The 144,179-nt window shown below is 46.1% G+C and overlaps 2 protein-coding genes across 2 annotated transcripts; both read right to left on the minus strand.

The window, feature by feature from the left end:
- Positions 1 to 961: 961 nt before the first annotated feature.
- MAP1S (microtubule associated protein 1S) lies at positions 962 to 93,553 on the minus strand. Its single transcript, XM_082275335.1, has 7 exons — positions 93,380 to 93,553; positions 51,377 to 51,478; positions 37,615 to 37,697; positions 37,185 to 37,328; positions 33,984 to 37,069; positions 11,977 to 12,202; positions 962 to 1,295 (listed from the first exon to the last, which is right to left on the minus strand). Exons 1-7 carry the CDS (start codon positions 93,492 to 93,494, stop codon positions 1,140 to 1,142), a joined length of 3,912 nt encoding a protein of 1,303 aa, XP_082131461.1. The 5' UTR covers positions 93,495 to 93,553; the 3' UTR covers positions 962 to 1,139.
- Positions 93,554 to 111,943: 18,390 nt separating this feature from the next.
- Positions 111,944 to 132,739, minus strand: LOC309559336 (cocaine- and amphetamine-regulated transcript protein-like). The gene is made up of 3 exons (XM_082262569.1): positions 132,566 to 132,739; positions 126,624 to 126,707; positions 111,944 to 112,338 (listed from the first exon to the last, which is right to left on the minus strand). The coding sequence occupies exons 1-3, from the start codon at positions 132,695 to 132,697 to the stop codon at positions 112,231 to 112,233; spliced, it is 324 nt and encodes a 107-aa protein (XP_082118695.1). The 5' UTR covers positions 132,698 to 132,739; the 3' UTR covers positions 111,944 to 112,230.
- Between the last annotated feature and the right edge of the window lie 11,440 nt (positions 132,740 to 144,179).

Here is a 144,179-nt window from a genome sequence, read left to right on the forward strand (position 1 = left end):
TTATAAATTAAACAATTGTAGAAATGAAAAAGAAAAAAATATATCTCAGTTACTAAACTTTTAAGGTTGGAGAATGATGAAAGTCGGGCTCTAAGTGTGCTTTCCTATACCCTGCACCATTTGCTGGCAAAGGGTTGTAAATATAAAGTGGACTATAAATAATGAGAAGCAGATATTTAAAAACAGTATCTACTTCACACAGCCATCAACTGTACTATCACTGGAGTGCCACAAGTAATAGCTTATTCTAAAGACGACAAAACCAAGTATAAAATGTTTGAGCCTTGTAACCCCAACGGTCACAGTTTAGAAACCAGTACCCTGCTTAACCGAGTAAAATCAGCTGAATAGCTTTTACATGTTGCTGCCTTAACATTTTGGGGGAACTGTCTTGTGGTGAGGATTACAGAAGTTCACAGCAAAAAAGCTACACATGAGCTAACACTACTCTGTGCAGGACAAATTTCAATAGATGAATGAGAATGTAGACCATTTCAAAACATGATACAGAGTTATCACATTCAGGACACCAGTCACATCTAAGAGTAAAGAATTCACTGATTTCATATTGAACAGACGTCATCTTCTAGATATACCAGAGACCGCCAATAAACCTAATGGTGCATTGAAATGGGAAAGTGAATAATCGGATTACTCCGATTACAGGCAAAGCTTATGTGTGCTGCCAGGTAAAAACAACACATGCCTATAGCATCAATTAATGCATTACATATTGATAATCCTTCACACACAAGACAACTGTAAACATCTGAAAGTGACATAAGCATGGTCTTCTGGTCAGGTGGAGGTAAAGTCAATTGGTAAAGAATTTCATGCCAAAAAAGTGTGACGCGAACAATGGAGTGATTGTGCAAATAAGAACAGTCCTCTTCAATTCGTGCACAAGCTTCCTGTTCCCAGTAAAATGCATACAGGGTGTGCAATAAGCTGTCCTTTTCTGATCATTTCATCGGAATGTGCATGCCTCATATCTTTTGGGAGAAGCATCAACACCTTTGCCATCATCAGGCAAGCACAATGAAGAAAAGGAACTGGCCTCCGATAACCCGAAAGCTTTCTGTGTCCAAAAGGTTTTAAAATAGAAGTGCATGTAGATAAAAAAAAAAGTGTGAAAATGATTAGAACTCCACTTTGCAGGCAGGGAAGGTTTCATCCTGCATTGACACACTGCTGGTACTTCCCAGCACAATGACACCCAATGACTGCTGAAGGGCATGAGTTTCTTCATACCATGCACGGACAGCTGCAGACTCGAATGTGGGAATCACCGTTACCTGGATATAAAAAAGGAAAAGAAATTAAATTATTAAAATGAGAAATGGTCTTCCATTTACTAGATTAATGTATTTAAATACCCTACATAAAAAGTTTCCCCAAAAGAAAACTCAAGTTAGAAAGGTTTAATGAAGATCATTAAATCCTTAAACATCCCAAAAAACACACAGGTGAGTGCTTCTAGGTCCAGTCAATGTAAAGCAGACCAGGAAATGATTGTTCCTCAGTCTGCTTCTGCTCCTTATCCTGAAAACATTTAACCTAGTCATAGGAAAGAACCTCAACCAACCATATTTTAAATGGAGGAGAAAATTGGGTTGGGGATTTTTGAAAAGGTGCCAAAAAAGAATTTTTTTTTTATAAAAATACAAAATGTTGTTACAATTAAAATAACACAAAATGAAAAGGGAAAGACATATTGCACATATATTTTTTTTAAAATCAATATCAATAGGTACGCTGCATATACATTAAATTCAGAGGCAGATTATATATACTGGTATCACGGAGTAGCAATCCCGACATGTTTCACCAGAACAGTTTCTTCAGGGGATAATTTCTGAGCTACTTCTACAATATAAGACACATATATAAGCAACAATATTATTTAACATTCTACCTCATAGGTCTTTCATTAGAATATACACATACAAAAATGTAAAAACAATAAGAAATAATCATAAGTGATATAAGATATAATAAAGGGCAAAATATGTCAGCTGGGGTGCTTACCAATGATGAAACCAAAAGAAGATTTGCTTGCAATACAATAACTTAATGTATGGTATTGTATTGCAAGGGAATCTTCTTTTGGTTTCATCACTGGTATTTGGTAAGCACCCCAGCTGACATTTTGCCCTTTATTATATCTTATATCACTTATTAGGATTAGTTCTTATTGTTTTTCAATTTTTGTATAGGTTTATATTCTAATGAAAGACATATGAGGTAGAATGTTAAATAATATTATTACTTCTATATGCGAGTCTTATATTGTAGAAGTAGCTCAGTAATTATCCCCTGAAGAAACCGTTCTGGTGAAACATGTCGGGATTGCTACTCCGTGATATATATATATTGTAACAGGAAGTCAGCTAAATCTGGGAATGTAGTCACAGGAAGGAGATACATTTCCACCTGATTTAGAAAGTCCATTAATTAATTTAGGGTGTTGGCTACAGAGCTAGCCAGCAGGAAGTTGAAAGGCCTTCACCTGTTCAGAATGAGGGAGTTAAGGCTCTATAATTTGTTCAGAGAAATTCCTATTGTTTGCTGTGTCCTGAAGCCATGTGGGCTGGGAGCAGGAGGACAGTCAGCGTGTGCCTCCCGACAGGATGTGTGGGCCTGGGAGAAGACCCCCCGGAGTGATGTGTGCCCGGGACGGTAACCAAGGGTGAATACGTCTCAAAGGTGAGAAGACGAACTGTTGATGTGAAAGAAACAAAGGACTGTGTTGCCCTGTGAAGCTATTATAAAAGGACTATTGAGTGTCCGCTGTAGGACAAGGAAGTCTGCCCGACGGTAGGTTGGAGACAGACACTAAAGCCCCGTACACACGTACCGATGGTCGGCTTACAAATGTTCCTCTTTTCTCCCCGGGATGTCGGTGTCTGCTGAAAAGTGCAAAGACAGCACAAGGACAGCACAAGAATTTTGTCCGCCGACTGCAGAAGTGATGTCATGTAATGGTTAACTTTCCCTGTGTTTTCTATTTTCTGAGCATGCCCAGTCTTGCAAATCTGCGGTCCGTCGGCCGAATTGTGTACTGACAGGCGAACAATCGTCCGTTCTGGTGTCGGCATACAAATATTTTCATGTTTGCACGAAAGACTTTTGTCCGCGGATTGTGCGCAGACATCTGTCGGAGGCACCATACTAACACGCGTACAATCGGCAGATCCTTCGTCCACCGACGTTTGTATGCCGACGATCGGTACGTGTGTACGGGCCTTTAGGCAGGTTCCAGTTGTGAGAAGGTAGCCGCCCACAGAGGCAAGGATTTATTTTCTGTTTTATTTTATTTTGGATGTTTTGCTGCATACAGCCTGGTGAAGAAAACACCATTTAATAAACCACACTGTTTGTTTGCAAGCACTTGTCGGCTACCTCTCTGGGAAAACGCACCCCCCAAGGGGTCATCCACACCCGCCACCGAGCTAATCCCTCACATAGTACCCCCCCCTCTTGTTTCAACCCTAGGGTTGGGACACAGATTTCCAGGCACGCATGTGTCAAGCACTGCTGACTCACTGATAAGCCTCCTATTATCCTCAAGCTTCCGGATGAAACTGTTTTGTCATCTTCATTGACGGATTTCTCATAAATGCCACACAGTTTGTCTCTCATCTCATATACACATTCTTCAACTGCATTTTTGGCATCATTTCGCTCCTTCTCGTTTCTGTCATCTTCATTGACAGCTTTCTCATAAATGTCAGACAGCTTGTCCCTCATAACCGTCTGTCCAATCCACCACGGAGGACCGTGATCCATAGGCAACTCAATTGGGCTAGTCTTAATGTCTTCAACATTCTTAAGACGCCTCTCTCTGCAATCCATAAATGTTTTCCACAAAACTTTGAGAACCTTTGCTTCACTAAGTTTTGTTCCAAGTAGGGACTCTTGACATCCCTCTGTGACTTGAGTTGCCTCTCCATACAGCTGTACACAATCATTGACTTTTTGTTGTAAAAGGGAATGATCTTCCTTCTTGAGCTTTGCTTGCTCTAAGATGCTGTGCAGAGGATTTTCCAATTGAGACAACAGGCTGTCACACATTTCTTCAAAGTGACCCCTGTTCCTTTTCCCAGAGATATCAATATCATTCAAACATTTCATATTCATAGGCAGATCTGAAGCATTTGCACTCATCAACTTCTTAAACTTTTCGCCCTCCTGAGCGAGTCGCAGTAAAGGCCTACTATTTGATTTGATATTCAGTTTATATTTCTTGCCAAACTCTTCACAGAAGTAGCCAACCAGAACATCATCAACTTTCCTTCCACCAACATAGGGGTCAAAGGCAACAACACAGTTGAACCCAGCGATCTGGGTGGTATCCATTATAGACCTCCTCTCTGCATCAGTGAAGAAGCATGGAACTGCAACACATTCTTTTACAGGTTTCTTCAATGCACTTTCTGCTGAACTATTTGACCGCTCAAGGTCACCTAGTTCTTTTTCTCTATCTGAATTCCACATGGAATGCATCTCAAGATCACGATCAAACTTCTGCCACCCGTCTTTCACCAGTTCCATTTTGGAAACACTCCCTGAAAGGCACTTATTCATTTGCTTCACGTTTTCACCAACAGCCTTAGTTTTCTCCACTAGGTTTTCAGCCTGAACTGAGAAATCACCACATTTCTTACTCAGCTCCTTTGTTTGCTGAAGTTCTAATGATACATTTTCCAATGCTTGAAGTTTTTGAAGGAACGGTTTATTCCAAAGGGGTGATTCAAGCCACATGTCGTCACATTTCTGAGGCTCACTCAGGACAGACCCCAAAACACTGATCCTTTTAAAAACTGCATCAGGCACACTATCCCCTCTTTGGGACAGATCCTCTGTTGCCTGGAATTCCTCTTCCAGTTCCTGCAACGGAATCTTCATCTCTTCTAGTTGCTGTTCTAAGGCTCGCTTAGACTTTTCTAGCTCCTGAACGCTTTTCACAACATCATCCTTGGAGCTGACCAATTCTTCCATTTCTGTACGCAGCTGTTTAACACTTTCTAGTTCAGCCTTACACTCTAGAGCTTCCTCCAAAGAGCGAGCCAAGAACAGGGCTTTGCTCTCGTTATCACGCACCTCCGTTTCTGCACGTGCGCGTTCTTCTGCATATTTTGCAGACACATTCTTCTCTTCACCAAGCATCTGATCAAACTTCTTTTTCACATCTTCAACACACTGTAATGAACCAACGCTTTCTTCCATGCGTTTTTTCATAACCGCTATCTGAGCTTGCAATGTTGCGACTTGCTCTGATAGGTTTTTCTTTGCTTCCGCCTCCTCTTTTAATTGTTCCAGGAAGCCATTTTTCTCATCTTCCATTTGTTTGAGCTTTGTGCTAAAACTCAGCCTTTGACACCTCTCTTCCTGTAAGAGTTCCTGCGTGTCTTGCAGCTGCGATTCCAAGATAGAAAAATCTTCCGCAATTTCTCTAGATTTGCTGTCTGCTTGAGAAAGCTGATTTGTAACATTGTCCAACTCAACCTGCAGTCGGTTTGCCTTCTCTGACAGCTTAGCACACAATCGGTCACCTTCTGACACCTTGACTTGCGATTCCAGAAGCTGTGCCTCTACTTTTTCCCTCTTATGTTCACAATCTTCTTTTCCCTGCATAAGAGCCTTCACCTCATTGGCTAGCATCTGGGAATAAGAATGTAATTCTGCCACACAGGCTTCTTTCTCCTTTAACTGCTGCTGGACACGTTGGGCTTCCCCTTTCCAACTTTCACAGTCCGCACGCCATTCATCTACCACATTGCTTAAAGTAGTGAGCTCATACACAGTACTCAGTAATTTAGCCTCTCTTTCACTTTTCTCTTTGTCGCTGAGAGACAATGTCGCTTCCAGAGCAACATTCTGTTCCTGCGACTCCTGCAGGTCTATTTTTGTAGCTCCCAAAGACTGAAGACTTTTTTCCAGCTGATTACGCAACTCCAACATATCAGCCATACTTTGCTTCTGCAAAGTCTGAATTTCACTTTCCTTTTCCATGAGGATGGTATCTTTCTCCATTATAGTCTCTCTGCGTTTTTGCAACTCGACCAAAAGAAGAGCAGTGGATTCTTCCCACTGACACATGAGACTTGAGTAGTTCATTTGTTTCCTGCAAGTTTCTATGCTCCATTTTAAGCAATTCCAAGGCTTGTTCCTTTTCTTCCATTTTCCGTTGCAAGGCATCCAACTCAGCCCTGCACACATACTCGGTTTCCTCCAAACCGATGGCCTCCATTGGCTGCTGGCGTCTCTGTTTCCAGCCTGCCATGCTCTCTTGATGAGCCTTTTGTTGAGCTGCAAAGCTCTGCTGAAAATCCGCATTTGCCTGCTGTTGAGCTGCATTTGCTTGCTGTTGAGCTGCATTTGATATAATCAGATGTTTCAACATCTCCTCCATTTTGAGTTTACTTTTCATCTGAGCACACTGCGTCTCCATAGCAGTTTCATCAGTGTTGCTAGGGACAACAACCTTCCTCTTTAGTAGACTCTCTTTAGGCATGGATGGGGCTGGTTCAGACGGCAACATCCCCTCCATCCATAGAATCCGGTCTCTCATTTCATCTATCTTTGCATTTTTCAGGCGTTTGGACCGCCCCATCTTCAATAACTCCACAAACAAATTTTTCACAGTCCAGCAAACAATTTTCAGACCACTGTCTCTTCAACACATGTAGTTTTTCTCTCTCTTGCAGGATCTCTTTTCCTGCGCACACAGTTTGTGCAGTCACTTGCACCAGACACAACAAAGTTCATCAAAAAATTTTGAGACCCCTGTCTCTTTAAAACACTTTTTTTTTTTTTTTCTGTCAGGATCTTCTCTCCTGCACACATAGATTGTGCAATCTCATGCACCAGATAAAGTTCATCAAACATTTGCACTTCCTTGCAGGGATCTCTGCTTATGCCCACTGCATACCTCCACCATATGTGAGGGATTAGCTCGGTGGCGGGTGTGGATGACCCCTTGGGGGGTGCGTTTTCCCAGAGAGGTAGCCGACAAGTGCTTGCAAACAAACAGTGTGGTTTATTAAATGGTGTTTTCTTCACCAGGCTGTATGCAGCAAAACATCCAAAATAAAATAAAACAGAAAATAAATCCTTGCCTCTGTGGGCGGCTACCTTCTCACAACTGGAACCTGCCTAAGTGTCTGTCTCCAACCTACCGTCGGGCAGACTTCCTTGTCCTACAGCGGACACTCAATAGTCCTTTTATAATAGCTTCACAGGGCAACACAGTCCTTTGTTTCTTTCACATCAACAGTTCGTCTTCTCACCTTTGAGACGTATTCACCCTTGGTTACCGTCCCGGGCACACATCACTCCGGGGGGTCTTCTCCCAGGCCCACACATCCTGTCGGGAGGCACACGCTGACTGTCCTCCTGCTCCCAGCCCACATGGCTTCAGGACACAGCAAACAATAGGAATTTCTCTGAACAAATTATAGAGCCTTAACTCCCTCATTCTGAACAGGTGAAGGCCTTTCAACTTCCTGCTGGCTAGCTCTGTAGCCAACACCCTAAATTAATTAATGGACTTTCTAAATCAGGTGGAAATGTATCTCCTTCCTGTGACTACATTCCCAGATTTAGCTGACTTCCTGTTACAATATATATATATATATATATATATATATATATATATATATATATATATATATATATATATATATATATATATATATATATATATATATATATATATATAATCTGCCTCTGAATTGAGTGTATATGCAGCGTACCTATTGATTTTAACAATATATGTGCAATATATGTCTTTCCTTTTTCATTTTGTGTTATTTTAATTGTAACAATAACATTTGTAATTTTATAAAAAAGGTTTGTTTTTTTGGCACCTTAAAAATCCCCAACCCAATTTTCTCCTCCTCCATAAAATATGGTTGGTTGAGGTTCTTTCCTATTTCTATAATTGGGATGTGGTGCCTTTGGGGTTTTTTTCCAGACAAAATTTCCTACTGCTTAGCAAAACCCGATAAAAAAAGGGAGATGGGGTTGTCGGTGAACAACAACAAGAAGCCGTTAGTCTATTTTAGATAAGACTTTCTAAGCTACACAAGCAGCTAGCCAGAAAACAAATATCAAATATAAGATAACATAATAAGAAAAAAATAATTTTTGACTGGAGTCTCTCTTTAAAGGACCAAGCCTATTTCTGACATGATTGAAATCAGTATTTTTTTTCTAGAAAATTACTTAGAAACCCCAAACATGTATTTTTTTTAGCAAAATCTCTGGACAATAAAATGGCGGTCACACAGTATTTGCGCAGCGGTCTTTTAAATGCATTTTTTTTGAAGGAAAAAAAATGGGATTTTTGACCGTAAAATCAATTTCTCAGATGTTCACAGCTTCAGATCTTCATTACCGTTGGGTTATACTGCCCCCTACAAGAGTAGGACACTAGGCACAAAAAAGTCTGGCTACACCCATGGACAGTCCCAGGGGGTATACTCTCTCTCTCCTATAGTCACTCAGTTTAGTTGCAAGCAGTGTCAGAAGAATTACTATTCCACAGAGGGGTGGGTGCTGTGTCTGTCAATGAACATGGAAATGGATTTTACAGCAAGTCAAAAATCCCATTTTCCTCTTTCGTTCATTGACAGACACAGCTCCTGATATTCTTAACCATTGGGATATCCCAAAGCAGTTTTAAACATGGGAGGCATGGGAACAGCAAAAATTTTCAAGGGTAAACAATAGCAACCAGGCAACAGGAGCTCAACCAAACAACCAGAGCCCAGCTGAAAAAAAAAACAAAAAAAAAAAAAAAAAAAACAATACACCCGCAAAGAGAATCAGGTCCTCTCAGCAGCCTGCAAAACCTTGCGGCCAAAAGAAGCATCCACAGACGACAACACATCCACTTTATAGAACTTTGTTTAGGTGTACACCGATAACCAGGTGGCCGCCTTGCAAACCTGCATCACTGACGCCTGATGACGGGAGGCCCAGGAGGCATTAAGCACCCTAGTAGAGTGAGCCTTAACAGGGAAAGGAGGAACCGGATCCTTGATGGAATAGGCCTGAATCACTGTCTGTCTGATCCATCTGGAAATGGTCACAGAGGAAGCGGACAACCCTTTGAGGACCATCTGTGAGCACGAAAAGAGTCCGACTTCCTTAAAGACTCTGTAGCTGCCAGGTACACACTAATTGCCCAGACTACATACAGACTCCAAGGCATGCAAGGCAATTTTCTCTAGTATTTTTAGGTCTGGGACACACGGAAGGCAACACAATGTCTTCATTTAAATGAAAATCAGAGACAACTTTTGGAAGGAACGATGGACAGGGGCGAAGAACCACCTTATCCTGTCGTTCACCTTACCTGGTGATTCACAGAGATAACGCTGCTAGTCCTGACACCCTGCACCCACCCACCAAAAAGGCTTCCTTCTGGGACAGCATAAGCAGGGGAATCTCCCGAAGATTTTCAAAGGGAGGCTTCTGGAGGACCAAAAGCACCAAATTGAGGTCCCAAAGCAGAAATGGAAACCGCACTGGGAGGAACCAAACGTCGGACACCGTAAAGAAAGGTACGCACCGGGGACTGTGGCCAAAGGTCGTTGGGAGAAGGCAGCCAAAGCAGACACCTGGCCCTTGATGGTACTCGAGGCAATTTCCGTTCAACCCCCCCGTTGAAGGAAGGTCAAGATCTGAGCTACCGAGAAGGAGCGAGGATGAACCCAAAGAGACTCACAGCACGCAATGTACGTCTTCCACGTACACTGATAGAGTCTCCCAGAAGTAGATTTCCTGGCTTTTAACGATGTAGGAATCACAGATTCAGATAAACCTCTATCCTTCAGCACCTAATGTTCAACAGCTAAGCCGTCAAAACCAGCGACAAGCAGGATGGAAGATCAGTCCTTGGGGCAGCAGATCCTCACCGGAGATAACGCTTCCAAGGAACGTTGGGGACCAGCAGCACCAGATCAGCGTACCAAGCCTGGTGAGGCCAGTCCAGAGCCACTAAGATGACTGGAATCCCTTCTGCCTCGATCCTGCATCTTGGCAGATGATTGAGGGAAAAGAAGGCATAAAGCAGATGATGCTGACCCCATGGGGGCCACCAGCGCGTCTGTGGCGTCCTCCAGAGGATCCCTTGGCCGAGCCTTAAACCTCTGCATCTTTCTGTTGAGCCGGGACACCAACAGATCCACCTCAGGAATGCCCCACCGGGGACAACTGATGAAACCCCTCCGGATGAAGGGACCACTCACCTTGGTCCATGCCTGCCGACTGAGGTAATCCGCCTGCTAAATTTTCCACCCCGGGAATGTGTATGGCAGAGAGGGCTAGTACGAAGTGCTCTGCACACCTTAGAATGCCAGCTACCTCCAGAGCCGCCAGGACACTTGTGCCCCCTTGGTGATTGACATAAGCCACGGCATTGTTTGATTGAATGCGCACTTGACAACCTGAAGACGATCCGTCCAATGGTCCAGACAGTGTTCCAAAACATTGATCAGTATTCTGGACTGGACATTTCCAGAGTCTTGAGCCACTGAGCAGAATGTTTGCCGAGGACGCCTCCCCAGCTGGACAGGTTGGCACCCGTGGTGACCACTGTCCAATACAATGGGAAGAAAGATTTGCCCAGTCGAAGCACGAAGCCACCATATCAGGGACTCCTTTGTTCCGACTCAGATTGTCCAGAACAGGGATCCTCAAACTACGGCCCTCCAGCTGTTGCAGAACTACACTAGCCATGAGGCATTGTAAAACTGACATTCACAGACATGACAAGGCATGATGTTCGGAATTGTAGTTCCTTAACAAATGGAGGGCCACAGTTTGAAGAACCCCGGTCTAGAGACTGCAGAGTCTTGTTCAATTTGGTCAGACTCCCTTTGCAGGGACCTCGTATGGAACTGTGCAAACCGAACTGCCTCGAATGTAGACACCATCAGGCCCAGCACCCGCATGCAAGTCCACAGGGATGACCATCTGTTGGGACAGCAGGAGATGAAATTACAGCCTGCAATTTCTGAGACTGGTCGTACACGACCTCGTGTTTAACTCACAGGCCAGCCTCAATCCAGTGGGGCTAAGTCGCGGCCGACCTAGCGCAGAGCTGAGGTCTGCCTGCGTTCGCTGCCCAGACCACTGGATCTAGATTATCCAGCCCATCGCCCAGTCCGGCAGTTGATTGTAGATCTCACAGGAGAAAAAAAAAATGCTCCATCGAAAAAGAAAAAAAAAAAAACTGCCAGGACCAAAGATAAAAGAAATGGGTCCTTACTCCTGACTAGACAGAAAAAAAAACTGAGTGCCTAAAGCACAGAGAGGGAGTATACCCCCTGGGAATTTGATGCAAGGGCTCACGGGGGAGGGGGCGCTTAAAATTTATTTTTTTTCCCTATGTACTTTATATTTAACAATGTTCCAAAAAAATATATAAAAGTTTTTTTTAAAAAAAAATCTGATAACTTTTATTGCTGTCACAAGAAATGTAAACATCCCTTATGAGAGAAATAGGCTGTGACAGGTACTCTAAAAACACCCCAAACTCCTCCAATGCACTTCAAAGTATTCAAAACTCAGAAAAACGGCTGGTTACTCAGGTCTCCCGGTGGGAGAGCGGCGGAAGGCGGGGACGTCCACTCCTGCTCGGTGTGGGATAAAAGCAGAGCGGCTGCTGAGCCGCATCGGTAGTCCTCACCAGAAAGCCGACCGCTGGCTCAAAAAAGGTACTGGTTGATGCCTGCAGCTTTACAGGTACGTCGGTTTGCGGGACGTGGTTAGGCTATGTCGTTATGCCAAATAAAACAGCTTGTAACCTGAAACGAAAATCCTCAATACCTTTTTTTCCATACACACAGACAGAATTTTCATGTTTGTCCGCCAATTCCTAAACTCCTAGCAGCTGAAGCTGTATTTTTCTCAATCTATACAGCATTCTAAAATAATCCCAGTGTTCCATTGTCTCAGAAATACCTGCATATCTTGTGTCCAATGGGCTTTCCCAGCCAGCAGAGAATCCAGAACCTTGCGGGTAAATTTTTCCTTCATAGGATCTTCTCCACTAACAACATAACAGGAAGATCGCACTAGCCTGAAAAACTCTTCATCTACAGTTTGCGCAGCAGGTCCTCCAGGAAGGTAAGCCAGGTCCACATATATTGGCAGAGCAGGAGAGGAGGATGATGCCGAATGCGGGTGTCTACTTTGACTAGCTGAAAGACACACAGAAAAAATGTTAAATGTAATCAGTGGCGTACCTAGAATGGAAACCAGAATAAAATTTTCTTTTTTTAATATTTAAAGCAAAAAGGTTTTTCAAAGAAACAGACAACCATTATTAAAATTTTTTTTAATTTTTAATGTTCTAAACATAACAGATTTTTTTTCCTAATCCTAAAAGCCCAATAGTCCAATAAGGAGAAAACCGGTTACATTGCTGCCAACACAATGTTAGGACACTCGCAAACAGAAGAAAATTGTAAGGTAGTGCCTGTATAACCTCTCTACCCAGCAGGTCTCAAACGTTATGGAAAGCCGTAGCATTGGCAAATCAAAAAACACATAAGGGTAGAATCTATGTCCCTCAATGGAATCTAAGAAATATTCAGTCCCCACCTCATCCAGTGCACATAAGCCAGGAGGGACAGGGGAATTTGCAATGCTTTTTGCAGCAGCACAAGAAATATAGTGGCAACAAGGAGGAGTTAGACTGGGTTTAAAAAAAAAAAAAAAAAAAAAAAAAAAAGAAGATGTCCCCATCAGCCAATTGTCAGAGAGGCAAACTACCAAAGAACCCATGCAGAGAACAAATAGCTACTTCACGCATAGGGCTTTTCCGAGGGTCTGGTTACATCTGGCTATAGGGTGAATGAAGTTAGGCTCTAAAGGCTTACGAGGAGGAGGAGGAGGAGGCTTACGAGGAGGAGGAGGAGGCTTACGAGGAGGAGGAATATAAACGTTATAAGATATTGCAAAAAGTGGTCACCTCCTCCATCTATAACTGGTCTAGATAGTAAGGAGCACTGGAAGGGCAAACGCAGATCAAAAACAAAGGTATTTCCAGTCACTACTTACCAACCAGCCAGCAACCAGCCTTGGCGCGGCCTGCAGCTTAAGCATGTATTTGCAAATGTGTGCAACTAAACCCCTGTTTTTAACGCATACTGTTAGACAGGTTAATTTGGCTGGTTGGTAAGTAGTGACTGGAAATCCCTTAATTTTTGATCTGCGTTTGCCCTTCCAGTGCTCCTTACTATCTAGACCAGTTATAGATGGAGGAGGTGACCACTTTTTGCAATATCGTATAACGTTTATATTGGTCAGGCAACGCACTGACACCTTCGCTGCCATTGTGCTATGTGCTGGGTGTTCAGTGTGACCCTGTGCCTTTAAGGAGGGGTGGGCTCCCTCCAGTCACCTGTCCTCCATATATCTCATCAGAATGCATGTGCTCCCATTGTGGATACTCTTTAAAAGGTAGAGTTAGGGACTGCAGATATCAGGGTGCCTTGGCGCGGCCTGCAGCTTACTGTCTGTTAGACAGGTTAATTTGGCTGGTTGCTGGCTGGTTGGTAAGTAGTGACTGGAAATCCCTTTGTTTTTGATTTACGACGAGGAGGGAGGATGAGGCTTACGACGAGGAGGGAGGATGAGGCTTACGACGAGGAGGGAGGATGAGGCTTACGACGAGGAGGGAGGATGAGGCTTACGACGAGGAGGGAGGATGAGGCTTACGACGAGGAGGGAGGATGAGGCTTACGACGAGGAGGGAGGATGAGGCTTACGACGAGGAGGGAGGATGAGGCTTACGACGAGGAGGGAGGATGGAGGCTTACGACGAGGAGGGAGGATGGAGGCTTACGACGAGGAGGGAGGATGGAGGCTTACGACGAGGAGGGAGGATGGAGGCTTACGACGAGGAGGGAGGATGGAGGCTTACGACGAGGAGGGAGGATGGAGGCTTACGACGAGGAGGAAGGATGGAGGCTTACGACGAGGAGGGAGGATGGAGGCTTACGACGAGGAGGGAGGATGAGGCTTACGACGAGGAGGGAGGAGGAGGCTTACGACGAGGAGGGAGGAGGAGGCTTACGACGAGGAGGGAGGATGGAGGCTTACGACGAGGAGGGAGGATGGAGGCTTACGACGAGGAGGGAGGATGGAGGCTTACGACGAGGAGGGAGGATGGAGGCTTACGACGAGGAGGGAGGATGGAGGCTTACGACGAGGAGGGAGGATGGAGGCTTACGACGAGGAGGGAGGATGGAGGCTTACGACGAGGAGGGAGGATGGAGGCTTACGACGAGGAGGAAGGATGGAGGCTTACGACGAGGAGGGAGGATGGAGGCTTACGACGAGGAGGGAGGATGAGGCTTACGACGAGGAGGGAGGAGGAGGCTTACGACGAGGAGGGAGGAGGAGGCTTACGACGAGGAGGGAGGAGGAGGCTTACGACGAGGAGGGAGGAGGAGGCTTACGACGAGGAGTAGGCGGCTTACGAGGAGGGAGGAGGAGGAAGAGGAAGAAGGAGGAAGAGGAAGAAGGAGGAAGAGGAAGAAGGAGGAAGAGGAAGAAGGAGGAAGAGGATTTCTTAAGACCCCCTTTGATGAGACAGGTGCACACTCTGGCCAGTTGTGGCATCGCTAATCACTATGTCAAGGGCAGGACTAGAAAAACATCCCACGAAGGTCAATTGAGATAGATATTCCTTTAATTTGGCATCAGGATTCTACCCACACAGCCATACAGAGTACTCTGTTCATCTGTATAGACATCAGTTTCCATGCAAGGCATAAGTATAGATTCTTGTAACAAGCCATCACAACTAAAGCGTAAGGCTCAAACCAAAATATGAAACTGGCACCTACCATAGTGGTGAAGGGATTCCGCCTGAGAAAATCCACCCATTATGGTATAGTTTGACAGAATAAAGTCACTTCTAACAGAATTTAGGGCACAATTTGCTCATTTAAACTGGAATTTAGGAGAGATTCTGATTGCCTGTCTGTTTGAGGGAGTGCTCACCTTTTGGGATTCCACAGTCTAGTTAGTGGTATTCCTGTTAAGGTGGGTCACTGGTGTATCTACAGTGTGAACAGACCCCCAATTTACAAATTCCAAACACGCTCAGGTAAGGCCTGGAGCCTAGGACCCCTCAGGGTGTTTCCAGATTACATTAGGTGGTCTCAAATAGTGAATGTAGTGACATTTTTTGCAGCTGCAAGAGCTCTAACCCAGGGTGTGGAATAGCAGGGTGATCCTTCAGATGCAGGGAAATATATACTTCATCAGTGAGGTTTTAAACAACCCCCTTTAATCCTGAAGCAAGTTTCAGAGACCGACTGCTGGGACTAGAAAATTGAGTTGATGGAGAGAGTTGGAACCTATCACAAAGTGGTCCAAGGAAGGAAAACCAGTAACAGAGCAGCCAAGGCTTATTGATACATGTGGGGAGTGAAAGCTGGCCCGTGTAGTCCATTCAAATAGAAACGCTACTGTAGCACAAATGAATGAAAAAGTGAATGCTGGTTCTGATATAAAAAGGCATCAGAACACACACTGCATATGTTTGTTGCACATAGGATTGCATAGCCACAGACCAGTCAAGGATGTGGATGTGGCTATGTGAACCACATCCACAGCCAAAAAGCGCCTACAATGGGCGCCTCTCAGAAGTGGAAAACGGAGCAATGGAGGAATGTGGCCTGGTCTGATAAATCACGTTTTCTTCTATGTTTTGTGGATGGCTGGGTGCTTGTGTGCGGCTTACCTGGGTAAGAGAAAGCACCAGGATGCACTATTGGAAGAAGAGAAGCCAGCAGAGGTTTGAAAAAAAAAAAAAAAAAAAAAGATTTGCTGCTGATCGCTTGGTGCCAGATACCACAGCATACCTTCAGAGTTCTAGTGGAGTCCATGTCTCAATGGGTCAGAAGACACAAAAATTGGACACTAGCAAAAAAAGAAGGCTGCCAGAAAATCCCCCCATATAACCTCAGTTCTGTAGCAAGCAATAGGGAAGATCAAGATAAAAAGAAGGGACCTGTCCTGTATTGTACTTCAAGAAACTGTTTTTTTCTGGTCAATAATCCTATTTTCTAAGTCATACATACAGGCACTAACCTAACTCAGACACCTTGCATAGAGGAGATAGCAAAAAGAAAGGACACCTTGCAAGTAAGAGCAGACTAAAGGAATGTTTCTAATTAGGTTCCCATAGAGACGCAAGGAAGCATACAAGAGGAGATTGTGTGCGACACCCTCACAAGGGAGTGAGACCAAGTGCCTCTGAAAGAAAGAAAAGGTAATAAAAAAAATGGAAAAAAAACATCCAAGGCTGATCATTGCTTTTTTGATGGTATTAAAAGCTAGGTGCTGACCCAGACCCGATTGGAGAAAGCACAAAATGAGTCCCACTGAATATTTCCATGAGGAAAAATCTGACTTGCACCAAGCAAAATAGACCCTCCAGGGTGATGGTAGACTTTGCTAATAGTCCCATTTCCTAGCCATTAGATACATAGGGACTGCCAAATCCAATAAGTCCCCATCTCTTAGGAACATGGCTTCAACAGCCAAACTGTTACAGCCATGAAACAAATAGTATGGGGCAATCACCCTTGGGACAGAAGATTTGCACAGTCTGGGAAAGCCCAAAGAACATCTGCAGGCAAAGGAAAATCTGGAGATGTGAAAAAAAGTGTAGATCAGGTAAAATCAATCCCGTGTCAACACTTGAACATCCACTAAAAATGCCCAGTGTATTATGGGGTCCCAGTAACCATCCTGTTCAGGTTGCGGAATCTGGAGACCAGAAGATTATCACCTATGTCCCCACCTTTTATCAAAAGGTATTTAAACACCTCTGGAAGGAAAAAAAAACAAAAAACAAACATTCTCTAAGATCCAGACGCGGACGACTAAGTTCACCTGTCAAGTGGAAGATGGACAGAGTCGTGTGTGCAGTACTGCCAAAGAGGAATGAGTCCCCTTCCTTTTATGCTGCACAACTTCAGGTACTTCCTTACTTAATGGTTGATGGAAGAGGCAATTTCCAACAGGATTCTTGTCAGGTGCCCTCAACTGAGCAGTCCAGTGTTGAAGGGACAATAAAATCTGAGCTCTAGAAATGTTGATGAGAGGGAAGGTTTTCTGCGATGACCAAGTCTCCTGCACTGGGAAAGACATCCAGGACTACACCCAGCCTGAAGACTGGCATCTATTGTGATAACTTTCCATATCTTAGGAGGAAAGCGCTTCCAACGCAAGTGGCTTAGAAATCTACTACAGGGTGTCTGCCAGAAGTGTGATGCGGTCAGAGTACCACATGCACCTGAGCTAATTTGGTGCAATAAGAAACACTGCAATTCCCCAAATTTAAATCCTGTGGGGCAGCATAGGAAAGGTGTAGCTCAGGTTTAAGTGATCCCACAGAGTGAGCAAACATTCACTGCTAAGGTTAGAGGACCTGGATAAAAATGAAGAAAAAAAATGGTCAAGTAAAATGGCTTTCCTCCAAAATGAGGACACCAACATAAAACGTTTGCCATTGACTGATTCGCCATTGACTGATTCACCTGTAAGCATCAGTATAACCTAGCTGTCCTAGGATTCCTTTTTTGTGCCCCTTCATGGATGATTAAATAGGTAAATGTATATTGGCCTCTTCTGCTGCCAGAGCCTTTTTGCACCATCCATTAATATGCACATTTTAGGCTTCGTTTTCACTGCAATCCCTGCATTTAGAGTGCTGATCCACAGGCTTTTTTGTTTTTTTTTTTTTTTTTTTTTTTACACATAAAAAAAAAAAAAAACGCACATGAAAGCATGGCGTAAACCAGGCTCATTTAATTTTTGTGCTCATTGTAATGTAACCACTTGCCACTAAGGCCAAATTTCTCTAAATTGTAAAAATCATAATTTCTTCGCTAGAAAATTACTTAGAACACCCCTCCTAATCAAAATCTATTTTAAAAGGGCTTAGAGAATAAAATGGTGGAGGTTGCAATTTATGTTACAAGGTATTTCAAACTGAAATTCTTTGGAAAAAAATACACATTAAAATAATTAAAATGCACAATATAATTCCCAATTTTCGATAAAAATATAAAAGATGTTATACCGAGTAAATGCCAAATAGGTTACATTTTAAAATTGCGTACTATTGCGATTATTCGCAAATGGAAGAAACCCAAAATAACAGTCAATCTCCCTCGGTCTGGGGCTCCATGCAAGATCTCACCTCGTGGAGTTTCAATGATCATGAGAATGGTGAGGAATCATCCCAGAACTACATGGGAGAATCTTGTCAATGATCTTAAGGCAGCTGGGACCATAGTCACCAAGAAAACAATTGCCAACACTGCGCCTGCAAATTCCCCCTGCTCAAGAAAGCACATATACAGGCCGCCTGAAGTTTGCTAAATCATCATCTGAATGATTCAGAGGAGAAAACGGGTGAAAGTGTTGTGGTCACATCAGACCACAATCAAGCTCTTTGGCATCAACGCAACGTGCCATGTTTGGAGATGGAATGCTGCCTATGATCCCAAGAACACCATCCCCGTCAAACATGGAGGGGGAAACCTTATGCTTTGGGCAGGTTTTTTCTGCTAAGGGGACAGGACAACTTTACCCCATCTAAAAGGGACAATGGACGGGCCATGTACCATCAAATCTTGGGTGAGATTCCTTACCTCAGCCAAGGCATTGAAAATGGGTCATGGATGGGTTTACCAGCATGACCCAAAACACAAAGCCAAGGCAACAATGGAGTGGCTCAAGAAGCACAATAAAAAAGGTCCTGGAGTGGCTCAAGAAGCACATTAAAAAGGTACTTGAGTGGCCTAGCCAGTCTGCAGACCTTAATCCCATAGAAAATATGTGGGAGGGAACTTAAAGTTTGAGTTACCAAACGACAGCCTCGAAACCTTAATGACTTGGAGAAGATCTGCAAAGAGGAGTGGGACAAAATTCCTCCTTTCCTCCTGAGAATGTGTGCAATCCTGGTGGCCAACTACAAGAAACGTCTGACCTCTGATTGCCAATAAGGGTTTTGCCACCAAATACTAAGTCATGTTTTGTGAAGGGATCAAATACCTTTCGCGCTCATTAAAATGCAGTTCAATTTATAAACTTTTGAAATGCGCTTCTCAATTTTTTGGTTATTCTGTCTCACTGTTAAAAATAAACCTACCATTAAAATTATAGACTGATCATTTCTTTGTCAGTGGGCAAACGTACAAAATCAGGGATCAAAATGTACACGTAACACACACACTTTTTTCCATCTTCACACTGGTGCTGCCTGAATCACAGTAGGTGTATAATACACACACACACACACACACACACACACACACATTCTTTGCTCCAGGGCTTGCTGGAGGAATGTTTTTTATCACTGTGCCTAATATCCAGGGAGAGGTGGTGACTTGATAAATCTGGGAGATCTACATCAAGGAGGTAATTAAGGTTCGATTTTCAATATGAAACCAAAATCAAGATAATGGGGACATTAAACGCAAACTGCAGGAAAGATCAAAACCAATCTTAGAAACCTATTATTTTACTAAAAGGGTAGTTGATGCTTTAATTTTAAAGTTTTTTTTTTTTAAACCATGTCCTACTTACCCGCTCTATGCATTTGGTTTTGCACAGAGCAGCCCAGATCCTCCTTCTCGGGTCCCTCCCTTCCGTTGAGTGCCCCCACAGCAGGCAGCTTGCTATGGGGGAACCCAAGCAGAGTCCTAGCTCACTCGTGTCCAGACATGGAGCCGGGACCCGGCCCTGCTCTCCTGACTGGCTGAATGATTTTGATTGACAGCAGCCAATCATGTCGCACTGCTGTCTCAGCCAATCAGGAGAGGAGTCCCAGGCAGCTCAGACACTCCTGCAACATCGCTGGATAAAGACTGGGTCAGGCAAGTATTAGGGGGCTGCTGCACACAGGTTTTTTTTTTTTACTCTTAATGCATAGAATGCATTAAGATAAAAATTAAAAAAAAAAAAAAAAAAAAAATGGATTTTTGTAAAATCTTACCGTAAAATCCTTTTCTCTTAGCTCATTGACAGACGTAGTCCTCGGTGATACAGCACCTTCGGGTTATGTTGCCTCCACAGGAGTAGGACTAGACAGGAAATAAAATGCTCTGGCCACACCCTAGGGGCAGCCCCAGAGGGTATATCCTCTCTCTCTCTGCCTCAGCAAATCAGTTATGTCATAAAAGCAGTCTTTAGAGAATTTAACCCAACCCAACTCAAAAAAACAGAGGGGCGGGTACTACGTCTGTCAATGAGCTAAGAGAAAAGGATTTTACGGTAAGATTTTACAAAAATCCATTTTTCTCTATCGCTCATTGACAGACGTAGTCCTCGGTGATACAGCACCTTCGGGAAGTCCCAGAGCAGTATCACAAATGAAGGGTGGGAAAATGGAAATCAAATCCAAATCTAGAAGGCCCAACCGGTGCCAACTAGAAGTTTACAATGCTCATCCTTAATGATGAGACTCAACAAAAAAATTTTCAAACAGAAAAAAACCCTCGAGGTAGACCACCGGTCTCCTCAAATTGCGGCCTGCAAAACCTTGGGGCCAAATGAGGCATCCGCCGATGCCATCACATCAATTTTATAAAATTTTGTAAAGGTATGTACCGACGACCAGGTGGCCGCTTTACATACCTGGACCACTGACGCCTGATGGCGAAAGGCCCAGGAAGTACTGAGCGCTCGAGTGAAGTGCGCCCTAACAGGGAACGGAGGATTCCGACCCTTAATAGAATAAGCCTGTACCACCGTCTGACTGATCCATGTAGATATGGTCGCGGCAGACACAGGCAACCCCCTTCAATGGCTATCCGTGATCACAAAAAGTGAGTCCGTCTTACGAAAACCACTTTAGGAAGGAAGGATGGATTCGGAAGAAGAACCACCTTATCCCTATGAACCACCAGATCTGGGGAACGACAGGATAATGCGGCCAGTTCTGACACCCTGCGTAGAGAAGTAATGGCCACCAAGAAGGCCACCTTCTGGGAATGTAAGCAAGGGAATCTCCCTAATATCTTCAAAGAGAAGTTTCTGAAGAACCGACCACACTAAATTAAGATACCAGGCGGTAAGGGTGCGCGCACTGGCGGAGCCAGATGTCGCACCCCCTGGATGAAATTCCGCACCAAGGAATGATTAGCCAAAGGTTTCTTGAAAGAAGATTGCTAACGCCGAAAACCTGACCCTTGATCGTGCTCAAGGATAGTTTCTGCTCAACCCCTTGTTGCAGACAGACCAAAATTCGGGTCACCGAATAGGTATGTGGGGAAAATCCAATAGATTCACACCATGCAATATAAGACTTCCATGTGCTGGAAGTCGCTTTCCTTGCTTTAACTGGAGGTAGGAATAACTGAAGCTGACACTCCCTTGTCCTTCAGTACCTGGGTCTCAATGGCCAGGCCATTAAGCCAGCGACTGTAAAGCAAGATGGAAGATCGGTCCCTGAGACCGCAAATCCTCCCTGAGAGGAAGTCTCCAAGGAGCGTCCGCGACTAGCCTCGCCAAGTCGGCGTACCAGGCTTGACGAGGTCAATCCAGAATTTCCAGAATAACTGGAATTCCCTCCACCTCTATCCTGCGAAGAAGTTCCCGCAGCAACTTGAGAGGATGGAAGGCATGCCGTAGCTGATACTGCCCCCACGGGGCGATCAGCGTTTCTGCTGCGTCCGCTAGAGGATCGTGGCGCGAGCTACAAACCTCCGCACCTTCCTGTTAGGCCAAGGTGCCAACAGATCCACATCCGGGATGTCCCAATGAAGGGACAGCTAGGGAAAAAACCTCTGGATGAAGAGGCCATATGCGATTGGATCCGAATCGGGCTGCTCTAGAGCTGCTCGATCCAGTAAATCAGACAAAATCTGATCGCTCTCAATTCCGATACCCTTATTGGTAATCTGGATACTATCGGAAGAAATGACTTCCCCTGGTTGAGCATCGGAGACTTCCTGGTCCGCTCGCTCAACCGGATCCGATTGTCCAGGGAATCGGAATTCTGATTCCATTAAAAAAGAATCTCCTTCAGGAGAATTCGGGTATGAGACTGGGTATACGGTACTGCCTCTAAGAAGGCCACCATCAGTCCCAGCCAATTGAAGGACAGCAACATCCGAATCGTTGACTGAACCTTCTGGAGTTTCCCAGCAAGGAGAAACTCTCTTGCCCAGGATGTATCCAACCTTAGGCCCAGATAGTTCAGTCTCCTGGTGGAAACCAGGGATGATCTTTGGGAAAGCGAAAAAACGCTGATGTCCTGCGATGATGGGGATATAAAGATAGGCATCCTATATGTCTATGGACGCCAGGAAATCTCTTTTATGCAGGGAGGCCACCACTGTACGGATGGACTCTATTTCTTCCCAAGTCCAGATTTGGACGCACCTTGCCCTCTTTCCTGGGCATTGTGAATAGGTTCGAATAGAACCCCTGAAACCGTTCAATGTTAGAAGGGCAGAATCGCACCGGTGGAAGTGATCGAAACTCGATCCTGTGTCCTCCAGAAACCGGTGAAGACATCCCCCCCCCCACCCCAGAGATGGGTAGGGGCGCATCAGGCTATATTCTTCAGGCTTGGCTGAGCCGGACTCTTTGTTTACCCGACCAGCGCCCTTTGAAACCCCTCTAAAGGGGCTTTGGAGGGTTTCGCCTTATCGCCCGCCCTCGCGGAACGAACAACTCTATATGAGCAGAAAAGGAAGGTCCTCGTTAGTTACGAGGTCTTTTTATCCTAACAGTCTGTGGCAAGACAGCAGGTGGTACCGTCTATCCTATAAAGAGGAATTCCTCAAACGGATAGCACCTAGCCATGCGTTTGGAAATAACAGGGGTTCGTTTCAAAACGACCCCATTTGGGTAAAGGAAAATCCTTCGCCCTTTTGGTAGGCTAACAAGTACCAAAAAGGAATCTCAGTCTCAGCTACCTCTGCCGGTGTAACCTCAAGACTAAAGGTTTCCCGGACGGACACAACTAGTGCATCCACCACTCTTGTGCTATGGCGGAGGCAGAAACGTGCTCCTCACTGCTGAGGAGATATTACCTGAGACAACAGCCCCCTAAGAGGGACCTGCAACTGCATTGACCAGTTCCGAATCCGTATCTGAAGTATCTGATAAACAATAGGGGTAGGCGGGGGTCGCTACTTGACCCCCGTCCCTGACAGGCCACCTCCACCGGGGATACCAAAGACTCCAAAATTGCCGATAATGCATTAAAACACAAGTGGGGTACTGGAGGGTCCTGCGGCCACCTTGAGGGGATCAGGTGGGGATACCTATGCGGCAGGGTCAATGATTATACAAGACACTTGCCAGCGACAAAAAATGACAAAGTAAAAAAAAACTTTTTTTTTTTTTTTGTGTCCCCCAGTCGCAACAGCGCCCCTCAGTGTTACCTGCCTTTTTGGACCAAACAGAGAGAGAGACACACCCCAAGGCTCATCCCTGATGCACAGAAGTTTTCATCAGCTTGCTCAGTGCTTGTCTTGTTACAGACAGGAAGTCTTTGGCCCTATTTCCTGGGTAAAAGAGGCGGCTCCGCCCCTTAACACGCCTGCCGGCTCCTCCCCCTGGCTCCATGAGGTGTTTGAGTCACCTCAAACATGGCCGCCCCCATGCTGGAGACACGAGGCTACACCAAAATGGCGGCCTCGTGCGATCTACCAGACAATGGCGGCGGCCTGCACAGAATAGCGGCATGTCTGCAGAAGGATCTCGGCCTCACAACCCTTCACCCTCATGGTGGTCAGAGGTACCGGACCCTAGCGGGCCGTATGCGGACCGCTGCTTAGCTGGAGGAATGATCTGGAATGCAGTATACATGTATAGACATCGCCCTGTGGCTACTGACAGGTAGGATACCTTATACTATCACAGTAAAGTTCTAGTACTGCCAGTAAAGTTCTAGTACTGCCACTGACTACAATCATTTACACATCTTTACAATTAGATTGTCAGCTCCCAAACCAAGCCTCCTGGCTTCTTGTACACAAAAATCACACTCAATTAGGGGGATCTGTGACATGTTGTAGGATAGAGGGGAACCCATCCTTACCATTACAGAGAGGGGCCCGCGTTCACCACAAGACCCGTCAGGGGGAAAGGGGGAACATACTACTCACCATACCGGAACCAGGCGGGCGCCAACTCCTGACAGTACCCCTCTCCACCGAGGTAGGAGGGCTGTCGACCAATACGGGCGCCGTGACTCATGGTCTTTGGTGTTTCAGCGAGCCGTTTAACTCGCAGGGTCAGTCCCCGTCCAGTGGGACTATGTCACGGCCGACCCAGCGCGGAGCTATGGCCTGCATGCGCTCGTAGGCTGAACTGGGGTGACCACTGGATCTCAACATCCAGCCCGTCGCCCAGTTCAGCTTTCTTGCTTGAAGATCTCACAGGAACACTGGAGAAAAAAAAGCTGTCTTAAAAAATTATTTTCGAAGAAAAAAATCCTGCCAGGACCGAAGATCCCAGCAAGGTATCTAGGTCCTTACTCCTGACTAGACAGAAAAAAACTGATTTGCTGAGGCAGAGAGAGAGAGAGAGAGAGGATATACCCTCTGGGACTGCCCCTAGGGTGTGGCCAGAGCATTTTATTTCCTGTCTAGTCCTACTCCTGTGGAGGCAACATAACCCGAAGGTGCTGTATCACCGAGGACTACGTCTGTCAATGAGCGATAGAGAAAATCGCTTTAAACTACCAGCAGAGGTAGTGATACAGTCAACAGTTAATGGCTCCAAACAAGCTTGGGACAAATATAAATCTATACTCAAAGTTGCCAGGAAAAAACGAAAAAAAAAAAAAAAAAAAAAAAAAAAAAAAAAAACAAAGGGGCAGACAATGGACTACTCCGTGTCTTTTTCTGCCATCATTTCTAGGTTTCTATACCCAAAAGGTGAGGGCTGGGAGGACCACTTGTGGTGAGTGGAACTCATGTGAAAATCACTACAACCGTAGTCAAAAAACACACAGCGGAGTCCGTATTCACCAAAATATGGATGACTTTAAAGGACTGTATTAGTTACTGTGTAAGCGATTATGAATATTTTGGGGAAAAAAATTAAGACTTTGCACACATTGCATATACATATGTTGCTTTAGGAAGTTCACTGAATGCAATATCACATTCATAATATCATATTCTATTATGAGTACACACACCACAATATAATAATTGAGTGAAATGAATGAGTGAAAAACTGCAATACTGAATTTCTGCTTGATACTTTTAAAGCCTTTACAGGTTATCCATTTAGAGTTCGCAGTAAAACGATGGCCCTAGAAATATTGCTTTTGTTCCAGTATGCAGAATATCCAATATGTGTGGCACAATTGTTTTTGTACACAGTCACACCAGATAGGGCTTTAAGACAGCTAAAGCTTTTTATTTTTAAAAAACCTAAAAAAAAAAAAATTGACCCAAAAGTTTATATTATACTGCAGTTTACCAATTCCTAGATTTGTCTGTTTTTTCAAAACCATCTCCCCTGCAGGTATAGCAGTTACAGGGATAAGAAACGATACCACCCATACCATAACACTGACATTGGGGGGGGGGGGGGGCTTGCCTGTTTTTGGGGATAAAAACACAACACTTTTGCTGTACTGGCTTATAAAGTGTCAGTTGGAATTTGGCTTCAGTTTGATTGGTGTACCTAAATATGCTACTACATCCAATTATTCCCCTCCCCATAGACCAGGTTGCTGTCTGAAGGTACCCCTGTGCTCCTTCATCCCGAGTGGGGACATTCTAACACAGGTGATGTTTTACTGGACAGATCACCAGGTGAATACAGAAGAGAAAATGCCTAAAAAGCTGCAATATATTACCTTTTTATATAGGTTTAATATGCTTTAACTATTGCTCTCACCTGTCACTTGCACTATGCCATCACATAGGAGGCTTACCAGGTCCTCTTGTTAATGCCAACTCTCTATTCTTCTGAAGCTCACCAAGCAGTTTGAGCTTGATCAGCTTTTAACCCAGCCAGGGAGGCTGGAGATGGACAACTCTGAACTGATAAGGGAACGGATAGGGGATCAGAACTTAGCACTTTCAGGTTCTTGCTTAACAGGGGAAAAACACAATAGGGGTGGGGCACATTTGTGATCATGTAGAAGTGATTAAGAGGTTTTACAGCCAACTGAATCACTTCTACTAGAAAAGGAGGGGGGGGGGGGGGGGGGAACCACGTTTGGAAGTAAAAATAGCCTTCCTACAGCTCTTTGCCCATACCTCTATTGTATAGGCTGTCAGTTTCAGAGCTGTAAAAAGAATGGATGGACTATGAGCATGCTCATCAGCTCCCTAATGTCCACTGAAACTACAAGTCTGTCTGGCAAAGTGGCAGACAGGACTAAGTTCCCTCATTCACAGAAACCTGTGAATAAGTTACACGGCTGTGTGGGCAAAACCTCACACAGCCGGCCAGTTTTAACCACTTGCCGACTGCCTAACGCCGATCTACGTCGGCAGTCAGCCCCTCACAGGCAAAGTGACGTAGGGCTACGTCACTAGCTTGTGAGGGTCTAGGGTGCGAGCGCGCGCCCCCGGAGGCGTGGTCACGGACCCCCCCCGCGCGTGTGACCAGCGGACCCGATGTCCGGTCACTCGGCGATCGGCGGGGGAGAGGGAGAAAGGCAGGCAGCTTGTGTAAACAAGCCACCTGTCATTCTCCTCGGTGTAAAGACACTGATCACACGGATCTACTATGTAGATCCGTTGAACAGTGTCCTTACAGCTGAAGCCACAGCCAATCACAGTAGAAAGCACGCCCCTAGGGACACACATAGCCCCTCCCTCCCAAATAAAGTTAACCCCTTCACTACCAGTGTATTTTTACAGTAACAGTGCATATGTATAGCACTGATTACTGTAGAAATGTCACTGGTAACCCCAAAAGTGTCAAAAATGTCAGTCAAGGGTCCGATCTGTCCGCCACAATGTCGCAGTCCCGCAAAAAAAAAAAAAAAAAAAAAAAAAAAAAAAAAAAAAAAAAAAAATCGCACAGGTGATCAAATACCACCAAAAGAAAGCTCTGTTTGTGGGAAAAAATGGATTTTTGTAAGATCTTACCGTAAAATCCTTTTCTCTTAAGCTCATTGACAGACGTAGTCTTCTTGATTCTCAAGAGCTGGGTTATGTTGTCTCCGCAGGAGTAGGACTAGGCAGAAAGACAAAACGTTCTGGCTCCACCTTAGGGGCAGTCCCTGAGGGTATATCCTCCCTCTCTCTGCTACAGGGAATCAGTTCTGTTCTAAAGCAGTAACAGAGAATTTAACCCAACCCAACTCAATGATAGAGGGGCGGGTACTAAGTCTGTCAATGAGCTTAAGAGAAAAGGATTTTACGGTAAGATCTTACAAAAATCCATTTTTCTCTATCGCTCATTGACAGACGTAGTCTTCTTGATTCTCAAGAGCTGGGACATCCAGAAGCAGTGCCACAAATGAGGGGTGGGATTGAAAAAATCAAATCCAATCTAGAAGGCCCAACCGGTGCCAAACTAGAAGTTTTAAAGGCTCATTATAAACAAAGAATGAGACTAAAAGAAAAATTTCCAACGGAAAAAACCCTCGAGGTAGACCACTGGTCTCCTCAAATTGCGGCCTGCAAAACCTTGCGGCCAAACGAGGCATCAGACGATGCCATTACATCAACTTTATAATGTTTTGTAAAGGTATGCACCGACGACCAGGTAGCCGCCTTGCACACCTGGACCACTGACGCCTGATGGCGAAAGGCCCATGACGCACTAAGCGCCCGAGTGGAGTGCGCCTTAACAGGGAACGGGGGCTCCCGACCCTTAATAGAATAAGCCTGTACTACCGTCTGTCTGATCCATCTGGAAATGGTCGCGGCAGATGCAGGCAACCCCTTTTTGGGTCCATCCGGGATCACAAAAAGTGAATCCGTCTTGCCAAACGAGTCTGTCGTTTTCAAGTATACCCTGATCGCCCGGACCACATCCAAGGAGTGTAAAGCAAACTCCCGAGGATGACTGGGCTTAGGACACAGGGAAGGTAACACAATTTCTTCATTCAGATGAAATTCTGAAACCACTTTTGGTAGGAAGGATGGATTCGGACGAAGAACCACCTTATCTCTATGAACCACCAGATATGGTGAACGACAAGATAATGCGGCCAGTTCTGACACCCTGCGTGCAGAAGTAATAGCCACCAAGAAGGCCACCTTCTGGGACAACGTAGGTAGAGGAATCTCCCTAATATCTTCAAAGGGAGGTTTCTGAAGAACCGACAACACTAAATTAAGATCCCAGGGGGGTAACAGCGCGTGCACTGGCGGAGCCAGATGTCGCACCCCCTGGATGAAATTCCGCACCAAGGAATGAGTAGCCAAAGGCTTCTGAAAGAAGATAGCTAATGCTGAGACCTGACCCTTGATAGTACTCAAGGCCAGTTTCTGCTCAACCCCTTGTTGCAGAAAAGCTAATATTCGACTAATCGAATAAGACCGAGGACGGAACCCCAAAGGTTCACACCATGCAATGTAGGACTTCCATGTGCGATGATAAATCTTTCTGGAAGTCGCTTTCCTTGCTTCAACTAGAGTAGGAATAACTGAAGCTGACAAACTTTTGTCCTTCAGCACCTGGGTCTCAATAGCCAGGCCGTTAAAGCCAGCGATCGTAAAGCAGGATGGAAGATCGGTCCCTGAGACAGTAGGTCCTCCCTGAGAGGAAGTCTCCACGGGACGTCCGCCACCAGTCTGACCACGTCGGCGTACCAAGCTCGACGAGGCCAGTCCGGAGCTACCAGAATTACTGGAATTCCTTCCTCCTCTATCCTGCGAAGAAGTCTTGGCAGTAACGCGAGAGGAGGGAAGGCATACATTAGCTGGTATTGCCCCCACGGGGCGATCAGTGCGTCTGCGGTTTCTGCTAGAGGATCGCGGGAGCGAGCCACGAATCTCTGAACTTTCCTGTTGAATCGTGATGCCAACAGATCCACATCCGGGGTGCCCCACCGTAGGCACAACTGGTGGAAAACGTCTGGATGGAGGGACCATTCCCCCTGATCCAGAGTCTGACGGCTGAGATAATCTGCCTGCCAATTCTCCACCCCCGGAATGAACACCGCAGAGATTGCTGGAACAAATCGTTCCGCCCAGCGAAGAATGCAAGCCACTTCTTTGGCCGCTCGGACACTCTTGGTGCCCCCCTGGTGATTGACATAAGCCACGGCCGTGGCATTGTCCGACTGGATCCGAACCGGGCTGCCCTGGAGCTGCTAGGTCCAGTGAATCAGACAAAGTCTGATCGCTCTCAGTTCCAATACATTTATCGGCAACCTGGATTCTTCCGGGGACCAAAGTCCCTGGACAGATAACTGACCGAGAATTCCTCCCCATCCGGATAGACTGGCATCCGTGGTCACTATCGTCCAATATATTGGCAGAAATGACTTTCCCTGGCTGAGCATCGGAGACCGAAGCCACCAGACCAGAGACTCTCTGGTCTGTTTGCTCAATCGGATCTGATTGTCCAGGGATTCCGGATTCCAATTCCATCTGAGAAGAATCTCTTGCTGAAGAATTCGGGTATGGGACTGGGCAAATGGGACTGCTTCGAACGAAGCCACCATCAACCCCAGAACCCTCATGCAAGTCCGAAGGGAAGACCAGCTGTTGGACAGTAACAACTGGACTGCTGATTGAATCTTTCGGAGTTTCCCTACCGGAAGAAAAACTCTTGTCCTGACTGTGTCTAGAATTAGACCCAGATATTCGAGCCTCTGGGTGGGAACCAGAAATGACTTTTGCTGGTTCACCAGCCACCCGAATTCCTGTAAAGAAATCATAGTAATTTCTATGTTTTGTAGCAAGGTCTGAGGAGACTCTGCATGAAGCAGAAGATCGTCTAGGTAACCAAGGATCGATATGCCTCTTTGGCGCAGAAGTGCCAACATTGGGGCCAACACCTTCGTGAAGACCCACGGAGCCGTGGCGAGACCGAAAGGTAACGCCACAAACTGATAGTGGTTCTCTTCTACGGAAAAGCGTAGAAACCGCTGATGTCCTGCGAAAATGGGAATGTGAAGATATGCGTCCTTGATGTCTATGGACGCTAGGACATCCCCTGGATGCAGGAAGGCTGCTACTGTGCGAATGGACTCCATTCTGAATCTTCTTATGTTGACAAAAGAATTGAGTGCCCTTAAGTCCAGAATTGGACGCACTTTGCCCTCTTTCCTGGGTATTGTAAATAGGTTTGAATAAAACCCTTGAAACCGTTCTGTCCAAGGAACGTGGACTACTACTCCTTGTTGTAGTAAATCTGTGACTGCTCTCCGCAGATCTTCTAAACGATCCGGGGATAGTCGGATATTGGAAGGGAAGAATCGCGCCGGTGGGAGAGATCGAAACTCGATCTTGTACCCTGACCTTATGACTTCGCAAACCCATCTGTCCGGGATTCTGGAAAGCCCTGGATCCGGGAACCGGCGAAGACGTCCCCCCACCCCAGTTATGGGTGGGGGCGCACCTTCAGGCTTTGGACGGTTTATCTTCAGGTCTGGAGGGGGCGGGCTTTTGCTTGCCCGACCAACGACCCCTGACGCCTCCTGCAGGAGCTTTGGAGGACTTAATTTTTTCACCCGCGGGACGAAAAAACCTCTTGTGAGCAGAAAAAGAAGGCCCTCGTCTTTGACGAGTTCCTTTACCTTTAAAATTTTGCGGTAAAAAGGTGCTCTTTCCACCCGTGAGATCCTTAATGATCTCATCTAAGTTGGCTCCAAATAGACGCTCTCCTAAAAAGGGGATATTAGCCAATGCTTTTTTGGAACCTTGGTCGGCTAACCAACCTTTTAGCCACAGTGTACGCCTGAGAACCACTGCTGAGACTGATGCTCGCGCCAATAATGGAGTGGCGTCTAACGCCGCATCACACACAAACTGTAACCCCTGTATCATTTGTTCCAACAAATCTGATACCGCCTGAGGGACCTCTTCTAAGTCCTGGCGTAACCACTTGGTCCATTCAGTTACAGCCTGCGAAACCAGACCAATAGCTATTATAGGTCTGAAAGCTGATCCAATCAAGGAAAACATGGTGCGAGACATAGCTTCTATCTTGCGATCCACTGGATCTTTAAAAGACGGAGCGTCTTCTAGAGGAATAACCGTGGCTTTATTCAATCTAGCAATTGGTGAATCCACCACAGGTGGTTCTGTCCATTTCTTAATGAGGGTTTCCTCAAACGGATAACGCCTGTTAATGCGTTTAGAAATAGTAAAAGTGCGTTTTGGCAGACGCCATTCTTCTTCGATTGGATTGCCAAAACATTTGGGCAATGGAAAAACCTTCGCCACTTTGATGCGTTTTTTAGTCCCAAAAGGGATTTCAGTTTCAGCTATTTCCGATGGAATACCCTGTAACCTTAAGGTTTCTTGAACAGATACAATGAGTGCGTTTACCAACGCTTCCTCTCGGGCTATGGCTGATGCCGAAACATCCTCCTCGCTGTCTGAAGAGACAGGACCCGAGACACCAATCCCAGATGAAGTACCTGCAACTGCAGAAATAGGCTCAGAGTCTGAATCCGAGGTTTCAGATAATAAGGGGTTAGGCGGGGGTCGCTTTCTTGCGCCCTGTCCCTGACAAGCCACTTCCACCCGGGACACAAAAGTTTCCATAATAGCTGACAATGATTCAATTGTCAGTGGGGTGCTGGAGGATCCTGCAGACCCCTCGAGGGGATCCGGAGGAGATACATGAGTGGCAGGGTCCATGTTAATTCAGGACACCTTTGCCAGCAAAAACAAAAAAACTTTTTCTTTTTTTTTTTTTTTTGTGTGTCTCCCCCTAGCGCAATAGCGCCCCTCAGAGTACCTGCTTCTCGATCCCACAGAGAGAGAGAGGGACCCCCAAGGCTCACCAACCGATGCAGTGAAGTTTCCAACCAACTGCAGTCAGCGTCTGTCTTACACAGACTGGAAGGAGCTGTTGCTTTTTCCCGGGTAGAAGGACGTGGCTCCGCCCCCTGTGTACGCCTTCCGGCGTTCCCAGCTCTCCACGAGGTAGCTGGGCTCACGAAACATGGCCGCCCCCATAGAAGAGACATAAGACTCCAAAAACATGGCGGCCGGCGTGACCTGAGGACATACATGCACTTGGTCTACGGCAAAATGGCGGCGGACCGCCGAAATCGTTTTCCCAGCACATCCACCTGCATCTCTGCTAAGAGGCGATATATGGATCTACAGGAGATACACTACAAATAAGGTAGGATTATACCTCCTATGTCTGCTGTAATGTTACAGTCTGCTGGGTAAGAGTGTTAGCTCTCAAACCAAGTCCACTTCCCACAAACACATGCTGTATTACAAGGGGGACTTATAAGTATCAGATATATACTGACCATATATGGAGGGGCCCATAATTCATACTGCCTCATAACGAGGAAAGAAAAAAAGGGAACGTTTACTCACCATACCGAACCGACAGGCACCCTCTCTTCACAATACCCTCTCCACCGGGGTGGGGGGTTGTGGACCACTCCGGACGCCTCGACTCTCTGGTTCCTGGCGACCAAGCGAGACTTAACTCGCAAGGTCAGTCCCTCCACTGGGACTCCGTCGCGGCCGACCCAGCGCGGAGCTCTGGTCTGCACGCGCTCGTAGGCAGAAACCGGGGTGACCACTGGATCTCAACATCCAGCCCGTCGCCCGGCCCCGCATACTTACTTGAATGTGTCGCGGCCGACCAAGCGCAATGCCATGGTCTGCGCGCGCTCGTAGGCCGGCTGGGGTGACCACAAGGGTCGCCCAGTCCGGCATTTTTGCTTGAAGATCTCACAGGAAAAACACTGGAGAAAAACTACCTAAAAAATGTCTTTCTAAAGAAAAAAGTCTTGCCAGGACCAAAAGATCCCAGCAAGGAACTTAGGTCCTTACTCCTGACTAGACAGAAAAAAACTGATTCCCTGTAGCAGAGAGAGGGAGGATATACCCTCAGGGACTGCCCCTAAGGTGGAGCCAGAACGTTTTGTCTTTCTGCCTAGTCCTACTCCTGCGGAGACAACATAACCCAGCTCTTGAGAATCAAGAAGACTACGTCTGTCAATGAGCGATAGAGAAAAAAGGACGTCAAATTCGTTTAGGTACAGCGTCGCACGACCGCGCAATTGTCCGTTAAAGTCACGCAGTGCCGAATCGCAAAATACCCCCTGGTCGGAATGGTGGTAAAATCTTCCGGGGCTTAAGTGGTTAAAATGTTACAACAGGTGCAGGGAGAAGAACCACTGCTCAATGTCACAATGGGGGTGGAATGCTGCATAGCAACATGTTACACCTTAAAATTTAAAGGCTAAGTTTGCATTTGCTAACATGTTGCACCTGTTTTTATTTCACAGAAAAAAAAAAACCCACAACAAAATAGCAAAGACAGATCTCTCCAACAAGGACATACAAAACCCTAACCCCACCCCAAGAAGAGTGTAAGGCTTTATTGGGGTTTTATGTATATTACTGTTTAGTCCCAACCCCCTGTCAGCACTTGCAAGACAATAGCAGTTCTAACAATTTGTCTATTTTTAGGGCCAGCAATTATGCACTGTGATAACATGGCATTTGCTATTGCATTGCCGGTTAGGGCAAAATGCTATTCCTTGATAAAATGCTTAAGTACCTGGCAACGCACTTGCACTGGAATACAAATGCCTAGCAAAATGAATAGGCTGCCATAAAGAAACATACAATAAATTTGTTCAATACCAATGTTCTTTTAATTCAGTTATTTAGTATTGTTACCTTTCAACAAATATTGTTTGCAGGTTTCTCTGAACAACAGAACATCTCAAGGGTGAGTCCTAACCCTTCCTGTCCTAGTTTGGCAACACTGCTTCTTCAGACATTAAGAATAGTCACCATAGGACAGAAGTGTGTTAGTTGTCAGACAATGACCATAAAAATTACTTACCTGATGTTAAACGACTTCCTGCAGGAGTGGCTTTCATTGAGTTTACAATGCTGCGTCTGGCTGTTGATGGTTTAGCATCTGCTCCAGCACGTGTCACATCCGTTTTTCCTGTGGAAACCTTGCCCAATTTATCACCAACACCTTTAGCCTTGCCAGATAACTTACTAGGGTTACTTCGAACATTGGAAGGCGAAGACTGGTTTAGAGTTTTTTTGTCTCCATGATCTGTTGACATGGCTTCAGGGTCAACCATGCAAGTACCTGGTTGAGGAGGCAGGGGGTGAGGATCCTTTAGGGGAGGTGGAACAGGATCCAAGAGTCTTGGAGTGTTATCACCCTCTGAATCTGATGCACCATCCACAGCTATTGAAGGGCATTCTTCTGGTCCAGAATCAGATATTGTGGGTAAAGATTCACTTACTGAAGTAGGTGGGGTCTCTGGTCCATTTTGAATTTTTTTCCCAGAAAAGCCTGGTGGCTTGGGCAACTCCTGGGAAGGATCACTGTCACTATCATGTGGGCTAATTACAACATCAGACTTGTGATGCTCAAATTCGCATGGGGATACCAAACATAAGTCCACATCATGAGGAGAGGCTGACCTTTCAGACTGGCCTTCAAGCTCACCAGAATGTGAAGGACGAACAGGCAGACTCAGACCTACTCTGTTTGGTGTATGGGTGTCTGGTGATACATCTCTAGGAGACTCACTTACAGGAGGAAGGGTCTGCTCAAAGGAAGAGATGGAAAGAGACTCATCCACTTCTGTAGAATGTGGGGATCCCACTTCGGCAGGCAATGAAGGAGTAGTTATGGTTGGAGAGACATCAGGTAGATCTTCCCGGAATGGACTCAAGGAAAGGCAACTGTTCTGCCTTCCCTGTGAAGAATTTGAGTTTTCTTGGGAAGATCTGGGAGGTGCTCTCCAAGAAGAAGAGGCAACATTTCTTCCATCTACTGATGGTAGCGACTGACTGCCAATTTGCTGTGATACTGGTGGAGAATGATGCTCTGAACTGACTGGGGATGCCATTTCCAAAGTCCTTTCTTCAGAGCTTCCACAAGGGTCATCCAGCCAATCCTGGCCATGGTGTACATTTCTACCTCGCTCTTGGACCTCCAAGTTTGTGGGAGTCAGGTCAAAATTCACACTAACATCACTTCTGGGCGTTTTAGCCAATGGAGATGCGGGAGCTAAGCCTTTGGGGGGACTTGTTTCCAGGTACCGAAATCCATTTGGACTCTCTGGCTCAGCTGTACACAGGCCATTTTCTGCATGTACACCATGACCATTAATAGGTCCATCAATGCCAATAGGGGCACATGCAGCAGCTTCAATACCATTACCTGTTGCTTGATGGTCTGTAATTTGGTCACCAGCAACACTGGTGCATGCAGAACCAGCTGCCTTTTCAACTGACTGGCTGACAACTTCCTTGACTGGCTCCTTACTTGGGGGCTTACCCTTGACCAAAATTCGGTTACCTGCTATCAAATCCTTTTTTACACTTCCCATTTCCTTCTTCAAAGAACCTATTTTGGGATTTGGTCTCCTGGAATCAGGTGTTGTGGTAGCTTTCTTCATGTCTTTTACATTAACTTTTGTGCCCTCAGCCTTATCTTTGGCATCCCTCCTTGGGGTTTCTGTTCTGGCTTCTCCAACAGGTCGCAGCTCCTTTTTAACTTCCCTTTTCTTTTCTGTATGCTCATCATCCTTTTTGCCAAGTTGCTTCTTTTCATCTTTTGGCATCTCTTTTTTCATTATAGGCTTTTCTTTTGTGGTCTTCAGTCTTGAATCGGGTCTCTGTTTCTCAGATGCATTTTCAATTTTAGCTTTGACTTCCTTCATTTTTTCCCCTTCTTTTCCAGGCTCTACAGCAACTTTGTTTTTGTCTTTCCCATCTGATCTCAGTTCATTTTTAGAAGTTTTCAGTGACTTATCCTTTACTGGTCTAGGTTTTAGATCAGCGCTTAGTCTTCCAGATCCAGATGCAAGACTCTCTTTGCTTCCAGTTCGAGAAGGTTTGGCAACACCCTTACCTGTAAAACTGCTTCCCTTAATCTCCAAGTCCTTTTGTGTTATAACAGGATCTTTCAGGAAATCTAGATGTTTCAACTTCTCCAGACCGTCAAGAATTTTGTTTTGAGGTGTGCAACCAGGAAATAATACTCTAACAATTCGTTCAGAGGGTGCAGAAGGATGCCAGACAAGCAGAGCACAGACTGAGGTTAGAGAAGTCAGTGGTATCTCTGACCCCTTGTGCTTCAAAATTCCAGGCCACTGTTTTGTGAAAGTTTCCAGGTCTTTACTACCCTTTACAGGGTTCAAGACATACATTTCTAATCTACCAACACCCATCTTTTGAAAAAGAATAGTAGGTTCAACAGTTGCATTATTGCTTCGGTACAAAGGTTCTGGCAGAATACCAAGTTTCTCCAAACATCGCAGCGTAAGCATAACCTCTTCCTTAACTGTTACTGTACTGGGCTCTTCTTCGCAAGTTGTTTTCTCTGGAGAGTTCAGAAAGACTACACCTAGCTCTGGAGAGATCAGATTTCTTAGCCAATCATCACTTGGCTGTGCTCCTTGCGAGCCATCTTCTTCTCCTTCTGCTATTTTCCTCCGCAGTAAGCTATTGATGCCTGGTAGATTGTCAATTCCCAAATGGGTGAGAAGAATAGAGTCTACCCTATCTAAATGGCGTATCAATTTCCAAAATGGAGACCTAGTATCAGAGCCTCCATTTACCAGCATGTTAAATCCATTGACTGCAAAAAAAGCAGAGTCTCCCCTACCTCCAGGGAATACATAGCAGCATGGTTTGAATAACTTCAAAAAGCCCACAGTTGTGGGAGATTCCAGCAATTCAAAAGGAGAAGAGGGCTCAAGGGATTCAGACAGGTATTCTGCCAACTCTTGTAGACCCTCTGTCTCAGGAAACTTTTTGTCCTTGTTAAACCGCAATTCAATAAAGTCTTGGAGACTACATTTGTCCAACTGTGAAAGATCCCAGTTTTCAGGACAGGAAACAGTCAAGATGACATGAGACGTGGGATCAGATGAGCTTAGAGTTTCTCCAATCTGAAAGATATTTAACAAAAAAAAAAAAAAAAAAAAAAAAAAAAAAAGGACAGAATGTTATATCATCCCTTAAAAAAGGTTAATAGTTAGGAGAATAATAGTATGAACAGCTTACCTCTTTATCTGTAAAGATCTGAATAAAGTCTTCTATGGAGAAAGCTCCTCCACCTTGTAGAAGCATTTCACCAGTTTCTTCAAGAAAAGGGCCAGTAAATATCAAAAGCTTGTGCTGGGAGGAATGGCAAATTAACTTCCGGATCTGAAACACAAAAGCATGGTATTTACCAGAGGGGTCATGAATATCTATAGACTTTGTTAAAGGAAACCCCAAAACTCCAGCAGCAGCTGCTTACAATGTATAATGAATAGGTCTACAAAAAAGGAAATCTGGATTTTAAGCTTTGAGGGCCAAAGTGACTAGTTCACTTTGGAATAACTTGGCACTAGGGGGATTTAAAATTAAGCCAAGAATGAATACTGTACATATTTACCCAACACCTGTAATTGTAATATATAGCATTTTTTTTTTTTTTTTTGCAGCTTACCTCATCGCATACTGAAGACTTGGTAGGGTTTATCAGAACTAAGGTCTCCAGGTTGTCCCCTGCATGATGGAGGCTTCTTTGTCCTATAAACATATACAAGCAAGGCAGCATGAAAAAAACAAAGAAAAAAACAAAAAGAAAACAAAAACAAAGAAGGTTAGACAAGAATAAGGCCCCTTTCACAATGGCAGATGGATTGGTCCGCTTGTCAGTTTTTCAGGTGGACCTAAACAATGAACAGATACCAAGCTGAACTGGAGGAGTCAGCCTGTGTGGAAGGGGGCCTATCCCTGTAACAAGGAGAAATAACAGTCAGGCGCCTAATTTTCACCATTTGGCTGTGTTAAATCGCACATCCCCGCTACACACTGTGGTTCTAACTGTTGACCACAATGTCCCTACTGTGTTCTGTATCAACATAGGGGTCAGCAGGTAAAACCACAGCATGCATGGTGTGGCATCAGGCACAGCCATAAGTGTCAGACAGCAAAGCAGAGAGACTTTGCAAGTGAGAGAATGTACATGGTAAAATCTTGCATTGTAACATGAACAAAGTTAGCAGCTAGAGGAATCATGTTGTAACAAGGCTTTTATTGACAGCTTGTCCTTTTAAAAATGCCAGTTGCCCCGCTTTTAGGTTGGTGCATTGGCTTAAAAATGTAAGCCATTTTCTGTAAACTTGTATCACATTTGTAACTTTGAAGTACTGACCAAGCCAACTAGCATTTCAGAAGCAGTCTAGCAACGGCAACCAATATATCTCTCATTACAGGCATACTTAGGGAAGTTGAGGCCTCATGCAAGGAAGCTTACCTCATCTGAGCACAGATCTAAAACCCCAATTCTAAAATCGTAGTAAAATGTACATAGAAGCAGAATGCAACAATTTGCTAATCTAATAAACATTTTATTTTCAATATACAAAAAAAACAAAATGTTTAAACCTAGAAAACCTACCATTTAAAAAAAGGGGGGGGGGAAACCCACACAGGTCATTTGACTTGAGAAAAGGATTTTACGGTAAGTCAAGAATCAAGTTCTCTATTGTTCATCGAGGGACGCAGTTCTCTCTGATTCATATCAGTAGGGACGTCCCAAAGAGGTGCCATAAAATGAGGGGTGGGAACAGCATAAAAGAACAAGTCCCCAAGGCCAAACATAGCCGACCAGGCAACATAGGACTCATCAGAACAAAAGATGAGGCCCACCTGAAAACAAACAGTAAACACCCTCAAGGCAGGCCAAAAGCCCTCCAAACAGCAGCCAGCAAAAAACCTTGCAGATGAAAAAAAGGCATCTGCAGATGACAGCACATCCACCTTATAAAACGTGGCAAAGGTGTGAACGACCAGGTAGTCGTCTTGCAACCTGAAGCACAGATGCCTGTATGGCAAAAAGCCCAGGAAGCACTAGGCGCCCAAGCAGAAGGCGCCGAAACAGGAAACAGTAGGACCTGACCCATAAATGAAGAAGGCTGCACCACCGACTGTCCGATTCAACTGGAAATAGTCGCAGCAGACACAGATGAGAGGGCTTAGGACACAAGATGGCAACACAATGGCCTCGTGCAAGTGAACACCAGAAACCACCTTCGGAGAAAGGTCGGATCCGGACTAAGTACCACCTGATCCCATGAACCAACATATAGGAAGAACGAAAGGACAACATCACCAGTGCCGACACCCCGCGTGCAGAGTGACAGCAACCAAGAAGGCCACCTTCTGCAATAAGGTAAGCAGGGGATACCCTCGATACTCACAAAGGAGGGTCTGGAAGAACCGACTGCACCAACCAAGGTCCCCAGTTGCCGATGGAGGTCGCACCAGAAGAACCAAGTGTCGCAACCCATGGAAAAAAGTTACGCACCAGGAACGGGCGGCCAATGGCCTGTGGCATAAGAATGACCAAAGCCGAAACCTGACCCTTGACCGTACTCAAGGCCAACTTTTGATCAACTCCCCCCCCCCCCCCCCCTCCCGTTGAAGGAAGCCAAGATCCAATCCAGCCGTTGAGTAAGAGCGAGGGGGAGCCCAGGAAGACTCACACCACACAATACACGACTTTCTCATATGATGAAAAAAAAAAAAAAAATATGGACATCCTATGCAGAAGAGAGGGTGTACCTTCCGGGACTGCCCATAGGCGTAGACAGAACTTTTTTCTGCCTAGTGTCCTACTCCTGTAGGGGGCAGTATTACCCTACTCATATGAATCAGAGAGAACTGCGTCCGTCAATGAACGATCGAGAAAGGGTGGCTTTATTCAGTCCGGAGACCCCGAGAGTCCACCACAGGTGGAACTGCCCAAATATTCAGAGGATACCCTCAAGGGATACCCTCTATCGAAACGTTTAGGCACCACCATATAGCGTTTAGGACAACTCCACTGACTCGCAACAATTTTGTCCCAGAAGACGGGAAAATCTTTGCCGCTTTAGAGGATCTGCGGGCACCAAGGGGACCGGTGCCTCTGAGACAGCAGCTGCATCCCTCAGGTTTAATATTTAATACAATCGTGCATCCACCAGCACCTTTTATGCGCATATACAGTAAAAAAAGAGGAATCATCCTCACTATCCGAGCACTCAAAGCGCTTGAACACAGACCCAGTAGGGTCGCTATATACTAAGCTCACCCTGAAAACAAGCAGGGGAGGCTGCTGACCTCAGTCCCGCAAGGAGATGCTGGCCAAAGGTCCACAAAAAGACAACCTATTAGTCCCCGCAAAAAAAGCAAAAACATCCACACCGACTATTTAGAGGTGCTGTGGGGGGTTTGAGGGGAACCCGGGGTCCGACCATCCCAGGGAGGTGCCCACATCCTCCCCGAAAGACCGGGGGGGGGGGTAAGCACTACTTGCCACACCTTGTAAAAATCGGGCGGGCACCACTCTAGGCAGACCACTGGACCATCATCGCTGTGACTCGGGTCGTGCATCCTCGGAAGGCATTTACTCGCCAGCCCTCGTCCGGCCAAGCGTGGAGCGGAGGTCGGGTCGCGCTCGCTGGCGGGACTGAGGAGACCGTAAGGATCTAGAATAACCAGTCTGTCGCCCAGTCCAGCAGTTGATCGTAGTTCTCACAGGAACAGAAAACATTTTTTTTTTTTATGAAAAGTTACCAAAAAAAAAAAATGCTAGGACCAGAGATCCCAGCAAGGAACTAGGTCCTTACTCCTGACTTGGCAGAAAAAAAAAAAAAAACGACCTATATCAGGAAGTGGTAGTATACATCCTGGGACTGCCCTATAGGCGTAAACTTTTTTCAGCCTAGTATCCTAGTATCCTACTCCTGTAGGGGGCAGGATAAAAGCAGGGGTCAAGAAGATGTGGAGCTGTGTCAAGTCAATGAACAAAAGAAACATTTTCGGAGAGGTGTGTTAAATCAAAATTTAACATTTTAGGCCAATTTGTTTTCTGCTACATATTTTTGGTAAAAAAAAAAAAAAAAAAAAAAAATTCACAATAAGCGTATTTTGATTGGTTTGCGCAAAAGTTATTGCGTTTACTAAGGGAAAGATTTGTCATTTTTTTTTTTTTAAACTAGTAATGGTGGCGATCTGCGATTTTTTTTTGCGGGACTGCGACATTGCGGCGGACAGATCGGACCCCTGACTAACATTTGACACTTTCGGGGGTACCAGTGACATTACTACAGTAATCAGTGCTATACATATGCACTGTTACTGTAAAAAGTGACTGGCAGGGAAGGGGTTAACTATTCGTGATCAAGGGGTTAAGTGTGTCCCTAAGGGCATGCTTCTAACTATCAAGGGGCGTGGCTTTTGATGTAACCACAGAGATCATACTCTGCAGTTACACCATGGAGAATGACAGGCGGCTTTGTTTACATCAGCCGCCTGCCTTTCTCCCTCTCCATCGGGAGATTGCGAGTGGCCGGCGGACATTGGATCCCAGTGAACGAGTGGGGGCGGGAGCGCGCCGGTACCGGTACGTCACTTTGCCCAGGAGGGGCTGACTGCCACCGTATATGTACTGGTGGCAGTCGGCAAATGGTTAAGGCCTGGCGAGTAGCTCAGGACTTGAAATTTTGAGCCCTGTAGTAGACAGTAGCATGACATCATAGTAGAAGTGTCTGGGTGCTTAATTGGCCTGCCTGCAGTTCAAATGAAAATACTTGGCGCATCTTGAAAATGGAAAATATTACAGATGACCCGGGACTGTTGAGCAGTTAGAATCCTAAGAGGAAAAACAGGGCAAGATTCCTCCCCCAAAACATTGGTCACCAGTGCAGCACACATTCATCATATGACTGATGTGGTGGTGAGCAGAGATACTGACTAGTTAAGAGTAGGTTAAAAAAAATAAAAAAGCATTTAAAATATATGTTTTAAACTTTACTTTTTTTCCCCCCCTTTACACACTTTGATTGCTGTTACAATGATTATCACTGCAACGGGAATGTTTTGAGTGGTCATGAACGGGTTGCCATTTAGAACAGCTGTGATTACTAGTGATCAGCTAATCACATGGTATAGGTTTCTGTGATTGGCCCAGGTACCGTGTGATAGCTGTGGGCCGATCACCGCATCACAATACTAAGCACAGCTGTTACGAAGGAAACCCATTTATATACAGTGGTGTCTACAATAGGATCATGTAACCCCGACCGTTCAAAGCCAGGACCAGGAGCCGCAATCTGCTGTGTCCATGCGGGAGCAGAGCACTAGTGCTCATGTGCCAGGTGATGTACAGGTACATTGCCGCCTGCAATAAAACTACTGTGGGCAGGCAGAAAGTGGTTAAAACGGTACTCTCAGTTTAGGCATTTTAAAGGTTTTCAATTTTTATTGTGAATAAAATATGGGTGACATTTGCAAATCATTGCATTCTGTTTATGTAGATTTTTTTTACACCATCCCAACTTTTTTGTAATTCTGAATATAGATTATAGATTAGCGAACACTATATGCAGTACCAGCTCACTGGCTCCAAAACTATCACCCATAGGAAGGAAATTCAGTCAGGAGAAATGGTATGGGACCTGCTCTATATCCAATATATGCTATAACCCAACATACACCCTACAAGAGTTTGATATATTAAAAAAAGAGTAAAGTTTTTTGGCCCGTATGAAAATTCTGGAAACTCCCAACTTAAATATGATCATTGAGTCCTGCTAACCTCTATTATGTACTGCTGTACAGTATAACCCACTATGCAAATACAAAAAGAATCCTATTAACTTACATATGCACTGGAACAATGTCATTTCTCTAACAAGGCCAACTCCTCCATATATATTTTTGGTATTTCTCATCAGCAAATGGTCAAGGGAGGAGCAGAGAGTGACAAATTCTTACAATCATCAGCTGTGGAGCAGCTGAAATAAGAAATAAAGAAGCTTTGCCAGATACTAACTTCACCTGTTCTAAAGCACTCAAACCAGCAGTGTCCTATTTAACCAGTTCTGGACCGGAAAATTTTCCCCCTTAATGACCAGGCCATATTTTGCGATTCGGCACTGCGTTATTTTAAAGGACAATTGCGTGGTCGTGCGACGCTGTACCTTAATAAAATTTATGTCTTTCCCCCCCACCACAAATAGAGCTTTCTTTTGGTGGTATTTGATCACCTGTGCGATTTTTATTTCTTGCGCTATAAAACAAAAAGCGACAATTCTGAAAAAAAAAAAAAAAAAAAAATAAACATTCTAGGCCAATTTGTTTTCTGCTACATATTTTTGATAAAAATCTCAAGCATATTTTGATTGGTTTGCACAAAAGTTATCGCGTCTACTTACTACGGGAAAGATTTGTCATTTTTACTAGTAATGGCCACGATCTGCAATTTTTACCGGGACTTCGACATTGCGGTGGACCGATTCGACCCCTGACATTTGACACTTTTTGGGGGGGGGGGGGGGGGGGGACCAGTGACATTACTACAGAAATCAGTGCTATACATATGCACTGTTACTGTAAGTGACACTGGCAGGGAAGGGGTTAACACTGGGTGATCAAGGGGTTAAATGTGAGCCTAGGGGAGTGGCTTGTGAAATTATCTATACAGGAACACAGGTCTCTAAAGGATCACAGGAGCTCTGGGATCACTCCAGGGAGAACGGTCAGCTGGGTTTTCTCTCTCAGCGGGGAGCGTTTGCGGGTGTCAGGCGGCGATCAGAGCCACCTGCCCTGTGCATCGGAGTCCCTGCTGCCGAGTGGGGCGGGAGAGCGTTGGCGCGCGCGCGCCCCCTAGCTGCAGGCGCATGGCCGACATAGGTCTATGTCGGTTTGCACAGGAGGGCCGCACTGCCGCAGTAAAAAGGCCGCGGACGTCCGCCAACCGGTTAACCTTGTATAATGCCCCATACACACGTGCAGATTATCTGCAGACTTTTGTCTGCAGACTTACCAAAACCATATAATATGAGGTCAAATCTAAACACTTTCAATTTGTATGCAATCCGGCAGGCCCTTGCACTACATAGAAAAGGTAAGTCTGCAGACAAAAGTCTGCAGATAATCTGCACGTGTGTATGGGGCATTAGACACCACAATGTAGCAAGTAGAAAGGCCAGCAAACAGTGTTTAGGCTCGTTTCACACCTATGCGTTTCCTGGTGATTTTTGCAGAAACGCACTAAAGTCCATTTCACATGGTTTCCTATGGGACATGTTCATCTAGGCTTTTTTTTTAGCCGCTGCATTTTTGTAAAGGGTCAGTGATTTAAATGCAAAAAAAACTGTGCCTTTTGGTTTCATAGACTAATGGAGAAGCTGCAGAATGAAGTGAGTTTCTTGCTGCAACAAGTAACAAAGGAGGAGTGAATTTAAAGTGGTTGTACAGGATGAAGGTCTTTTTTACTTCATTCATTCTATACATGGGGGGGGGGGGGGGGAACAACAAACACGCTACAGTGTGCACCCATTCATAAATGTATGCTGTGACCTGGCTTCCTATTAGAAGATGGCTAGGTTTATGTTGGTTCCACTGTATGTAGAAGTGTAGCCACCCCCTCTTGCGCACTCCGAGGACTTGGGGACTATGGGAATAGTGCACAGAGCAGAGCACATGACCGGGTCACGACCATGATGACGTCAATTACGCACTGACGAAAGGTGTCGGGACGTTTGGACTGTAATCACGCTACCTCGTCACTTGCGGGTCCCAGTGGAACGCGGAAGCGGCGTTCTCACCCGGAGACCACGGTTTTTGTATTCCTTATGCTTGAAACAAGGTTTCTAAATGGAAGTGCATCGATTTTAAATAAATTTCCTTCCTACTACATACTTCACTATGAGAGTCCTTTTTCCTGGTCACGGTATTTGAGAGAATCATCACCGGCGATAAGGAGACATAAAAGGTGGATATCTGGAGGTGTATGGGAGATGCCAATTGGAATACCTGATATCTATTGTTGCGATTCCCTGCCTTAATCGACCACCTATAATCAAAGGGTCTGCTACATCTGGTAAGCCTCTAGTGCACACCGGGTGATCCTGTTTTTTCTGGTGGAGGTGTTGGAGACAAGTGCTGATTTATTTCCTTACAACAATCTATATTGGACTTTATCCGATGTACTGTCACCTATTTAAACACCAATATATATTGTGGACTTTCACACTAATTTATTATTTGCAATCAATGTGAATGGTTTGTATAGTCACATTTATTTGCATATTTGAGATTGAATTTTTGCACAAATATTTTTGCATTTGTATTTGAAGAACATATTCACATTTATAAAACTATATTTACCCGATTCATTTGAGTGTTTTTTTGGTTGAGCGCAACTTTATATTCAGAAATATTTATTTCAGATCACTCTACGTTTTTACATGGTCTGTTGCGACCCCAAATAGGAACAAGTTCCTACACTGCGATATTTAATACACCATTATTTACCTTTCCACTAGAGCAGTAGGAGACTCCGCTCGCCGGTCATCCAAGTAGCCCAGTACCGCGATCCCCATTGGCATAACAAAGCTAGCACCGATGCAAAAACTTTTGTGAAGACCCGAGGAGCAGAGACCAAAGGCCAACGCCACAAACGGAAAATGCTGCTCGCCCACGGCAAAGCGGAGGAAGTGTTGACGGTACATATTGGAATGTGAAGGTAAGCATCCTTGATGTCGAAACAAGAAAATCCCCCTGACGCAGGGATGCCACCACCGTGCAAATGGACTCCATTCTGAACTTCTGCACCCGCACAAAGCAGTTTAGCGCCTTGAGATCCAGGGTTAGACACACCTTGCCTTCCTTCCTGGGAACTGTAAACAGGTTTGAGTAAAAACCCTGAAAACGTTCCAAAGTTGGAACTGGGACAATCACCCCTTGGAAGTAACAGGTATTGCACCGCCCCAAACAGACCCTGTAAGTGGTCCGGGGACAGGCGCAAGTTGGAAAGAAAGAACCTTGCCAGGGGACAAGAGCAAAACTTCCTTTCTTGTAGCCAGACTGACTGTGGACCCACTTGTCTTGTACCAGGGAAGCCCACGGGTCCGAAAGCCAGCAAAGACATCTCCCCACCCCTGATACGGGTGAGGGCGCACCTTCATGCTGAAGGAGCCTTGTCTGCGGGTCTGGAGAAGCCCGCTCTCCGCTTGCCAGACCAGGTTTGTTTGGATCCTCCAGAGCAGTCTCAACTCTGGTCCTCAGGGCCCACTAACAGGCCAGATTTTATGTATTACCTTGGGGAGATGCAGACTAGAGTGCTGCAATCACTGAGCAGCAAATGATATCACCTGGGATGTATTTCAGTTATCTTGCAAACCTGGCCTGTTAGTGGGCCCTGTAGGCCAGGGTTGAGGACCACTGCGCCAGAGGAGGCCCTGAAAGACTTCGAGCCCTTGTCAATTCGACCCTGAGGGATGGGGAAAAAAAAAAAAAAAAAAAAAAAAAAAAAAAAAAAAAAAAAAAAAAAAAAAGGTACTCTTACCCCCTGTGAGACCTTTAATGAGGTCATCCAAGGTAGCTCCAAATAGGTGATCCAAAAGACACACTGTGTCTTTCAGTGAGCCAAAAGACACACTGAAAAAACTGAGAACCGAGCCACTCTGGGAGCTGCACCCAAAAGATAAACAGATAAACTACAGCCCCTGGACCAGCTGGTCCACCAGCTCAGCAAAGGCAGGGGGAGCTTTTCTCCCTCCAGGTCACGGCGTAAAAGCTTAGCCCACTCGATCAGAGTTTGCGACACCAGGGCAATGGTGAATACGCCTCAGTGCGGAACCAGCCATAGTGTACATTTTGCAGACCACAGCCTCCCCATTCCTGTCAGCCGAATCCTTAAAGGCCGGGGACTGGAATCAGGTTGCCTTGTTCAATCTGGAAACCGGAGGGTCCACCTCTTAATAAAGGGACTCCTCATAGGGGTAACGCCTAGAAACTTGCTTAGGGACCCCAAGGGGACACTTTGGTCGTCCCTACTCTTTAGCGACAATTTTGTCAAACTAAGCAGGGAAAGGAAACACCTTTGCCGCTCTGGATGGCTTGCCCCTCCTTCGCAGCTGCGTCCTCCATCTTTAAGGTCTCACATACAGATACAATCAGTGCGTCCACCAGCGCATTTTCGTGCACGGTTGCAAATGTGGGAGGAATATCATCTTCACTATCAGAAAATTCCCGGCACGTGGTTGCAGACCTAGCAGGGCACCCCTGTCCGCGATGGCCGAATCAGATGCAGGACCTGATAAGGAAGGAAGTCTGGGGGGGGGGGGGGAGCTTTTTGCTAGCTTGTCACCCAAAAGCCACCTCCACTCGGGACACACAGGACTCCAGGACCACCATCAGTGCATCGAACCGAACGGTACGGCTCGCTTAAACAGTACCACCTCAGTTGTGGTTCCAAGAGGGCCGTACCGGTACCATATCCCACAATCCTTTGCATGCAGCCTTGACTGTTTGGTCATACCCCACCAGACTCACCACAGAAACAGGCACCTGCAGCCACCAGGATAATCTGCACTGCAGCGTGCCGATCAGGAAGTGAAAAGATCCGGAAGTCAGCACCAGGGGATGAGGCGGAGCTCCCATCGCTGCCCACAGGGCTCGACTGTCATAGTCACTGCTTGTGGAGCAATACATTATTAACACTACACTGTACTCCTATGGAGACTCTTGCCGTCGTCTTTGCTGTTCATCAGTCTTCACTTAGATTCCGAGAAAGAAGAAATACTGCCCCGACTTATATTGCTCCTGGCTCCCACCATGTGCTCAAGATACACACCTTGAGTTCACAATCTTTATTACAGGTTCAGCTCACCTGGGAGGGATTACCACCGAAGATTTCTGATATGGACAGAACAGCTCACAGGTTGTATGCTGCCTGAAACAGCGTTAGTGGACATACAAAAAGGGAAGTGGCTGTGAGCCGCATGTGGCACACAGGATCATCCCTTAAGCCCACACTGTATTCCCTAAAGGACTGCTGTTGCGGACAAACTGAGTAACATTGTTAACTTCCCACTTTCAGAGATCTGCTTCCATCACTGACTCTAGCTACACTGATACACTATAAAGGTTAGACTCCAACCACCAGGATTTACATGTGTGATTTTTGTTTTCTGGGATTTACTGCTATACCTTGATCACCTTGCTATCTGTGCCTCTCAGACTACCAAGACATTTTGTACTGCTTGAAGCTGCTGAATAAATGCACCATAGAATATTGTCATACTTACAAATCGCTAATCATTGTGTATCAGCCACATACTAGTGTGGAATTCATTATCCACCTGCTGGATCACATCATATGGACAGAACAGCTCAACAGGCTGCATGCTGTCTGAAACCGCTCTAGTGGATATACTAAGAAGGTGGCTGTGAGCCAACTGTGGAGCACAGGATCATCCCTTCAGCTCACACTGTATTCCCCAAAGGACTGTTGTTAAGGACGAGTAACACCATTAACATCCCACTTTCAGAGATCCGCTTCCATCACTGACTCTAAACGCTATATCTTATCAGTATGGTCAGACTCCAACCACCAAGATTTACACACATGTGATTTTTGCTTTCTGTGGCTTATAGCCATACCTTTATTATCTTGCCATCTGTGCCTCTCAGACAACCAAGACATTTTACACTACTTGAAGCGGCTTGACAAGGCAGCATAGGAAATCTTTATACTTACAGATCGCTAATCAGTGTGTACCAGCCACATACTGGTATGGAATCCATTATCCACCTGTTTGATCACACTCCCAGCTGGGTTCTGTATTATTTACGTTCATTGTTTTGCATCTCTTAGAGCCCTTTCACACGGGCGTTCCGCATGTCCGTATATCATCCTATTTTTTGCGGGTGATATACGGACATAATGTATGTCAATGGCATTGCGGATGTCAACGGATGACGGTTCCGTTTTTTGGAACGGAACAGAACCCTATTTTTGTTCCGTTTAAAAAAAAACGGAAGGGATGCAAAATCGGATGTCAGCGGTGTCATCCGCAATGCCCATAGACATACATTATGTCCATATATCATCCGCAAACGGATGGGATGATATGCAGACATACGGAGCGGATGACACAAGTGTCATCCGCTCCGTGAAAAAGAAAAAAGTGCCGGAGCGGATCGCAATGCGGTCCGCTCCGTGTGAAAGAGCCCTTAAAGTGCCACAAGATCTATTCCTGGTGAATATTGGGTGAAAATGTGATCTATTAGATGTCCACTATGTATAAGTATAGCCAATGCTGAGCTGACTTGATTGTAGTTTCCTAAATTTCACCGTTTCCCCATCTACCAGTGATTTAGGTCGTTCTAGGTTTATTACAGACAGATCTGAGAGAATAGATGTTCGCAGTGTGAAGGCATCACCTTGCAGGGACTACCACACTGCGATTTCCTTAATCTCACCACTGCCTGTTATCTTGCCATACTACCTTTGTGTGATTATATTAACATGTTCATTCATGTGGTTTAAGTGTGGACCCAGGTGTGCATCATTTGGCAAGGTTGTCATTTTTTAATGTATGTGTAGTCTGTTTTGTTATGATTAGAGTTTTCATTTTTGATATTCATTAAACTTTTAAAAAAAAAAGGAGAAAACCGCGTTGCTCTATTCCCCTCCTTTATCGAACACCTTTGGTCTTTCCTTTGCTTTCCACATAGTGCTTGTCGTGTTCAGGAGTTGATTCTAACTGTACCAGCACCAGGCGCGTGCGACGTAGTCCTACATCAGTTCGCGCAGAAGGGGCTGCCTGCCGCATTAGAACTGCGGTGGGCCGTCCGGAACTGGTTAACTGCTGCCCCTTTAAATGTGAAATCACATTAAATAAAAAATAAATGTAAACAGACGCTGTTCAATAGGGACTTAATCAACTGTAACAAAGTGAATAAACCAACCAAATATGCCCATCAAGTGAACACAATTCAATTGACTAATACTGCATTTCAGCATCAAAAATAATATGTAAATGGCATCAGTCCATAAATAGAACAAAATAGGTTAGATGAAATCGTGCTCAAGATGCTGTCACCAACACCGTGACTTCTTTTCATTCATCAAGTGCTCCACCTCATGATATAGCACATAAATCTGCTCACCAAAAGCTCCAGGTCCCAGGGACCACACAGCCTTAACAATTTGAACACCTGGATCAGTCTGATATTCTCCCCAAATCACCTTTCGGATGGCCAACAAATTGGCGGCACAAGGCTTCCAGGGACCCAGGAGGAGGGGGTTGGGGGGGGGGGGTTGAAGACAGCTACTCACCATACCAAGAACCAGGTGGGCACGGCTCCAGACAGAACCCCTCTCTATTGAAAAATGAGGAACGTTGCGACTCGGCCCAAGAACAGTCGTATGCGACCTTGCAACGTGTTTAACTCGCAGGCCAGCCCTCGTCCAGTGGGGCTAGGTCGCAGCCGACCTAGCACGGAGCTGAGGTCTGCGTGCACCGCTGGTCAGACTGGGGTGACCACTGGGTCTAGATTATCCATCCCATCGCCCAGTCCAGCAGTTGATTGTAGATCTCACAGGAAAATTCCAGGAGAAAAATGTACTATCTAAAAATAAATTTTTTTTGCCAGGACCAGAGATACTAGCAAGGAACTAGGTCCTTACTCCTGACTAGGCAGGGAAAAAAACAAAAAAAAAAAAAAAAAAAAAAAAACAAACAAACTACCTATAGCAGAGAGAGGGCTAGACCGATACGTTTTTTCAGGGCCGATACCAATATTGTGTTCACAACGTATCAGACAATATGGGCCGATATGTTGTCCATTTAAAGTTTTGAATAATAAAAGACAAAATTTTTGACACAAATCTGGTACTGCACAAGTAAAATTTTTGTTTAATGGCTGGCACCCTGTGGTGGGTGGCTGGCTGGCACCAGGCTGCTGTGGGTGGGTGTATGGCTGAGATACACTCCCACAAGACTAGTCCCGACTCCAGACGAGGCTGCCCAAAGCGAGGGAGGCGGCTAAGAAGGGAGAATGATGTCACGAAAATATTGGCCAGTTTCGGGGCCGATACCGATATTTTGGGAAAAGTTAATATCGGCCCTCCGATAATGGCTTTGCCGATAATCGGTCGATCCCTAGATTATACCCTCTGGGACTGTCCATAGGAACATTTGTTTGTGACCAGAGTTCAGCTGTGACTAATATACATATATATATATATATATATATATATATATATATATATATATATATATATATATATATATATATATATATATATATATATATATATATATATATGAAGAAAAAAAAAAGCGCACAGGAGATGAACAGTCTAACATTACCATTCAGTCATATTGTATTAGACCATATAAAAATCAGCATCACCATACCTTTTACATCTTGGGAAAAATTTGCTGAATGGCGAGATACAAATAATTTCAGCTGATCGTCCAAATTACAAATAGAGGACTCTACTTCCCACGTACAGTAACCTACAAAACAAAGACAAGTAAATGTTAATCAGGTATTTGTTATACAGCTACATTTCAAAATTTATGAAGACTATATCCTCCCAAATTTATAGAAAGAAATATGGTAAAAATACATTGACTGCTTACATACAGGAGTGGTTCCAGCAGCCTACTATATAGGAACTGACTACAGACTTGCGATCGAAGCAGTATGGCAAAGTGACATTCCAGGCATTTGTTGAGGTGAAAACCCAAACAGGCCAAACCTAAAAAATGTTCCTGTAGTGTTCTACACAGTATTTATATTCGAATATGTGCATTACATTCAAAAAGAACGAAGCCAAAACCTAAAGCAATATGTTGCAGAATATGAAGGAAAAAAAAAAAAATTAAATTGTATGTTTCAGAGAATATGAATAATAAAAAACGCAAAAATAAAAAAAAAAACCCTCTCTCACTCAGGGTTAGTTTTTATTTAAGCCATTTATCAACTGTTTACTCATTTTAAAATCATAATGACAAACAGAAACTACTAGGGATGCACTGATCCCACTTTTCTAGTCCCGATACCGATGCCTGGCTTTGTGTATCTGTCGATACCGATCCGGAAGTATTGTTTTGTTATAACAATTGTGCATTCGATATCTAAAATATCATGTAATCAAACTCAAAATTAAAATAAAATGTAGCCACAAGAAAAAAAAAAAAAAGCAGTTTATTGCTTGAACATACAATAGCAATCAAACAGTAAACATTGTAAAAAAATATAAAGTGCAAAATCCTGCAAACAGGAATTTAAAATGCAACATACAACATAGCAGCTGAACCTGAGAAATTCTCATTGAGAACTGAGACTAAATTAAAAAGCTGGTCGAACAATAACTTGATCACACATACAAAAATCGCATGTAAATTTGTAAACATGTAGTCCTGTGTCACACCACAATCACAATTTGATGGTGGCGTGTGGAAGTGACACTTGACTACCTGTTTAACCACTTTACCACCGGAGGATTTTGCCGTCTTCCGTCCAGGCCACTTTTTGCGATTCGGCGCTGTGCGACTTCAACTGACAATTGCGCGGTCGTGCGACGCCGTACCCAAACGAAATTTACATCCTTTTTTCCCCACAAACAGAGCTTTCTTTTGGTGGTATTTGATCACCTGTGCGATTTTTACTTTTTGCGCTATAAACAAAAAAAAGAGCGTTTATTTTGAAAAAATATTTTTAACATTTTTTTATATGAAATTCCCCCCAAAAAAGATGTAAAAAACAATTTTTTAAAAAATTTTTGGCCAATTTGTTTTATGCTACATATGTTTGGTAAAAAAAAAAAAAAAAAAAAAAAAAATCGCAAAAAGCGTATTTTGATTGGTTTGCGCAAAAGTTATTGCGTTTACTAACAAAGGGAAAGATTTCTGTCATTTTTGGTGTTTTTTTTTTTTTTAACGCGTAATGGCGGCGATCTGCGTTTTTTTTTGCGGGACTGCGACATTGCGGCGGACAGATCGGACCCTTGACTGACATTTTTGACACTTTTGGGGGTACCAGTGACATTACTGCAGTAATCAGTGCTATAAATATGCACTGTTACTGTAAAAATGACACTGGCAGGGAAGGGGTTAATTTTATTGGAGAGGGAGGGGTTAATGTATGCCTGGTGTTTACTGACGTGTAGGGGGGGAGGTGACTGTGTGAGTCATGGACAGATCGGATGTCCAGCTATGCTGAACAGTCCGATCTGTCACTATGGAGATCCGCCTGTCACTATGGAGATCACTCCCTGTCACTATGGAGATCCGGAGATACACACAGCGGGCGGATCTCCAGACTCGATCCCCGACGATCGGGTAAGAGCAGCGGCGATCGCCGCTGCTCCTCCCCTGGCCCGACTCCCGCTGTGAATGAAAACAGCGGGAGCGAGCCTCCGGCGGCGCGCAAGCGCCTCCGGCGGCGCGCGAGCGCCGCCCAGAAGGGGGAGTGTCTAACGACGTTAATACTACGTCGCTGGACGATAACGAACCACTCTGCCGCAGTAGTATTACTGTGAGCGGTTCTAAAGTGGTTAAATTACAAATGCTATTTCTTTGTGCGATCAAGTTTATTCACACATGACACAAACATGACCTGTGAATGGTCACTTAATCAGCAATGGCAAATTCTCTCTCATGAAGACAAGCATTTCTTCTCAGAAGTCCAGTCTATTTCTCTTCTCATTCACAATGTTGGAAACTGTGCTGAACACTTTCTCACTTCCTGCATTACTAGTGCAGGGGGCAATACAACATAGCAGCCTGAACCTGACTAAAAAGTTGGTCGAACAACAACTTGATCACACATACAAATAGCATATTGTAAACATGTAGTCCAGTGTCACACTCCCTACCATCACAATTTGATGGTGGCGTGTGACAGTGACACTGGACTACCTGTTTACATTACAAATGCTATTACTTTGTGTGATCAAGTTGATTCACACATGACACAAACATGACCTGTGAATGGTCACTTAATCAGCAATGGCAAATTCTTTCTCATGAAGACAAGCATTTCTGCTCTCTCTGCTGCAAGTCCATTTCTCTTCTCATCCACAATGTTGGAAACTGTGCTGAACACTCTCTCACTTTCTACACTAGTGCAGGGGGTACAGAGGTATTTTGTGGCAGTGGCAGCAAGACAAGGTAATCTGTATTTGTTGACTCCCCAGAACTGTTATAGGTTGTCTGAGGCAGCGATGGTTTTCTCTGCAAAATAGGCATGCAGTTGGACTGCAGGGCTCGAGCTGCTTGCTGCACTGGGATCTAGTTCAAACTAGGGCTGGGCGATATGGCTGAAAACTGTATCACGATATCAGTGTTTCATATCGGTCGATATCGATAATTATTGATATTTATTACCCATTTAAAATAAGGACCAGGAGAAAAATGTTACATCTAAACATTTTTATTTTAAACTTAACCTTCCTCTGATCATAATCCCCTCAGTTCTTAAGACAATAAAATGTCAACACAACCATACTTGCTTCGCGTCCTCTGTTTGCTTCGGACGAAGAAGAAAAAATGAAAACAGAAGTATGCAGCGCTTGATGGAAAACACAAAAACAGGCAATCACTGATTATATATATATATATATATATATATATATATATATATATATATATATATATATATATATATATATATATATATATATATATATATATATATATAGATAGATGAATTTCCACAATGTATCAGAGTGTACTGAAAAAACAGTAGAAGGAGAGTCCGTGGAGAGGAAAAAGTCCAATAAGAAGCTCAGGTGATAAGTTGAAAAGATGTGACCTCCACATCCAGGTAAAATCCTGCGGGGATCTCTGAATGGATGGTGCGGTAGCTGCAGCACGGTCTCCTGCGATGTAAAACAGGAGGACACTACAGGGTATACACAGGGCGGACGATCACCGGTCCCCTACCGGTTTCGTTAAAGCGTGATGTCATCAGGGGCGTGGTTCAGCACCGCCGATCACCGCATTAAATGGCTGCAAGAGTCGGAAAGGGAGGAGCGGCGTCTGATCCAGCCAATCACCTCCCCCACCGCTAGCGCCAACCGCACATTGCTAAGGACAGAGGAAGCGTACCTCGGATGAACCGGAAATGAATCCAGGACCAATCGAAAAACGCCTCCAAAGTCCCAATGAAAATCAATCAGTACCTAACCGCTATCCAATCATAGCCTCCGAGCAAGTAGGTGGCAACTTCCAACTGTAAAAAAGAGAAAAAGCAGGAGGAATAGAAGCCGACTTGCAGCGCTATGAGTGAGACTGCTTAAGGAAAAATATCGAACGTTTTATCAAACAATTTTTTTATTGATATCGATCACGTGTCTATCGCGATACATATCGTTATCGTTTTATCGCCCAGCCCTAGTTCAAACTCCTCCACAATGTGGTCAAACTCTTGCATAAAGCTGCTCCGTGCTGCTGCTGCTTCCACCAGAGGGACCTTGTCTTGTGGTTCTGCGGCCTGTGATGCTCCTCAAGTCTTCCTCTAGTTCCCCTGTCAGTGCATCTTTTGCACGCTTTGCAGATTGTGCACCTGTTAAGTATCTGAAAAGTATCTGAAACAGAAATACATAGGTTAGGCTTAATATGAAACGCTTGTTGAAACTAAAAAACCTGAGGCTGATTAAAGAGATAGATAAGATGGATACGATAGATTAAGATAGATAAGATAGAAATAAAATGATATAAAGAATGTAAGCCTAGCCTATATAATTATATTCATAGGCTTACATTCTTTATATAATTTATCATACAAATTCATATACATACATACATATATTTAGATTATATAAACATAGATTTAGATTATATTATATATATTTAATCAGCCTCAGGTTTTTTAAGTGTCATCAAGTGTTAGAATTTCAAAATCTTTAAATTTACAGCATGGCATCTCATCAAATACGGTAGAAGTGTTATTGTGTGGAGAGCAAAAAATCTATAATATAGATAATGAATGACAATGACATTAATTCATTTATTAGGTCTTCTATATATGATGATAGATATTTTATTCTCTCCATAACACTGTCTTCTACTGTATTTGATGAGATGCCATGCTGTAAATTTAAACATTTAGAAATTCTAACACTTGATGGGCTAATGTATTAATTAGTTAGGTTACACAATCTTATCTTACCTGTCTTTATATCTCGGGTCCAGCAGGGTGGCAAGTGCATATAGGGGGTTCATCTTCCACAGTGTCGAAGCGTTTGTTGACAGCCTGAAGCGGGGTTGTTTTCATTGTTTTGATGCCAGTATCCGCATTGCCTTCTTTAGAAAGGATGCGTTTGAAGACTGACAGCTGGAATGACGTCAGCGGTGGAGGCAGTCGATGAGCTTACTTTCCTTGTTAGCTCTTCAAATGGTGCTAAAACAATGCTTGTTTTTTTCTAGCAAAGTCCACTGGTTAGTGGTCAGTGTACTGGGTAGGTCATCATGGTCAGCAATGTAAGCATAGAGGACTCGCTTCTGTTCCAGAAGACTATCAAGTGCGTAGAAATCCACCTTGTTTTGACATCTTGTTGCAGGCATTTAGGTTGCATTTGCATCTGGAGCTTGATATCTTGCAGCCTTGAATAGGCAAGTTGAGAATGTTTAAAAATGCCCCACAATTTGTCTACCGATTGCAATGGCATCGCTCACACTCCGTTGTGACAGTAGTCCCTCATTGACTACAAGCTGCGAGCAAACCAGCCTAAGCTCCGTACCCCCAATTTGGTCTATGGCCTTTTTCAGGTTGCTTGCATTGTCCCGGGTTATGACATGCACTTTATTCAAAGGAATGTGCCACTGGTCAAGTATAGCCTTAATTGCAGCCGAAATGGTATCGCTGGTGTGTGAACCATGAAAGCTTTTAGCTTGAAGCATTGCACCGTGCGGTGTACAGCTCGTGTCCAACCAGTGGACTGTTAAACTTAAAAGCGACATTGGACACACAACAGAGCTCCATACATCTGCAGTAAAGCTCATAGCCTTTATATCTTTAATCTTTTGACACATTCACAAACTTTTTTGTACAGTTCTGGCACTGCAGTCTCAGGAAAAATACATGCGTGAAGAGAGTACATTGGCTCCAAGTGTTCCAGTAGGCGACGGAAGCCCTCATCTTCAACAACTGAAATTGGTAAAAAAAAATTCCAAAAAAAACTTTGTGTTATTGCTAATGCTTTCATACTTTCCATTGGAAACTTTTCGCATCATTGAAATGCATCCTGCAAAGTTTGTTGCTGCTGGGCTGCATTGTCCGCTCCTTTTGTTTTGTTGAGCTGCAGGAAGTCAGCGTGCTCCTTAGCGTGGTGTTTCTGGATGTGCTTGATTAAATTGGTAGTATTGAACTTTGCAGTTATACCACCTCCCTCTAAACATTCTTTGCAGACATTGCAAACAGCTGTGGAACTAGTTGGCGTGGCAAACTTGTAATATCTCCACACAGCCGACTCTTTGGCGCGCTCCATACACGACACACACGTGAGGCTGATTAAGGACGTAGGTTCTGCTGCAACGAAACCCTGGACCAGCCCATGGATCTGTTAATTTTTCCGATTCCAGATCCAGCTATTTTGTCAGTATCGCGGCCGATATCAGATCTCAATATCAGATCGGTGCATCCCTAGAAACTACCCAAAATGGCCCTGATCAAAAAAAGTTTACATACCCACCCCAGTTCCTAATACCTTGTATTTCCCCATTTAACATCAATGAAAGCTTGAAGTCTTGTGGCATTTGTGGATGAGGCTCTATCTTCTCAGATGGTAAAGCTGCCCAATCCTCCTGGCAAAAAGCCTCCAGTTCCTGTAAAGTCTTGCATGAACTGTATGTTTGAGATCTCCCCAGAGTGGCTCACAATGATATTGAGGTCAGGAGACTGAGATGGTCACTCCAGAACCTTCACTTTTTTTCTACTGTAGACAGACAATGACAGGTTGACTTGGCCTTGTGTTTAGGATTATGGTCATATTGGAATGACCACGTACGTCCCATGTGCAGCTTCCGGGCTGATGAATGCAAATTTTCCTACAGTATTTTTTAATAAGGATACTGCATTCATCTTGACATCAATTCTGACCAAATTTCCTGTGCCTTTGTATCCCCAAAACATCAGGAGATCCACCTCCACGTTTCACAGTAGGAATGGTGTACTTTTCATCATGGGCCTTGTTGACTCCTCTCCAAATGTAGCGTTTATGGTTGTGGCCAAAATGCTCAATTTTGGTCTCATCACTCCAAACGACTTTATGCCAGAAGGTTTGAGGCTTGTCTCTGTGCTGTTTGGCGTATTGTAAGTGGGATACTTTGTGGCATTTGCACAGTAAGTAATGGCTTTCTTCTGGCGACTCGACCATGCAGCCCATCTTTCTTCAAGTGCCTCCTTATTGTGCATCTTGAAAAAGCCACACCACATATTTTCAGAGAGTCCGGTATTTCACCTGAAGTTATTTGTGGGCTTTTCTTTGCATCCCGAACAATTTCCCTGGCTGTTGTGGCTGAAATGTTTTTCTTTTGCTTTCCCCACGACTAAGAAATGTCAGTGCAGTACTGGATGAAAGATGCAAGGGTCTGTCAGGAGTCCAGAAACACATTGACCTTTTATACACACACACTAATTACAAGAAGATCACAGGTGAGGCTGGTTACCTTTAATAGCCATTCAAACCCCGTTGTGTCAACTTGTGTGCATGTTATCAGGCCAAAATCACCAGGGTATGTAAACTTTTGATCAGGGTCATTTGGGTAGGTTGTTGTCATGATTAACCGCTTGCCGACCGCCGCAAGTACATATACTGCTGCGGTCAGCCCAGTGCAGGCAAAGTGACGTACCGGTACGTCACTTGCCTGTGAGCCAATAGGGGGCGAGCGTGAGCAGCCGGAGGCGCGCTCCCGCCCCCACTCTTTCATGGACACCTCCGCACGAGTGACCGGCGGACCCGATGTCCGCCGGTCACTCGCGATCGTCAGTTACAGAGGGAGAAAGACAGGCGGCTAATGTAAAAAAAAGCCGCCTGTCATTCTCCCCTGTGTAACAGCAGAGATCATACGGTCCTGCTATGTAGGACCGTAGATCTCTGCTGTTACATGAAAAGCCACATCCCTGCACAGTTAGAAACACGCCCCTAGGGACACACTTAACCCCTCCTTCTCTAAGTTAACCCCTTCCCTGCCAGTGTCATTTTTACAGTAACAGTGCATATGTATAGCACTGATTACTGTAGTAATGTCACTGGTACCCCCAAAAGTGTCAATAAATGTCAGTCAAGGGTCCGATCTGTCCACCGCAATGTCGCAGTCCCGCAAAAAAAAAAAAAAAAAAAAAAAAAATATCTTTCCCTTATTTAGTAAACACAATAACTTTTGCGCAATCAAAATACGCTTATTGCGATTTTTTTTACCAAAACATGTAGCAGAAATTTAAATTTTAAATTTTTGGGAATTTCATATAAAAAAAAAAAAAAAAAAAAAAAAAAGGACGTCAAATTCGTTTAGGTACAGCGTCGCACGACCGCGCAATTGTCCGTTAAAGTCACGCAGTGCCGAATCGCAAAATAGGGCCTGGTCAGGAAGGGGGTAAAATCTTCCAGGGCTTAAGTGGTTAAAAAAAAAAAAAGTGTTAACACAGTGGAAAACAAAAGGGTAATGGTCTGGTTCCCGCCAAAGCACTCCTCCATCCCAAAATATGTTTTAAAACAGGAAAATTGGCCCGCGGGACTTTGTATGAGGTACGTGCTCAGTGGCTGGAAATAATGACATGCACAGTATGTAAATAAAACAATATTACATTTTATTGCATAGTATACATAGATATGGCAATATATGCTCAAAGGCACATGATATGGCTCAAATATAAAATGACATAACATGAATGATAAGTTCACAAATTTTGGTAGGCATCTTGGTGTAACCTCTTGATTTCAAAAATACCATGAATGATAATAGGAGATATTAGAATGTACATTATGAATTGACGCGTTTCGGGAGCAACATCTCCCTTCTTCAGAGATCAATGTGTTCAAGGTATCTCTATAAAAAACAATATATTAAAGTATGCAGTAAGGATGAAATTTGAATGAAAAAAAATCCAATCAAATAATGAGAACTCAAGGGAGTACTAAATACTCAAAAATCAAATGGAACTAAAATGGCAAAAATGAACTCCTGTATGGCAGCGGTGCGTCACGTCTAACCCGGGAGCTGAAGGGTCCCAATATGACAGCAACCAGAGAGGGGGATCCATGGCAGGCAATTGTGTGTGTGTAATGGAGAGCCTTCCATGCCTGTTGTGTATATATATGTACCAAAATAATCAAGATGTAGCGTGTATGCTACCAATGGTAAAAGGCATGTGTGATTTTATATCAGGTAGGAAGGGCTAGTGTGATAAAAATATATGGGGGGGGGGTTCCCAAAAAGGGGTGAGGGGAAGGTGAAAGAGGGAAAGCAGGATGGGGGGGGGGGGGGAAGGAGGGAGGAGGAAGGAATGGAGGGGGGGGGAAGGGGGAAAGAGGAGGGAGAGGGGGGGGGGAGAAGGGAAAGGGGAGCCCAAAAGCCAAAAGGTGATAGCAAAAGATGGGGTATCAGTGTGTGATGACAGGGGTATAACTGGTGTGAGGAGTGAGGAATGAAATGAGGAGTCGGTGGGGTGCTCTAGTGAGGAAAGTGAGTGAGGGAGAGGATGAGACCGTGAGGGGAATGGTGGGGAATTGTCACGGTGACTCACCTGTCAGGTAGCTCCGTGGCTGGCAGCAAGAAAGGGACCCTAGCGTCATGTAGCGGGTATGAAAGATCTGTTAGAGCCTAGGCATCTGTGATCCTCGTGGAGGAGAGGAACGCTGAGAAGCGGACCTCCCCGTCCCGCAGATATGACGGCACGCACCAGCGTGAGTACGTCAGTGAAGGCGCCGACGCACAACGCTGAAGGTGCGGCATGACACCGATGTATAGGTGGACCCGCTCATCCCAATATGGGGGAGGGGCGGGGATAGCAAGGGAGGCGGGGCCTCCCTCATAATACATCGCAGCTCCAGGGATATAGACCAAAGCACCACCTAGTACAAGGAGCCAGTATGTCATAAAAATAATACATTGATTGTATATGAGGGAGGACTCTGTAGTAGTAAGATGTTGCATACTACACAAGATAGAATATATAAATTTGATATAAATAAAAATGAAAATTAAGCAAAGGAGATGAAGAGGGGGGGCCACCAAGATTAACATTCCCAGCCGGGAGGAAACCAGATCATTGATGGGCACAGTGGGACACAGTGGAGTGATAACAAATGGCTTCAGCCAAACACCAGCCATGAGTCAAGGAAAAGTTTGTGTTATTCGTATTCTCAGAAAAATGGTCAAGAAAGCATAAATTCTACCTGTGTATGTAAATGTAATGTAAACTTATGAGCACAAATATAAATATATATATATATATATATATATATATATATATATATATATATATATATATATATATATATATATATACACACACACACACACACACACACACATATATATATATATACACACACACACACACACACCCCCCCTCCCCCCGTTTTACGTACACTCACTTTACGTACAATCGCGATTACGGACACAGCTCGGTCAGCTTGGCATGTCACTGCTTCTGGTTTTTAACATTGGTGTCTATGGGAAATCTTGGTCAGCTTGGTAAGGCACTGCTCCCTGTCAACACAATGGCGTCTATGGGAAATCTTGGTCAGCTTGACATTGCACTGCTCCCAAACCATAAGTGACAGGGACACCAAACTTAGGGAGCACCGAGAGGGGATACAGGACTACAACATATCATATTTTGTGCCCGGCCAGATTGCCTAGGTAGTCTACCATGTCATAGTCCTGGGTCCCCTTTAACATGCTTCCCCAAGTTTGGTGTCCTTGTCACTTATGGTTTGGGAGCAGTGCCATGTTAAGCTGACCAAGATTTTCTATAGAGTTAGTGTTTTACATACACTTAGAAGTGAAACAGGTATTGCTTCACTTTAAAGCGGAGTTTCACGCAAAAGTGGAACTTCCGCTTTAGGTAGTTCTAACCCCCTGACATGCCACATTTGGCATGTCTTTTTTTTTGGGGGGGGGGGGGGTTTGACATGTACCCGCTCCTACTTCCACTCGGAGCGCCGTACCGGTACGTCACTTTGCCTGCACTGGGCTGAGCGGAAGTTCTCCTCTCCCCCTCCCTCCCTACAATCTTCTGGGACATGTCAGAGGTCCCAGAAGATTGCCGGCCAATCACGATGCGTAGCGCAACTCGCGCATGCGCAGTGCGTAACCGGCTGTGAAGCCGACAACTGTCACAGCCGTGTGCCCACACCAGTGATGCCGGCGCCGCAGAGAGGAAGAGAGAGGCTTCGGGCGGCCTGCATCGCTGGACCGTTGGACAGGTGAGTGTGCGTTTAGGCTGGAACTCCGCTTTAAGTACATTTTCGCTTTACATACATGCTCTGGTCCTATTGTGTACTTAACAGTGGGGTATGAAAACACACACACTTGCTAAAACCCTCCCATTTACCTCCATCATTTTGCTCTCACTCTAGCATGCCTGGCAATAACCTCTATGTGGGTCACAATCATCGTTTTTTTATGAACACAATGTATGCATTTGAATGTGCGTGTACCACTGGAGGTTTAAAAAAAAAAATAAAAAAAATAAAAAAATAAAATGTGTTACTTTAATTGCTATCACAAGGGGGCTAACAAGGTGATCGGTTTAAAGAGAGGTTTAGTAGACCTCTAACGTCACCTCTGAACTCCCTAGAAGCTGATCAAGCACATCACATTCCTAGCAGTGGAGACATAATGAGCCAGCTGTAAATAATCACCCCCTACTAGAGATGGCAACCTGCAGGTGAGGGTCGATGACTGCGATCCCACGAGGGGACGCCCACCACAAACAAAAAGGGGGGGGGGTTGCCCATCGTGACACGGAGGCAAAGTACCCAGATGGTCCGCAGAGCTAAAAGGGAAAGTGCCCTACGCAATAACGGCGGCATGCTGTCATCAAAAAGATGACCACCGCCTCAGCGCCCCCCTCCTCCAAGGAAGATGCCAAGCTGGCCGCATGGCATAGTAGGCCATGAGCCGCTGCCTAAATTTCTGTGGGCGCCCCACCAGAGCCGACCGCCCAGGGACAATGCCCAAATGGAGGGTGGTGGCTTCAGCCACCCTCACCGGGCCTCCCATACAGCGTCTGGCTGGTAGGCCACAAAGCAGCGGCCTACGTTTTCGGGCAGGCCCGGCCACTTACAGTGCGGACATGAAACCATCCACTTCCCCAGCCCAGCTCAGCTGGGAGCCCTTAGGATCCCCCTGCCCAGTTTACTAACCCCCAGAGTGGCGAAAGACCCTGCTGTAACCTCCGGTGTGCGCCTGGAGAAAAACGGCCAGCATCAACCCCAAAAGGAAGCCCCCCCCTGCAGAGCACATAGCAAAAGCCAGCTCACCACCTCCAGGGAGGGAGAGATCCATGGTGACCCTATTTATATTTTTTGCTAAAAATACACTAAAATCATTTATAGCCGATACAAACATAGCATATTTTACAAAATTCCTACTAAATATAAAAGATTAACCTGTATGGAGTTAACAAAATTTGTATATTTTGAATTGCACCTTTTTTGCGAAATGGTGAAAACTGAACGTACACAAAACTGTAAATGACCAAAATTTCTCGAAATCGGGAGGTTTTCATTTTTCACTTCAGAGCTTTTTTAAAGACACCCCCCCCCCCCAAACTATACATTTTCTGAAAGCAAAAGGGCCAGTAGAATAAATAGAGGGTGCAACTGATTTTTTTAAGGCCCCCGCGATATTTGCCAAAACAATATTTTTGCTAAAAACGCACTAAAAATTTATATTAGCAGATACAAACAGCATATTTTACAAAATCCCTGCCAAGTTCCTTCTAACTATAAAAGCTAAACCTGTATTGAGTTAACCACTTTACCACCGGAGGATTTTGCTGTCTTACGTCCAGGCTACTTTTTGTGCTTCGGCACTGTGAGATTTTAACTGACAATTGTGCGGTCATGCAATGTGGTACCCAAACAAAATTTACGTCCTTTTTTTCCCCACAAACAGAGCTTTCTTTTGGTGGTATTTGATCACCTCTGCGTTTATTTTTTGCGATATTAATAAAAAAAGCGAAAATTTTGCAAAAAAAAAAAAAAAAAAAAGACATTTTCAACTTTGTCTTTTAAAAAATATCCAATATACTCAATTTATGTCATTTTTTTGGCCAAAATATATTTAGCTACGTCTGACAAAAAAAAAAAAAAAAATTCAATGAGCGTATTTTTATTGGTTTGCGCAAAAGTTATAGCGTCTACAAACTATGGTGTAAATACTGAAATTTTACGCAGCTTTAATTTCTGACTGCCTATCTCATTTCATGAAGTGCTAAAATGGCAGGGCAGTACAAGACCCCCCCCAAATTACCACTTTTTGGAAAGTAGACATCCTAAGGAATGTTCTTAGAGGCATGTTGAGCTCATTGAATATTTAATTTTTTTGTCACAGGTGTTTGAAAAATGACTTAAAATTTTTTTTTTTTTTTTTTTTTTTTTAAACACAAAGTTGTCATTGAAATGATATATTGCTCACACATGCCATGGGTATATGTGTAATTACACCCCAAAATATATTTTGCTGCTTCTCCTGAGTACAGGGATACCACATATGTGAGACTATTTGGGAGCCTAGCTGTGTACGGGACCCCGAAAATCAATCTCCATCTTTAGGTTTTCTAATGGCGTAAATTTTTGATTTTACTCCTCACTACCCATCACAGTTTCGGAGGCCCTGAAATTTCAAGATAGCACAAACCCCCCCCCCAAATGACCCCATTTTGCAAAGTAGACACCCCAAGCTATTTGCTGAGAGGCATGGTGAGTCCATGGAATATTTTATATTTTGCCACAAGTTCCGGGAAATATATTATTTTTTTTTGTTTTTTTACACAAAGTTGTCACTAAATGATATATTGCTCACACATGCCATGGGTATATGTGAAATGACACCCCAAAATACATTCTGCTGCTTCTCCTGAGTACAGGGATACCACATGTGCGAGACTTTTTTGCAGTCTAGCCGAGTACAGGCCCCCGAAAATCAACCCCCACTTTCAGGCTTTACAAGGGCGTAAATTGTTGATCTCACTCCAGACTACCGATCACAGTTTCGGAGGCCATGAAATGCCAAGAGAGCACAACCCCCCCCCCCCCCCCCAAATGACCCCTTTTCGGAAAGTAGACACCCTAAGCTATTTGCAGAGGGGTATGTTGAGTGTTTTGCAGATCTCACTTTTTGTCACAAAGTTTTGGAAATTGAAAAAAAAGAGGAAAAAAAAATGCATTTTCCTGTTTTTTCTTCATTTTCCCAAAAAAATGAGAGATGCAAAATACTCACCATGCCTCTCAGCAAATAGATTGGAGTGTCTACTTTGCAAAATGAGGTCATTTGGGGGGGGGGGGGGGGGGGTTTGTGCCATCTTGGCATTTCATGGCCTTAAAAAAGTGTGATAGGTAGTAAGGAGTGAGATCAACAATTTACGCCCTTAGAAAGCCTGAAGGTGGGGAGTGGTTTTCCAACAGGTCGCGCGTTCTTGCCACGAACCTTTCCACCTTTCGATTTAGTCGGGATGCGAACAGATCCACGTCTGGGAATCTCCACCTTGCACACAGCATCTGAAAGACCTCCGGGTGTAGGGACCATTCCCCCTGTCCAGGGTCTGGTGGCTCAGATAGTCTGCCTGCCAATTCTCCGCACCCAGAATGTGAACTGCCGAAATTGCCGGGACATGAGTCTCGGCCCAAGACAGGATGTCGGTCACCTCCCGGGCCGCTCGAGCACTTCTGGTGCCCCCCTGGTGGTTGATGTAAGCCACCGCGGTAGCATTGTCCGTCCGCACGCGAACAGGCAGGCCCTGGAGACGGTCCGACCACTGGAAGAGACAGTTTTATCGCTCGTAGTTCCAACACATTTATCGGGAGGGAGGATTCCTCCTCCGACCAAGTGCCCTGGGCAGACAGGGTGCCCAGGACTCCACCCCAGCCCGACAGGCTGGCATCCGTGGTAACCACTGTCCACACCAACGGGCGGAAGGACTTGCCTTCCGCCACCGACGGGGACTGGATCCACCACAGAAGAGCCAATCTGGTCTGGCGACTCAAGGAGACATCCAGATCCAAGGACTGAGGAAGTCTGTCCCACCTGGCCAGGATCTCTGTCTGGAGAGCCCGCGTGTGGAACTGGGCAAAGGGAATCGCCTCGAAGGCCGACACCATCAACCCCAGGCCCCGCATGCAGGTCCTGAGTGACGAGGACGGATTGTCCCTGAGGGACCTGATCTCGTCCCGCAAAGTGCGGAGCTTGTCCTCCAGCAAGAACACCTTTGCCTGAGCAGAGTCCAGAACCATTCCCAGATAGGAAGGCGAAGCGACGGAGAAAACGCAGATTTTTGAACGTTGATGGTCCATCCGAACTCCTGGAGCGTCTGTACTGTGATGGACAGATCGCGCACAAGGTCCTGACTGGCACACGATCTCAGAAGCAGATCGTCCAGGTACCCCAGGACCGCAATGCCCTGGGCCCGCAGCAGGCCCAGGACCGGCGCCAACACCTTGGTAAACACCCTGGGTGCCGAAGCGAGACCGAACGGTAACGCCACAAACTGGTAGTGGTCCTCTGCGATAGCGAACCGAAGGTACCGCTGATGACCCTCAAAAATGGGGGATGTGCAGGTACGCATCCTTCAGATCTATCGAAGCCAGGAATTCTCCTAGACTCAAGGAGGCCACAACCGAACGGAGGGACTCCATTCAAAACTTCCGAACCCGAACAAAGCGGTTCAGCGCTTTCAGGTCCAGAATAGGACGCACCTTGCCCTCCTTCTTGGGCACAGTGAACAGATACGAATAAAACCCCCGAAACCTGTCCCGATGAGGCACCGGGACAATCACCCCCTGAGCAAGCATGTCCTGCACCGCTTGATGAAAGTTCCGCAGACGCCCTGGAAGCAGATGGAGATTGGAGGGAAAGAATCTGCCGGCCTGGAAAGGAATTCGATCTTGTAACCTGATCGAACGATTTCCTGGACCCACCTGTCCGAGATCCGGAGCAGCCAAGGTCGGAGGAAACCGCGCAAACGTCCCCCCACCCCAGAAATGGGTGAGGGCGCCCCTTCAGGCAGAGGCGGAAAGTCCCGCTGAACCGGCATTGCCGGTCTTCTGCTTACCCGCCCAGGGTTTCTTCTGGTTGCCCTGGGCCTTGAAGGGCTTGCCCTTGGATTGGTTCCGAAAGGCACGAAAGGACCCCTGATTAGATCTAGGCGCAGAACCCCGCTTGCCACGGAAAGACTTGTTCTTCGGGTTCTGGGGTAGCATAGTGCTCTTACCCCCCGTGACGCCTTTCACCAGGGTATCCAACGCCTCGCCAAAAAGGCGAGAGCCAGCATAGGGAAAATCAGCAACAGTTTTCCGCGAGGACTGATCGGCCGACCAGCTCTTCAGCCATATCAGTCGCCGGTTAAGTACCGCGACACTCGAGAGGCGGGTCACCAAGGGGGCCTCATTTAGGGCTGCATCACACAGATACATGACTCCTTGATGGATCTGGTCCACCATTTCCAGTCGCGCAGGCGGCACGTCATCGGACACTAGGTTGCTTCTAAGCACCGTAATCCAATCAGCCACTGCCTGGGCCACCATAACGGACGCGAAAACGGGTTTGAGCAATGAACTCGCCACCGTATAGGAATGGCGGGCTAGAGACTCCAACCGCCGGTCCGTGGGATCCCGGAAAACCGGGGTATCCTCAGTAGGAACCAAGGTAGCCTTGATCTACCTGTGGAGGCACACACCATCGCGATTCCGTAGCCGGCGCAAAAGAATAAAGCAATTTGAACCGGCTAGGTACCAGGAATGGACATTTTACCGTGCGCCACATTTCATTAACAGTGTAATGGAATTTCGCTGGGCAGGGAAAAACCTGCGCAGACTTGCGGGTCATGTGCGTCCCAAAAAAGAGGACACAACGCCCGGAGGACTGGGCTCGTCCTCCAAATGTAAGGTATCCTTAACCGAAATAATTAACTCATCCATGGTCGCCCGTTCTTCGGGTGACCCTGGGGGAGGATGTATCAACACCCTCCACCTCAGCCTTCCCCTCAGACCTCGGGGGGTCTAAGGATGAGCGGGACCCTGAAAAGGGCACCCTCGCAGCAGCATCCATATCCCCATCTGAATCAGAAGAGAGAGACAGCCTGGGCCGTTTTCTTGCAGCCCGTTCAGCATTTCCATATTTGCCACTAAAGTCGCAACCACAGCAGCCAGATCAGGTCGCAGCGGGGCCACAGGAGAACTGGGGCCCCCCACTAAAGCTGGAGGAAACTTGCTTTCCTGAGAATCCATGGCTCAAGACAATGAAAAACTACAGTGCAAAAAAAGTAGTGTACTGTCCCCTTAAACAGCGCTGCGGAGTGCGCAGCCCACCGCTACTGTCACAGCTATGAAGACCCCCAAAAGGAGAAAGAAACTGAGCCAGAAGCAGTATACAGAGGAAGACAGAGAGATAAACTGCAGAGCCCGCAGATCTTTGCTACCTGTGTCCTTGCTGCCTGAGAGGAAAAGGAAATGCTGCTGGAGGGGGCTGGCCATAAGCCAGATCCCAGGGAAAATGGCTGCCCCATAGGGATCCATAGGAGGCTACGCCAAGATGGCCGCCGGCATGCGGCCGAACCGATCGTTCCACCGCCCACAAAATGGCGGCGGATGGCGCCAAAATGAGCTGTATACTCGCCCCAGAGGGGCTATACACGTGTGCATAGTAAAAACATGGCGGACCGCGTGATTTTACCCCCGCAGCGGTCGCCGCACAACACACAAGTCTGTACCCCCCAAACATGCACCTAAGGTGACACAGGGACAGGGACCCCCGGCAAACATCCAGATCTGCATACAGCGAACCCCGCAGGGATCGCACAGGGAGTCACACAGGCACAGACATGGGGACCCACAGCAACACAGACTGCCACCCCAGGCAGAGGCCCCACACAGAAAGGCACTTATCTGTACCCGATGGCGTGGGGGAGCCTCTATGCACGGATAAACCTCTGTCCTCATCTGACAGGGAGTGCCGTGAGCCAGGGACATGACGCTGCAGTACCGCAGACAAGTCCTGTGAGGTAGCCACCTCACGGCTGCATCCCTGCAGCGAACAGGGATGGGTCTTTCTTAATGCCAGGGCGAACCATAGCTGAACGCTCGATGGCGGGCTGGGGGTCCATCTGACCCTCTGTGCCCTGGAGAACCAGGGCAGCCAGTCCGAAACCCAGCACCGCATGATCCATCTTCATCCGAAGAATAAACTAACACTAAAGCTGACAAAATAAACAGCTAGTAAAGTGAGAGAAAAAAAACTGACATTTTTCAAAGAAAATAAAACGAAAGATATAGGAAGGCTGAGACTGAAGCCCCAGCACAAGGGAGCCTGACTATTCCTGAAAGCTAGGCAAACTAAAACTGAGTTGCGAGTGGTGATGCAGGGGGGGGTATTGACCAGATGGGACAGCCCCCGTGGGTGTGTATATGCTAATGCCTTTTGTCTTTTGACTAAGTCTATATGCCTAGCTATTCCTACGTATAGGTGGACAATACCCAATAGTGATGACTTAGAGGAGGCGGCGAATGTCGGAGGACGTAAGAGAAAAATTTTTTTCACAAGAAAATTACTTTGAACCCCCAAACATTATATATTTTTTTAAAGCAGAGGCCCTACAGAAGAAAATGGTGGATGTTGCAATTTTTTTTGTCACACGGTATTTGCGCACACATTTTCCAAATGCAATTTTTGCTTAAAAAAATTCAAGTTAGACTTACCGGTAACTTGTTTTCCAATAGTCTTTCAGGACAGCACCTTAGAGAGATGGCTCCTCCCTCTCCTCATCAGGAAACACCCCATCCACCAGATTTTAAAAGGAGGCTTCTCCCACCATTCATCAGTTTGTAGAAGAGTACCTCCCGCCCATGCTGGAACACAAACAGATATGGTTAATCACAGCAATACATTTTATACAATAGGGCGGGATCCTCCTGCTGTCCTGAAAGACTATTGGAAAACAAGTTACCGGTAAGTCTAACTTGAATTTTCCCTAAAACGTCTTTCAGGACAGCACCTTAGAGAGGATTATCGAGACTTACTCAATTTAGGGAGGGACCACAGCTTGCAGGACCTTTCTGCCAAAAGCCTGATCTTCAGCTGCCAAAAGGTCCAACCTATAGTGTCTTGCAAATGTAAAGTAGCTTGACCACGTAGCCGCTTTGCAGATCTGATCTGGAGTGGCACCAGCTTTCTCTGCCCATGTAGTGGCTAACGCTCTAGTAGAGTGAGCTCTGATCCCCTGTGGGGGAGACAATTTCATTTGGGAGTAAGCCTCTGAAATAGCGGATCTGAGCCATCTGGCTATTGATCCTTTTGATGCCTGGCGACCTTTTTTGTTGCCAGAGAAAAGAACAAAAAGAGAGTTTGATGATCTAAACTCTTTAGTAACCTCCAAGTAATGTATAAGGACCCTTCTTACATCTAGGCAGTGAAAGCTTTTTTCCTTATCTCCTGATGGATTAGGGCAGAAGGTAGGTAACACAATTTCTTGTGAGCGGTTTCTCGTTGAAGCTACTTTTGGGAGAAACCCTGGATCCGTCTTGAGAATTATCCTGTCTGGATATATGGACAAGAAAGGTTCGATAGCTGATAAAGCATGTAATTCACTGATTCTTCTTGCTGATGTTATTGCCACCAAGAAGACTGTCTTGAGGGTAAGGTTTTTTAGTGTAACCGTTTCTAGTGGTTCAAAAGGTTCCTTTGTGAAGGCCTGAAGGACCACCGACAAGTCCCATTTGGGGAAGCTTCTGACAGGCACTGGTCTGGAGCGAGTAAGGGCCCTGAAGAATCTGATGATTAAAGATTCTGAAGAAATGGGCCTTTCCAAGAATACCCCCAGGGCTGTAACTTGTACCTTGAGGGTACTTACTGCCAAGCCTTTTCCTGCGCCCTCCTGTAGGAACTCCAAAATTGAAGTAATACTGTTCAATTTTTGATCTTTCGATTCACACCAGGTATTATATGTCTTCCAAACTTTTGCATATATATTCCTTGTGACTTTTTTCCTACTGGAAAGTAGAGTAGCAATTAATGCGTCTGAAAATCCTTTCCTTTTCAGCAGTTGCTCCTCAGATACCAGGCGGTGAGCTTTAGCTTTTCCACTTCTGGATGATAGACTGGACCTTGAAGCAGTAGGTCTTGACGAAGAGGGAGCTGAAAAGCAGGTTTGACTGATAGTTGAAGGACAGTCGAAAACCAAACCCTTTTGGGCCAATAAGGTGTGATCAGGATCACTGAGGCTCTTTCCATTTGGATTTTTCTCAATACCAACGGAATGAGCTGGAAGGGGGGGAAGGCATACCCCAACCTGAACCTCCAGGGATGTGCCAGGGAATCTACTCCCAGAGAGTTGTCGTTTCTGTGGAGTGAGAAGTAAAGTGGAAGTTTTGCGTTTTCTTTCGTTGCAAACAGATCCACCTCTGGCTTTCCCCAAGTCTTGGTTATCAACATAAAGACTTCTGGGTTCAAGCTCCATTCTGCTTCTCGGATCTTCTGCCTGCTTAAATAATCCGCCACACTGTTTAATGTAACTTTTAGGTGGATTGCTGACAAGGAAAGTAACTGCCTTTCCGCCCATTGCAGAATTTCCGTTGCCAACAGCTGTAGGGTTTTGCTTCTTGTGCCCCCTTGCTTGTTTAGATATGCCACCGTAGTGGCATTGTCTGAAAGGACTTGAACATGAGTCCCCTGAAGATTTTGAGGGAAGGCAGCTAGGGCTAGGCCGACTGCCTTTAACTCCTTCCAATTTGAGGATTTCCTTGTCTCGGTCTGAGACCAAACCCCCTGTGCCAGGTTTTGGTTCCAGTGGGCTCCCCACCCCCAACTGCTGGCATCCGTTGTTAACCTCTGGTCTGCTGGAAAGGACCAGGCCAAACCCTGGGACAAGGTTATCTGATTTCTCCACCACCAAAGGGACCTCTTGACCTTGGTGGGAATTTTTACCTTTAAGTCCAAAGTCTCTGGATTGTGATCCCAGATTCTGAGGAGGAAATATTGGAGTGGCCGAAAATGCAGCCTTGCCCATTGGACAGCTGGAATTGATGCAGTCAGGTTTCCAAGGACTGACATGATCTCTCTGATCGACCACCACTGATTTGTTTGTAGCCTTGCTACCAAATTCTGTATTTTGACCTGTTTGTCTTCTGGTAGGAAGATTCTTTGTTCCACAGAGCATAACTGAAACCCTAGGAACTGAACCCGCTGAGCCGGTGTGAGATTCGATTTTTTGATGTTCACTATCCATCCCAGAGCTTCTAGATGACCTCTTGCCTTGTGTAGGTCCTCTTGAAGTTTTTCCTTTGACGGGGCAAAGAAAAGCAGGTCGTCCAGGTAAGGCACCACAGAGATTCCCTGAAGGCGGAGGGGAGCTAGACACTCTGCCATTACCTTCGTAAAAATACGAGGGGAGGATGATAGCCCGAAAGGGAGTGCTTTGAATTGGATATGGAGCATTTCCTTTCCCAGATTTACTGCCAACCTTAGGAATCTCTGTGAGTGAGGGGCAATAGGGATATGCAGGTAAGCATCCCTTAAGTCGATTGATGCCATGAAGCATCCCTTTGTTAACAGGGTTCTGACTGTAAGAATTGAGTCCATTCGAAACTTTTTGTACAGAACTGACCTGTTTAAAGGTTTCAGATTCAGTATAAGACGAAAATCCCCCGATGGTTTCTTTATCAAAAATATGTGGGAATAGAATCCCTGATGTTGTTCCTCCACTGGAACTGGACAGACAACTCCCTGTCGCCTCAGGTCCTTTAACAGGTCCATCATAGCCAGGGCTTTTTCTGCATCTCTTGGGAGGTTTGTGACAAAGAACCTTTCGGGTGGCGTCTCTGAAAACTCTATGTTGTAGCCTTGGGACAGCATATTCAGAATGTATTGATTTTCTGTTATGGCTGCCCAATAGGGGAGGAATTCCCTCAATCTTCCTCCCACCGGCAATGTCTTGTCATTGTGTTTTGTTGGTTGACACAGGAGGATGGAAGAGAACACCTCCTTTCCCTTTGGGTTTTTGTGTCGACCAGTTTCTTCTCTTCTCCTGGGGTCTGCTATTTTGCTGAGCTTTTTGAGGTCGAAAAAGCTTCTTTGCTGCCTGTTTCTTCTTCACAGGAAAAGACTTCTTTTTGTCTGCTGTTCTATCTAGAACAGAGTCTAGCCCAGGTCCGAATAGTAGATCCCCTTGAAAAGGAAGTCCACACAGCTTATTTTTAGAAGCTGTATCTCCAGGCCATGTCTTTAACCAAAGAGCCCTTCTGGCTGAGTTGGATAAAGCTGCAGATCTTGCTGTCATCTTTACTGACTCTGCTGAAGCGTCAGCAATGAAGGCTATGGCCGTGGAGAGCGTGGAAAAGGAATCCAAAATTTCCTGTTTAGGTGAGTCTGCTGTGATGTGTGCTTTTAGCTGGCTAAGCCAGTATTCCAGATTCCTGGACACACAGGTTACTGCCATGGCAGGCTTCAGACTCCCCATGATGGATTGCCAGGATCTCTTAAGTTGCTGGTCCATCTTCTTATCCATGGGATCCCTCAGGACTCCCATGTCTTCAAATTTTTGTTTTATTGCATCCGAGATGGTCTGATGCACTGGGAAGATACGGCCCTTAGGCTCTTCCAAGCCTGCATACATTTTGTCATGTAGGGACAGTTCCTTCTTTTCCTCCTCTAGACCCAGGGTGATGTAAACTGCCCTCAGGAGACCATCCACTTGCTCTAAGGATAGTTTGTATTTAGTGGGCCTACTTTGTGCCCCTCCCTCCTCTTCTTCCTCTGAATCCTCTTTGGAATGTGAGGGGGAATTATCTCCTTGGGTGGAAGGAACCCCTTCTGTCCCCACCGAAGGAACCAACTGTGAACCCTGAGAGGACAGTGAGGCTGATGGCTGACTCAGGGCAGGATCCTGTAGGGATGACCGAAAAGATTGGATGGTAGCATCCAATTCCTTCCTCACAGATGCGACTAGATCGCCACAAACTGTAGCTGCTTCTTCCTTTACTAGTGCATCAATACATCCCTGGCAAAGTGTCTTTTTCCAGCTTTCCGACAACTTTGCTTTGCATGAAGGACACTTTCTCTTGGAAACAATTTCCGAGCTTTTAGCCTGGAAGACATGAATGGGAAAACATACACATGCTTCTTAAGAGTCAGCCTGATTCTCAGGGTCACCAAGGTGCACAGAAAGACATTTTTAAGGGAAGTCCCATGTGCCCTGACAGGCCCCCAGCCACCGGGGGGAAAGATAAAAGGGATGGAGAGAGACCCCACAGTAAGATAGGCCATATAAAGATACCCCTTACCTGGGCCTTACTGGTGCCTGTGCCTGTCCCACTCGCTGAAGAAGCTTCCATCGCTTGGCAGCGGTATCACCCGTGGCTTCGGTACCGGTTCCGGAGACCAAAGCGCACCTGCACTGGACCGGATCCGGAATAAGGCACCAGCTTGCTCCTCCCTTCTTCCTCTGCGTCCGGCGGAAATGACGCCATACGCCCCCTGCAGAACGCTGCCCTTTCCGGAACCTCACTTCCGGTCCGGACGAGCGTCACTCGATCCGGAGAAATGGCGGCAAATTTGAAAAAAAGGCGGCGGAAGCCTAAGAAAAATCGTTCCGCTCCTCCAAGATGCCTTCCCAGGGCTGTGCTCTGCGGGGTCCTGACTCAGCCTAGAGCACTGAAGAGGAAGAAGGAGCCCATGCACTGCAGTCGGTCGCGTGAATGGGAGAAGCAATCGTCTCCAAAAAAGGGTAGGTGGACGTAGGAAGCCCGGTCTCTCAGGATAGCACCTTAAGAGCCCAGCTCCCCACAGAGGTGTTCCTCGGCCGGAGGAAACACAAAAACTGATGTATGGTGGGAGAAGCCTCCTTTTAAAATCTGGTGGATGGGGTGTTTCCTGATGAGGAGAGGGAGGAGCCATCTCTCTAAGGTGCTGTCCTGAAAGACGTTTTAGGGAAAAACACTTTTTTTATATTTAATGCAGAAATACCAAACAATTTGGAATTATAGTATAAAATTTAAAAGATGATCTTATGCAGAGTTCATAGACACCTAACATGACATGCTTTAAAAATTGCGCACGCCCGTGCCGCGGCAACAAACTACGTACGGTTTTAAAAGCCTTTAAAAGTCTTTACAGGTTACCACTTTTTTTTTTAAATTTGCTTTCTTATGTTATTTTGACACCTTTTCTTTCATTTTTTTATTTTTTCTTTAATCATTTTTATTGTTATCACGGTGAATTTAAATTTCCCCTATGATAGCAATCTGTAGTGACAGGTACTCTTTTTAAGAGTCTTTTACACTCTAGATCTTTCCTCTGACCTTAACGCATCTGACCACACCAAAATTGGTGTGATAAAATACTTTCCCCAATTTCCCAATGGCCCTCTTTTTTTCTGGCGAAACAGAAGTCATGAAATGCTCGTAGCTTCCGGTATCTTAGGCCATAGAGATGATTGGAGCCATTCTCATCTCCAATCAGCTCTATGGTTAGATAAATGAACCACCGGCTGCACTCTCGGGTTAACCGGTGGGACAGGAGAGCCCGAGAAAAACAGTGTAAGGCGGCGGAAGGCGGCAGGAGGGGGGGGGGTGGGGAGTCCCCTCCCACTGCATGTAAAAGCAGTCTAGCGGCCAATTATCCGCTAGGATTGCTTTTACATGCAAGTCGACCGCTGGCTGTAAAAAAACGATACCAAGATGATGCCTAAATATGCAGGCATCATCCTGGTATAACCACTCAAAGTCCAGCAATGTACCAGTACATTGCTGGTCCTTGTTTGGCATATAGGTTTTTTTTTTTTTTTTTTTTTCTTCATGCAGCCTGTGGGACGAACGAAAAAAAAAAGAGAACCTATCAGAAATCAGCACAAAAATAATGCGTAGTATTACTCATTAACCGCCCAAACAACCACCCACTGAATTTAATGATGGGTATACACGACACTATCCACGTATACCAAAATAGGATTTTAACTGCAGTGCTGAAATCAGAAAATCACCACAGCTGCTACCAGCAAAGGTATCCATATATGCTGAGTGCAAACACTGTTTGTGTCAGAATATATAAAATCAATGTCATGGTAGCCGACGAGTACCTGAAGGAGAAACAGGTCACAAAAGAATGAAAAACAAACGAAGTACATTAAAAGTACATAGGAAGTGTGGAAGAACATAAAAAATGACTGAGACGACAACAGTTTTTAGCTTTTATGTATTTTTTTTTTTCTTCAAACGTCGAGTTCCAGGTTCGGGTCTCTCAAAATGATGATAGCCATCGAACATCTTTTGAGACCCTGTGTAAATGTGCCCTAAACTGTGCCGTGCTGTACCCTACGCTAATAATCCACTAGTGTGTGGTAGCAACGGAAACAGTCACCGTGGCAAAGACCAGGTTGGTCAGGACAGTCGGGACAATAATTCCGGGTGTCACGCCTAAATCCGCGCTTGCTGCAGACACGGCATCTTTTTTGGGGGGGTATCGTTGGGTACGGGTACTCGGGAGGAATTTCGGAAAATGCCTCTCATGCAGCCGGCTCATTGCATCTGGTTGGACAATTGGGGCAGGAGCACCAGCTGGATACAGAAGGGCTCTGATTATCTCTTCTTGGAATTGATAGAAGGATAATGTTCCGGCAGACGCTTTGTATAAGACAAAAGCGTTGTAAACAGCCAATTGAAATAGGTATACAGACACTTTTTTGTACCAGCGTCTGGCCTTACGGGCAATTAAGTACGGTCCCATCATCTGGTCGTTGAAGTCCACCCCTCCCATTTTACGGTTATAGTCGTGGACACAGAGGGGCTTCTCAACAACAACACCGGTGACCGTAGAAATTTGGACTGCCGTGTCTGGGTGAATGGAGGACAGCACGTAAACGTTTCGTTTGTCCCTCCACTTCACTGCAAGCAATTCCTCGCACCTCAAGCAGGCTCTCTCCCCCGAGCTCAGTGGGGCATTTACTAGCCGTTGGGGGAAGCCCCGGCGATTAGATCGCACGGTGCCACAAGCGCCAATTTGCAATTGAAAGAGGTGTCTAAAAAGTGGCACGTTTGTATAGAAGTTGTCCACGTACAAGTGGTACCCCTTTCCGAATAAGGGTGACACCAAGTCCCAAACTATCTTGCCGCTGCTCCCTATGTAGCCTGGGCAGTCAGGGGGCTCCACAGTGCTCTCTTTTCCCTCGTAAACACGGAAATTAACTGTATAGCCTGTGGCCCTGTCACAAAGCTTATACAACTTGACCCCGTATCTGGCACGCTTGCTGGGGAGGTACTGTTTGATAGCAAGGCGGCCAGTAAACTTAATCAGGGACTCGTCAACGCAGACATCTTGTTGGGGGGTAAACAAGGCTGCGAACCGCTGATTGAAGTGGTCTACGAGGGGCCGAATTTTGTGGAGCCGATCATATTCAGGGTCTCCCCGAGGACGACAGAGTTCATTGTCGTTGAAATGCATGAACCGAAATATTTGTTCGTATCGAGCCCTGGACATAGCAGCAGAGAACACGTGCATTTGATGAATTGGGTCAGTGGGGAGTACTGGCGCTGTGGAATCTGTGGGCTGCCAATTAGGATATGCCAGCGCTTCAGGGAGGACACTATGGGCCTGTCTTCGGATACGCGGTGGCTGCGGGCCACGGCTCGTGCTAGCCACCGCACCAGCTTCAACTGCACTTAGGTGACTCGCCACGTCACCAGGTGATACTGCAGTGCTGGTTGAAGGTCCAGGGTGTACTAGGCCGCTCGTGCTTGCCAGATCACGAGAAGTGTGAGTGGCACTAGTACTGGCACTCTGCTGCGTACGAGAAACTCCCGGTTCTTGCAAATCAGCAACTCCAGAATGTGGTCGGGTACGCCTGACCCTAGCAGGGACCCCTCTGTCGGAGCAATCTGTCAGGGAGACGCTGCGGTCATCTGGTTCGTACATTGACCCTGATTCTGAGGCTTCCCCATCGCTCTCACCTGCCATGGTCAGTATATTATATACCTCTTCACCACTGTACCAACGTTTTGTCATTTTAGTAACTTAAATTTACCGGTACAGTAGTGTGACTACTAGGTAATAAAAGCACCTGGTTGTCGAGAACTATTTGGTCGCTACAAAAAAACAACTGCTAGTGCTAACAGAGATCAGGCCTGACTGCTAACGCAGCGGTTTTGTGTGATTTGTGTTTTTTGGAAGTGTCAGTAATCTATTGATTACTACACTTGCCTGGGTAAGGTGGGCTGGGCAGGGGGGCTAAATGCAGGTGCTAGCAGGAATCAGTGCTGATTGTGCAAACACTGCGTTTTGGGAACACTAAATTGGGAACACTAAATTATGAGGACGCTAGTATAGTTCTGATCAGATCAGATATTGATCTGTTCAAACACTATACTAGTAACGGAGGTGTGTGTGTGTGTGTGTGTGTGTGTGTGTGTGTGTGTGTGTGTGTGTGTGTGTGTGTGTGTATGTGTATGTTTGTGTACTTGACTCTAACTGACGCTAAGTTAAGTAACGGTGGTGTAGTGGGACCCTGACGCTAACTAGCTAGCCTAAGTTGTGTCACCCGTGACGCTAATACAGTGATCGGTAATCACTGTATACAGTGAACACTGTGACAGGGAAGTGAAGGGGTTAACTGGGGGAGATCAAGGGGTTAAATCTTTATAGGGCATAGATGGCGGGTGGCCTAAACCTATTCGGGCCTAGCACAAGCGCAAATTAGGGTCACAAGTGACACTAAATACAGTGATCAGTAGTTATCTGATATACTGTATATATTAGTGCACTGTGTTATAGAGAGTGAAGGGGTTAACTGGGGGAGATCAAGGGGTTAAAAGTTTATTAGGGGATAGGTGGCGGGTGCCCTAACCCTATCTGGGCTTAGCGCAAATTAGGGTCACTAGTGACACTAAATACAGTGATCAGTATTTACCTATATACTGTATTTAGTGCACAGAGTAATAGGGAGTGAAGGGGTTAACTGTGGGTGATCAAGGGGTTAAAACTTTATTAGGGGATAGGTGACGGGTGCCCTAACCCTATTTGGGCCTAGCGCAAGCGCAAACTACGCTCACAAGTGACACTTATACAGTGATCAGTAAAATATCTGTATACCACTGTATATAGTGTTCACTGTGAGGGGTTTGGGGATGATCAGAGGTGATCAAGGGGTTAAACGTGCCTATGTGAGGTGTGTCAGTGTAGTGTTTGGTGGAACTCACGTTTTTGATGTCTCTCTGTCTTCTCCTGGAACCGAAAGGACTCCAGGAGGGACAGTGACATCACTTCCCCTGCCTGTGTTTGCATTACACAGACAGGGGACAGATTTCTATTGGCAGGCACAAATCGCCAGACACTGACCAAAAATCATTGGTCAGTATCTGGTGACTGATCGGTTCCCAAACAAATCCGATCGGAATCGGCTCCCGCGACGCGCGGGAGCGCGCTCTGGGAGCCGTGATCGCACCCGACGTAGGTCTACGTCGCTGGACGGGATCGTGGCAAAGTGCCGCAGTAACCTCCATGTGAGCGGAGGTAAAGTGGTTAATAACAAAAATATTTATACATTTTAAATTTCTCTAAGACCGCATTCACACTAGTACGACTTGGACCGCGACTTGTCAGCCTGACAAGTCGCGGTCTGTCACGCTCCCATTGTGCGGTACAGGAGCCGTTCTAATAGGAGCGACACAAGTCGCTCCGACTTAGAAAAAGGGTCCTGTACTACTTGGGGCGACCTGGAGGCGACTTGCATAGACATTTTATGAAGTCCGTGCAAGTCACGCTGCACGCGACTTCACAGGTTGTCCCCCCCAATCGGAGCGACCTAGTGTGAACCGAGACTAAAAGTCTGGAGGTTTACCTTTTTTTTAACTCACAGCTTTCAGAATGTACAAAAGACCCTAATTTATAAAAATAAGGTCTGCAGGTATCGACCGCAGGGTTTGCTCTTGGATACGAAACTGGCTAAAAGGCCATGTCCAAAGGGTGGTAATAAACAGCGCATACTCAGACTGGTCTGAGGTTGTAAGCGGGGTACCCCTGGGCTCAGTCCTGGGACCAACCTTGTTCAATTTATTCATAAACAGCAGCGAGGATGGGATCAGTAGTTTGATATCAGTTTTTGCGGATGACACAAAATTGGCCAGGGCAATAACAGCACAGCATGAAGCAGATATCCTACAAAATGACCTGGACAAAATAAAGGAGTGGGCTACGACATGGCAAATGAGGTTTAATGTGGAGAAGTGTAAGGTTTTGCACTTGGGGACTAAAAACATAAAAGCACAATACACGCTAGGGGGGAACCAAAAATGGGGAAGGATCTGGGAGTCTTGGTAGATGATAGACTAGGCAACAGCATGCAATGTCAAGCGGCAGCTGCCAAAGCCAGCAGATTATTAGCATGAATAAAGAAAGGGATGTATTCCAGAGATAAGACTATAATCCTTCCACTTTATAAAACTCTGGTCCGACCACATCTGGAGTATTCTGTCCAGTTCTCGTCGCCAGTCCTCAGGAGGGATGTGTTGGAGCTGGAGAGAGTCCAGAGAAGGGCAACTAAACTAATTAGGGGATTGGAGGACCTTAATTATGAAGAGCGTCTGCAATCGCTTGATTTATTCTCCCTGGAGAAGAGACGTCTGAGAGGGGACATGATAGCAATTTATAAATATCTCAATGGTGATCTCGACATAGAAAAAAAGCTATTCAGTCGTAGAGTGCGCATGAGGACTCGAGGGCATACATTGCAATTAGAGGAGAAGCGTTTTAACCTCAGGCAACGTGGGGGGTTCTTCACTGTTAGGGCTACAAGATTGTGGAATTCTCTACCACAAGAGGTGGTTTCAGCGGGAAGTATGGTGGCTTTCAAAAGAGTCTTAGACGTACATCTCAAGGATCAGAACATTCAGGGGTATGCGAGAGGATTACAGCCACACACACCTATACAGGTTGAACTGGATGGACCATTGTCTTTATTCAACCTCACCTACTATGTAACCCCCCCCCAAACCATATATTTTCTGAAAGCGCATGGCTATTGGAATAAAAAGGTGCTACTGATTTTTTTTTTTTTTTTTTTTTTTTTTTTTTTAACGGTACCACGATATTTGCACAAAATGTTTATCAAACCTTTTAGCCCCCCCCCCCCCAAAAAAAAAAAAAAACACTACAATCATTAATACTGGACTCATACATGACAAAAAAAAAAAAAAAAGTACAAAATTTCTGTTAAATATAAATACTATAGTTTAACTGTATTAGGTTAATAATAAATGTTTGAACATTTTAAAGCGAAAGTAAACTCTGTCCCTCAAATGCTGCTTCCTAATACCAGTGTAATAAAGCATTCTAACTCATTCTGCATTGGTAATAACCCCCCTTCGGATGTTTCCTAATTATTTTTCAGATGTTTTAAAATTCTTGCTTACCGGGAGAAGCCGGCACCATGCTAAGTATAGCTTTTCTAAATCTGCTGTGCCCTCTGCTTCCGCCCTTACTGCGTTTAATCTCACGCATGTGTAGTTGCTGTGTGATACAGCATATCTCCGCTCCTGTGTGCCATGCTATGTCCCACAAATCTCACGGGATCTCGGTGCAGTGCGGCACAGAGGGGATGATGGAGCTACTGTATATTAATGAATGGATACACGGCACAATGAGCGGGCCGTGAACCGGGTGAATTATACGCATGCGCCGCTAACGTCACTAAAATTAACTGGAAAGATTACAAGCAGACCGAGCATGTTAGGAGACATCTGCACACAACCACTTGTACAGTGTTTACGTATGATTTAAATAAGGAACATTTGTGGGGGAAGAGTTTACTTCCACTTAATTTTACATTTTTGATGAAATGGTGACAACTGAATGTACGTAAAACTGTAAATAAAAACTATTTACTCAAAAATACAGGTGGTTACTAATTTTCACATACAGCTTTCAGAATTTGAAAAGTCCCCTCAGGTAGGATTCACACTGGTACGATGTGGGAAACCCTGCGAATCCACTGCGTGTTCCCGTATCGCACCTGAATCACTGGCAGGTCACACTGCCCTCTGCGAACTGCTGTGGGTGTCAATACAAAGTTAATGACACCCCCAGATCTGTTCGCAGATGAGTGCGAACACTGATTTTGGGCAGGAATCCAATTCCATGCAATCCGATTCTGAAGCTGACCAAAAAAAAAAAAAAAAAAGTCCTGCACAAGTTTGGTGCAAATGCGATGCTAATTCAGCCATACAATTTGTATGGTTGAATCTGCATCACACAGACCTTGCATTTGATCTGCATATCAATGCGGTGCAAATCACATGCGATGTCTGGCATCGCACCAGTGTGAACCGGCCCTCAAACCAGAGATTTTCTGAAAGCACATGACCTGTTGAATATAAGTGCTACAGATTTTTTGGCCTCCACAAAAATTGCGCAAATGTTCATCATATCGCTATTTTCATTAAAAATACGCTAACATCATTAATAGTTAACATAAATACAACATAGCTTGCAGAATTCCTGCTAAATTACTACTAAAACATCGTTCACATGTGGCATACTAAGGCTCGGTTCACACTGATGCGATGCGGGAAGGCTGCGAATTCGCAGCCTGTTCCCGCATCGCACACGCACCCCCGGCAGTTCACACTGCCATATGCGATCCGCTGGGGGTGTCAATGTAATCTTAACGACACCCCCAGTTTGATCGCATATCGCAGTGCGATCGTGCAGTTCGCACAGGATCGGATCGCACAAGTGTGAACCGCTGTGCGATCCGATCCTGATGCAGCAGCAAAAATGCCTCCTGTGCGTGTTTGCTGCGGGTGCGATGCTGTATGGCTAAACTCGCACCGCACAGCTGATCGCATGTCATGTCGGAGCAGTGCGCTCCAACATGACATGCGAACCCCGCACACGCAGTAGTGTGAACCGGGGCTAAGGGCTCTTTCACACGGTCCGCCTCCGTAGGCGGATCCGTGTTGCTCAGCGGGGATCGATCCGCGATCCCCGCTGAGCCGGGCGGATGACAGCTCCGTCTCCGCTTGCAGAGCGGAGAGGGAGGTGTCTCAGCCCCCGCTGCCCTCTATGGGGGATCGGATGAGAGCGGACCGCTTGTCCGCTCTCATCAGATCCGATCCGATTACTGAACGGATGGAAAAATAGGGTTTCCATCCGTCCAGATTTCAGCACAGGATCAGATGCGGATGGCAGCGGGTGTCAGCGGAGGTGTCTCCGCTGACACCCGCTGCCCCATAGAGCTGCATGGAGGATCCGATCAGATCCGCCTAAAAAACTGACAGGCGGATCTGATCGGACCGCCCGTGTGAAAGAGCCCTTAAGTGTACACCCATGGAGGGCCATGTTTACCGTCACAGGTGTTCCGTGCATTCCTGTACAGACAGTCTAATTTATGTCAATAGGGATGCAACGGCTGCACAGGCATAGCTGCTGTTCACAATCTGACATCCGTGTGGGTGCACAACCCTGAACGCAGACAGTGTTAACTGAGGGAAATGCACGTGGACCTACATGGGAGTCAGATTGGGAGCGATGGCTCTGTTCGTGCAGTTGCTACATCCCAAATGATATCAATGGGACTGCCTGCAGAGATGCATGGAACACCTATGGATCCCTGTAAAGGTACGCTGTGTATGTCCTGTGTGAACAAGGCCTTAGGCCCCTTTCACACAAGCAGACTGAGTGGGTCTGCCTGTCCGTTTTACAAGCGGTCAAATGGGACCACCCATTGTTTTCCATAGAGAGGCTGATGTAAATGGACATGTGTCAAGTTACACCCGCCTGCATTAGCTCAACCAAAAACAGACGGATGGGGATCCCATCTCCCATCCATCTAGCAGATCGGTTGGAAATGGAAAGGTGGCCCGCTTCCATCCGACAGCCCCATAGAGAACAGGGGGCTGTGTCCGTATCCATTCTGCATCAGCAGAGCAGACATGGACATGTCATCCGCCTGCTCAGCGGGGATCAGCAGAGAGGTTTTTTTTTGGGGGGGGGGGGGGGGTGAGGTCTTTGGTGAGATATCAGAGGTCTAAACAGACGCCCATATCTCTTTTTTTTGAGGCAGAGAAAGGGACTTAAGTCACTTTCTCTGCAGCACTTTACATGAATGAAATAAGGAGACTATATAGACTCATTCATTCATAAACACACATAGTAAACTCTCAGCTGATCATCTGAGCTGTCCGTGGACACAGGAGCCATCGTTAGCAATTGCTGCCTCAGTCCTTTGCACTCCAAGGGGGGACCCCCTCAAGCCCCAGCTTCACCAGCAAACCCCCCCCCCCCCCACCACCACCCGCTCAGCATGACAGCTGGCCAGTCAGCAGCTGCGGGAGGGATAGAAACATTCTGTGATCTCTCCCCCCCCCCCCCCCCCAAGCCCCAGCAGCACCTGAATTTGGCGGGAGCGGCAGAGTAGAGATGCCGGCTTCTAAAGATAGCTGCAGGGGCGTCACATTTAAGGTTAATAACTGATCAGCTGATTGCTTATTTCTGAACACAGCTACATACCAAGTTATAAAAGGGTGTGCACACTTATGCAAACAATTTAGTTTTAATATTTTTACTTCCCCCCCCCCCCCCCCACAGTTTATAGGTCACATTAACCACTTGCCGACCAGTCAGGTTGACTGTACTGCGGCAAAGTGGTTAGTTATCGTCCAGCGACGTAGACCTACGTCGCTGGACTCCTCCCCTTGTGGGCGGCACGCGCACGCCGCCGGAGGCTCGCTCCCACTGTATTCAGTCACAGCGGGAGTTGGGCCAGGGGAGGAGTGGCGGTGATCACCGCCGCTCTTCCCCAATTGTCAGGGAATCGAGTGTGGAGATCCACCCGCTTGTGTAAACAAAGCAGGAGGATCTCCTAAGTGACAGACAGGGTCAGATTGCAGGGTTCAGCATAGCTGAACCAGCGATCTGTCCCTGTGTCACTCAGTCACCTCCCCCCACACACGTTAGTAAGCACCAGGCATACATTAACCCCTTGATCACCAATAAAAATTAACCCCTTCCCTGGCAGTGTCATTTTTACAGTAACAGTGCATATTTATAGCACTGATTACTGTAGTAATGTCACAGTCCCGCAGAAAACAAATTGGCCTAAAATGATTTAAAAAAAAAAAAAAAAAAAAATAGATTTTTACATTTTTTTTGGGGGGGGGGGAATTTCATATAAAAAAAAAAAAAATGTGAAAAATATTGTTATTTTTCAAAATTGTTGGTTTGTTTATAAAAAAAAAAAAAAAAAAAGAAAATCGCACAGGTGATCAAATACCACCAAAAGAAAGCTCTATTTGTGGGAAAAAAAAGGACGTAAATTTTGTTTGGGTACGGCGTTGCATGACCGCGCAATTGTCAGTTAAAGTCGCACAGTGCCAAACCGCAAAAAGTGGCCTGGACGCAAGACGGCAAAATCCTCCAGTGGTGAAGTGGTTAAAAACAGGTGGGAAAAGTTTTGAAATTATTTATCTTTGTCATTTTTTTTACATAACAGAAACCTGACATTTTAAATCCACTGTATGGGCATGGCCATTTTTGGACCATCAGCCAACATCCTTGCCCCTTTGTTAACTTTCAGCTGTCAACTGGAGACTATCCTGACAGAAGACAGCTGACTAGGCCACGGGATGAGTCAATCCTTTGCTATGACCCATCCAGTTGCAGAGCTGACCGTGTCCTAGCTAGCGAGGGGCTGAACATATACTAAGGAAGGAACATCCAAAGGAGGAAGGAGCATCCACTCCACAGTATGGACACTCCAGCCTCAGTACCACTCTCTTTCCTGCACCCGTTCTGACAGGTACCTACATGAATCTGTTGTTCATGCCAACATTTGTCTTTGCAGGAGCAAGGAAATTATAAACCTTGTAGGAGACGATTTATCAACACCCGATTGTTCTGTGCAGGAACGTGCTTTGTCTCTATTGAAATCTACTTTAACCTTAAGACCGGAAGGATTTGCTCCTTTCCTGACCAGGACAACTGCATGGTTGTGCGACGCTGTACCCAAATAAAATTGATACCCTTCCCCCCCCCCCTCAAATAGAGCTTTCGTGGTATTTGATCACCTGTATGATTTTTTTTTTTTTTTTTTTGCACTATAACCAAAAAAAAAAAAAAAAAAAGAGTGTCAATTTTTGAAAAAAATAAATAAAACAATATTTTTCACATTCTGCTATGACATTCTCAAAAAAAAAAAAAAAAAAAAAAATTTAACATTTTAGGCCAATTTGTTTTCTGCTACATATTTTTGCTGAAAAAAAAAAAAAAAAAACAATCGCAATAAGCATATTTTGATTGGTTTGCGCAAAAAGTTATTGTGTCTACTAACTACAGGAAAGATGTCATTTTTGTTGTCTTTTGGGTTTTTTTACTAGTAATGGCAGTGAACTGTGATTTTTTGTGGGACTGCGACATTGCAGCGGACAGATCGGACCCCTGACATGTTTGACACTTTTGGGGGTACCAGTGACATTCCTACAGTAATCAGTGCAAAAATATGCACGCTTACTGTAATAATGACACTGGCAGAGAAGGGGTTAATTGTGAGCCTAGGGGAGTGATTCTAACTGTGGGGAAAAGTGGCTTCTGAAATGACCATAGAGACCCGCGTTCCTATAAAGAAGGATCACAGGGGCTCTGTGATCATTTCAGAGAGAAGGACGGTCAGCTGTGTTTACAACCGCTGACCATTCTCTCTCAGCGGGGGAGTGATTGCGGGTGTCAGGCGGCAATCGGAGCTGCCTGCTCGCTGCAATGGCTTCCCCTCTGTTAAGTGGGGGCGGCGCGCACTCGCCCCCTAGCTTCCCACGCGCGACCGATGTAGGTCTACATTGGTTTGCGCAGGAGAGCCACCCTGCTGCAGTAAAAAGGCGGCGGGTGGTCGGGAAGCTGTTAAATAATACAATACCCGGTGATCCTGTAATTTAAAAAAAAGGTCCTTGTTCTGGCACTTCCTGGTAAAAGACTGACAACCCTCTACCCCCCCACCGTTTCCCCAGTTGCGTTCCTGTACTGTCACCTAGGCATGAAAAAATATAGGGGGGGGGTCACACATGGCCATTTCAAAACACCAAATGCAGACATGGTACACTGTTGCCCCAATTGGGTCCCCCCATCTGAGAAATGGACAGAAGTGGCTACAGGGGGATCAGCATTACTGAGATGTAAAAACACACAACTCTAGCCTTGCCACCCCCCCCCCCCCCACAAACTCCTAAAAAAATTATAATCTCTAAAATTTGGACATATTAGGAAATAAAAAAAAAAAAAACAGCGGCAATAACAATAACTAGCAGTGTTAGCAGGCATGGGATAAGACTTCACATTTTATGCCAGCTATAGCACAGTGTACTGGTTTCATTATTTTTCCCTTTAGGCTATGTTTTCAGAACAGGCCTTTCACAGCTGATGCCAGAATAGAATCACAACTTTTGTTCAGGCTTCTTTGGGAACAACTTTTAAAAGCATGTCAAGTGCCAAGATGACAGCAGCTGACAGTGAGGCTCAACTGGCAAAATATTTAAATATGGGTAACAAACTTCTGCATTGTTTCCAAAGCCAAACTTGTTTACAGCGCCAAACATAACCCATTTGCAGTTTTCTTTCATTCTCCAAAACACAGAGTGCTGGTGATAAGCAAGTTGATGGATCTGTTAAACTCAATATATAGAATTGTGTGTCTGTGCCTTCCTGCTTTACAGCTTTACTCCAGCCAAAAATGTAACCACCCCAATACAGTGCACTTTCACCCCCCTTCCTTCCCAGAACAATTTTTCAGCTTTCAGTGCTCTCGAACTTTGAATGACAATTACTCAGTCATGCTATACTGTACCCAAATGTTATCATTTTGTACACACAAAGAGCTTTTTGGTGGCATTTATTTACCACTATTTTTCTTTATTTACAATATATTAAACACTTTTCTACTTTCTGTTGCAAAAGAAATCCAATAAAATCAAAATTTCATCATACATTTAAAGAGGAAGTAAACCCTCCTCGGCAAGTTGTACCTATAGGTAAGCCTATGATAAGGCTTACCTATAGGTACTGTAAATATCTCCTAAACATGTACCGTTTAGGAGATATTTACCTTCGATGCTTCCAGTGACGTCACTGGCGCATGCGCTATGAAGGAACGGCCACTCGTGCCGTTCCTTCAGAGCCCTGTGCCGTGACTGTCGGCTCCCGCGCGCGGGAGTGACGTCACCGCGGCTCCTGCCAATCAGATGGCCGGATGCCGCGATCCCGGAAGACGGGCGACTAGACATGTCGCCCATCATAGAGGTGAGCGGACGGCACGGCGGGGGCTCGTTCTAAGGTAAGTATTTCATAATGAGCTAGTATGCGATGCATACTAGCTCATTATGTATTTCTCTTTCAGGTTGTAAAAAAAAAAAAAAACCTCTTTAAGCCAGAATGTATTCTGCTACATGCCTGGTTACAAAAAAAAAAAAAAAAAAAATATCCTGATAATAGATTGGTGTGAAAGTTATAGAGCCCACAAGCTAGGCTACACATCACTGAAACATGATCAATCCTGATGTACTGACTACCAGTGGCGGCTGGTGGTCAAAATTTTTGAGGGGGCGCAAACAGAAAAATGAGTGACCAGCGTGCCCCCAATCAATGCAGAGTGCCACAGCATGCCCCCATCATTGCAGAGCGCCACAGCATTGTCCCCAATCATTGCAGAGCGCCACAGCATTGTCCCCAATCATTGCAGAGACCAGCGTGCGTGCCCTCTTCAATGCAGTGTGGGCTTTCCCCGCCCCCGAGATCAATGCACTTACCTGGCAGCGGCCTCCTGCAGTCCCCTCCAGCTCCCACCTCCTCCTCGCCAAACGGCAGGAAGTTTGCCTTGCAGCCAATCAGGAAGCGTGTATCGGACACGCTTCCTGATTGGCCAGGAGGAGGATCGGTGTGGCAATAGCGAATTTTCATTCGCTAATGTCACACAATGCTCTGCGCCCTGAGCCCACCCTTTGCATCGCCCTATTAGAGCCTCTGGCTCTAATCAGGTGATGTAAAAAAAAAAAAAAAATCCCCATTAAGCTCCATGCGTCCACCGCCCCTGCATGCAGATTAGGGGGCCGGACGCGTGGATGGGGGGGGGCGGCGCCCCTGCGCCCAACACACCGGCCGCCACTGCTGACTACCCATCTCAGTTCTTAAGGCCCTAAACTGTCAGGACAGTACAAATACCCCCCAAATTACCCCTTTTTGTAAAGAGGACAGCCCAAGATATTTAGTAAGAAGCATAGTGAGTTTTTGAAGTTGCAAATTTTTGCCCATAATAGTTTGGGTAATGAAGATTTCCTACCCCCCCCCCCCCACTTACAATTACACCCCAAAATATATTCTGCTACTCCTGAGTAGGTCGATACCACGTGAGTCTTCTCTACAGCCTGGCCACATACAGAGGCCCAACATCCAAGTAGCACCGTCAAGTGTTCTAAAGGCATAAGTTAGGCCTCTTTCACACGGCCGCTCCACTGTTTTTCTCCGCTGCGGGACTTTTTTTTTTCTTCACGGAGCGGATGACACTTGTGTCATCCGCTCCGTGTGCCCGCATATCATCCCATCCGTTTGCGGATGATATGTGGACATAATGCAAGTCTATGGGCATTGCGGATGTCAGCGGATGACACCGCTGACATCCGATTTTCCTTCCTTTCCGTTTTTTGAACGGAGGAAAAATAGGGTTCTGTTCCGTTCCAAAAACGGAACAGAACTGAAAGGAAGAAAATCGGATGTTAGCGGATGGTATTCCGCTGACATCCGCAATGCCATTGACTTACATAGGCAAGATTTGCGGACATATACGGAGCGCCCGTGTGAAATGGCCCGTACACTTTTTTTTTTTTTTTTTAAAAAGGAACAGCAAAAAAATAAATAAAAAACCCCACCACCACACACTATTACCAGCGTGTTTTTTTTAGCTAGTGTGCATGGAGCCCTAGGCTGGCCATATTTCTTCAATCCTCTGGCTGATTGATAAAAAAAAGTCAACAGTTTTCCTATGCATTTTATCTATGCATTTAGCCATTTTCCTGGAGTGCAGCTTTGAGTACGTCACTAAATATTACTACAATGTATCTAAAGCCAATTTTTCTCCTTACTTCCTGTCCCAAGGATACATCATAAGATGTCCTGTTCTTCTGACAACTCAAATGTCAGATTTGAAATGACAGAATTTCAGACAATTTTTCGTATACTGTATGGCCAGCATTAGATTGTGGCTGCAAGTCGATTTAGAGATTTTACTTTTAGGCTGAACCTCTACTTTAGGACCTGTACACACTATCAGAGAATCCTAAGAAAAATATCACTTTTGAAGCGTTCGTACAATAATCTGATCTTTAGTACATAGTTTGAGAGCCGAACAGACCGGTCATGTGATGTTATCCAATGGAACAAGCACCAAAATGTCTCTTGTGCGATATGAGATTGTATGTTAAATCAGTTCAGTTTGAATCCGAAGATCCATTACTTCCAAATGTTTTTTCTGTCATATGAGAAGTTTTCGTAACTTTAGTAACCTCTTCATTTTCATGTGTACCAGGCTTTAGGCAGCAGCTGGGGTGTGCAAATTCTTTTTTCAATAACAAATTGGCTACAACTAAGGCTGGCCATACATGAATAATTTTCTGTTAGATTTACCAAAAACCATATAATAATATGAGGTCAAAAACTAAACAACATTTTCAAATTGTATCCTATTAGGCAGGCCTTTGTACTACATAGTTGAAGAAAAATCGTATTATGTATGGCCAGCCTAAAGCTGGCAATACAATGTTCTTATTCAATTTCCTTTAGATCTACCTTCAACTATGTAGTGCAAGGGCCTACCTGATTGCATACAAATTGAAAGTGTTTAGGTTTGACCTCATATTATATGGTTTTGGTAAATCTACAGGAACATTGTACAAGAGAGACCAGGTCTACCGCCCCTTTCACACAGGCTTTCCCAATCAGGTCCACCTGTCAGTTTTTCAGGCGGGCCTGATCAGATGCTCTATGTACCTCTATGGAGCAGCGGATGTTAGCGGGACATGTCCATGTGACAATCCAGATGGATGAAACCCTATTTTCCATCTGTCTGGAGGATCGGATGAAAAATGGACAGATGGTCCGTTTTCATCCGATCTCCCATAGAGGAAAGCGAGGATCTGACAGGTCTGTCTTTGCAAAGTAAGCGGAGACGGAACTGTCATCCACCTGCTCAGCAGGGATCAGCGGATCGATCCCCGCTGAGCAAAAACGTAGTCCACCGGTTGGAAAGCCCGTGTGAAAAGGGCCCTAAGGCTCCATTCACACCTGAGTAGTGATCAACCGATATCGTTTTTTTAAAGCAGATACCGATATTTTGGTCATCTGGTATCAGCCGATATTTTCAGACATGTAATATGTTTTTAGTATGTTTTTTTTCTAAAAGGTACTCTTGTATAGGGATCTGGGGGTCTAAAAGACCCCAAACCCCTCCTCGGAACCGAAAAGCATTCAAAACGCCAAGTTTGGTGAATGCTGTCAGTTTTTTTTAATTTAGCGCTGAGTACCCGGAAGTGATGTCATGACACCACTTCCCGGGTTTTTTACATGGAGGCGCAGTACACCGGGTCTTCTCTTTGGCAGCCGGGCGAGCCACGGAAGGCGGTGGGATTGGGGGGGGGGGGGGGGGGCGACACATCCTCTCCTTGTAATTACAGCCGAGCGGCTTCTCAGTCGCATCAGTTGTCATTACAAGTCAGCTGACCATCAGCTATGGACAACGGCACCGGGGTGATGCCTCAAGCACTTTCCCGAAATATCAGCAATATCGGTAAATCCAAAGGCCGATTCCGATATATCGGGGAAAGTGCATATCGGCCCCCGATATATCAATGTTGCTGATAATCTGTCGATCCCTACACCTGAGTATCGCTTTTCAGGCCATTTTTTTTGCAGTTGTTTGAAGGCAGACATTGACATCTGCCAAAAAAGAAGCTCATGTACTTTTCTGAGCTTCAGGAGTTTTGCTTCAGGCGACAGAACGCTCAGATGTGAACAGGGGCCATTGAAATGAATGGGATTTTGCTTGTTGGGCATTTTGGAACTTCAGAGATAAGCGTTTTACGAGCTGAAAAACGCTTGGGTGTGAACAGGGCCTGGCAGCCAAATATTATTATGCCAGTGTTCCCATCAAGAAGGTAGATGAGGGTTGTCTGTAGGATAAACACACGTCACCCTTTGGCTACACACATATAGTGTGGATCAGGGGTCTACAAACTATGGCCCTCCAGTTGCTCAGGAACTACAATTCCCATCAGGCCTAGTCGTGTCTGTGAATGTCAGAGTTTTCCAATGCTTGAGTCACACTATAGCGATGACAGACAGCACATGTGATTGGGAGCGCACTGCTCTGAAAAATCACATGCGAAGTCCATGCAATCTGTATGGCTGAATTTGGATCGGATTCGGACAGGACGAATGGATGCGCAGCAGAATCGGATCGCATGGGTGCTCACACCAATGCGATCCATGTCCAAACTGACAGTTCACACTGCGATATGCAAACTGATCTGGGGGGGGTGTCGTTAACTTTGTATTGACACCCCCAGCAATTCGCATATGGCAGCGTGAACTGCCTGCGATTTGAATGCGATGCAGGAACCCGCAGTGGAATCACATTGCAAATATGTGAACCAGCACTCATAGGACAGGTAGTTCCTCAATAGCTAGGAGGGCCATAGCTTGGAGATCCCTGGGTGGAGAATACAGCTAACAACCTAAGGTGACCTCAGTAAACCCAATGTAAAAGACAAACACTATATCTACTATACAAACTCCAGGGCTGTGCTATGTAGGTAGGATGACAACCACAACAAACCGAACAATCAGGGACTGAATCAGCTGTGCATAGTAACCAATCAGCTTCTAACCTTCATTTTCAAAGCCTAACAGAACAAGCTGAAGCTAGAAGCTGATTGGTCACTATGCAAAGTCTTTAGCAAATCCCCTCCTCCAATGTCTGCAGTGCAGCCTAGATTGCATTAACCCATGCCTTGCCTCCCCAAGCAGGCCTGTAACCTTCCACCAGCACAAGCATGCATAGCAGAGCTATGGTGAATGAGGTGCAGGCAGTGTCACAGGAGCTCCCATCCATCCATGCAGACAGTTATGTGCACATCCCCGCCGGTCACACCCAGCTCCACCCCGCCATCTCACCTCTTTTCAGTTCGCTCACCGCCCGCTTCACTAATCCGGCTCCCCGGCTTATCTCCCCGCATAGCACCAACCCGTAGCAGCCCTGCGGCCCGGGACCCGCCCGAGTCACCGCCATCTTGCATGTGACATCAACACGCAAAGCAAGCACGGAGAATTAAGTCAGCGGGGTCCAGGAACCGGAACACACCCACAGAGGCACCGGACACGCCTACACAGACCGAAGACACGCCCCCTCCTGAGCTGGCTAAAGCCGTCTAGTCTGTGGGGCAGTCGGGGCGGGGACTTAGGGGGGGCGTGTCTGCGGGATGACGACCTTGCTTCATATTATTTCACACACAGTAGTCTTCTTCCCGCCCTGTGCTACTGTATATAGCAGCTCATTGGGGCTAGGGTTACTGCCTCATCCCATTAAACCAGGACACATTAATTACACAGGTTCTGAGGCTGATATAACGCACATAAGGCACCAAGGGAATTTTGTTACCTCCTTAAAGTGGTGTTCAGGCCTCCCCTCTCTCACTTTTGGATTGGCTCGGCGGCGGGGGAAGGAGGAGGGGGTGAAACTTCTGAGGGACAGCGCCAGCGCCGTCTCCTGGAAGTGGGGAAGGCTACCTGTCAAAAACAGTTACCCGTTCCCCCCTCCCCCCTGAAAGGTGCCAAATGTGGCACCAAAAGGGAGGAAGCAAATGAGCGGAAGTTCCACTTTTGGGTGGAACTCCACTTTAACCACTTGCCGAGGGCCCCACGCAGATTTACTGCAGCATGGCGGCTTGGCTGCGCATAATCACATAGCTCTACGAGATTATGTGCACGCTGTTTCAGCGGCACGCGCAGGCTGCCCGAGCCGCGCTCCTGAACCAGACCACGGGAGGAACGGGCTCGATCGCCACCGGCCTCCTGCGATCTTCGGCTAGAATGACAGAAGAGCCCCCTGCCTATGTAAACAAAGCAGGCGGGTCTTCTGTCAGAGAGGCAGGGAAAGATCGTGATCGTCAACTAAGCTGAATCACCGATCTCTCCCTGCCTCTGTCCAATCCATCCCCCCACACAGTTAGTAAGCACTATTAGGGAACACATTTAAGTCCTTGATCCCCCCCAGTGTTAACCCCTTCCCTGCCAGTGTCATTTATACAGCAACAACACATTTTATTTAGCACTGATTACTGTATTATTGTTACTGGTCCCCAAAAAATGTCAGGGGTCTGATCTGTCCGCCGCAATGTCGCAGTCCCGATAAAAATCGCTGATCGCCGATATTATTAATAAAAAAATTAATAAATAAGTCCGTTAGGCCCCGTTCACACTGGGGCGACGCTACTTCCCGGGACGACCTCACAGGTCGCGGCGCGCTGCTCGCACCGCGACCTCGGAGCGGCCGGCACGGACTTCATAACATTGAAGTCAATGCAGGTCGCTCCAGGTCACCCCAAAGAAGCTCCGAACCCTTTTTCTAAGTCGGAGCGACTTGTGTCGCTCCTATTAGAACGGGTCCACAGCTTCTCTATGGAAGGCGACCTGTCAGGCGACCAGGTCGCCTGACAGGTCGCCCCAGTGTGAACGGGGGCTAAATCCAGGGCTTTTTTTCAGCAGGAACGCGGGGGAACGCAATTCCGGCACCTCCAGCACTGAATGTATGTAATAGAAAGGGGTGTGGGGTGTGCTAAAGGGTCTATTGATGATGCTGGCTGCTGGGGGATTTATTGTCACTGGTGGGGATCTGTTTTTGTGTGAGGGACTATTGTTACTGGTGGGTCTTATGTTGCTGGCAGGTCTATTGCTGCTGGAGGGTCTATTGATGCTTGCTGCTGGGAGATCTGTTATTGCTGCTGGGGGGTCTAATTTTGCTGGAGTGGATCTTTTGTTGCTGGATGTGGTGTTTTGTTGTGGGTGGCCCATTGTTGCTGGCTGCAGAGGATCTATTATTGTGTGGGGGATCTATTATTGCTGTGGCGGGGTCTTTTGTTGTGGGATGGATCTATTGTTGCTAGGGGGGTCTGTTGTTGCTGGGGGTGGGGGTCTAATATTGCTGGCTGCAGAGGATCTATGTTACTGCTTTTCGTGCTATTATTACCAAACTCCATACAAAATATTTAGCACCACAAAATGATACTTGGTTCTGTATTCTCTAAAAGGGGCGGTACTGGGAAGTGGGTAGGGGGTGAAACTAGGGGACGGTGCTCAGAGGTGGGTAGGGGGCGGAGACAAGGGGTGACTCAGAAGGGGGGAGTTCCTACACCTATTGCCTGAGAAAAAAAGCCCTGGCTAAATCTATCCCATAGTTTGTATAACTTTTGCGCAAACCAATTATTATACACTTTTTGGGATTTTTTTATACCAAATATATGTAGCAGAATACAAATTGACCTAAACTCATGAATAAATTTGATTTTTTACATTTTTCTATTGGATGTGTTTTGTAGCAGAAAGTAAAACATATTGTTTTGCTTTTTCAAAACTGTCAGTCTTTTTTTGTTTATAGCATTTTTTGCGATTCGGCACTGATTGCGATTAGGCATTTGATTAAAAATATTTTTTTTTCATCCTTTTAGGCCAATTTGTATTCTGCTACATATTTTTGGTAAAAAAGAAAACCCAATAAGCGTATTTTGATTGGTTTGCGCAAAAGTGATCACATCTACAAACTAGGGGATAGATTTATGTCATTTTTATTTATTTATTTTACTAGTAATGTCGATTTTTAGTGGGACTGCAACATTTTTTTTGCTAGAAAATTAATTAGAACCCCCTAACATTATATATTTTTTTTAAAACAAGAGGCCCTAGCCACTTAACCTCCAGAGGATTTACCCCTGTAAAATACCAGCGGAGCAGTGCGGCTTTCCTTATGGGACGACGTCATATGAAGGGGCCCCAGAACGGCCTCTCTCGTGCGGCGGTCGTGGCAGTGCCGTGTTGCTAGTACACGTCGCGACCCCGATCTTGGAAAAGAGCCAATAACGTGGCTTTTTACAATCTCAGCCGGTCACATGTAAATGAGGAAGTGACGTTTATCGGCTCTCCTCGCCTCACACTCCCAGAGTGTGTGGCGAAGAGAGCCGATCAGCGGCTCCTCCTCAAAGGGAAATCTAGGACAGGTAATCAGTGCCCTGATTACAGAAAAGTAAAAAAACAGTGCCCACCATAAGTGCCCACAATCAGTGCCCATAGTGCTGCCAGTCAGTGCCCATCAGTGCTGCCCACCAGTGCTCATCAGTGCTGCCTGTCAGTGTTCATCAGTGCCACCCGTCAGCGCCCATCAGTGCCGTCCATCAGTGCCCATCAGTGCCACCTACCAGTGCCACCTTTCAGTGCCATCAGTGCTGCCTATCAGTGCTCATCAGTGCCACCTATCAGTGCCCATTAGTGCGGCATATTAGTACCTCCTCATCAGTGCCACCTCATCAGTGCCCATAAGAGCCACCTCATCAGTGCCCATCAGTGCAGCCTATAAATGCCCATCAGTGCCGCCTCATCAGTGCACATCAGTGAAGGAGAAAAATTACTTATTTTCAAAATTTACTGTCTTTTTTCTTTTTTTTTTTTTTAGTAAGAAATAAAAAACCCAGCGGTGATTAAATACCACCAAAAGAAAGCTCTATTTGTGTGAAAAAAAAGGTAAGTATGTCATATGGGTACAATGTAGCATGACCTCGCAATTGTCATTCAAAGTGTGAGAGCACTGAAAGCTGAAAATTGGCCTGGGCAGGAAGGGGGTGAAAGGGCCCTGTATTGAAGTAGTTAATGACCAGGCCATTTTTTGCTATATGGCACTGCATTACTTTAACTGACAATTGCGTGGACGTGCGACACTACACAATTAAAATGTATGGCCTTTTGTTCCTAGAAATAGAGCTTTCTTTTGGTGGAATTTCATCACCTCTGCCTTTTTTATTTTTTTTGTGCTATAAACAAAGAGTGACCAACATTTAAAAAAAAAAAAATATTTTTTAAATTCTGCTCATAAACACATCCAATAACAAAGTGTAAAAAAAAATTCATAAATTTAGGCCAATATGCATTCTGCTACGTATGCTTGCTAAAAAAATCCCATTTAGCTTATATTGATTGGTTTGCGCAAACGTTATCGCGTCTACAAACTATGGGTTATTTTTGTTTATTAATTTTTATTACTGGTAATGGCGGGGATCAGCAACTAATGCTGGCCATACACTATACGAAAAAACGTTCAAACTCATTTTCGAAAAACGAACACTCGGCCGTGAGAGCCAACGATCGTGCCATCATGTAATGACCGAATTTTGATTGATAAATCGTTCAATGGACATAAATAGTTACAAAGTTATATAGTTGGTCAGGATGAAAAAAGACACAAGTCCATCTGGCTCAACCAATAAAAAACAAAAACAACAGTAAAGAAAACACAACCATAATCCCATATACACAATCCTAAACCCGCAGTTGATCCAGAGGAAGGTGAAAAAAACCCTCCGTTATTCATTAGTTTTGTCACATATTCCTAGTGCAAACAGTTCAGGCGAGAAACACATTAACCTTTTATTTTATCGTTCGATCGGCAGAATTTTCCAAACTGTTTCTTAAATGTTTCATCTCTAAAAAGTTAAAAATCAATTTTCTATTTGTGCCCATTAATTGGACGAAAACAAACAAACTGACCAAATGACAGATTTTCAAACAATTTTTCAGCTAGTGTATGGCCATCATTAGACTGGCCCTACACGGGTCAAATTTTGAAAGAACATTTTTTCGAAAATCAGAAAATTTGTGCGTTTTGTGATCCGATGTTGCCACCATTGATTTCGAAATTCAACCAACCAAACCTTCAAATTCACCTTATATTGCTACAGAAAATATTTTTTGTGGTTGGGAATCTTTTTTTCTTTCCAGGAATTTTCTTTTTTAGCAATCATGAACATTTCTTTTTCAATTGTATTTTTCGCACGATTCTCCCATCAATGATTAGAAAATCGTTTGTATTTCCAAAAATTTCCAACATGCTGGATCACTCAAATTCGATGACCGCACGAAAATCGGCCATCGCTGCAGTCCATTAATGGTGCGAAATTCAAACGAAAATTCTTAGATACGTTTTTCCAAAGAAAATTCTTTCAGAATTTGACCCATATATGGACAACCTTATAGTGGGACTTCGATAATGCGGTGTCCAAATCAGACACCTAACTGACACTTTTTTTTCTGTTTTATTAATTTTTTTGTTTTAATATTTTTATTGAAATTTCAAAAGCCATAACAAGCTTAACTGACACTTTTTAGGGGACCAGTTACACTGTCACTGTACAATGACACTGGCTGGGAAGGGGTTAACATCAAGGGCGATCAAAGAGTTAATTGTGTGCCCAGCTGGTGTTTTACTGTAGTGGGGGAAGTGCTTTTATTAAAGGAAGGAATGGATACTGCTTTACAGAAGCACAGGATCCATGTCTTCTGTACAAAAAGAAAGACAGTCTGCCTTGTTTACATAGGATTTCCATATTCCATTCCATTGTTTCCAAAGGATTAGCGGGTGTCGGCAGACATCAGGTTCACAGGATCTGCTGATCAGCTCCCACTGTGTATATCACTCACAGCAGGAGCAAGCCACCTGCAGCACACTCGCAAAACTCAGAAGTCCAGAATCACACACACACATATATATATATATATATATATATTGTGACAGGAAGTCAGGTAAATCTGTGGATGTTGTCACAGACAGGAGATACATGTCTGCTTGGTTTAGATAATTCACCAATTACTATAGGGTGTCGGCTGCAGAGGTAGCCAGCAGGAAGTTGAAAAACCTTCAGCTATTCAGAATGAGGAAATTAAGGCCTCTATAATTTGTCCAGAGGACGTCTATTGATTGCTGCCTCCTGACGCTGTGTGGGTAGAGGAGGACAGTCAGATGGGTGCCTCCTGAAGCTGTGTGAGCATGGGAGAGGAATACCTCCTGAAGCGATGTGCGCTGAGGAGGGTAAAAAGAGTGAAGACTTCTCAAGGTGAGGTCATGGATTGTTTCTATGTGAAGAGAAACCAATGTACATTTTGTGTGTGAAGAGAAGATACATTAAGACTGAAGACTTCTCAAGGTGAGGTCATGGATTGTTTCTATGTGAAGAGAAAATAAATGAACTATTTCTATGTGAAGAGAGAAACAAATGGATGTTTTCTATGTGAAAAACAAATGAACTATTTCTATGTGAAGAGAAAATAAATGGACTATTGATGGTCTGCTGTAGGATCAGCAAAGTCTGCCCAACAGTAGGTTGGGGACAGACTCCTTAGGTAGGTTCCTGTGTGTGAGAAGGTAGCCGCCCACAGTGGCAAGGGTTTATTTTATTTTATGTTTATTTTGAAGTATGATGTTTTGAGGCTTGCACTTGTGTGAAGAAAATTGCATGAATAAAACCATACACTGTTGTTTGCAACCACTTCTCGGCTATCTCCCTGTGTAACTAACCCCCCAAGGGGTCATCCACACCCGCCACCAAGCTAATCCCCTCACATATGGTGGAGGTATGCATTGGGCAGAAGCAGAGATCCCTGCAAAGAAGTTCATCTGTTCTATGAACTTTGTCTGGTGCATGAGATTGCACAATCTGTGTGTGCAGGAGAGGAGATCCTGAAAGAGAGAAAAACTACTTGTTTTAAAGAGACAGTGGTCTCAAAATGTTTTGCTGGACTGTGAAAAATGTATTGTGGAGTTATTGAAGATGGGGCGGTCAAAACGCCTGAAAGATGCAAAGATAGCTGAAATGAGAGACCGAATTCTATGGATGGAGGGGATGTTACCATCTGAACGAGCCCCATCCATGCCTGAACAGAGTCTGCTAAAGAGAAAGGTTGTTGTCCCTTGCAACACTGGTGCAAATGGACCAGTTATGGAGACGCAGTGTTCTCAGAGGGAAAGTAAACCCAAAATGGAGGAGATGCTGAAACAACGGAGCTTTGCAGCTAAACAGCAGAGAAATGCAGGCTGGAAACAGAGACGCCAGCAGCAAATGGAGGCCATCGGTTTGGAGGAAACCGAGTATGTGTGCAGGGCTGAGCTGGATGCCTTGCAACGGAAAATGGAAGAAAAGGAACACGCCCTGGAGTTGCTTAGGATGGAGTATAGAAACTTGCAGGCTCAGGTGTTATAGTGGGAAGAATCCACTGCTCTTCTTTTTTCCGAGTTACAAAAACGTAGAGAGACTATAATGGAGAAAGATACCATCCTCATGGAAAAGGAAATTGAAGTTCAGACTTTGCAGAAGCAAAGTATGGGTGATATGTTGGAGTTGCGTAATCAGCTGGAAAAAAGTCTTCAGTCTTTGGAAGCTACAAAAATAGACCTGCAGGATGTGCAGGAACAGAATGTCTCTCTGAAAAATACCTTGTCTCTCAGTTACAAGGAGAAAAATGAGAGAGAGGCTAAATTACTGAGTACTGTGTATGAGCTCACCACTTTGAGCAATGTGGTAGATGAAGTACGTACGGACTGTGAAAGTTGGAAAGAGGAAGCCCAACGTGTCCAGCAGCAGCTAAAGAAGAAAGAAGCCTGTGTGGCAGAATTACATTCTCATTCCCAGAAACTAGCCAATGAGGTGAAGGCTCTTATGCAGGGAAAAGGAGATTCTGAACACAAGAGAAAAAAAGTAGAGGCACAGCTTCTGGAATTGCAAGTCAAAGTATCAGAAGGTGACCGATTGTGTGTTAAGCTGTCAGAGAAGGCAAACCAACTGCAGGTTGAGTTGAACAATGTCATCAGCTTTCTCAAGCAGACAGCAAATCTAGAGAAATTGCCAAAGATTTCTCTATCTTGGAATCGCAGCTGCAAGACACTCAGGAACTCTTACAGGAAGAGAGATTTCAAAGGCTGAGTTTTAGCACAAAACTCAAACAAATGGAAGATGAGAAAAATGGCGTCCGGGAACAATTAAAAGAGGAGGAGGAAGCAAAGAAAAACCTATCAGAGCAAGTCGCAACATTGCAAGCTCAGATAGCGGATATGAAAAAACGCATGGAAGAAAGCGTTGGTTTATTAGAGAATGTTGAAGATGTGAAAAAGAAGTTTGATGAGATGCTTGGTGAGGAGAAGACTGTGTCTGCAAAATATGCAGAAGAACGTGACTGTACAGAAGCAAAGGTTGAACTAGAAAGAGTTAACAAACAGCTGCGTACAGAAATGGAAGATTTAGTCAGCTCCAAGGATGATGTTGGGAAAATCGTTCAGGAGCTAGAAAAGTCTAAGCGAGCCTTAGAACAGCAAGTAGAAGAAATGAAGATTCAGTTGGAAGAACTTGAACAGGAATTTTAGGCGACAGAGGATCTGTCCCAAAGAGGGGAGAGTGTGCCTGATGCAGTTTATAAAAGGATCAGTGTTTTGGGGTCTGTCCTGAGTGAGCATCAGAAATTTGATGACATGTTGCTTGAATCACCCCTCTGGAATAAACAGTTCCTTCAAAAACTTCAAGCACTGGAAAATGTATCATTAGAACTTCAGCAAACAAAGGAGCTGTGTAGGAAATGTGATGATTTCTCAGTTCAGGCTGAAAGTCTAGTGAAGAAGGCAAGTGATATAAAGCTTGGAGAAAAAAGCAAACACCACCTAGTGGAGAAAACTAAGGCAAGTGATATAAAGCTGGGAGAAAAAAGCAAACACCACCTAGTGGAGAAAACTAAGGCTGTTGGTGAAAACGTGAAGCAAATGAATAAATGCCTTTCAGAGAATATTTCCAAAATGGAACTGGTGAAAGACAGGTGGCAGAAGTTTGATTGTGATCTTGAGATACATTCCATGTGGAGTTCAGATAAAGAAAAGGAACTAGGTGACCTTGAACGGCCAAATAGTTCAGCAGAGATGCAATTCAACCAAAGCAAGGAAATACTAAAGGAGCTACAAGGGAAAAGTAGTGCAATAGCAGAAAGTGCATTGAAGAAACCTGTAATAGACTGTGTTGTTGCCTTTGACCCATATGTTGGTGGAAGGAAAGTTGATGATGTCTCTGGAAAAAGGAACAGGGGTCACTTTGAAGAAATGTGTGACCGCCTGTTGTCGCAAATGGAAGGCCCTCTGCACAGCATCTTAGAGCAAGCTAAGCTCAAAATTGTTGAAGACATTAAGACTAGCACAATTGAGTTGCCTATGGATCACGGTCCTCCATGGCGGATAGGACAGACGGTTATGCAGGACAAACTTGAGAAGGAGCGAAATTAGGGATGCACCGAATGTTCGGCGGCCGAACATTATTCGGCCGAAAATAGAAAAAATAGCACTTTCGGTGTTCGGCCGAATAAGTCAAAAGGCCGAATAATTTTGTGCCGAATAATAGGGCTGAACGATAGTCGATATGATATCGACTATCGTTCTGTGGCCGTAGGCGATATTCATATCGCCGAGGTCACGATATTTACAGGGGGAAGGGACTCGGAGGAGGACAGGAGGACTCACAGACTTCCGTGAAGCCGGGACACTTCAGCGGTGAGCATACATTACATTACTCACTCGTGCACTGCAGCCCGCCCCACACATTCAGTGAGTCTTACTCTCCTCCCTAGTTTTTTCAATGGCACATTCAGGAAGCCAATCACTCCGTGATTAGCTGCACAGCGAACCAATCACGCGTGCCTGCACACCTGATTGGTTCTGCTGTGCCGCTACTCACGGCGTGATTGGCTTCCTGAATGTGCCATTGAAAAAACTAGGGAGGAGAGTAAGACTCACTGAATGTGTGGGGCGGGCTGCAGTGCACGAGTGAGTAATGTATGTATGCGGCTGTGCTCCTTTCCAGGCTACTACTAGTCCACTTCCAGCCTCCTACTACCACCACTATGAGAGACTGTATAATCTGATCGAGTCCACACTGACACTGACTGACTATCACTGAGTAATTGATGTTACCACATTAACCCTGACCTGCCCAGTGCCCTGTATCTGCAATTAAAATTTACAAGGCTGCCTGCATGCTTCCTGATTTCCATTCCCAGCATCCTTCCCAATCCCTACAGTGTCACTAACATTAACCCTATGGTACAAGGCTGCAGTGTGCACTGAATCCCATTCCCTACAGTAACATTTAGGGAGAGAGAGAGACATGAGAGGACGAGAGAGAGAGAGAGAGAGAGGACAAGAGAGAGAGAGAGGACAAGAGAGAGAGAGAGAGAGACATGAGAGGACAAGAGAGAGAGAGAGAGAGAGAGACACGAGAGGACAAGAGAGAGGACAAAAAATTGGCAAAATAAATGGAAAAAATGTGAAACACCGCGTTCGGTATTCGGCCTTCGGCCTTCGGCCAAACATTTTATTATTATTCGGCTTCGGCTTCGGCCAAGAATTTCATTTCGGTGCATCCCTAAGCGAAATGATGCCAAAAATGCAGTTGAAGAATGTGTTTATGAGATGAGGGACAAGTTGTCTGACATTTATGAAAAATCTGTCAATGAAGATGACAGAAACAGTTTCATCCTGAAGCTTGAAGATACAGAGAATTGGCTATATGAAGATGGAGAGGATCAGCCAAAACAAGTGTATATAGACAAGCTAACGGACTTAAAGAAAGAGCCATCCCTACAAGCATTTCAACAAAGGTTAGCAGTTGTTAATGTACCGGGGAGGGAAATAAATTCATATCAGCATGAGAGACAGTGGCTGAATGAAAAAGCAAAGCAGATTGCTCAGAAGGATGTATCTCTGGCAGCTGAAGCAGACAAAGAATCGAATGGACTGAACATTACTTGGGAAGATACTAGGAGGCTTAACAGTGAGAGTCAAGAGCAGTGCCTGACACATGCGTGCCTGGAAATCTGTGTCCCAACCCTAGGGTTGAAACAAGAGGGGGGGTATGTGACAGGAAGTCAGATAAATCTGTGGATGTTGTCACAGACAGGAGATACATGTCTGCTTGGTTTAGACAATTCACCAATTACTGTAGGGTGTCGGCTGCAGAGGTAGCCAACAGGAAGTTGAAAAACCTTCAGCTGTTCAGAATGAGGAAATTAAGGCCTCTATAATTTGTCCAGAGGAAGTCTATGGATTGCTGCCTCCTGACGTTGTGTGGGTAGAGGAGGACAGTCAGATGGGTGCCTCCTGAAGCTGTGTGAGCATGGGAGAGGAATACCTCCTGAAGCGATGTGCGCTGAGGAGGGTAAAAAGAGTGAAGACGTCTCAAGGTGAGGTCATGGATTGTTTCTCTGTGAAGAGAAAATAAATGAACTATTTCTATGTGAAGAGAAAAACAAATGGATGTTTTCTATGTGAAAAACAAATGAACTATTTCTATGTGAAGAGAAAATAAATGGACTATTGATGGTCTGCTGTAGGATCAGCAAAGTCTGCCCAACAGTAGGTTGGGGACAGACTCCTTAGGTAGGTTCCTGTGTGTGAGAAGGTAGCCGCCCACAGTGGCAAGGGTTTATTTTATTTTATGTTTATTTTGAAGTATGATGTTTTGAGGCTTGCACTTGTGTGAAGAAAATTGCAAGAATAAAACCATACACTGTTGTTTGCAACCACTTCTCGGTTATCTCCCTGTGTAACGAACCCCCCGAGGGGTCATCCACACCCGCCACCGAGCTAATCCCCTCACAATATATATATATATATATATATATATATATATATACACACACACAGAATCTCACAGAAGTAAGTACACCCCTCACATTTTTGAAAATATTTTATGATATTTTTTCATGTAACAACACTGAAGAAATGACACTTTGCTACAATGTAAAGTAGTGAGTGTACAGCTTGTATAACTGTGTAAATGTGCTGTCCCCTCAAAATAACTCAACACACAGCCATTATTGTCTAAACCGCTGGCAACAAAAGTTAGTACACCCCTAAGTGAAAATGTCCTAATTGGGCCCAATTAGCCATTTCCCCCTCCCCCCTAGTGTCATGTGACTTGTTAGTGTTACAAGGTTTCTGGTGTGAATGGGGAGGAGGTGTGTTAAATGTGGTGTTATCGCTCTCACTCTTTCATAATGGTCACTGGAAGTTCAACATGGCACCTCATGGCAAAGAACTCTCTGAGATCTGATAAAAATAACTGTTGCTCTACATGAAGATGGCCTAGTCTATAAGAAGATTGCCAAAACCCTGAAACTGAGCTGCAGCATGGTGGCCAAGACCATACAGCGGTTTAACAGGACAGGTTCCACTGACCAAAGAAATTGAATGCATGTGCTGAGCGTTCTATCTAGCGGTTGTCTTTGGGAAATAGACGTATGCCAGAGTGCTGCCAGCATTGCTGCAGAGGTTGAAAGGGTGGGGGTCAGCCTGTCAGTGCTCAGACCATACGCCACACACTGCATCAAATTGGTCTGCATGGCTGTTGTCCCAGAAGGAAACCTCTTCTAAAGATGATGCTCAAAAAGACCCTATTGAGCATCTGTGGGTCATCCTCAAATGGAAGGTGGAGGAGCGCAGGGTCTTTAACATCCACCAGCTCCGTGATGTCATCATAGAGGAGTGGAAGAAGACTCCAGAAGCAACCTGTGAAGCTCTGGTGAGCTCCATGCTCAAGGCGGTTAAGGCAGTGCTGGAAAATAGTGTTGGCCACACAAAATATAGACACTTTGGGCCCAGTTTGGACATGTTCACTTAGGGGTGTACTCACTTTTGTTGCCAGCAGTTTAGACAGTAATGGCTGTGTGTTGAGTTATTTTGAAGGGACAGCAAATTTAAACTGTTAGGCCCCTTTCACCCAGGGAGTTCGTCAGGCGGACTCAGTTTTTCTCAGCGGGGGATTGATCCGCTGATCCCCCACTGGGCAGGCAGATGGCAGCTGTGTCTCCGCGTTGTGAGCGGAGACACAGCTCTCAGGTCCTGCTGTTCTCTTTGGGGGAATCGGATGGCAACGGACTGTCTATCCATTCTCATCCGATCCCATCCGATCCGCTGGACGGATGGAAAATAAGGTTTCCATCCATCCACATTTGACGGATCGGATCAGATGTCAGCAGACATGTCTCCGCAGACATCCGATGCCCCATAGAGATACATGAGGCATCCGTTCAGATCCGCCAAAAAAATGGACAGGTGGAATTGAACAGTCCGCCCGTGTGAAAGAGGCCTTATACAAGCTGTACACTCACTACTTTACATTGTAGCAAAGTGTCATTTCTTCAGTGTTGTCACATGAAAAGATATAAAAAAATATTTACAAAAATGTTAGGGGTGTACTCACTTTTGTGAATTACTGTGTATGTATATATATATATATATATATATATATATATATATATATATATCACATTTGATCACCTGTGCGATTTTTATTTTTTGTGCTAAATAACAAAAAAAGAGCGACAATTTAAAAAAAAAACAATATTTTTCACTTTCTGCTATATAACATTCCCAATAAAACATAAATAAAAATCATTCATCATTTATTTCAGGCCAATTTGTATTCTACTACATATTTTTTGGTAAAAAAAAATCCCAATAAGCGTATTTTGATTGGTTTGCACAAAGGATATCGCATCTACAAACTAGGGGAAAGATTTATGTCATTTTTATTTATTTATTTTAATAGTAATGGTAGCGATCAACGATTTTTAGCAGAACCGCGACATTGCGGCAGGCAGATCAGTCCCCTAACTGACATTTTGACACTTTTGTTACTGTAATAATGACACTGGCATGGAAGGGGTTAACCCAGGGGCGATCAAAAGGTTAAATGTGGGCCTAGGGGGTGTTTTCTAACTGTGAGGGGGATGGACTTGTGAAATCAACACAGAGACCTGTGTTCCTAAATAGGAGGCTCTGTTTTGATAGCTGAGAGAACACCGGTCTGCTGTGTTTACAACAGCAGACCACCTTTCTCTCTTCACGGGGAGCGATCTCGGATGACCGGCGGCAATCGCGGCCCCCGCCCCCGTGGATCAGCTTCCCTTCAGGCGGTGCGCGCGCTCGCAGGATCACTCCCGCATACTGATGTACATGTACAGCGATTCACGGAGACCTGCCGACATGCCGCCGTATATCGACGGTGGCTGGTCGGGAAGTGGTTAATAGTAAGTGCTCTTTAACAGACTAAAAACTGTTGTTGTAGCCCTCGGGAGCCAATTAATTGTGCCCATTGACATGCATGACAGAATACCTGTGTACTGCTATCCGTGCGTAACCATGCTCGCATTTACACAACCATAGACGTGGATGTATTTTTCAAAACGTAGTTACATGTTTAGAGCAGCGCACAATATATTCTGCAATGCATGTCAATGGGCACAATTAAAGTCACAGTCCTGCTGTGACTACCAGGCATCAAAACAACAGGCATATTTTACTCTATACAGACATACACCCTGATGTACGGCCATTTGAAAGAGCCCTAAAACTCTATTGAACTGTAAAGAGTACAGCAAGGCAGGGCTAGGAGAACAGGTTAGATCACAAAGGATTCTCAGAGTACAGAGGAGAAGAGTTTACACATGAGCTTGACTTGTTCTATTTTACAAATACAAATTGGTATATTTAATGTGTTTCTTCAAAGTGTGTCTATCTAAGGTAAATACATTGGTACCTCTGTTCAGGATCTCTTCTAGATGGCCATAGGTGGGTAATGTTTGTAAGGGTAGGCCATAGGTGGCTAAGCAGAGGCCATAGGTCTTTAAGGTGCATTGGTGTGTAAGGGTAGGTCATGGGTAGGCAAATGTAGGCCATTGATGGGTAAGGGTGGGTAGGCCATAGGTAGACAGGGGTAGGTCAAAGATGGGTAAGGGCAGGCCATAGGTTGATAAGGTTCTAATAATTTTTTATTTAAATGCAAAAAGTGTTATGTTGCAGTTTGCACTTACTGGAGTGATTTTCCCCACTTTCTGTCCACAAAAAGTGCAATGAAATTCTAATGGTTTCCATGCCTTTACTACCCTATCCAACACACAAAAACAGTTTTGGCTAGAGTCCAGAATTATGGTGCCCATATATTGGACGGAAAATCGTTCGAAAATCTGTCATTTGGACAGTTCCTTCGTTTTTCGGACAGTTAATGGGCACAAATCGGTAATTGGTTGTGACGTTTTCGAGCCAAAAAAATGAAGGACAAGTTTAGAAATGTTTTGGCGAACAAACGATAAATTGAAAGGTTAATGCGTTTCTCGTCCAAACAGTTTGCACTAGGTATACAGTATGTGAATGATCTATCGGTCGTTACATGATGGCAAAATTGTTTGTTTTTTTGGCCGAGTGTTCTTTTTCCGAAAATGAGTTTGAACAATTTGTCGTATAATGTATGGCCAGCATTAGTAAGCAAGCATGTGGCTTGTTCCAGTGTGTAAACAAACAATCCACTCCTCCGCTTCAGATCCTTTGACCCGACACCACTGAAAATGGGTGCAGGCTCACCAGCAGTCCATCATGGCCCACTTCTTCCAAGAAAATAAAAGGAAGCCACACTTCATTGAAAAACCCCCATATGTTTTTTCCTAATCCAGCAAGTGCACTCACTGATCTACCTGCACCTCCGAACGCCTATATAAATATCACATAATGATACTACGTATTTAAAGCACGGTGACATGGGGTGTGGTGAGTTACGATGTGTAAAAAGGAAGGCATAATACAGCCTTTTAACACAGCACATATACAGTAACTGCACATGTATGGTGTGAGTGGGGTAAATAACAAAACTATTTCTGTGGCCCTTGTTCTGTTTCCACAATGTAAGCACTGAAAGTGTGATCTGTATAACTAACTGATCCAGTTGTGGCGAGACAGCTTAATGTGCAGTCTGAGTAGCTTGGCAGACAGTGACTCCATCCAAATGACATCTTGCAGATCGTACAAAGCATTAATCTAAAAACTTGTGCAGCTCATAACAGATGAACACAGTATATGTGCATGCCTCCCAACGTTTTGAGATGGGAACAAGGGACACCTATTAGCAAAAGAATGTAGCCATAAGACACACACCCTCTACTATGCCCCATTAAAGAAGAATCAAACAAAAATATATATTAGTTAAACTCACAATGTTTTTTTTTTTTTTTACCACTAATATTGCTTAATACTGGGTTTTTGAAATTTACAAATGCAACAATTTAGAATTTGGATGAAAGATTTAGCACTGGGAAACACGTTTTGAAGGATAAATAGTAAATTTTATAAACAACTATAACGATCAAACCAAATTAGGAACAAATGAGGAGGAAAAAGGGACAGAGGGACTTTGTTCCAAATCAGGGAAAGTCCCTCAAAATCAGGGACAGTTGGGAGCTATGTATGTGGTGAATGGAGGCTAAAGCACGAGGAAGAAGGGTGGGACTACCGCCATAGACCGAACCCTAGCTATAGAGGGGACAAAATTACAGAAAAACAAGCAGAACAGCCCATGTGTTGAACCAATGCAGATCAATGCAGCTCACCAGCATGATATGAAAACTTGCTCATACATGGATCGAAATCCAGCTGGTTCAGCAGGGACCAGCCAAATTTCAGTCCATGTATGAGCAGGCTGGTTGTATCTATAAATCGACTTGTGTACAACCAGCCTGTTAAGAGATTTTCCCTCGATTAGTGATGATGATGATGAGTGTATTTTGATGGTGGGGAAATCTCCCCACTGTCTGAATGCAATAGCTCAGCGGGAGGGATTCCCCCATCCACATCCCTAAGATACTGTAAATGAGGGAAATCTCCCCGCTGTCTGAATGCAATAGCTCAGCGGGAGGGATTCCCCCATCCACATCTCTAAGATAAATGAAGGCTTTATACCTGAATGGTCACAGAGCAATACTAAACTAAAATAAAATTGCAGATGATATCTGAAGTCCCATGTTGTCCTGAGAATATTAAGGTAAGTGAAAATCCTTAGTTTTACTAAAACATACAGTATACTTATAAGCTACTTTTCTGAAAAAGGAACAGGAAATATTTTGGCTGGTTGTTCTGAATCTACAGCTTCTAATAGTAATGTAAATTCCTTTACTGCTGCTTGAGAGCATGAGAGCTTCTCTTCTGTGTGTGTGTGTGTTATCCGTGTAAAAGGCATTAAACCTTCCAGTACTTGTAAGTGATCTTCTGTGCACAGGGCCATCTTACCGAATGGACACGCTGGGCAGCTGCCTGGGGACCCTCCTTGCCTGGGGGGGCCCCACCTGCTCAGCAACCCAGCCCCAGCCAAGCATTAATCCCGATTCCCCTGTGCATCCCACCGCCAAACTTAGCAGGTGGCAAGTGCAACTTGGGCCGTGGAGGGGGAGCCCACAACTACAGGAATGCCTGTCTGCCTCCATGGGAACAGCCACACAGGACAGTCGGGTCTGACTCCCGTCCGTGTGTGTGTTCACCGGACCCAGCCGCCAGACTTGGAAGCTGTCAGCCTGGCACTGCTGTACCAATAAATATCGCCTTATCTATAATTTTCATTTTTATTCTAATGGGTGATTGTGTAGGCGGGCTCCAGTGTACTGCCATTTCCCTGGGCCCTTTAATACTCTTAAGATGGCACTGTCTGTGCAGAGTGTAGGCGGAACTGAACTATACAAGACTTATCATCAATTTAGAAGAAATGACCCAGAAATTTTGCACTTTCTTTTATTTTAAAAAGGTGCAAGAGGAAAACTGAACATTCGGCTTCTATGGCCAGCTTTAAAGTCCATTGAAAACACACAACAGTGCAGAAAAAGTGCACAATACAGAGATGTACAGTACATTGACTAGCAGTATAATAGATGGGAATTCACTGCAGAGAAAAGTCTTTGTTCAAGTCTTTAAAGGGAAACTCCAGTTTTGTTAATTAGTATAACACATACCGCACATGCCTTTTTACAATTTATTGTTATTAAATGTACTTTTCTATTTGAATCTGCAGCCATGATTTTATGAAACACATTTATTTTCTTACAACCATGGCAACTAAAGTACTTTGTAGGCAGGATTTCCCGAATTCTCATTCATTTGCTCCTGCAAGTGGCTCATTGACTTTTCCCCTATGCACAGATTGAGATTAAATTATAAACACCCTTAGCAATGTCCTTATGTTTACTGTTCTTTTCGTTTCTTTTAGGCTCAGAAATGAAGTGTCTAAAAGTATGTCAAGGATGTAAATGCAGAACCTCCCAATTAGCATTATATTTGAGCAAGTACACTGGAATGGCCAGTCTTAAAGAGAAGCTCCAGGCAATTATCAAAAAAATAAAAGTCAGCAGCTACAAAAAGTGTAGCTACTAACTTTTAAAAAAAGTCACTCACCTGTCCCATGCTCCAGCGGTGAGCTCACCCCAGCCGCCTTCATCCTCCGCCCTCCCTCGGCAGCCCCGGCATTTTCACTATGGGCACCCGACTGTGACAGCTTGCAGCTTTACAGCTGGGTGCCCACTGCCCATTCTAAATGGTGGATGCAGTCTTCTGGGACCTGTCAGTGTCCCAGAAGACTGCAGGGGAAGGGAGGGAGGAGAACTTCAGTTGCCGAGCGCTGCGGAGCTCGGAATGGAAGTGGGAGCAGGTACCTGTCAAAATTGGGTATCTGCTGCCCCCGCACTCCTCAAAACTACCAATTGTGCAAAAGAAACGGGGGACGAGTCCTTAAAGCAGAACTTCCCCTTTTGGGTAGAGTTCCGCTTTAATATCTAAAGGCGGAAGCAGATAAATAGTACATGTTGCCAAAATGCCTGTGTTTAAATTTGTTTTTTGGTCCTTTTTTATTTTTAACAAAACTGGAGTTTCATAGTAATACATAACCAATTTGTTTTTTTTTTTGTTTTTACAGTGTAAACTGAGAACACTGTGTTGCTAAATGGGTTTTCTTGAATTTGTCATCTTCAGTGGATTACCTAAAAAGATGAAGTAAAAAGGGGAACACATAACAGATCAAGTTGTCTCTGTTGTTTGCTAGACACAATCTCTCCTCCAGTTTCTTATGTCGCTTTTTCAAATATATCTCGGCTTACAAACATTTGAGAATATAGAAGTTACATGTGGTCCCCCTTGGGCAGTTGCAAAGCTTTCCTATCCGTGCACCTTTCCTTACTGCGCACTGTTCACCGGCATCACACTAAAGGGACATAAAAGAAAGACAATTCTAAGATTAAATACAAAACCTCCAAAAAAGCTAAATATACAGAAGTATATACAGCATACAGAAATGAAACATTAAAAGAGTTTCATTATGAAAAAATATATTAGTCATATAAAAAAATCTATATATATATGTATACACATATACGTACAGAGTGCAAAGTTCAGGGGTGCGCAGAGTACAGAGTGCAGGGTCAAGGACTGTGTTGCGTACAGAGTGCAGAGTTCAGGGCTGCTCTACATACAGAGTGCATAACTCAGGAGTACGCTACGTACAAAGTGCAGAGTTTAGGGGTGCACTATGTTCGGAGTGCAGAGTTCAGGGGTGCGCTGTGTGCAGAGTGCTGGGTTGAGGAGTGTGCTATGCACAATCTTTAGTACAGGATATCCACATCTCATTTCCACCCATCCTCCTCTGCTGTGGTATCTGCACCACTCTCCCCCATCCCCCACCTCTGCACACATTTCCCATCACATCTCCATACCCCACCTCCCCAAAATCTTCTTTGCACCTCTCCTCTATCCTACCTGGCTCGGCTCTAGGACCTCCCTGTGTAGGCTGCTCTAGTACCAGTGTGGGCAGCTCCGCCTCACCTTGCAGGGAGACCATTCTGTCTGTCAGATTATGGAGCTTTGTCCCCACTGTGTCCCTCCGTGAATGTTTGCAGGGATCTGTTAGAGCTGTGAGCCACCCAGAGCAAAGCTGTCCTTGTAAACAAAGAAGGCTTCTGTGTTTACAGGTAACAGCGAGGAGAGGAGGGTGAAAACCACAGGAGTTCCATCACGTTCCAACTGAAAAACTGGATGCAAGGATCACATGACATGGCTGGGCAGGCTGGAGTTGGCCCGCGGTCCTTGTGTTTGACATATGTGATTTACAGTATGATGGTTGGCAATATGTGCAGAAGAGTATTGTGGAAATTATGAGAGGGGAGAGGAGTGCAGAGATTGTGAAAGGGGGCAGTATGTGCAGAAGAGTATGGATGGTATGACAGAGGGAGGTATGTGTGCAGGAGAGTTGTGTGGAGGGCATGACTGTGGGCAGTATGTGCAGGATAGGAGTGTGTAGGGCAGGGATCCTCAAACTACGGCCCTCCAGCTGTTTCAGAACTACACATCCCATGAGGCATTTTAAAACTCTGACATTCACAGACATGACTAGGTATGATGGGAATTGTAGTTCCTGAACAACTGGAGGGCCATAGTTTGAAGACCCTTGGTGTAGGGTATGGTGGTGAGCACCATGTGCAGGAGAGGAGTACAATGAGTATGTGAGGCAGTAGGTGTAGGAGAGGAATTCTGTAATAAGCATTAAACGGGATGGAGGAGTGCTAGAGTATGGTGGTGGGCATTATGTGCAGGAGAGGAGTGCAGAGAGTATAATAGTTGGCAGTATATGCAGAAGGGATTGCAGAGGATATGACAATGGGGGCAGTATGTCCAGGAGACAAGTGCAGTGAGTATTATGATGGTGGGCAGGACTGGCAGGAAAGGAGTGTGAAAGGTATAAGAGGGGGTAGTATGTGAAGGAAAGGAGTGATGAGGGTATTACTGTGGGCAGTTCATGCATGAGAGAAGTGCAGAGTGTATGTTGATGGGCATTAGGAGCAAGAGGGGAATGTAGTTAGTATTAGAGAAGGCTGTATGTGCAGGAGATAAGTGGTAAGAGTATGACAGCAGGTAGTATAGAGTGTGAGCAATATGTGCAGGACAGGAGTGCAGAGGGTGCAGTATGTGCAAAAGAGGAATGTGGAAGATATGGCAGTAAGCAGTATGTGCAAGGACAGGGGGTATAACTGCAGGTAGTATGTGCAGGAGAGGAGTACACAGGGCATGAGGGTGGACAGTATGTGCAGAAAAAAAATGCGAGTGCTAAAGGGGGCAGTGTGTGCAGGACAGAAGTGGGAAAAATATGAGAACAGGTAGAATAGAGTGCAGATGGTATGATGGTGGAAAGCTTGTGCAGGAGAAGATTGCAAAGGGTAAGAGCGGGGGTCATCTGTTAAGGAAAGGAGTGCAGAGGGTAGGCAGTAGCAGTTTGTACAGGAGAGGAGTACAGAAGGTATGAAGGGGGCAGTTTGTGCAGGATAGGCATTCAGAGAGTATGATGGAGGACAGCATGTGAAGAAGACTGTGGAGGGTATGACAGCAAGCAGTATGTGCAGAAGAAGGCGCAGAAGCTATGAGAGCAGGCAGAATGTCTTGGAGAATAGTGCAGATTTTTGGAAAGAAAAACAGTGCATGTGGCTGTACCTGGGGGGCATTCGTTTGCACCAGCCAGGACACACCTACAACAAGTAAAGTGTTATTTAGCAGTATTTGAGTAAAAAGTCAAATAACTATACAGAGGTTCCATCATTTTCCCAATCAGTCAGTTTGTGGGAATCATGGGAATCAAAGGCTTCTAACACAGTGTGCTGCAAGGGCAGCATTCCGTCTGCATCTGGATTGCATTACAGATGGGGTCTTGCTAGGGGAAGCAACAGAAAAACAATTGGCAGCCAAGACCACAACAACCTGCTCACATCTGTTTGGCTCAGTACACAATTTTAGACAAGTGGTTTGTGAGGCAATTGGCAGGTGTCCTCTACTGTACAGTTTTTTCAGAGGCTTACGTTCTAAATCCGACTCTTCTTTAACCGGTTGCCGACCGCCGCACGACTATATACTGCGGCGGTCAGCCCCGGCCAGGCAGAGTGACGTATCGGTACGTCACTCGCCTGTCACTGACTTGCGAGCCTATAGCGGGCGGGCGCGCGCCCGCCGAGGCGCGCGCCCGCCGCGGCTCGTTCACAGGCAAGTCAGTGCGTGTGACCGGCGGACTCGATGTCCGCCAGTCACACTGCGATCGCTCCTGTGAAGGGAGAAAGACAGAGCAGCTTGTGTAAACAAGCTGCCTGTCAGTTCTCCCTGTGTAAAAGTAAAGATCTGACCGTTCTACTATGTAGAACGGTTGATCTTTGCTTTTACACCAATAGCAATGTCCCTACACAGTAGAAAGCACGCCCCTAGGACACACTTAACCCCTCCCTGTCCAATAAAGTTAACCCCTTCCCTGCCAGTGTCATTTTTGCAGTAACAGTGCATATGTATAGCACTGATTACTGCAGTAATGTCACTGGTAACCCCAAAAGTGTCAAAAATGTCAGTCAAGGGTCCGATCTGTCCGCCGCAATGTCGCAGTACCGAAAAAAAAATCGCAGATCGCCGCCATTACGCGTTAAAAAAAAAAACACCAAAAATGACAAAAATCTTTCTCTTTGTTAGTAAACGCGCAAACCAATCAAAATACGCTTTTTGCGATTTTTTTTACCAAACATAGGTAGCATAAAACAAATTGGCCGAAAAATGTTAAAAAATTTTGATTTTTACTTTTTTTTTTGGGGAATTTCATATAAAAAAATGTGAAAAATATTGTTATTTTTGCAAAATTTACGCTCTTTTTTTGTTTATAGCGCGTGATCAAAAAATCGCACAGGTGATCAAATACCACCAAAAGAAAGCTCTGTTTGTGGGAAAAAAAGGACGTCAAATTCGTTTAGGTACAGCGTCGCACGACCGCGCAATTGTCCGTTAAAGTCACGCAGTAAAAAATCGCAAAAAAACCCCTGGTCCTTTAGCAGCCAAATCCTCCGGGGCTTAAGTGGTTAAAGGCTTGCATACAATTTGATCCATCTAAGATCTCTGTTCTACCTCCTACCACCCCAGTTGTATTCTCTAGTTTACTACTAGTTTACAGCCTTCCTATGTAGGATCTTCCAGCATTTTTTATAAAGTAATTATTTGTTTCAATTAGGTAATAGCAGGCCCTTTGTACAGATAAGTTCCTCATGATTTGCTTGTTCCATTTCTTTAAGTGTTTTTTCGCTCTGGGGCAGAACCCTCTGTAAGATTCTGGTACCTCTGGTACCCTTATTTTCCACTTTTCTTTCAAATATGCGTCCCACCTTTCTAATTAGGTGGTACGCATACACCTTTAAGACGGATGACGTCATCGCCGAGCGCCGCAGAGCGGCTATTTCAACCGCCGGCGTTCTCTCTCACGTCGTTCGTTCAACCTGCCGTGTGTCCACATGCTTACAAGCTTACATTGCTACCGGAACCTCCAGCTATTCCCTTTTACTTGGAAACAGACCGGAACCTCGCTACCGATCCCTGTATCTCGCTACTGGATCACTCCCTTACTACTGGACCCTGCTACTACTAACTTTACTAGTGATAAGTACCCCACAGGGGAATCCTCCATAACCTTACTTACACTATCTACCTCTGCACATAAGGACTGTTACTATCTATGCATACTAATTCTATCATCTGCACTGTTACATACATTGCTAGCTCTTGAGTCTACTACCATCTATCCTTGCACTGGGTTAGTCTATCCTGTATTTGTCATCTGCTGTCCTTACCACCTGTTACCATACTCGATTACTAACCTATCTGCATTCTACCTAATACCATCTAATACTCTCCTGAACAATTCTATCAAGTGCTTGCCATCTCTGTCACTGTTCACACCTGTCCCTTCAGCACATCATCTTCATACTGTTATATACATCCTATCACTCCAGGAACATCTTTTTGAGTGTGTATATCTGTATGCTGAAGCTGACAAGCCCACAGTGATGAGTCTGGAGAGTTGGATCTGGTTATTCAACACATCTCTACATGACTACTGAGTGGAGATTCTGCAGCTGCAAATCCAGCCTACTACAAAAACGCAGGAGCGTTACAGATTGAACGAACCTTAAAAATGGATTCAGCAGAATTACCCACTCAAGTGACACAATTAACACAACAAGTAAATGCATTAATGCTTGCTCTTACTGAAGTAAAAGAAGAAAATCAGATTTTGATACAGCAGGTAACCCGTCTTTCACGGCTCACTGCTGCTCAACCCCCTGAACCTAAAGTAAACCCTCCTCTAGTGTTTACAGGTGACCGGAAAAAATTTAGTGAATTCAAAAACGCATGTCAATTACTTTTTTTGTTAAAACCTCGTACATACTCTACCGATCAAATTAAAGTCTGTACCGTTATCTCATACTTAACGGGTGACCCACGGGCCTGGGCAGACTCTCTCTTTGAGAAAAATGATCAGCTTCTGAACTCCTATTCTTTATTCCTAGCGGAACTCGCTAGTTTATATGATGACCCCAACAGGCAGAGTACTGCTGATGTTCAATTGAGGGCTTTAAAACAATTTTCTGCCATTGTGAGACCTCTCACACAATTGACAAGTATAAAGAAACCATTCAAATGGTCAGAAGAAGCAAATCGAGCTTTCTGCTTGTTAAAATCAAGCTTTACTTCTGCTCCCATACTACGCCATCCAGACCCATCCCTCCAATATATTCTGGAGGTAGATGCGTCAAATATGGCAGTAGGAGCAGTTCTCTCCCAACGACCAACAAATACTTCACCACTCCACCCAGTTGCTTTCTTTTCAAAATCATTAAGCAGCCCAGAGGTGAATTACCCAGTGGGTGAAAAGGAGTTGCTTGCCATAAAACTGACACTGGAGAATTGGCGACATCTACTTGAGGGTACCCGGTTACCAATATTAATATATACAGATCACAAAAACCTTCAATACCTCCAGACTAACAAAACTCTCTCCCACCGGCAGGTACGATGGTCATTATTTTTCCTAAGATTTAACTTCTTAGTGACCTACACGCCTGCAGACAAAAATAAAAAAGCGGATGCGCTATCACGATTAACCGAAGATAACTGCGCTGAAATCCCTTCTATTCCTATAATACCCTATGAACGTATTATTGGGGTTGTTCGTTCCCTGAAGGAAGAGATTTTGCACAGTATAAGATTGGATTCACCTCCACCACAACTAAGTACTGATGCAGAAGGCTTCCTCTACTACAACGACAAACTCTACATACCCCCTACTATGCGTTCCAAGATCTTGGAGTTATCACATGATGTGCCCATGGCAGGACATATGGGTATGACGCAGTGGCGTACCTAGAGCATTTGGCACCCGGGGCGGATCCTATATCTGGCACCCCCCCCCCCCCCCGACTTTAAAATGTAAAAACACCCACAAAAAAATGTAATGTTTTCAAGAATATTTTTTGCACAAATTTCACAGCCCCCCATCACAGTGCCCCTTGCAGTCTGCCCTCCGTCTCTCTAATCACAGTTCCCCCTTTTGCACTCTCTGCCTCCCCTGCACAGTCCTACCTTCAGCATAGATAGATAGCTAATATTAGCAATGTGTTTAAGTTTGAGTAAGAGATTGGAGACTTGCTAAAGGAGATATTCAGAGACTACAGACATGATACAGTAGATGGTCAGAGACTGCAGACGTGATACAGGAGATGGTCAGAGACTGCAGACGTGATACAGGAGATGGTCAGAGACTGCAGACGTGATACAGGAGATGGCCAGAGACTGCAGACATGATACAGGAGATGGTCAGAGACTGCAGACATGATACAGGAGATGGTCAGAGACTGCAGACATGATACAGGAGATGGTCAGAGACTGAGGACATGATACAGTAGATGGTCAGAGACTACAGACATGATACAGGAGATGGTCAGAGACTGCAGACATGATACAGGAGATGGTCAGAGACTGCAGACATGATACAGGAGATGGTCAGAGACTGCAGACATGATACAGGAGATGGTCAGAGACTGCAGACATGATACAGGAGATGGTCAGAGACTGAGGACATGATACAGTAGATGGTCAGAGACTACAGACATGATACAGGAGATGGTCAGAGACAGCAGACATGATACAGTAGATGGTCAGAGACTACAGACATGATACAGGAGATGGTCAGAGACTGCAGACATGATACAGGAGATGGTCAGAGACTGCAGACATGATACAGGAGATGGTCAGAGACTGCAGACATGATACAGGAGATGGTCAGAGAATGAGGACATGATACAGTAGATGGTCAGAGACTACAGACATGATACAGGAGATGGTCAGAGACAGCAGACATGATACAGGAGATGGTCAGAGACTGCAGACGTGATACAGGAGATGGTCAGAGACTGCAGACATGATACAGGAGATGGTCAGAGACTGCGGACATGATACAGGAGATGGTCAGAGACTGAGGACATGATACAGGAGATGGTCAGAGACTGAGGACATGATACAGTAGATGGTCAGAGACTACAGACATGATACAGGAGATGGTCAGAGACTGCAGACATGATACAGGAGATGGTCAGAGACTGCAGACATGATACAGGAGATGGTCAGAGACTGCAGACATGATACAGGAGATGGTCAGAGACTGAGGACATGATACAGTAGATGGTCCGAGACTACAGACATGATACAGGAGATGGTCAGAGACTGCAGACGTGATACAGGAGATGGTCAGAGACTACAGGACATGATACAGGAGATGGTCAGAGACTGAGGACATGATACAGTAGATGGTCAGAGACTACAGACATGATACAGGAGATGGTCAGAGACTGCAGACATGATACAGGAGATGGTCAGAGACTGCAGACATGATACAGGAGATGGTCAGAGACTGCAGACATGATACAGGAGATGGTCATAGACTGAGGACATGATACAGTAGATGGTCAGAGACTGAGAACATGATACAGTAGATGGTCAGAGACTACAGACATGATACAGTAGATGCTCAGAGGCTGAGGACATGATAGAAGATAGAAGAGCACTAGGGGGGCCGGAGAGCACAGACGAAGCAGAGAGCACTGGAGGTGCTGAAGGGCACAGTGGGGGGGGGGGGGAACTGGAGAGAATTAAGAGAGGGTTTGGAAAGCATTGTAGGGGGGTTGGAAGGTGCAGGGGGTGGATTGCACTGGGGGGGACAGGGAGCACTTGGGGGGGCGAGCAGGGAAAACCAGGAGGGTGGAGAGCACTGGGGGGACAGGGAGCACTTAGGGGGGTGGGCAAGGAAAATCAGGGGGGTGGAGAGCACTGGGGGGACAGGGAGTACTTGGGGGGCGAGCAGGGAAAATCAGGGGGGTGGAGAGCACTGGGGGGACAGGGAGCACTTGGGGGGCGAGCAGGGAAAATCAGGGGGGTGGAGAGCACTGGGGGGACAGGGAGCACTTAGGGGGGTGGGCAAGGAAAATCAGGGGGGTTGAGAGCACTGGGGGGGCGAGCAGGGAAAACCAGGGGGGTGGAGAGCACTGGGGGGACAGGGAGCACTTAGGGGGGTGGGCAAGGAAAATCAGGGGGGTGGAGAGCACTGGGGGGACAGGGAGTACTTGGGGGGCGAGCAGGGAAAATCAGGGGGGTGGAGAGCACTGGGGGGACAGGGAGCACTTAGGGGGATGGGCAAGGAAAATCAGGGGGGTGGAGAGCACTGGGGGGACAGGGAGTACTTAGGGGGGTGGGCAAGGAAAATCAGGGGGGTGGAGAGCACTGGGGGGACAGGGAGCACTTAGGGGGGTGGGCAAGGAAAATCAGGGGGGTGGAGAGCACTGGGGGGACAGGGAGTACTTGGGGGGCGAGCAGGGAAAATCAGGGGGGTGGAGAGCACTGGGGGGACAGGGAGCACTTGGGGGGCGAGCAGGGAAAATCAGGGGGGTGGAGAGCACTGGGGGGACAGGGAGCACTTAGGGGGGTGGGCAAGGAAAATCAGGGGGGTTGAGAGCACTGGGGGGGCGAGCAGGGAAAACCAGGGGGGTGGAGAGCACTGGGGGGACAGGGAGCACTTAGGGGGGTGGGCAAGGAAAATCAGGGGGGTGGAGAGCACTGGGGGGACAGGGAGTACTTGGGGGGCGAGCAGGGAAAATCAGGGGGGTGGAGAGCACTGGGGGGACAGGGAGCACTTAGGGGGATGGGCAAGGAAAATCAGGGGGGTGGAGAGCACTGGGGGGACAGGGAGTACTTAGGGGGGTGGGCAAGGAAAATCAGGGGGGTGGAGAGCACTGGGGGGACAGGGAGCACTTAGGGGGGTGGGCAAGGAAAATCAGGGGGGTGGAGAGCACTGGGGGGACAGGGAGTACTTGGGGGGCGAGCAGGGAAAATCAGGGGGGTGGAGAGCACTGGGGGGACAGGGAGCACTTGGAGGGCGAGCAGGGAAAATCAGGGGGGTGGAGAGCACTGGGGGGACAGGGAGCACTTGGGGGGTGGGCAAGGAAAATCAGGGGGGTGGAGAGCACTGGGGGGGCGAGCAGGGAAAACCAGGGGGGTGGAGAGCACTGGGGGGACAGGGAGCACTTAGGGGGGTGGGCAAGGAAAATCAGGGGAGTGGAGAGCACTGGGGGGACAGGGAGTACTTGGGGGGCGAGCAGGGAAAATCAGGGGGGTGGAGAGCACTGGGGGGACAGGGAGCACTTAGGGGGGTGGGCAAGGAAAATCAGGGGGGTGGAGAGCATGGGGGGACAGGGAGTACTTAGGGGGGTGGGCAAGGAAAATCAGGGGGGTGGAGAGCACTGGGGGGGCGAGCAGGGAAAACCAGGGGGGTGGAGAGCACTGGGGGGACAGGGAGCACTTAGGGGGGTGGGCAAGGAAAATCAGGGGGGTGGAGAGCACTGGGGGGACAGGGAGTACTTAGGGGGTGGGCAAGGAAAATCAGGGGGGTGGAGAGCACTGGGGGGACAGGGAGCACTTAGGGGGGTGGGCAAGGAAAATCAGGGGGGTGGAGAGCACTGGGGGGACAGGGAGCACTTAGGGGGGTGGGCAAGGAAAATCAGGGGGGTGGAGAGCACTGGGGGGACAGGGAGTACTTGGGGGGGCGAGCAGGGAAAATCAGGGGGGTGGAGAGCACTGGGGGGACAGGGAGCACTTAGGGGGGTGGGCAAGGAAAATCAGGGGGGTGGAGAGCACTGGGGGACAGGGAGCACTTAGGGGGGTGGGCAAGGAAAATCAGGGGGGTGGAGAGCACTGGGGGGACGGGGAGCACTTAGGGGGGAGGGAGAAAGCACTGTGGGGAGTTGAAGAGCATGGGGGGGGGGCTAAAGAACAGGGGGGGCTAGTGCACTGGGGGGAGAGGGGCTAAAAGCACTGAGGGAGGGATTAGGAGCACTGGAGGAGGTTAAGAACTTTGGGGGGCCAGCAAAAGAAGTTGTATAGGAGGGGGATGGGGCAGTTGCATATAGATGAATTGATCTTTCCCTATTCTTCCTGCAGGAGGGAGAGGAGGAGAATCAGTTATTCAGCAGGAAGTTGCAGGAAGAATAGAGAAAGATGAATTCCTCTATATGTAGCAGCCCCATCCCCCTCCTATCCAGCACACACTTTTGCAATGGGCACTCACCTTCTTCCAGCCGAGGCTCCGCCCCTTATTCCCGCCGCGGCTCCGCCCCCTTATTCCCGCAGCGGCTCCGCCCCCTTATTCCCGCCGTGGCTCCGCCCCCCACTAGCAGCACGGACTGAAGGAGCTGCCAGCCACTGCAGCTGCCTTGACACTGCGGGATCTGTCTGACTATGAACACACCGGGCAGGACACCGGCTGACACCCCCCAGTGAGTGGCACCCGGGGTGGGCCGCACCCCCGCCCCCCCCATTGGTACGCCACTGGTATGACGAAAACCCTTAATTTGCTTACTAGGCAGTTTTGGTGGCCTGATATGAAGACGTCTGTACAAAAATTTGTATCTTCATGTGACATCTGTGCAAGGTCCAAAATTGACACTACAAAACTATCTGGTCTACTCTGCAGTCTACCAATACCCCAGGTTCCATGGGAGGTTGTATCCTTAGACTTTATAGTAGAACTACCACCTTCTAAAGGATTTAATACCATTCTAGTGTCAGTGGACCACCTGACAAAGATGGCACATTTCATTGCTATCCGTAGACTACCTTCATCCAAACAAACAGCGGAACTACTGATGAAACATGTGTTCAAGTTACACGGAATACCAAAGACTCTTTTATCCGACCGTGGTTCACAGTTCATCTCCAAATTTTGGCAAGCTCTTTGTCAAATATTACGGATTGAGCGAAAGCTCACTTCTCCCTACCACCCTCAGACCAACGGACAGACTGAAAGAGTCAACCAGTGTATAGAACAATATCTGCGTTGCTACACATCATACCTACAGGATGATTGGGTGGACCTTCTCCCTCTGGCGGAATTTGCTTATAACAACGCAACCCACAGTACTACTAAGCAAAGTCCGTTCTACTTGAACTATAGGTTTCATCCCACACTTCTTCCACCACGCATCCTACCATCAAGTAACCCAGTAGCCTCAGACTATCTTACCCAAATAAAGGACTCTCTGGGTTTACTTAATACCACTATCTCACACGCCCATAGCCAACAAAAGAAGTACTACGACCTACGTAGAAGACCTTCTCCTCAGTATGCTATTGGGGACCTCGTTTGGCTATCGACAAGAAATTTAAGATTAAAGATCCCTAGCAAAAAGCTTGGACCTTTATTTCTGGGACCAATTAAGAAACTTATTGGAAAAGCTGCAGTACAGCTCACCTTACCAGCAGATCTCAAGATCCATCCCATCTTCCATGTGTCGCTACTGAAACCCCATGTTCCTAATCAGGGAATAAGGCCTACCATCTTGCCTCCACCTCCAGTACAAGTTGAAAGCGGAGAAGAATATGAGATTAAGGAGATTTTGGATTCTTGTATCCACAGAGGAAGACTCCAGTATCTCATAAGATGGAAGAACTATGGACCCCGAGACGACACCTGGTTGGATACCACTGATGTTCACGCACCTAGGCTTATACGAAGATTTCACTCGAAATACCCGGAGAAACCAGTGCTATAGGCCTTCCGGAGCTGTCCTTAAGGGGGGGGGGGTACTGTAAGATTCTGGTACCTCTGGTACCCTTATTTTCCACTTTTCTTTCAAATATGCGTCCCACCTTTCTAATTAGGTGGTACGCATACACTTTTAAGACGGATGACGTCATCGCCGAGCGCCGCAGAGCGGCTATTTCAACCGCCGGCGTTCTCTCTCACATCGTTCGTTCAACCTGCCGTGTGTCCACATGCTTATAAGCTTACCTTGCTACCGGAACCTCCAGCTATTCCCTTTTACTTGGAAACAGACCGGAACCTCGCTACCGATCCCTGTATCTCGCTACTGGATCACTCCCTTACTACTGGACCCTGCTACTACTAACTTTACTAGTGATAAGTACCCCACAGGGGAATCCTCCATAACCTTACTTACACTATCTACCTCTGCACATAAGGACTGTTACTATCTATGCATACTAATTCTATCATCTGCACTGTTACATAGATTGCTAGCTCTTGAGTCTACTACCATCTATCCTTGCACTGGGTTAGTCTATCCTGTATTTGTCATCTGCTGTCCTTACCACCTGTTACCATACTCGATTACTAACCTATCTGCATTCTACCTAATACCATCTAATACTCTCCTGAACAATTCTATCAAGTGCTTGCCATCTCTGTCACTGTTCACACCTGTCCCTTCAGCACATCATCTTCATACTGTTATATACATCCTATCACTCCAGGAACATCTTATTGAGTGTGTATATCTGTATGCTGAAGCTGACAAGCCCACAGTGATGAGTCTGGAGAGTTGGATCTGGTTATTCAACACATCTCTACATGACTACTGAGTGGAGATTCTGCAGCTGCAAATCCAGCCTACTATAAAAACTCAGGAGCGTTACACCCTCCTGGTTTTGTTTTATTACCTATTATGATACTCTAGGTATATTCTCTTTGTGCTTTACCCATATTGTAAAGCAATGTAGAATATGCTGGCCTAAACAAAGAATAATATACAGATATATACAGCCGATTACACAGGAGTGCCAGGGCTCCTATTTGTTTGGGCAGCTGCTGGCTACATTTCTCCCCCTGACGCTGCACTGGATCAGAACTCTGACTATGTGTTCTCAGGTGTTTTTTTCTTTCCTCTCCCACTAGCTGTGTTGTGGCTGTGTAAAATCCCCTGCTCGCTTCCCCCTCCTAGCAGCAGCAGTGCCTGTGAGGAGGAGACTGCATAACACAGCAGCCGCATGGAACACTGGGACATGTGGTCCTGGAGGAGCGCTGCACAGAGGAATTGAATGCAGCTAAAAACTTCATCACCCATAAATCTTGGCAAACGGGATGAGAGGACAGACATTTCCCAGGCATTCTGAGAAAGGGCAGTCTTTATGTGGCAAGGGGACAAGAGAGTGTGCGGACCTGCTGCTGTATGTTGTCTACACCAGAGGAATGGAGAATACAGAGCTGTAACCCATTTTCTGATGGACTTTGCCACTGTGAGGATACAGTCTTTGCTGTGCGGACCTGCTGCTGTATGTTGTCTACACCAGAGGAATGGAGAATACAGAGCTGTAACCCATTTTCTGATGGACTTTGCAACTGTGAGGATACAGTCTTTGCTGTGCTGAGTACTGGAGTCACTTCAGGCAACTCAGAAGTGAGCAGACATCTGACTAGAGGGACCACTAATGCTGTGTCACTGGGACTAGTGAGAATGCATTGTTGCCATTGATCTATTACTGCTAGCAGAGACTGAGTGAATAGGGACTGGCTGCATATCTAGCAGGTTTACCCACTATATGCAGACTTTACTGGGACTGTAATTAATGTACTGTAAAGACTGGGCCCCAACGCTAGCCGGCTGAAAAATTAGGGCTAAAGACTGCTCATCAGATAGCTGCTTCACAAAAATTTTGCCTGTCGTCCATAGTAGGGGTAGTAGGGATACATGTTTAAGTTTTCTTACATTTCATCTCTGACATTCATATATAGAGTGCACCCTAAAGTGGTTAAAGACTACTGTTTACAGAGGAGTTTTTGCAGTATTGATTGTTATTGTTTATTATTGATGTTACTGTTTCCTAATGCTATTACTTATTGCTGATTTTGTGGATTAGCAGGTTTGCTCTAATTTAGCAACATAGAATCCTATTCAATGCTTTTATATCCGATTTAACATACTGTGTTGTCTAGTGAACTTTGGATGACCTAACTGCTATTTACTGCAACCGGTGACAATATATTGGGTTAATTTACCACTAACCTGATGTTTGCTTTTTGATACTGAATCTTAGTTGTGTGCAGGGTATGCATATTTGTGTTCCCAAAAGCACTGCAGTATCCATTTGCTTAACCTGCTGTGTCAGTGAGGCTGAGGTTGTTCTCCGAGTCAAGGCAGAATAACATAGAACCCAATCTACCAAACAGCTCCTGCAGGGGTAGCTCTACATAAAGTTAGTTTTATTATTATTAAAAATGCATAATCAGTGAAAACATTTGTGTATAACGTGTTTCCTATGCTTAGCAAAACCCACATTCTTTGCTAGGTTTTTCCTTACCGAAGGCACCCATCCCAGCTTCTTGTCCAGAGGAAGGATCCTTTTACTTTTGAGTTTCTCCAGGACATCCTGTAAAGCTTCTATCTGTGTAAAATGTACAAAAGTAGTGGAATAAAATTGAATACACTTAATAAAAGTCTAATAATACATTTTAAAAAAATTGCATAGTAAAGTAAGACTGGTATCGGTCCTACAACTTTGGAATATCTGAGAATTTTTTATGGTTCACATATCTGTAGCAGTAGTGTTAGGTTCACTCCAGAAAGGATGTCAAGAATTATAGAGATTATATTTGATATAATTGATGAAAACATATTTTTTGAGTGACTTTCTCAGTTTCCAGGATGCTCTAGCTGCCAGCTGTAACATGTCTTGCCCAGAGTTGATCCAGCCCATGCTGGACCCTTCTACTGGCCTTTCTTTGTAATGAGTGACCTTGCTATCCATTAAAAAGCTGAGGAATACAGTACAGGGTGGGACAGTTATTAGAATTAGAAGTGTTAACATTTTCATACGTGTAGGCACGTAGAGTTTTATGCTGCCCCAGTTGGGAGGGTTAGTGTTAATTGTGTTTCCCAGTCTTTTTTGGCAGGCTTTCTCTAGTCTGATCCACTGGTCCTGTGCTATATAAAAATAGGACAGGGGTCTGGTTTGGGGACGTGCGAGCGCAAACATGCAAGGGAGTTACTGAAAGTCGCGGTTGCAATTGTTACTAGACTCTGTCTTGTTGGCCTGCTGAATATGCAGAGTGACTATTAAAAGAGAAGTATTATACCTACACAAGTGGATACAGCATTGGTCCGATGCTGAGTCTGTCCCCCACCGGCTCTGACACTGAGAACCGAGCGATCTAATACTGCAGATCGCTGGGTTCTCACAGTTCCTCTGACAGTGAGCAACTCTCTGCTCTGCCCCCTATTCGCTTCCTGGAGCGCTGGGCTGTGGAGGGAGTGGCTGGCTCAGGCATTTGGGAGGATCCCGACTCCATGCTCATGATCTTGCCTGAGCTTGGACCGGCTCTGTGACATCATCAGACAGTGGACTTCAGCATGGCAGGGCTCTATACCATGATTAGGAGTGAGGTAGTGGTGATATGCGGGACAGGTGGAGAGGGCAAGAGCTCTGGGTGTCCCTCCTAAATACATCAGTGACCATTGTGGTAAATAATTACATCCAGAGAGTTTACTGGTGTTCAGTTGTCTGTTTAAGTAAAGTTACCCCATGTGTAAGCCAGTGACCCTAACCAACGTGCCCAGCGTAGCCCAGAAGAACCCATACTGGGGCAGGCCTCTAATGTGACCCTTGCTTGGCACCCATCGAGGAGGAAAGCATGGAGGACCTGACTACAACCCCACAACCCCTGCCCTAGAATTACATACTAGAGGTTCTTCCTGAAAACCTGCGTGTGCTTTATGCCTCGTGTTCACTAGGTGTTTAAGCCCTGTGCATGAGACTTCTTGAACTCCAAGCATTCACCCCTGGGTTCATACTGCCCTAAACATTGGTACCTCTCAGTGCACTGTCTAGCTACAGCAGCTTTTAGCCTCTCATAGAGTTTTACAGCCATCCAGCAGTGGGGTGAGACTGAATAATTTGATTCCCTTTAAATCTGTATAGGTGATTTAATACTTTTCACTAGACCATTAACCACCACAGCTGTTGTTGCTGCCAAAGGAATCCTAAAAAAATGACATGTTGGAGGTATCTGATATACTTAGGCCTCATTTACACTTTCCAGGCAAGCGTTCAGGTTGCTCTTCAAAAAGCATCTGACAGGCAATGAAGAGGTGTTGTTTTGCCTCCTCACCGCCTGTTTTAACTCCCTAAATGGCAGACCACCACGCCCCAACTGTGTGCATTGCAAGTGATTGCGGGCGGTTGCAGCACAGCTCCATTCGTTCATTCCACGGGGCTACAATTCCTGCCGCAGCTATGAAGCAAAGCATCGCAGCCACAATATGCATACACCTCCGGCCACTGCCCTTCCAGTTAAACTGGTGCGGTTTAGGGGTGGTAAAAACCTGGCCTAACCGCATGGTTCTACTAAACCCTGCCCCAACAGTTAGTGTAAATGAGCCCTTAGAGTGTATGTAAATTCTAACAATGAATTTCTCCTATTTGCTCTTTTTGGTCTGTTATAATTGGAAGTGTCTTGTTATATTGTGGTGGGGGTATAATTCCTGCTGTGGCCATGAAGCAAAGCATTGTGGTTGTGGTATGTGTACACCCCGGCCGTTGGCCTTCCAGATAAAGGGAGAGCAGTTGAGGGGCAACTATGTGTATGTATGTACAGCATGAAAATTCTAACACATTTGTGTTATTTACTTTTTTTTTGGTCTGCTAAATATACCATCGAAAGTGAAGGCAGATATTGCTGATCCAGCATCACACCCTAAGAACACTGGACTCCTGGCATCCCTCTGTGATGATGTCCTCCTCTTCCCTCTCCTGAGAGGACCACGCTGGCAGCCATCCAATTGAAAGTGTCCACATCTACCAGAAAGTGATGTGGTCACTCAATGAAGGACCCCTCCAGGAAGTAGACAGAAGGGGAGACGAATCAGGTCAGTGGTGTCACAGGATTGCAGCTTTAAGTAAGTTGAAAAGGTCCTTTAGCTTTTTTTTGTTTACTAAAGGGATCAGTTAGAGTGGCATGGAAGGGAGAGGTGGAAGTGGGGATATTGCTATAGATCAGGAATATCACAGAGAGGTCAGATGTGTTTATCTAGTATTGAAGACAGAGGACAATCTTGAAAACCAGACAACTAACATTTTTAGAAGAATATCAATAATGATAGGCCTCCAAGCAACTCTCATGATAGGTTTCCATTAGATTTGGAACACAACTACTACTCTTTCAATATACATCAGTTCAACTAATAGGCACATTTGCCAGACATTATTTTTATGCATTTGCATGCATTCCCCAGTTCCTGACAAGTTACAGTTATTATGCAAAGTACAGTTATTATTACAAATTACAGGTGTTATGTGCATATACTGTACTGCAAGTACTGACAACAGTGTTCATAAACATGCTTTAAATGTATATATATATATATATATATACAAGCAAAACTATGGAAATGTCATCTTTTTCGACATCCTAGCCTTCCTATGCTATATCCTACCCTGTCTTTATTGTAAAAGAAGAATAAAGGAAGTAAAATAGAGTTTTAGTTTCAACCTGATAGAGATCGCATGCTGAAAATAATAGTATAGATGTTTAAACAGAACTAGCCAGAGAAAGTGCAGGAATAGTAAATTGTATGTTAACAGTGTATGTAAACTCCAACAATGAATTTGTTTTGTATGGCCTTTTTGGTCTGAAAATTATACAATTGAATACATTTCGGTATATCTGTTCAATAAGTGCAAAAAGTATCTGTTGACCCTGCCAGAAATTTGGTGTTGTTCTGTGTTCTTTGCACTCCGCAGGCTTATCTCAAACAATATTTTCAGCCATGCCCAGCTCACTTCTGTGAACTACAGAACACATTCCTCCTGTGTTATGGATTTGAGGAAAAGGGGAGGTGTTCTGTGGTCTTTAACACACTTCATGTCCAAGTGTGATGTCATTTAGTACTCCTATAACTTCCTGTGCTCTCTGCCGACCTAACAATTAGCATTGTTCCCTGTTCTTTCTATAGATTAAAGAACATCTTTGCCTATGGTATATAGCAGTGTTTCTCAACCAGGGACTGTTTGGGTTGCCCTGGGGTTCTGCAAGCACAGGGCCCACTTTATTAAATTTACATGACCCATTGCAAGCCAAAACATTTAAAAGGCATATGTTTAGAATCTACTCCAGCTCTCTGATCACAATTGGTTGTAACCCTATATGTGATACAGTTGTCCTCAAAGGTTTGCATACCCTGGCAGAAATTATAAAATTTTTGACATTGATACTGAAAATATGACTGATCATGGCAAAATACTGTCTTTTATTTACTGTCTTTACTAAAACTTGGGAGTGCAAAATCTGTTCATGGTAGCCAATCAGCTTCTAACTTCAGCTTGTTCAATTAAGATTTGAGAAATAAAACTGGAATCTGATTGGTTTCTATGTAGAGATGCACCAGATTTTGCACTCTCCAGTTTTAGAAAATCAACCCTAATGAGTTTGTTAGCTTTCACGTGGATGTACTGAGCAGGCTAGTTACTGAGTCATGGGGAGCAAAAAAGAACTGTCAAAAGACCTGCATAACAAAGTAATGGAACTATATAAAGATGGAAAAGAATATAATAAGTTATTCAAAGCCTTGAATATGCCAGTCAGTACTATTCGATCACTTTTGGAAAATTTGGAGCTATCTTGATACCAAGCCAAAATCAGGTTGACCAAGAAAGAATGCAGTCACAACTGCCAGAAAAATTGTTTGGGATACAATCCACAGGAGAATTACAGACTGCTCAGGAAAAGGGCGGTTGGTTGTTTCAAGGAGCACAATGCGACAATACTTATATACAATCCCTATACAATACAAATGAGCTGCATGGTCGAGTTGCCAATGCCTCCAAAAAACCTGGTTACAATATGCCCAACAACCCTTGACGCATCTCACAGCTTCTAGCACACTATAATCTGGAGTGGCAAGACCAAAATAGAGCTTTATGGTCACAACCATAAGTGCCTTGTTTAGAGAGAGGGGTCAACAAGGCCTATAGCGACAAGAATACCATCCCCAATGTGAAGCATGATGGTGGCTCACTGATGTTTTGAGGGTGTGTAAGCTCTAAAGGCACAGGGAATCTTGTGAAAATTGATGGCAAGATGATTGCAGAATGTTATCAGAAAATACCGGCAGACAATTTGCATCCTTCTGCACGAAAGCTGTGCATGGGTTGCTCTTGGTCTTTCCAGCATGACAATGACTCTAAACACAAGGCCAAGCTGATCCTCCAGTGGTTACAGCAGAAAAAAGGGGAAGGTTCTGGAGTGGCCATAACTGTCTCCTGACCTTATTATCATCAAGTCATTCTGCATTAATGTGCAGTTAATGAAAAACAACCAAAAACACTGCATGACCTGGTGGCATTTTGCCAAAACAAATGGGCAGCCATATCACCTGCAAGAACTCAGGGTGTCATAGACAACTATTACAAAACACTGCATGCTGTAATTAAAGCGAAGGGGGGTGACAATACACAGTATTAAGAACTAAGGTTATGCAGACTTTTGAACAGGGGTAATTGTATTTGCTTACTTGTTGCCATATTTCGTTTTATGATTGTCATTCTGTTATAACCTACAATTGAATATGAATCCCGTAAGAAATACAAAAAATGTGTTTTGCCAGCTCACTCATGTTTTATTTAAAAATGGTACATACTGTATATTAATAATTCTTCAATGGTAGGCAAACTTTTGAGAGCAACTGTATATAATCTTTAAATTTACTGTCTATTAGGAGGAAAAAATGGGAATGGTGATAAGTTTGCTATAGGTAGCCAGAAAATAATAACAGGGAAGTAACTTTTTTTTGTGCTGGTCGTATTCTCATCATGAAAATAACAGTTTTTAGTGACAAAATCAAATGTGGGCCTCTGATTGAGACCCTACATGTACCAACAGATATCATGTTAAACAAATTAGGAAGGCAATGCAATCACCCATATGACACAGTTCTTGCTGATGTATATATATATATATATATATATATATATATATAAACACACACACAGTATATATTGAAAAATGAAAAAATAGGAGAGGACACCACCCTTCCTAAACAGATAAATGTTTATCTATACTGAGAAAAACTTGTAGGCTGCCATTGTTGACCTCAATATAATTCAATATTCTGAATTACTGACCTGGAGGAAATGTAGAAAAAAGAAATTATAGACTAACATTGTGTTTACCTTAAAGTAAAAAATCCTCATCATTTTTAGTATTTTATTTCAGACAATATTTAAAGAGATAAAAGAAACATCCTTACCAGTTCTTTTTCCTCTTGGCTGCTGTTATCAGTGGTCTCTACAGACCTGATCCCAACTGTCTCATCGCCATATACAAGGAGTAAGAAAAGATAAACAGAGACAAAGACAAGAGGTAGCCGGCAGCTCACCATGGTGCTGATGTTGAGAATGCTTCTTTACTGAACTGTCTGTGGTCCTGATACACACTTTTATACCTCATCTCTAAACTATTCCAGTTATACAGACGTCAGTCCTGTTCAGCCAGGATGTGTTCATGTTTACTGTTTGCAGATATCATCCATTTTCCTGACACTCACGTTTTCCTATTAACCCTTTGACTTTTACAGTGAACATCTGAAATATATATTACATTACTTTAATAGAGATCATTGCAGTCATGCTCTTGGGAATCGCATGAGATTAAGAAGTGGGAGATTTTGTAAGCATTGTAAACTTTGATTTTTATTACTTGTTGCCAGACAAGCTCTCCAAGAGATAGACAGATCACAATCTCTAAAGAGAAACACACCAACTGAAATGACATACAAAAATAAAAAGTATCTTTTTTTTAGAGAAAACAATATTGCAAAACGCTAATGAGAAATTTGTCCTTATACAATTTTATAGTTATGCCACCTATTCAGCTATTTGAGTGAATTTATTACACAGATGGCAGTTGCTACCACAGAGCCAGGACCTGCAAGACATCAGTCCATCCAGTTCAACCTATGATGCGCGTGCCTGTTTGCTGTTAACCATACATTGTATACCCCTGTATGTTGTGGTCTTTAAGGTGCCCATCTAATAGTTTTTTGAAACTATCGATGCTCCTTGCTGATACGACTGCTTGTGGAAGAGAATTCCACATCCTTACTGCTCTTACAGCGAAGAACCCCTTACGTACTTTAACCACTTTACCGCTGCTCACTAGAGCTCTACTGCGGCAAAGTGGCTCGATAATGTCTGGCGACATAGACCTACGTCACCAGACATTCCCCTCTCTCGGTGGCGCACGCGCACCGCCGGAGGCTCGCTCCCACTGTATTCAGTCACAGCGGGAGTCGGGCCAGGGGAGGAGCGGCGGTGATCACCGCCGCTCTTCCCCGATCGTCGGGGAATCGAGTGTGGAGATCCGCCCACTTGTGTAAACAAAGCGGGCGGATCTCCTAAGTGACAGGCAAGGTCAGATTGCAGGGTTCAGCATAGCTGAACCTGCGATCTGTCCCTGTGTCACTCAGTCCCCTCCCCCCACACACGTTAGTAAGCACCAGGCATACATTAACCCCTTGATCACCAATAAAAATTAACCCCTTCCCTGCCAGTGTCATTTTTACAGTAACAGTGCATATTTATAGCACTGATTACTGTAGTAATGTCACTGGTACCCCCAAAAGTGTCAAAAATGTCAGTCAAGGGTCCGATCTGTCCACCGCAATGTCGCAGTCCCGCAAAAAAAATCGCAGATCGCCGCCATTACTCGTTAAAAAAAAACACCAAAAACGACAGAAATCTTTCCCTTAGTTAGTAAACGCAATAACTTTTGCGCAAACCAATCAAAATACGCTTATTGCAATTTTTTTTACCAAAAATATGTAGCAGAAAACAAATTGGCCTAAAATGATAAAAAATTTTGATTTTTACATTTTTTTGGGGGGGAATTTCATATAAAAAATGTGAAAAATATTGTTATTTTTTCAAAATTGTCGCTATTTTTTTGTTTATAGCGCGAAAAATAAAAATCGCACAGGTGATCAAATACCACCAAAAGAAAGCTCTGTTTGTGGGAAAAAAAGGACGTAAATTTCGTTTGGGTACGGCGTTGCATGACCGTGCAATTGTCAGTTAAATTCGCACAGTGCTGAATCGCAAAAAGTGGCCCAGATGTAAGACAGCAAAATCCTCCGGCGGTAATGTGGTTAAGGGTATTTTTTTTTAGAGGGAAAACAGTTTAACCTTAAAATATTGTAGCATACATATCCTATAGCAATAAATATATTTCCAACTATCATTTTTGCATTGCAAAATTGAGAATGAAACAATAAATTCTGATTGATTGCTGTTGGCAACAGGAAATTATCTTGTTAGCATACGTTTTGTGTACCCCAACCGAACAATGAGACATTGAGGAGGAAGCTGCTGCTGAGATTAAAGTGGAACCCCTTTCACACATGTCCATTCCGTTTTCTGCTCAGCGGGGAATCGATCCGCCGATCCCAGCTGAGCAGGCGGATGACAGCTCCATCTCCGCTCTGTGTGCAGAGATGGAGGTGTCAGATCCCCGCTGTCCTCTATGGGGGAATCGGATGAGAATGGACCACCAGATGGATGGAAAATAGGGTTTCCATCCGTCCGGATTTGACGTACAGGATCGGATCGGATGTCAGCGGAGATGTCTCCGCTGACATCCGCTGCCCCATAGAGATGCATGGGGGCATCCATTCAGATCTGCCTGAAAAACTGGCCAATCTTAACGGTCCGCATGTGTGAAAGGGGCATAGTCAGAAGATGAAGTCCTGCTATATCACCTAATCTGGCTCCTTTTGCAGGTATAGCTATGTAAAATATTAATAATAAGTGTCTATACTGTTTAAAATCCAGTAATACACTGTCACCCTGCTCTGCACATGCTCAATTGCTCTCCATTTTTAGCATTGTGCTGAAAATAAGAATCACTAGAGATTATTATAGGTATGCTATGGCATATATTTTTTTTCCAGGATAGCGTATTTATTATTATTTTCACTAGAGATTGATCTGCTGAAAGCCTAAATACTTTTTGCTGCTCAGGGGCTCTGGGCTACAACAAAATGGCAGCCTCAAGCAAGAAGAAGCAGGAGCAAGGCAATTTACAGCACACACTCATTTTGGTAGAATAGCTAATAATGTGGAATGTATGTTCCTTGCTTTTGATAATTCTAGTATATTAATATAATACTAATACTAAGGAATTATCGAGTTTCCAGCTGATTTTCTGCTTTGGATGTTCGTATATAGGGGAATGGGGATTCCCCCAGCCTGAGCACTGACTCTCAGCAAGTATTTCTCAGTTGTGCAGTTGAACTTGGGTATTTTCTGCTTGTATTATTTTTTATCAAGTTGTGATGGACAACGTTCCGCTTTAATGACATAGCTCACAATTGTCCCTTATTTGGAGGAACTGCTCTTATATTGAAACCACATCCCTCTGTCCCTATTTCCTCCTTTGCTGTCCCTCTTTTTTAGTCTGCGGTAAAAAACCTCTACAAATATGTTATTATTTACCTATCAAAAGTGCTTTTTTCCTAAACCTCTTAGGCAACCTCTAAAGTATTTCTTTGTTATTTTGAAAAGACAATGTAAAGGAAGAGATAAAAAAAAAAAGGCTTGTGAGTTTCCCCAATCATTTTTTCGTATAGAAATTGTTCCCCCCTGTTAAGGGGGCACAGACGAGTGCACACAGTGCCAGATATCCCAACCTGCAAAAACTAATTTCAGGGAGGTGGTAAAGTCTTTTCACTACGCCACCCCCCCCCCCACGCGCGCGCACACGCCGCTGCCCCCCCCCCCCCCCCACCCTTCCCAATTTAACACAACCAGAGGATAATGAAATGAAATGTAATCAGTATACAGAGGTTAACGTCTTCTGAGAGATATTAAAGGAACACTCTAACCACCATGACCACTTCAGTGATTTGATGTGGTGATGGTGGTAGGGGTCAGAAATACTGCACATGCTGGGATATTTACAGTTATGTGCTGGGGGATAGTTACCCCTAGCACATATGACTTAGGCAGCCAGAAAATGTCATGTCCTTATTCATAGTGCTCTGTGGTATGCTGGGCTCTGTGGTGCTGGTCTCTGTGGTATGCTGGGCTCTGTGGTGCCGGTCTCTGTGGTATGTTGGGCTCTGTGGTGCCAGTCTCTGTGGTATGCTGGGCTCTGTGGTGCCGGTCTCTGTGGTATGCTGGGCTCTGTGGTGCTGGTCTCTGTGGTATGCTGGTCTCTGTGGTATGCTGGGCTCTGTGGTGCCGGTCTCTGTGGTATGTTGGGCTCTGTGGTGCCAGTCTCTGTGGTATGCTGGGCTCTGTGGTGCCGGTCTCTGTGGTATGCTGGGCTCTGTGGTGCTGGTCTCTGTGGTATGCTGGGCTCTGTGGTGCTGGTCTCTGTGGTATGCTGGGCTCTGTGGTGCTGGGCTCTGTGGTATGCTGGGCTCTGCGGTGCTGGGCTCTGTGGTATGTTGGGCTCTGTGGTGCTGGTCTCTGTGGTATGCTGGGCTCTGTGGTGCTGGGCTCTGTGGTATGCTGGGCTCTGTGGTGCTGGTCTCTGTGGTGCTGGTCTCTGTGGTATGCTGGGCTCTGTGGTGCCGGTCTCTGTGGTATGCTGGGCTCTGTGGTGCTGGGCTCTGTGGTATGTTGGGCTCTGTGGTGCCAGTCTCTGTGGTGCCGGTCTCTGTGGTATGCTGGGCTCTGTGGTGCTGGTCTCTGTGGTATGCTGGGCTCTGTGGTGCTGGTCTCTGTGGTATGCTGGGCTCTGTGGTGCTGGGCTCTGTGGTATGCTGGGCTCTGCGGTGCTGGGCTCTGTGGTATGTTGGGCTCTGTGGTGCTGGTCTCTGTGGTATGCTGGGCTCTGTGGTGCTGGGCTCTGTGGTATGTTGGGCTCTGTGGTGCCAGTCTATGTGGTATGCTGGGCTCTGTGGTGCTGGGCTCTGTGGTATGCTGGCCTCTGTGGTGTCGGTCTCTGTGGTGCTGGGCTCTGTGGGGCTGGTCGATGAGGTGCCGGGCTCTGTGGTATGCTGGGCTCTGTGGTGCCGATCTCTGTGGTATGCTGGTCTCTGTGGTATGCTGGCATCTGTGGTATGCTGGTCTTTGTGGTGCCGGGCTCTGTGGTGCTGGGCTCTGTGGTGCCAGTCTCTGTGGTGCTGGGCTCTGTGGTATGCTGGGCTCTGTAGTGCCAGGCCTCTGTGGTATGCTGGGCTCTGTGGTATGCTGGGCTCTGTGGTGCTGGTCTCTGTGGTGCCGGGCTCTGTGGTATGCTGGGCTCTGTGGTGCTGGCCTCTGTGGTATGCTGTTCTCTGTGGTGCCGGGCTCTGTGTTATGCTGGGCTCTGTGGTGCCAGTCTCTGTGGTATGCTGGTCTCTGTGGTGTAAGGCTCTGTGGTGCCAGGCTCTGTGTTATGTTGGTCTCTCTGGTGCTCTGGCTCTGTGGTATGCTGGGCTTTGTGATGCCGGTCTCTGTGGTATGCTGGGCTCTGTGGTTCCGGTCTCTGTGGTATGCTGGGCTCTGCGGTGCTGGGCTCTGTGGTATGCTGGGCTCTGCGGTGCTGGGCTCTGTGGTGCCAGTCTCTGTGGTATGCTGGGCTCGGTGGTGCCGGTCTCTGTTGTATGATGGGCTCTGCGGTTCTGGGATCTGTGGTATGTTGGGCTCTGTGGTGCCAGTCTATGTGGTATGTTGGGCTCTGTGGTGCCAGTCTATGTGGTATGCTGGGCTCTGTGGTGCCGGGTCTCTGTGGTGCCGGTCTCTGTGGTGCTGGGCTCTGTGGCATGCTGGACTCTGTGGTGCTGGGCTCTGTGGTGCTAGGCTCTGTGGTGCCGGTCTCTGTGGTGCTGGGCTCTGTGGTATGCTGGGGTTTGTAGTGCCAGGCTCTGTGGTATGCTGGCTCTGTGGTATGCTGGGCTCTGTGGTGCTGGTCTCTGTGGTGCCGGGCTCTGTGGTATGCTGGGCTCTGTGGTGCCGGTCTCTGTGGTATGCTGGTCTCTGTGGTGCCGGGCTCTGTGGTGCCAGTCTCTGTGGTATGCTGGTCTCTGTGGTGCAAGGCTCTGTGGGGCCAGGCTCTGTGGTATGCTTGTCTCTCTGGTGCTGGGCTCTGTGGTATGCTGGGCTCTGTGGTGCCGGTCTCTGTGGTATGCTGGGCTCTGTGGTGCCGGTCTCTGTGGTATGCTGGGCTCTGTGGTATGCTGGGCTCTGTGGTATTCTGGGCTCTGTGGTATGCTGGGCTCTGTGGTGCCGGTCTCTGTGGTATGATGGGCTCTGTGGTGCTGGGCTCTGTGGTATGTTGGGCTCTGTGGTGCTGGGCTCTGTGGTATGCTGGCCTCTGTGGTGCCGGTCTCTGTGGTGCCGGTCTCTGTGGGGCTGGTCGATGAGGTGCCGGGCTCTGTGGTATGCTGGGCTCTGTGGTGCCGGTCTCTGTGGTTTGCTGGTCTCTGTGGTATGCTGGTCTCTGTGGTGCAGGGCTCTGTGGTGCCGGGCTCTGTGGTATGCTGGGCTCTGTGGTGCTGGGCTCTGTGGTATGCTGGGCTCTGTGGTATGCTGGGCTCTGTAGTGCCAGGCTCTGTGGTATGCTGGGCTCTGTGGTGCTGGTCTCTGTGGTGCTGGGCTCTGTGGTATGCTGGGCTCTGTGGTATGCTGGTCTCTGTGGTGCCGGGCTCTGTGTTATGCTGGGCTCTGTGGTGCAAGGCTCTGTGGTGCCAGGCTCTGTGGCATGCTGGTCTCTCTGGTGCTCTGGCTCTGTGGTATGCTGGGCTCTGTGGTGCCGGTCTATGTGGTGCCGGTCTCTGTGGTGCTAGGCTCTGTGGTGCCGGGCTCTGTGGTATACTGGACTCTGTGGTGCCGGTCTCTGTGGTATGCTGGGCTCTGTGGTGCCAGTCTCTGTGGTATGCTGGGCTCTGTAATGCCGGGCTCTGTGGTTCCAGTCTCTGTGGTATGCTGGTCTCTGTGATATCTGGGGTATCGGTCTCTGTGGTGCCGGTCTCTGTGGTATGATGGGCTCTGTGGTGTCAGTCTCTGTGGTATGCTGGGCTCTGTGGTGCTGGTCTCTGTGGTATGCTGGGCTCTGTGGTGCTGGTCTCTGTGGTATGCTGGGCTCTGTGGTGCTGGGCTCTGTGGTATGCTGGGCTCTGCGGTGCTGGGCTCTGTGGTATGTTGGGTTCTGTGGTGCTGGTCTCTGTGGTATGCTGGGCTCTGTGGTGCTGGGCTCTGTGGTATTGCTGGGCTCTGTGGTGCTGGTCTCTGTGGTGCCGGTCTCTGTGGTATGCTGGGCTCTGTGGTGCTGGGCTTTGTGGTATGTTGGGCTCTGTGGTGCCAGTCTCTGTGGTATGCTGGGCTCTGTGGTGCCGGTCTCTGTGGTATGCTGGGCTCTGTGGTGCTGGTCTCTGTGGTATGCTGGGCTCTGTGGTGCTGGTCTCTGTGGTATGCTGGGCTCTGTGGTGCTGGGCTCTGTGGTATGCTGGGCTCTGCGGTGCTGGGCTCTGTGGTATGTTGGGCTCTGTGGTGCTGGTCTCTGTGGTATGCTGGGCTCTGTGGTGCTGGGCTCTGTGGTATGTTGGGCTCTGTGGTGCCAGTCTATGTGGTATGCTGGGCTCGGTGGTGCTGGGCTCTGTGGTATGCTGGCCTCTGTGGTGTCGGTCTCTGTGGTGCTGGGCTCTGTGGTATGCTGGGCTCTGTGGGGCTGGTCGATGAGGTGCCGGGCTCTGTGGTATGCTGGGCTCTGTGGTGCCGATCTCTGTGGTATGCTGGTCTCTGTGGTATGCTGGCATCTGTGGTATGCTGGTCTTTGTGGTGCCGGGCTCTGTGGTGCTGGGCTCTGTGGTGCCGGTCTCTGTGGTGCTGGGCTCTGTGGTATGCTGGGCTCTGTAGTGCCAGGCCTCTGTGGTATGCTGGGCTCTGTGGTATGCTGGGCTCTGTGGTGCTGGTCTCTGTGGTGCCGGCCTCTGTGGTATGCTGGGCTCTGTGGTGCTGGCCTCTGTGGTATGCTGTTCTCTGTGGTGCCGGGCTCTGTGTTATGCTGGGCTCTGTGGTGCCAGTCTCTGTGGTATGCTGGTCTCTGTGGTGTAAGGCTCTGTGGTGCCAGGCTCTGTGTTATGTTGGTCTCTCTGGTGCTCTGGCTCTGTGGTATGCTGGGCTTTGTGATGCCGGTCTCTGTGGTATGCTGGGCTCTGTGGTTCCAGTCTCTGTGGTATGCTGGGCTCTGCGGTGCTGGGCTCTGTGGTATGCTGGGCTCTGCGGTGCTGGGCTCTGTGGTGCCAGTCTCTGTGGTATGCTGGGCTCGGTGGTGCCGGTCTCTGTTGTATGATGGGCTCTGCGGTTCTGGGATCTGTGGTATGTTGGGCTCTGTGGTGCCAGTCTATGTGGTATGTTGGGCTCTGTGGTGCCAGTCTATGTGGTATGCTGGGCTCTGTGGTGCCGGGTCTCTGTGGTGCCGGTCTCTGTGGTGCTGGGCTCTGTGGCATGCTGGACTCTGTGGTGCTGGGCTCTGTGGTGCTGGGCTCTGTGGTGCCGGTCTCTGTGGTATGCTGGCTCTGTGGTATGCTGGGCTCTGTGGTGCTGGTCTCTGTGGTGCCGGGCTCTGTGGTATGCTGGGCTCTGTGGTGCCGGTCTCTGTGGTATGCTGGTCTCTGTGGTGCCGGGCTCTGTGGTGCCAGTCTCTGTGGTATGCTGGTCTCTGTGGTGCAAGGCTCTGTGGGGCCAGGCTCTGTGGTATGCTTGTCTCTCTGGTGCTGGGCTCTGTGGTATGCTGGGCTCTGTGGTGCCGGTCTCTGTGGTATGCTGGGCTCTGTGGTGCCGGTCTCTGTGGTATGCTGGGCTCTGTGGTGCTGGGCTCTGTGGTATGCTGGGCTCTGTGGTATGCTGGGCTCTGTGGTATTCTGGGCTCTGTGGTATGCTGGGCTCTGTGGTGCCGGTCTCTGTGGTATGCTGGCCTCTGTGGTGCCGGTCTCTGTGGTGCCGGTCTCTGTGGTATGCTGGGCTCTGTGGGGCTGGTCGATGAGGTGCCGGGCTCTGTGGTATGCTGGGCTCTGTGGTGCCGGTCTCTGTGGTATGCTGGTCTCTGTGGTATGCTGGTCTCTGTGGTGCAGGGCTCTGTGGTGCCGGGCTCTGAGGTATGCTGGGCTCTGTGGTGCTGGGCTCTGTGGTTCTGGGCTCTGTGGTATGCTGGGCTCTGTAGTGCCAGGCTCTGTGGTATGCTGGGCTCTGTGGTGCTGGTCTCTGTGGTGCTGGGCTCTGTGGTATGCTGGGCTCTGTGGTATGCTGGTCTCTGTGGTGCCGGGCTCTGTGTTATGCTGGGCTCTGTGGTGCAAGGCTCTGTGGTGCCAGGCTCTGTGGTATGCTGGTCTCTCTGGTGCTCTGGCTCTGTGGTATGCTGGGCTCTGTGGAGCCGGTCTCTGTGGTGCCGGTCTCTGTGGTGCTAGGCTCTGTGGTGCCGGGCTCTGTGGTATACTGGACTCTGTGGTGCCGGTCTCTGTGGTATGCTGGGCTCTGTGGTGCCAGTCTCTGTGGTATGCTGGGCTCTGTAATGCCGGGCTCTGTGGTTCCAGTCTCTGTGGTATGCTGGTCTCTGTGATATCTGGGGTATCGGTCTCTGTGGTGCCGGTCTCTGTGGTATGATGGGCTCTGTGGTGTCAGTCTCTGTGGTACGCTGGTCTCTGTGATATCTGGGGTATCGGTCTCTGTGGCATGCTGGGCTCTGTGGTGCCGGTCTCTGTGGTATGCTGGGCTCTGTGGTGTTGGGCTCTGTGGTATGCTGGGCTCTGTGGTATGCTGGGCTCTGTGGTGCCAGTCTCTGTGGTATGCTGGGCTCTGTGGTGCCGGTCTCTGTGGTATGATGGGCTCTGTGGTGCTGGGCTCTGTGGTATGTTGGGCTCTGTGGTGCTGGGCTCTGTGGTATGCTGGCCTCTGTGGTGCCGGTCTCTGTGGTGCTGGGCTCTGTGGTATGCTGGGCTCTGTGGGGCTGGTCGATGAGGTGCCGGGCTCTGTGGTATGCTGGGCTCTGTGGTGCCGGTCTCGGTGGTATGCTGGTCTCTGTGGTATGCTGGTCTCTGTGGTGCAGGGCTCTGTGGTGATGGACTCTGTGGTATGCTGGGCTATGTGGTGCTGGGCGCTGTGGTGCTGGGCTCTGTGGTATGCTGGGCTCTGTAGTGCCAGGCTCTGTGGTATGCTGGTCTCTGTGGTGCTGGTCTCTGTGGTGCTGGGCTCTGTGGTATGCTGGGCTCTGTGGTATGCTGGTCTCTGTGGTGCCGGGCTCTGTGTTATGCTGGGCTCTGTGGTGCCAGTCTCTGTGGTATGCTGGTCTCTGTGGTGCAAGGCTCTGTGGTGCCAGGTTCTGTGGTATGCTGGTCTCTCTGGTGCTCTGGCTCTGTGGTATGCTGGGCTCTGTGGTGCCGGTCTCTGTGGTGCCGGTCTCTGTGGTATGCTGGGCTCTGTGGTGCCAGTCTCTGTGGTATGCTGGGCTCTGTAATGCCGGGCTCTGTGGTTCCAGTCTCTGTGGTATGCTGGTCTCTGTGATATCTGGGGGTATCGGTCTCTGTGGTGCCGGTCTCTGTGGTATGATGGGCTCTGTGGTGTCAGTCTCTGTGGTATGCTGGTCTCTGTGATATCTGGGGTATCGGTCTCTGTGGCATGCTGGACTCTGTGGTATGCTGGGCTCTGTGGTGTCGGTCTCTGTGGCATGCTGGGCTCTGTGGTGCCAGTCTCTGTGGTATGCTGGTCTCTGTGGTATGCTGGGCTCTGTGGTGTCAGTCTCTGTGGTATGCTGGGCTCTGTGGTATGCTGGGCTCTGTGGCATGCTGGGCTCTGTGGTATGCTGGGCTCTGTGGTGTCGGTCTCTGTGGCATGCTGGGCTCTGTGGTGCCAGTCTCTGTGGTATGCTGGTCTCTGTGGTGCTGGGCTTTGTGGTGCTGGGCTCTGTGGTATGCTAGGCTCTGTGGTGCCGGGCTCTGTGGTATGCTAGGCTCTGTGGTATACTGGACTCTGTGAGATACTGGACTCTGTGGTGCCGGTCTCTGTGGTATGCTGGGCTCTGTGGTGCCAGTCTCTGTGGTATGCTGGGCTCTGTAATGCCGGGCTCTGTGGTGCTGGGCTTGGTGGTGCCGGTCTCTGTTGTATGATGGGCTCTGTGGTATGCTGGGCTCTGTGGTGCTGGGCTCTGTGGTATGCTGGGCTCTGCGGTGCTGGGCTCTGTGGTGCCAGTCTCTGTGGTATGATGGGCTCTGTGGTGCTGGGCTTTGTGGTGCTGGGCTCTGTGGTATGCTAGGCTCTGTGGTGCCGGGCTCTGTGGTATGCTAGGCTCTGTGGTGCCGGGCTCTGTGGTATACTGGACTCTGTGGTATACTGGACTCTGTGGTATGCTGGGCTCTGTGGTGCCAGTCTCTGTGGTATGCTGGGCTCTGTAATGCCGGGCTCTGTGGTGCTGGGCTTGGTGGTGCCGGTCTCTGTTGTATGATGGGCTCTGTGGTGCTGGGCTCTGTGGTATGTTGGGCTCTGTGGTGCCAGTCTATTTGGTATGCTGGTCTCTGTGGTGCCGGTCTCTGTGGTATGCTGGGCTCTGTGGTATGCTGGGCTCTGTGGTGCCGGTCTCTGTGGTGCTGGGCTCTGTTGTATGCTGGGCTCTGTGGTGCCGGTCTCTGTGGTGCTGGGCTCTGTGGTATGCTAGGGTCTGTGGGGCTGGTCGATGAGGTGCCGGGCTCTGTGGTATGCTGGTCTCTGTGGTGCCGGTCTCTGTGGTATGCTGGGCTCTGTAGTGCTGGGCTCTGTGGTATGCTGGGCTCTGTGGTGCCGGTCTCTGTGGTATGCTGGGCTCTGTGATGCCGGTCTCTGTGGTGCTGGGCTCTGTGGTATGCTGGGCTCTGTGGTGCCGGTCTCAGTGGTATGCTGGGCTTTGTAATG

The sequence above is a fragment of the Pelophylax lessonae genome, assembly GCF_965119305.1.
Source record: "Pelophylax lessonae genome assembly, chromosome: 1".
NCBI lineage: Eukaryota > Metazoa > Chordata > Amphibia > Anura > Ranidae > Pelophylax > Pelophylax lessonae.

Coding starts and splice junctions, on each gene's coding strand:
- LOC309559336 (XM_082262569.1), bottom strand. CDS start 132,697: ATGGTGAGCTGCCGGCTACCTCTTGTCTTTGTCTCTGTTTATCTTTTC. Junction 126,708..132,565: donor GCCAAGAGGAAAAAGAACTG/GTAAGGATGTTT, acceptor CATTTTACACAG/ATAGAAGCTTTACAGGATGT. Junction 112,339..126,623: donor AGCTGGGATGGGTGCCTTCG/GTAAGGAAAAAC, acceptor ATGTCCCTTTAG/TGTGATGCCGGTGAACAGTG.
- MAP1S (XM_082275335.1), bottom strand. CDS start 93,494: ATGGCGGTGACTCGGGCGGGTCCCGGGCCGCAGGGCTGCTACGGGTTG. Junction 37,329..37,614: donor AGTCTTCAGTATGCGATGAG/GTAAGCTGCAAA, acceptor TTTGTGTTTCAG/ATCCGGAAGTTAATTTGCCA. Junction 37,070..37,184: donor AGATCTTTACAGATAAAGAG/GTAAGCTGTTCA, acceptor AATATCTTTCAG/ATTGGAGAAACTCTAAGCTC.